Raw genomic sequence first — 138,509 nt, 5'->3', positions numbered from 1 at the left:
TGGTGCAGGTGATGACAACGTATGCTCTGGGGCAATGTGAGATTTAGCTCGGCGGCGCGTGTGCTTCCTCTCGTCCCCTCCTCTTCTTGATTTCTTTCCCTTGTCATCTCTCATTTCCAGTAGCTCGTGAAACACGTTTTTGAACTGCATCACTCACTCTAATAGTATTTCCACAACAACTATGATCACAATTCAAATGTTGTAGCTGATATTTTTCGTAATTTCGCAGATCTAATTATACGAAAAGCTTCCATAAGAATCTATAAAATCAAATTCTAAGAACATCACAATCATAAAAAATAAATTTTTACCCGGAAGATCGGTTTTTTATTTTTAATTTTTTGTCAGTGGAACGTTTTCTTCAAAAAAATTCCTGCAAAATTTGAATTATTTTCTAGTTGCATCACAACAATCACTAATTTAACATGAAAGTATTGAAATTTGATCGACGAAAATGCTAAGAATTAAGAACAATGTGCATCATAAAACAGAAAAAATCAAATTAAATACTCGAAATTTACACTAAAAATCGAATTTCTTAACATTCCGAACCTGAAATCGCATGAAAAAATTGCAAAAAATCGAGATCCAACTAAAACACTTAAAATCCGGATCGCTTGAAGAAGCTCAAAGATTCAGTTTAGAGAGAGAGAGAGAGAGAATGTACCAGTAGGGGAGGAGGCAAATGCGCGTGGGGATTTCTGGAGGCTTCTAGGAAATCACCAATGTCGCGCACAAATACAAAAGCTTTAGAGAGAGAAAGTGAGAGAGGAGAGAGAGAGGGTATATACGCATATACTATTGACCATATCGGCGAGGCCAAAACGAACAACGCCAAAGAAGCTGATATTTTCAATTTCTGAATTTTATAAACATAAAATTATCCAAATGAAAATTGAAATTTAATTTAATTTGAAATGCCGTGGAGATTGCGGTTGTTTACAGTTGGTTGCAGCAGCAGGCGACGAGTCGTGCCACTACAACCACCACCTCAACCACCGTGCGCCGCCACCAACACCTGACCGTCTCTCTCTCTCTCAGCCGAAAAGCCGTTCTCTTTCGGAAGAGGAGGTTGGAATCCTGCTCTATAAAACGCCTCTGCACCCTTTTTCGTAACCAACTTCTATTTTTTGCCGGTTAAACTACTGGGGCCCCACTTCCACGTGTGCGCCCACACGCTTGCTTCAGCCTCCATTGCGGTGGGCCCCGCATTGCTGGAAGATCTGTTTGTGGCCGTTCTTTTAACCGGGTACCTATCCTACGGTCGCGTCTGTCTGATTTTCTTATGAGAACATAGTGTTTACACAAGAATATTACTATTTTATTTAATACAATCGTTATCCGACGCTCATATATAATTCGTATGAATATATGTATTTTACACAACAGTTGTGATAATCACTCATTTATTTTTACCTTTTACATACACCTCTTAATTTTTTACCATCGGAACGAATGAATTGAAGAAGATCAATTGACAAAAATTAACAAATGTGTATAGGAGGTAAAAATAAGTGTATGAATAGTACTACCTTTCATACAACTAGTATCTGAACATTGAGAATGTGATTGTATTGAATATATATAAGTATTGAAGTCAAATCCATTTTTACATGATAGCATGAGAATGAAAGTCAGTTAAACTATACAATAGGCTGAGAATAATTTATTTTCGAAATCTTTATTTATAATTGTCGAATATAAGATTTTCTACTTATAATTTGAAAGAAATAATAGTACCCATGATAGATAATATTTGCATTTCTCTGAGAGCGGAAAAATGCACATATCTTCTCATTGTAGATAACATTTTTCAACGTATAAATATTATAACTAGAACTGTTTAGTTTCTTAATTTTCATTTGAAAATCATACCTATAAAAAATTATTAAATAACTAAAAAAAATATTTTTGTCTATTTAATTTTTCTTTTCCATGTGTAACTTAGTCAACTTAATTACCACATGTTGCCTTAATTTCTGGAAAAAAAAAAACTAATTTCTCATAGCGGTAAAATCTTGTCATAGGGCTGTATGTTCTTTTTGTAACTACTAACCAACTATATATTGGTAAATTGATGTAATTTTCTATTTTTCATAAATACTATTTTTTTATAGGAAAACTAATGAAAATGGCTTGAAAACTTTGAGTTTTAATGATAAGGACAAAATAAAGGGTAAAGTGAATAGTACCAGGTTTGACTTTTTAGTGTAAAAATGTGATTTTTCGTTAAAGTGAAGAGTACCGTGTGCTTTTCGTTAAAACTCCATTTTTTTATTCCTTGCTAAATAGTTGTTTTGTTGTGGTGAAATTAGGACTTATATATCTTCAAATCATTTAAAACATGAAGTGATACCATATATTAAAGATTAATAAACCTTATATGATTAGTCACGTATCGAACTGAACAAAAATATTTATCATTTCGCATCTACGGAAATTGAACACGATAACTCCTGCAATCAAATAGACACATGCACTAGTCATACTATAAGTAAAACAACTTTATTTTATGTACTTGTAATCCTCATGAAGCTTGCGACAAGCAGCTGAAAGTACACCAATTCTCAACACGTGCGAATGAGCTATTCGCACGTGATGAAACGGAGACCGCTGGAATGTCCTTGTTGATGGTAAAAAATGTATATAAGAAAAATGAAAGCTAGATAGATTAGCTCTTAAACAATAAATTGTGAGTCAACAATGTTAAGCATACATGAAGTTATATTATCTTCATAAATCCCTCCAAAAACGGTCCACAAGGCACCGAGGTCCGAGACTCCGAAGCATGCAATGCATGCATGGAAAATGGAAAATGATTTATATATTGATTCTTTGGCTCGAACCAACCAAAAGTTTGCCTAGTGGCATTGGTTAAATATAGGAATATTGTCGTAAATTAATACCAGTTTTTGTGGTTTTTTTCTTTTCTTTTCAGAAAAAGAGGTGAGTCCATTTTTATAGAGATCATGAAAATTTGTGGAGATTTTTAATTCTTCTTGGTCACTATCATATGTTTTACCAACGTCACAACTTACGAGAGTCGAATCCAAAGCGTAATATAGAATACTTGCCTGAAATTTATCCCCACCATTAAATCATTATTTTCTGGTTTACGAGTTTTAGTGTTTGGAGTTGAAGCTCCGGGCGGGAAACCAGAAATATTGACGGATGAGTCGGTTTCAGCAAGGTCACCAGCAACAGTCATACTTGCACGTGTTAATGCCTTTATCTCTGTGCTTTTATTCTGAATTATTCTAGGGTTTCATTTCACGCCTCAGTTTTCTAAATACAGTGAACGAACTGAAAGATAAATGTGTGTTAGGCAAATAATTTAATTAATTAACATGAGGGCAATCATTGGATTGGATTAGGTCAGCTTTGTTGGGAGTTTTGGAGGAAAAGGAAAGGGAAGAAGGACATGAGGTCCTGTCTTTCAATTTCAGATGAGATAGTTCACCGGAAATGTTTAGAGCTACGTTTAGGAGAAAGATTGTCATGGGACGAGATGTTATTCTGTCAGTATTTTAAGTCAATTACAATTTGAAAATAAAAAGCGTTCAAATATGTGGAATGCGTAGTTAATTAACTTAAAGTTTTGTCATTTCAACATTCTAATTGTTAGTAAATTTTTATCTTTTGAAACTAGAATGAACAAATATTTCACGCACGAAGATGATTATCAACTAATAAATTTATCTTCATCAAGATCTAAAACAGTTAACTCGAAAGAAGCAAGTGTCGACAGTCCCTTGATAAAGCTAGGGATAATCGTGAATGTGTGCATCTTTTGCTTGTAGATGAAATAATCATAAACGAACCATGTGCGAGCAACTCTCGGTAGGATTTCTGAATTAAGTGATAAAGATATCTATCCTCATAGATTCATAGAATGTTAGTGAGATCTAACCTCTTGTTTTGCTGGTGGAAGGCATGATTGGTCATATGGTCCACTCTACCCACCACTTAATTATTTTTCAGTTCAAGTACTCGGATTATAACAAACATAAGCTAGTTTTATTCCTTTGCAAAAAGAGGATTATCTGGTAGTTTCGTCACAACATTCTACTATATTGAAATTTATAAGACTCACAAAGATATTTCAGCATCCTCCTGACAATCATTCTGTGATTCACCAGCCACGAATCGAACCAAAAACGTGTTATGTGAAATACAAGCTTAGAATTCCTCCACAACCATTGGACATGTGGGTTGCAAACATAAGCTTTAATTAAGTTTGTCTACTTTATGTAATTACAATATGCATAGATTATATATACAGATGGAATCATGGAAAGGGAAAAAGAAGCATCTGCTTGTTTAATTAGGTTCTTAATATGCTTCATATATCATATTAAAAACTAACAAATGAGTCCTTCCAACTGTCAAAGTGGAAACAAGTAGGAGTGACCAAAACATTTTAAGTCGTACTTAAAAAGGCCTCAAACTATATGACCAAAAATGTTTGCTATCATCAGACCACAATTATCGCATGGATTTGAAATGTGGAGCCCTAAAATGTTATTATTAAGTAGTGGCAGCCATGACCATTGCTGGACTTGGAGGCACTGCCAACGAGGATACACCAAAGCTTGTTTCCTTCAAATTTAATTGATTGGCATCTTCGACAAAAAAAAAAATGATTCGCATCTTTACATAAGAAAAACTTATGTAAAATGAGTTTATTGTCACGTAATTTCTTATTATAATAGTACAATGTCGTGTGAAAAAAAAAACTTTTATATAAGGGCTCGTTTGAAAATGTTTTTAAAATGACTGAAAATGTTTTTGATGAAAATGTTTTTGAAACCGATCTTTAGTGAAAATTGAAGTAGATTCTAGAAGTGTACATAAAATACTTCTTGCAAGCACATATCTAATATTTCTTCCAAAAAAACCAATTTTACTAAAAATACTTTCAAACATTTTAAAATACTTGTAAATGAACTCAGCATTATTGAACATGGATAAAGTTTGGGCTGTCATGCCCCCTCCTCGGTGTTTCCATAAAATCCACGGTCACATTTGAAATATCGGGAGCAATGCCAGCTACTTCTATGCAAGATTTTCTGCTAACTGTTCCTCTTTTTCTTTTCTTTTTTTTTAAATTTATTTCCTATTAGCTAGCAAACATGGTATTTTATGGACTAGGGTCGTTTTATGGACTAGGGTCGTTTTTCAAAGGAGTTGTCTCTTCTTTTTGGGTCTCTTATTGACATGCATGCTTATTTTTGTGCATGACATGTGGACTGACTGGAGGAATACACAACAATATGGGCCAGAAGATAGAATTAGAGCCTACACGACTACAATAAATTTTTGCCATATAAAATAGGGCTAATTATATTAATACCATACAAATTGTTGAATAAATTCCACAAACTTAATACACTTCACATTTGCTTTTTCACTTAAAAACTATCTTAATACACCCCACATTCTCAATATACATCTTATATTTGGTACATGCACCCCACATTTTCTTTACACCCCACATTTCTCAAATCTTATAACGCTCATTTTTAATTTTCAGGGATTGAATCTAACCATATGAACACTAAAAGATGAATATGAATATAGAAGTTTAAATAATGCAGCAAACGCAAGATTAAATAATTATCGATGTCATCGAAATCACTAAAACAATGAAAACTATAAAGTCTTACCTCATGTGAAGCTCCTGAAACATATTTTTCTTAATCAACATGTTTGATAGTTGAGAAGATAAATAATATGCTAAAAGTGATTTGGGGTGTATTTATAAATCTTTATTTTTTTTAAAACCTAATAAGGTCAAAATTGTCATTACATAGTGGAGTAAATAAGTAATTTAATATTAAATTTTAATTTGATGTTAATATAAAAACCCTAAAATAGAAGTGATTTTCGCATGCTTTTTTTATCACAACACAATTTCAGTTGCTGAGGCGATTTCATTACGAGATGCCTTCAAATTTGTTAAGATTAAAAGGCTTGAAAAAATTTGTGTGGAAGGAGATTTGAAATTGGTCATTGATGTTGTTCAAAGAAAGTGTCACGTTCGTGGAGGCTCAAAACAATTGTGGAGGATATCTCTTACCTGGCGGAGTTTTTCATCTGCAGAGAAATAATTCTCTAACTAACGTTGTTACTAGTTTTGGTCATTTTATTCAGAATTGTTATATTTGGGATCATTATTTGTCAACGACGGCTTGGGATGCATTCCTTTTTTATTATACTGGACTTGGTTGTACTTGTGGTTTTTCATTATACATTTTATTTCTAAAACTATTTTGATCTACTAAATTAGTAGTGTATTGAAATTTATTTGTGTTAGAGACTGGTCAACAAATGTCAAATTCGTGTGTCTAAATATATAATGGTACTCATGAAAATAACATGTGACAACGGATTACACCACTGAGTAAAGTTATGAATTCACTTAAAATTTAATATTATTATCTATTATTAACTATATATCAAATGTTTGTGACCTATCAACCTTGTCATTAATCTTTTATTTCATAATAAAGATCAATAACGTTGCATGGCATGTAACTACCCCACTCATAAATTGATAGGATTAAAGGCACATCACAAAGAAGCACACAAATGTCCTATTGATTTTCCTTATTAACATTAAGATTTGTCAATTGTAGCATATAAAAATAAAGGTCTTTCCCGCAGAAGATTGATTTATCTAACTACTTAAAATGTCACAAAAACTGGGTTGCTGTCCCTACTGACCAGCCATCGGAAATAATTATTAGACCAACTTACACTTATCTAAAGTCTACGAAATTTTATATGAAGACACTAGACACAAAGAGCTACACTCACACAAAATTTTGGAATTTTTGGAGTTGATTTGCTATTTAAATTAAATCGAATAAAAACGGGACAGAAACATATTTTAAGTAGTTCACAAATTAAGAAAAACGAGTTAGGGGAATTGCTATCCACCACCAAATAATCATGCAAACATGCTATGTTTCATTCAAATTCCTTTTATTTCGGGATGAAGATGCTCAAGTTGGCTCAATGTTAGAACTCAACCTATTACTCTTTCTTATGTAGTATGTTAAGAGAATGACGCTTTCAACTTAACTTAGTCCCTAGCATGCAATCTAGAATGGCGTGTTCATAGATTTAACAAGTAGAAATCATTAAGAACGAAAAGAGTTTGAGTCATTATAAGGCATCGTAAGTACTGACACTATCTTACTTATCCTATAAATTGATTCACATGTTACTACTCTAGAACATATATAGGTCCTCATTCGACAAGGGCAGACACACACATATTCATAGCATTTAAATCCTAGAGATGCTTACTAAGTATGCATCCGTAGAAAACACATAAAGAATTCATCATTGAGACAAGTAGTGAACTTGTTTATACCATACTTAGAGCCTCCGTATTTAGACCTCATATAAATACTTGGGGACTTAAATGTAATTATGTAATAAATGGAGGGGCAAATATGTAAAAATGGGAGGAGCCCTTATTCTATAATAGGACCCCTCACCCTCACAATTAGGGGAGACCATTTCCTAGGCCATTAGAGACCTCACTTTCTCCCTTAGAGGCTCTGAATCTCTCTCCCTCACTTCTCAAATAAATACATAATCAGTGTGGACATAGCACAAACCTTGGGGTGAACCACGATACATCTTGTGTTATTTACATTTCATGCATATTTACGGTCGGATTTACGTTGTTCCAAGACCTCCGGTTTTGTGCATCAACATTTGGCGCCGTCTGTGGGAATCGACATGAAAAGTTATGTCAGTTATCTTTAATTTTTTTCATTTCCACCTTGAATCTGCAAAAACCCAAGAACCTAAAAATTTCCCAGAAAAGCCACGGAGCACCTCCTCTCTGACTCAATCTCTCTCTGCAACTGCACAGACCACGTGCCTGGCCTTCCTCTCTCTTGCTTATGATCTTTTTCACCTCTCCAAACAAAACACCACAAACTCTCTCTTTGGACTAGGGACCCTGTAATTTCTTCATATTTTGTTTGCTGAAGGCGGAAGCTTTTTCCTTATAACTCCAGCTAGCTCGGGATTTTGGTTGAAGGATTTATTGTGTCAGATTTTTTTTCAGATCGACATTTTTGTATGCTATTTTTTTTTGAGTGATTGTGGTAGGCTGAGATGGAGAAAGATTTCTTGGGCTTTGAACTCAAATGAGCCAGTGGTTGTGGTGAAGGAGGAGACCAACAACGATGGCGGTAAAGACTCAGGCGTTGACGAGGTTGATGGGGACCTCATTCGCCGTCCCCGTCGTCTTCATCGATGGCAAGCTCGCTGGCGCAATGGACAAAGTCATGGCCTCTCATATCAACGGCACCACTTACCGCGAGGGATGCAAGCCGGTTGAACACATGGACGTGATGGGTGGATCCACATTAGCTAGCCCAAGCTCGTCTTTCCTCCCAAGTAATTATGCTTCCTACAATCCACTCCTTCCCCAGCCCAACATCATCTTCCTATGGATCTCCTGAATGCTGATGGCAGATCCCTTATCCCATGGCTAAAAAATCTCTCATATGCATCATTTTCGGCCTCCTCTTCCAAACTACCGAACCTCTACATCCATGGCGGCTCTATCAGTGCCCCTGTTACCCTTCCATTTAGCTCCCCAACTGCCAGGATACCAAGAATTAGAATTGACTGGGATGACCAGTGTGCTCCGCCAGGTTGGGCTAGGCAGCAATTCCCCACCAGTGTGCTCTACCATGGCAACTCTATCACTTTTTCAAGATGCGCGTCATCGACGAGTTTATCGCTGGAGGAATGTGGGAGGAAGCCATTCACGGAGGTGGTGGGGGTATCTGTTCTCGTGGATGAGGTGCCTAGTAGTATCTGTTTCGATTCACCCAAAAACAATTACAGCAGACAAAAATCTTCGGGTTTGAGCACCCATATTCTGTCGTTAAAGAGGATTTGGGGCACATAAACACAGAACAACCCCACCACCACCACTGAATACTCTGATGGTTCTCCAAAGTATATAATATGCTAAGTTGGTGTTGGAGGTACTGATGAGGATGAGGGCGCGCTGTCGACCACCCACATGCAAAAGTAAGAAAAAAAAGAAAGCAGAAAGGAAAACAATCAAGTGAGCTACGACACAAAAGCAAAAGACAGAGACGCAGTGGAGAGAAAAGAAGAAAAGCAAAAGATCTTCCTATTATTATGATTCCTTCTGTCTGCTAGATGAAGAGAGAGTGTAGCAGAAAAACACAAGCAAAAGCAAGGAATAAACACCCACACTGCAAAAGCAAGGAATAAACACCCCACCAGAATGATGTGGTTTACTTTCCCTATTTTTTCAATGATGTAATTTATTTTTCGTATCTTTCGGAGATATCTGTATAAACCCCAGCAGATTCACGGTCGGATTTACGTTGTTCCAAGACCTCCGGTTTTGTGCATCAACAGAACTAATTTTCATCCATTCATAAAAATAATTGAAACAAAATGTCATAACAAACTTGCAATCATATTCGGGGCTTCAAAACAACCCCTAACTACTAAAAATTAGTTACACATAATTTTTAAATTAAACCAAAAGAAAGACATGGGTTTGAGAAGATAAAACCGAAAGAATCGAGTCTCCTCTTCTCTCCTTCCTCAATGCTACTGCCTTCTTCCTCGTCTAACTTCTTGCTGCCTTGCTTTCTTCCCTCCCATTTTCGTCAGTTACACCTTTCCATTTTTTTTTCTTTTTTCTATCTTTTTTCTTCCCTTTTGCTGCTGCAACCTGCACCTTTTTGTTCTGCTTGATACCCCAATTTTTTCTCCATAACTCACCCCACTAACGTTTATTTAGTGATGACAATAAGTTAGAGAAAATGGTAAAACAATTATAACTCTTTAGGTAGCCTTTATGCCCATTACTCCCACTTAATCCTTGTTTGTACCATACTTAGGGCCTCCGTATTTAGATCTCGTATAAATACTCGGGGGATTTAAATGTAATTATGTAATAAAGGAAGAGGCAAATATGTAATAAGTGAGGAGCCCTTATTCTATAAAAGGACTCCTCACCCTCACAATTAGGGGAGGCCAATTCCTAGGTCATCAGAGGCCTCACTCTCTCCCTCAAAGGCTTTGAATCTCTCTCCCTCACTCCCCTCACGTCTCAGAGAAATACAATAATCAGTGTGGACATAGCCCAAACCTTGGGGTGAACCACGATACATCTTGTGTTATTTACTTTCTTGCAGATTCACGGTCGGATTTACATTGTTCCAAGACCTCCGGTTTTGTGCATCAACAATCCTCATCTTTAATTTCATTTCCTCTGATATTTGAATAGGTGTCAGCTGACTTGTTCTTGGCTGCATCAGTTTTGGTTGCTAGATTTATTGGATTTATTACTTTCAGTTACAAACTGCTTAGCCTCTTGGGAACCTTTCGGTGTTAAAACGGCCATAATTTCTTGTAGAAAAATGATATTAGCAATCTGCAAAATGGTCTAGAAAATAGACATCCGTAGCTTTCCAAGTATATAAGGCTCGTTCTCTAATTCATTTTGAGATGTTCCCAACTTGCTTCCAAAGTCAACTGATCTACACATGCAGTTTTGACGAATTTGTTACTTAAAATCCCACTTGTGCTATTTTTCTTTTCTTTGCTTGACAAATCCCACAAACACACAAAAACAAAGTAAATAGCTAAAAAATATAAGGAACTAACTAAGAAAAGACAAGTGAATTTGATGTAAAATATATATAAATATGAGCTTATCAGAAATCTCTCCCAAAAGAGAAAGGAGTCGTCCAAAGGCAAAGGCAGAATCCTAACTAAATCGGGAAAACATTTATAAGTTCAAACTCGTTCAAAATCAAGAACTGATATGAAGCGGGTAACTTAATTGCCCTTCTATACATAGAAATATTACCAACCTAGTATTCCTACTATGAGAAATTTTAAGGGGACTCTCACGAAAGTGATACTTTGCATGAATTTTCTGTTATCTCATGTTTTTATCATAAAATTTTATAATATTGATACAAGAATTGACGTTAAACTATAAGATTAATGAGAATCCATAAAAAGTTTCACTTTTAAAAGATTTCCCTTAACATTTATCTTCCTACTATACTTGTATATGGGAAGCCCTATATATTCACCACCCGCATGCATGCAACGCGCGCCTACATAACATCTTACAAATATCTCTGTGATTCTCTACGAACATGGTGGCTACATTTCCGACTCGAATGACGAAGGGCTTCTTCTCAATGGCCTTGATACTTCTTACTTTTATGCCTGTATTCTCACAAGCCGTTCAAGTATGCATAACTCTGGTGTCCGCGTCACCGCAACGCCTATACAAAGGAATTACATATGGAAATATTGAAACCGTCTTTCCAGTAATATTGCTGCTGTCATTTTTGCTGCTTTCGTAGTTGTTGGAACTTGTGGTGTGGTTCAACAACTATCCCGATTGAATTATTTGGTATCACTCGTTATAATAGGAATCAAGAATACTTCAAACAAGAAATATATCGAAGAATCGGTGCTGGGTTAGCTATGTGTGTAAAAGCCCTCTCAGTAGCTAATAATTTCATTAGTTACCGAGCCTTTCATGTACGTTCCCACTCTCATAGTCATACAATCCGACATCACTTTATTTTATATGCAATTAATGTTAGTGATTATTGTCAGTTTTTCTTCGATGTGCATATTCGCCTTGTGATTCATTTTCAGAATTATGAATTGGACCTGTTCGGGCTTCAGCCCTAGTTTACAATGGTGGCAGCCATGGTCAAAGCTCCAAATACAAGCAACTGAGCTGCCTGCTCAAATAACGTAATGGGTCATAAACCCTAATATCACTCAAATGACGACATACTTATTCTACTTCTTAAGCTACCTCAAGACTTGTGTAACATCAATAATTTAATTAGGCCGCCATTACAACATTTTCATATCTAATTAACCTGATTAACCACCTCAGATTCACGCATTTTTCAGACATTTGTTTCTTCAGTCTCAATGTACAAATCTCCTGCCGCCGGCTACTCTGGAATTTCCTTACAATTATCCTCCACACGTTTACGTAAAAAGTGATTAATTCTAATTATCTTTAAACTTCATTGCCAAGAAAACGGCCGCACCTCCCTCTGTCATTCACCTGAGACTACTATATAACAATTAAGATCCATCTTCTTCAACATTCAATCCACATTCTTCAATATTTACTTCAACACATTCATCTTTAATTAATTAATTTTTTTAAGAGGTGTTTGATCCTAAATCTTCCCACTGCGACCATGGTGGCTGTTTGTGGCACTTCTATGACCAAGTGCTTCTGTGTCATGGCTTCATTGTATGTTCTTCTAGCGATTTCTCAAGCAGAAGCAGACACAACTCAGGGGTCCACGGCAATACTAATAACCGTGGATCAGACTGGGAAAGGCGATTACGAGAAAATACAAGATGCCATCGACGCCGTGCCGTCGAATAACGTCGATCTTGTGTTCGTTAAGGTTAACCCTGGAGTCTACAAAGAAAAAATTACTGTCCCCGCAGACAAACCCTTTATTACAATCAGTGGCACAACGGCAGGTGGCACTGTTATTACGTGGAACGACAGTGGAAATATATTTGAATCTGCAACTTTCTCTGTGTTGGCTTCGGATTTTATAGGGCGCTACCTCACAATTCAGGTACACACACAATTATACGTAAAATTTTCACATGCATATATACACTTACGACGACAATATATAATAACAACAACAAAATCTTATCCCACTAAGTCGGGTCAGCTGTATGAATACTAGCTCGACTGCGCTCGGTTTTGTGTCAAGTCTTCTGCTAGCTCCAATTATTCCATGTCTTTTTTTTTAGAGTATCTTTCCAAATCTTCCTAACTAGGCTATCTCAAGGCCGGATAAAAGAGGAGTGGGAGTACGTTAGGTAGTCGACAGCTGACATTCCGTTCTTACTTCGATTCCCTATGATAATGCATATATACGCTTGAATCTAATAATTTTAATTGTTGAAATTCATTGCAGAACACTTATGGAAGGGGTGATAAAGCAGTGGCAGTAAGGGTCTCAGGAGATAGAGCAGCGTTTTATGTGTGCAGAATTTTGTCTTACCAAGATACCCTACTTGACGATACCGGCAGGCATTACTACAACAACTGTTATATTGAAGGAGCCACTGATTTTATATGTGGGAATGCTGCTTCCTTTTTTGAGGTAACTCATATAAGAATAATACAATATTTTTACAGAGTTTTGGTTTTTGATTATTTGTTTAAAGTTATATTGATTCGGGCTAAAACCGTTCACTTCTTGTTATCATTTCGCTCATGATGTATTTTATAGTCATATTATAATATGCGGATTAATAACATCATGCGACTTGGTAGTAGTTCAAAAATTTCTCAAGAATTAAGTATGGTGATAAATCATATGTTTGGGGTTCAATTGCTGAATAAATCAGTTACTTTTACAGAAGTGCCATTTGCATTCGATTTCGGACGGAGGGGGTGCCATAACAGCCCAACGGAGGATGTCACCTTCAGAGGACACTGGGTTCATTTTCTTTGGGTGCAAGATCACTGGCGTCAAAACGGCAGTGTTAGGAAGGCCATGGGGTGTCTACTCCAGAGTCGTTTTTGCCTTCACTTACATGCCTAATGCCATACTCCCTCAGGGTTGGGACAACTGGGGACACTCAGCTGACCAATTAAGGTACTTTTACTAAATTGTTATTAGTATTTCAAAATAATTATCGTCTGCTCCTCAGTTTCTTTATATGAAGACTATTTTGGATTGCTAATAACAACTTTCTTATTTTCGTTCCAAATTTCTTACTCAATTTTTTTTTGGTTTATTTACGTTGGCTAATTTGGTTCCAATGATTGATACATATGCAGTTCTGTTTACTATGGACAATACGAATGTTCTGGACCTGGAGCTGTGACATCAAAAAGAGCTGACTGGGCACGAGTCCTAACGAGTGAAGAAGCTGCACCTTTCATAACAAAGGACTCCATTGATGCCAAAGCTTGGATTAGGGCAATGCCTAAGAGTTTCAAGAAGAAGGCATTTTCCACCAAGAATTGATTAATTAATTAATTATTCCTGTGTGGACATATCTATGTATAGTTTTATAAATATTTAATTGCAAAATTGTTGATCGGGAGATTATATTCACACATCCCAAATTACTTCTCCTACGTAAAAAATATTAAAAAATAAAAAATGTGTGAGAGAAATAATTTGGAATGTGTGAATATAATCTCTCTTGTTGATCTCATGTACTACAACATTCATTCATTGGTTTTACAAACAAATATACATCAATTCATTTTTTTTCTTCTTCTTTACTTGATATGGCCGGCCATGTTTTCAAAAAGACCAATCGTTCACCGCCTTATACAAACGTACAACATATTACAACATATTTACCACTTTTGTAAAGAATTAATTATCAGAATGAAAGACTGCATGCATGTACTACGTCGAAACCTTCCAAAAGAAAGCCCTATTAGTCTGGTTTTGGCTTCATCGATCCTCCAGGGAGAGAGTTGTCAGTATTCCTGTAACAAATTCGCACACGTTGTAAGTAGACAGACATTTTAAAAACAAAAACTTTTATTTATTTGTAAAATAACATCTGACACACCACCTTCGTTGCGAACATTCTAAATCTCTCCTCTAGCTGAACAGTAGCTAGCACCGAAGCTGATAACAATGACAACTAATTGGCTTTCTTGGGTGCGTGTTATGGGTCTTTATTTGACTCGTGTCACTTCAAATATATGTGATACTTATCCAAAATTATCAAGTATTGCCGCTTACCGAGAAGATTTTATCCGGATCTTTTTAAGAGAATTTTAGAAATTTGTAAATTATGTCCGTTTATTGTACATTATATGATCAAGTTTTATCAGGTATTATTTATATTCAATTCAAATAAAAATTTTAACATAATTTATGATAGCATGATATACGATAAACAACACTATTCATGATTTTCTGAAATTCTCACAAGAATCCGGATTCGCCGCCTTATATCTAAAACCTGTGGGCTGCTAGCGGTATTGCGTCTTGGCTAGCTTGCAAGATATTATTTATTGGCAATTGGGGGATAAGAAGAACAAAGTAAAAGATATGTATTGGCTCCCCAGTCACCGTCAAAAAAGCCGCACCTATATATATAATAATTAACTTCTCGATAAAATTAATCACACAAAGTGAGGAGCTGAATTGAAGATCATAGTTTGAAGAGAAATGGGTTCACTCGTGCCAGGATGGGACTCACCTGTCTTAAGGTCCAAGCCAGGTATTTAACCCTAATCCTGTTAATTACTTGTATTAATTTGTAGCTTATTACTGAGTTAATCCACGTGTTTTATCACTATTTATTTCACTTAATTGCGAACTAAGTTACTAATTGTGGTCACAATCTTTAATTCTTAAGGAGTTCAGAAGAATAAATCACTCACCATGGAAGAGATTGAAGCTTACTGGAAAGTACACAAGAAATCAAATAGCATCAGCCAGGTATTATGTTATATTAAATTATTTTTCTATTGTTATCGTTGTGCGTATGCGCGATTGGCTCTAGCACAGCTCATATCGAGATTAACAATATTATACACATGGCAGGAAATTCGCACGGCTGATGAACCGGGAAGAAAAATCCAGAAATCAAGCTCGTTTCCTGTGAACACAACAAACATCGGCAGTACAGATACTGAAACAAGCCCTAGGACTCAACAAATCTTAAAGAACAATGGCTGGTAATTAACATGTTTAATTATCTTCATAATTTCTTCTAATTTTTTATTTGTATAAAACAATAACAACAAAGCCTTGGTAATTTTAACGAAAATTTTTAGGTATTGTTTATTTTAACGAAAAATTATATTTTTACATTGAAAAGTCAATCTCAGTACTATTCATTTTACCATTAAAATTCAAAATTTTTAAGTTTTTTTCATTAGTTTTCCTCAAATTAAATAGGATCGACTCTATGAATCTTAGAAGCTCACTAAACTTAAATTTTGCATCAAGTAACATAAAGTACTCCCATGTCTTTTATTTGTAGAACAAAAAATAAATAAATAATTACCATTGGATTCATATATGCAGGTGGACAGCGAGCAATTGGGCATTTCTGAATGAACCTCCAATATTAGAAGAAGGCGATTCCAAAACTACTTACGCAGCACAGTTTCATGTAGCCAACAGCTGGGCCCCTAAATCAAACGGCCATGATCAAATTAGTACCTGATTTGTCATTGAGGCCCAATAATCCTTCCCATAATAGTGGGTCCATATGCTTGATCCGTCGGTCATGGGCTTCCATTTATGCAACCAGTTTGATCCGTCACCTTTTCTTTTTCTTTATTGTTTAAATTGCTAGGATCTTATGACTTATATGAGATCGAGTTTTTTTGGTAGTCATAATTGTGTTTCTTGACTTGTACAAATTGTGTATACTTATTTATGGGAAGTTTCATGTTCTTTCTAGCTTGAGTTGTTGCATAATTTGGTCTGCTAACGATTTAATATTGTTTAGTTAATACATTCGATATTCGAAGAACTTAGGCGACCCTTCAACATGGGGCAGTAGAGTTTCTGACCTTAGAGACCTTTGTGCATTGAAAGAAGATTTTTTATTTTTAAAAAAATTATATTATTTACACTAAGAGAAAGATAATACGTTTAACTTCATAATGTGCTAGTAATAATATGGTTTAAATTCGTATTTCGCGAGAATCAAATCTATAAGATTCTTCACTTACAAATGAAGAAGAATATCATTATATCGTAATACTAAGTGGCGAAAGAAGAATTTATTAAATACATGAAAATATAAGAATTAAACATATGTTTCACTTAATACTGGACCAAAAAAAAATACCTAAGTTGTAGTGACATCCACTATCCAGTGGCGGATCTACAGAGGGACTTGGGAGGTTTCAGGACCCCTCGGCGATCCTAAATCGTTGTTAGAAATTTTCCTGGGGATCCCTCGAACACGAGGTATGTTTGCTTTCAGGTTGCAACGGAGAAGAAGACAGCGGGAAAGAAGAAAGAAAATATGGGTTTTTAACAATTGGTCCAAAACTGCAGTGTTTTGGTCAATTGTTTTATGTTTTTTTTTTAAAGAAAAAATAAATAAAAAGAAGAGATAACAAGCGCTGTCGTTTGTCCATAACTGATAGACTCCATATTGTTTTAATTTTAAAACCCATCCCCTGAGCGGCTGAGCCCCACATCTTTCCCCAAAGTTCTCTCCTTCCCCACTGCTTTTCCCCAATTCCCCATTATTTGGTTCCCTCTTTCCCGCATTTCAAAACCCTAATTTCTAATCCCACCCGTGACCCAATCCCATATTATAATTACATAAGTCCAACATCATACTTCCCACTTTTTTCAATTCTCCACTCCACCATTATTTGGTTCAAAATTTAAGTATTTTTTTTTTATAATTCTAATCTAATCTCAATTAAATTATATTAGATATTGATGAAAATTTTTAGTCTATTATTGATATGTTTTATGTTTGTATTGAGTGACAGCTTGTAATGGGAGATCAATGGTTGAGTGATAGTTTATTTGTTTATATTAAGAAATATGTTTTTTCATGTATTGGTAATTAAGCTATCATGAAATATTTTCAGACTATGAAACCTTGTTGTGGATGCTTAAATTAGGATTTTATAGCTTGTAATATTGTTTTGCGTATGATTTTTGAATAAAATGTATTATATTTAACTTTTCAATGTTACTTTTGTCTATAAATTTTTTGACCTTTATTATTGGGACCCTCCTGAGTTAAAAATCCTGGATTCACCACTGCCACTATCCACTTTTAAACATTCCACCTTTTTAAGATAGGAAACCTCTTCGAATTCCTTCCACAAAATCCTCTCAATCAATTAATCCGGATCTTTGAAAATTGATCTAACGGCTAAAGTTATTATAACTTTTAAAGAGACCTTTTGTTTATAACCGTTGGATCAAATTTTAAGAACTCGAATTGATTGATTGAAAGAATTTGGTGGAAGGAATCCAGAGATGATGCTTTTCCTTTAAGATACTCTTCCACAATCATTAAGCCCTACAAATGTTCCTTCCACTAGAGACTTCAAATAAAAACCTAAAGAAAATAACAAAAGTGTTGTAAAATCGACAGTGTGTGCAGTAGAATAAAAGAAACAAGATACAAAATTTACGAGGTTCCTCTACAATCAGTATGACTGGAGTACGTCCTCGGGACATCAATGGTGCTTTCATTATAATTTAGAATAATAGGAGTACAAAAATAACTCTCTTTATTATCTCATCTCCTCTTCTTCTCTTTTCTCACATCCTCTTCCATTTTGCTTCTCTCCTTATTCGTCTCTTATGTTGTAAAATTGACGGTGGGTGCAGTGGAATAAATGAAATAAGACACAAAATTTACGAGGTTCCTCTACAGTCAGTGTGACTGGAGTACTTCCTCGGGGTAGCAGTGGTGCTTTCATTATAATTTGGAATAATAGGAGTACAAAGATAACTTTTTCTATTATCTCCTCTCCTCTTCCTCTCTTTTCTCTCGTCCTCTCTTTCTCTCATCCTTTTTTCCTTCCTATCTCTCCCGTATGTCTCTCAACCTTATTCATCTTTCATTCATTTTATAAACAAAAGAGAACACTATTCACTTTACAAATTTTCCACAAATGAATAGTGAAAATACTGTGTATAAATAGTAACAAATTATTCATATTCTCCTCTTCTTCTCTTTTCTCACATCCTCTTCCATTTTGCTTCTCTCCTTATTCGTCTCTTATGTTGTAAAATTGACGGTGGGTGCAGTGGAATAAATGAAATAAGACACAAAATTTACGAGGTTCCTCTACAGTCAGTGTGACTGGAGTACTTCCTCGGGGTAGCAGTGGTGCTTTCATTATAATTTGGAATAATAGGAGTACAAAGATAACTTTTTCTATTATCTCCTCTCCTCTTCCTCTCTTTTCTCTCGTCCTCTCTTTCTCTCATCCTTTTTTCCTTCCTATCTCTCCCGTATGTCTCTCAACCTTATTCATCTTTCATTCATTTTATAAACAAAAGAGAACACTATTCACTTTACAAATTTTCCACAAATGAATAGTAAAAATACTGTGTATAAATAGTAACAAAGTATTCATATGGGCCATCTACATATTATTCACAACATCTCATTCATTTTATAAGCAAATAGAACATTATTTACTTTACAAAATTTCCAGGGTCATCCACATATTATTCACACAACAAAAAGAAAGAGAATTGAACACATTATTTTTATATTTTAGATGACTCGTGGAACTTGAGGACGGGTTGGGATAGTTTGTCTTTTTTACATGAAATGATTCCTTCGTAAGTGGTTGAATACAGACAAACATGGCTTGATCACACTTTCTTAGCCTTCACCCTAAGATCATTGTGTCTTGAGAAGGTTGAAGGGGACTTTCAATTTACAATTTAACGTTAAATTCTATTATGTGTTAATGTTATAAAATTTTGTGTCAAATATGATGCCGTAAAAAGTTTATAAAGAGCCATGCTTTTGAGAGTCTTCTTAATGTTTCTCTTATGCATTTTCTAAATTTGTATGATTTATTTATTCCATAACTTACTATCTTCGAAGATTAAAATATTTCTCCTCAAATGAAACTAGATCACAAGCCTATTTCTTTTTTCTTTTTCTCTTTTGCTTTAAAATTTTTAAAAGACAATAAAGGATCATTTGGTATCATAGTTTAGTAGTGTTTCTTTTTACTTGTAAGTGAGAAGACTTAGATCGATTTTCGTTAAAGGTGAACTTGAATCACATTATTATTAGTCCACTGTCAGGCTAATTCATCTGAACCACATTATTACTATCCCACTATAAAAGGTGTTAGTATAAAGGATATCGTTTGTCAATAAAATAACAGTAAAGAAGATAAATGAGAAAACATAAAAGACGATAGAAACAATGATGAGAGACAGAGAACAAATATATAAACAAAAAACGCACAAAATAAAAATAAAAAACAAAATACTATCATACGAGGTCGTTAATTTTTTTTTTTTAAAAAGTATGAACATTATCGTGATCCCGACTATGTTCATTTGGGTTCTAGAACGACAATGACGTATGGATCACTTCAGGGTCTGATTCTGGAACAATTCATGTGTAAAATTCCGGCACTGCCGTTCACCAACCCCTTTTTTTTAGCAACCTGACGAGGGTAACACTAACTTTTCACGTAGTATATACATAAGATCAATAAAATATTCTCATCAAGTCAAATAAATGATGATTAAAAAATTTAAAAACAGGTGAACAATCAATTCCACTATTTCAATTTGTCACCATATAATTTCGTCCATAAAATGCGCTCAAGCTACTTCACTTCACAACTTCGAAAATACACAAAAGAAAAAACTAGGAAAAAGAAGAAGAGTTTGATAATTTCTTAGAAATATCAATGGCTGAGAAGAGCAAGATTTTGATAATCGGTGGCACTGGCTACATCGGAAAGTTTGTCGTTGAAGCGAGCGCGAAGGCCGGGCATCCGACCTTTGCTCTGGTTAGAGAGACCACGGTCAACGATCCTGCTAAAGCTAATCTCATTGAGAAGTTCAAGAACTTGGGTGTCACTTTGCTCTATGTAAGCATATTAATCTCTCTTAGTGTTTAATTGCATATTAATCTCTCTTAGTGTTTACTTGCATATTAATCTCTCTTTGTGTTTAATTTAAAGGAGACTTTTGATGCGGTTCTTACCTATGAATATTCTTTAATTGAAATCTTGTTGGTTTTAAATTTTTGATCGAAATCCCTGAAATTAATGTAATAATTTATTTCTATGTACGTTACTATATTTTTTAAATTAAAATTTTTAGTTGTTTATGTAAATGAGATTTTAAATAAAAAACCACAATTCGTGGGATTAAAAATATTAAAATATAAATATACTATTGTGTGTGTATAAACATGGTACAATCTTCAAAATCACAACAAAAAAAAAAGTTATTAGGCTTAATAACATTAATAAATTTCTTCGATTAAACTTGACATGGATACATTTTAAAATCAAAGAAAAAAGAATGTACCCATATAATTTTAAAAATGGATTAGAAAAAAATTGAATAGATTTTATATAAAAAAAATGGTACATATAACAGATTGGCATATTTAAGAATCAGTACATTTTAAGATTAAAAATTTGAAAAAATTATATGAATGGGTACATATAATTTGCATGGGTACATTTGGCAAAATAACAAATGGGTACAAATCATTTTTTTTTTAAATATGGGTACAAATACAAATAAAACTTTAAAAAAATATAGGCACAAAAAGAAATTAATATATGGGTACAAATTAAAATTGAAAAGAAAATTGGTACAAATTAAAAAAGGGTTGCAAATTAAAAATGGGTACAAACTAAAACTAAAAATATATGATAAAAAATTTAGTCATAAATATAAATATACTAATTGTAACATTTTTAACATTAAATGAATATATTTATAAATAAAAAATATTTTATTATTGAAATAATTAATGATGTTATTAATAGCCAATGACCTTGATAAAAAATTGAAAAGAAATATGATTTTAATCAATGGAGTAGCAAAATGAAGGATGAGAACCTAATTTCTCCCAATTATGTTATGATACTTGGTTAATTACGGTGATTAATATGCAGGGAGATCTTTATAACCATGAGAGTTTGGTGAAGGCGATCAAACAGGTGGACGTTGTGATATCGACGGTGGGTTTCCTGCAAACTGCAGACCAAACCAAGATCATTGCAGCCATCAAAGAAGCTGGCAATATCAAGGTTAGTGTCTCTAATTAACCAAGAAATCTTCGATTAGGCTGTCTGATCACGTGACATGTTTAACTATCTAATATCGACATTTTACCTACCATCCACATATCTTGTCTTTATCGACATTTTACCTACCATCCACATATCTTGTCTTTATCGACATTTTACCTACCATCCACATATCTCGTCTTTATTATTTGATAATGTCAACACTTAGGCCCCTTAGATATTGACATGGTACCAATAAGATTTTTAGTGAAATTATATGAAAATTAATTTAAGACAGTAAAATTATCAGACAGTCCGACTCAAGTTTTGCTCAATTATGGAGATTAATAGTAACTTAGCCTATATTTTATGCAGAGATTTTTCCCGTCGGAGTTTGGAAACGATGTGGATCGAGTGAATGCAGTTGAGCCAGCCAAATCTTCGTTTGACGCCAAGGTCCAAATCCGGCGTGCTATTGAGGCTGAGGGCATCCCCCACACTTATGTCTCCAGCAACTGCTTTGCTGGCTACTTTCTGCCGTCATTGGCACAGCCAGGTGCCACTTCTCCACCCAGAGACAAAGTCACCATCTTAGGGGATGGAAATCCCAAAGGTACCGCTCACGTTAATTTCAGAAGCAAAAAACACTTACGTTCAGAAGCGATATTAGTAATTAACCAAGTTGTTCCTGAAAAGGCACCTAGAAGTTCTTCTTGAAGAAGTACCTGTTAGGTGCCTCCTTAGACAATACTAAAAATGGTTTTACGATCCATAAGCTTTTTAAGTGTTTTATATTAATTAGTGCTAGAAATGCTTTTAGTTGTCTGCAACCGTTTTGAGCCATTTCAGAAGCTGTCTCAAACATGCTATGTATCTCTTGTTAATGTTGCAGCTGTCTTTAACAAGGAAGAGGACATAGGAACCTATACAATCAGGGCCGTTGATGATCCAAGAACATTGAACAAGGTCCTCTTCCTGAAGCCTCCCCAGAACATCTACTCATTCAATGAGCTTGTTGCTCTGTGGGAGAAGAAGATTGGCAAAGTCCTTGAAAAAGTCTATGTCCCAGAGGACAAACTTCTCAAGGATATTGAAGGTCAGTAATTAATCATGCATTTTTTATACAAACGATAGAGAACAGGAAGGAGTTCAAACTCGGGATCTCGAGTGCATGAGCGAATGCTCTTAATCAACCGTTCTATAAGCCTCTCAAGCAGTAATTAATCATGCATTGGTTCAACTTAACTGCATTTAACTTAACTTTAATCAAGATTTGGTTAATTAACATATGTTGTTTAATTTTGCAGCGGCCCCAATTCCAATCAATGTGATATTAGCAATCAACCACTCAGTGTTTGTGAACGGAGATCAGACCAAGTTCGAAATCGAGCCGTCGTTTGGAGTCGAGGCTTATGAGCTCTACCCTGATGTGAAGTACACAACTGTGGACGAGTACCTTGATCAATTTGTTTGAAGAAATTAAGATCACAGGACTTTCGCTATGATGTTTGCTAAATATCTCAGAAAAAATAAGTTTAAATGCTGTTAATGTGGTTTGAGCGGATAAGTGTTTGTGATGAGAACAAAATTTACAGTCTCTTAATGTAATTTCTATGTTTTTCCTGCACATTTGTGGCTGGTTATGATTTAGACTGGGAGATTCTAACGTACAACCGTGATGATGCGTTGAGATATAGAAATATATCCTCGGCTGCATCCAAAATCTCTCGCTAGGCTAACCATCATGAACTCATGACTTGCTAAATCTTCTAAGCATATAATCCGCGCATTACCCTTTTATGAGATCATTTATATTTTGGTCTCATCCGACCCTACACTAATCGTACTTGGTGTGAGTGAGAGCTATTATAATCAAACATCCTTATACGGAGTATCTCTTCATATGTTTTTCTCTTCTTGTTTTTGATTCATTGTCGGAATTTAGCTTTGCCGCAGTCGTCGCTGGCGAAGGTGGAAGCCATAGTCTGTAAATTATAAATCAATTAAGCCAAGATCATCGAACTTCATGATTTTCACATACAAATAAAATGTAGAAATACATTAAACAACCAAGCGTACCTTGATCCATGACAACGAACGCTATCAAATCCTAAACGGATTCTATCAGCGGCGGAGGAAATAGGTGTTCTCTCTCTTGCCTCTATTTGCACGTGAAAACCCTAATCGTGTTTTTTCTATCAAGTGCATATTAGATGGATATATGCAATATATATAAGTGAGGCAGAGAGAGGACTCGCTTCCAGTTAAAGCCCATAATCAATTACCACCCATCACAGTAATTCGATAGAAAACATTTCTCATAATTTGTCCAATAGGATTATTTACAAATAATAATATCCGTTAAACCCTACATATCTGTTGACCCTAAAAACTACCAAGCCTACATGGCGCGCAGGCCGAGTAATTAGTAAGCTAACTACGTCCTTCGGTTGTATGCGGGGCATGCCAACTCGTTGGCCGAGGAGTAAAATTTGTTGATGTTGGGTTGGGTGCGCGGCTAACTTTTCGATCGTGTGACTGCGGCCGAGAAAGGAACACGCCTCGGCCTTCAGGTTCTAGAGCTTAAAGACAAAGCTACGAGTTTTGCGAAGTTCATAAATCGTCGGCGCCAGATTCGATCACTGTGATTATATTCGTAAGAGTATAAACACGCCGAATCGACACCAGAGTATAAGGACATAAGTATTCAAAACGAATATACGTCTTGATTGTGAAAGTGGTTCGGCCATCATAATGTCGAATTCTAAAACCTACTTGCGAGTAACCAATCATAAACGACTCGACGTTCAACGTGCCAAGTATAATAACTTGTAACACCTCGCTTCATCGAGAAGGCTAACGAGATGACCTCTGCTGATAAGGATTCAAAATCATTCTTGACCGAGACTTTGATAGGTAACCAGTCAGCCTTATCGCAGTGCTGTTTATCCAAATTGAAGATGCTCTACAGTCGGCTGATTCTACGGCAACAGTGTTGTTTATCCAAATTGAAGATGTTCGCCGGTTACCTCCACAGTGCTGTTTATCAAAACTGAAAGTGTGTCGGCGAAAAGGGGAAAACAAAAATCTCAAGGTTGTTGAGAAGTTTCGCGTAGAGCGAGAAAATGCGCAGGGCAATTTGTGTGTTGAATTGGAGGTTCTTCATGCATTTCCATTGCCTCTGTATTTATAAGAACATATTTTCTGTTTGGTACAGCCTGGATCATAAGCAAAAACCGACTAAAACTTAACTGGTCTGTTGCATAGGCTTAAAGCCTATCTTCAAATTGTTGACTTTTCAAAGCTAATAAAAACCTAAATAGGCTTATCACATCACATCAAAACTCCATCAGTAGCCTTGCTTTATCCCATTAAGCTGTCATTCATAGCCAAAGACTCCCAATGCAAACTATAAACCTATCTTTCCCACGACACCTGTGCAACCATGCATGCAATTTTATTGCAATATCAGCTAATCACTTGAGATGTCATCTTCCATCAAAATAACACTTTGCACAGGAGTTCTAATTATGCATGTGTCATGTGGCTAAAGCAATACCACATATGCAAATCGTATCTCCATATCTTTGCATGTTGTTATCTGATGCCATGCCTTAATGCATATCCCTATATTCCATCACCATTCAAATCAATTGGGATTTAGACAAATATTAGGTTTAAATAATTTAATACATTACTAAGAGATAATATCATAATTAAAATTACAATATTATTTCTCAATAATAATTGAAAATCATTTCAACCACTTTGTTGGTTTAAAATCCTGCTCATTCAACGACCTCGATTACTCGGACCGCTAGTGTAAAAATTGGTCCAAACATTGCCCCCCAGTTTCCTTAAATTTCAGCTCGTAAGCCGAATGGTTAAGGAAATTAATTGTTCGTAACCAACAAAATCTCGTCGAATCGCCGAAAAAGAAACTTTGTTCTTCAGCAATAACATGTATGTTCTGCTAACGCTGCAGCCTTCCTCGATTGCCGCAACTTCATACCAGGCTTGGCAACTTTGCCAGAAGGTCAAGAAAATTGGGGTTGAGGATAAAGCGGGCTTAGGCCGAGAAAAACTACACCGAGGTCGAGAAGAATTTTTCCACCAAATGGGTTATGATAATATCACCATATTTCAGTCACATCAAATCTCTCTACTTACCTACCCCAAGAAATGATGCAGCAACAGTGGAAATCATGGCGCTGGATGACCACTAAAACATGGCTTACCATTTAGGATCTATGCACACGGCATCAAGCCACCATTTAGGATATACATCCCTACTCATTTCCCAATGTAATACAGCTGTCATGCACTTCTGAGCCCTCATTTTACCTCTTCACCTAAAAAACCTAAAGAAAAGGGCCGAATGGCTTTGTTAATATCCCTTCCACTTTCAAACAAGTATTCAGGGGCACAGACTTCAAAGCTTTTTTTTGTTTTTTTTTAATCAGCCAACTCGTATCTTATTTGGCCAATGCTATGGCCATGATAGCATCTTCCTGAATCTCTTGGCCTCGGCCTAGACAACCGAAAGTTGTTTTCCCTTTTTTTTTTTTTTTTTTGTATTAGGTCAGGTGTATGAGGTCCCCGTTGCCCCCTATTTTCTTATGCATCATCAGCTCAAACAGCCAGATGGATAAGAATATATAAAGAGAAAACTGAAATCTAAAATACAGGAATAAAAGTGGCCGATCCATGAGAAGGAGGAGGCCAACGATGCTTTATTCCAAGTTGAGATCTTGTAATAACAAAATTTTCAAATTGATTTTGCTCTAGGCCAAATAAAGAATTTTCTCCAAATATTTTTGACTCGGCGAAATATTTTTCATTTTTGACCGCCGAATATGTTGAACAATTATTATGCCCCCCAGGCATAATCATTTTGTTAATTTCGGCTCTTAAATCGAACAGCTTAGCCGAATGGAATTTCTCTATATCGACTTTATCACCAATAATCATATCAATTGGCGTGGTTTCGGCTTCTAAGATCACGTCTCCAATTACCATATCAATTGATGTGGTTTTTTCGTCTAAAGTCGTGTATCGGCCTTGTTCATCATTGGAACCTTCATTTGACGAATTATTTTCTGAGTCAATTTTTGGCTCAAAAACTTGAACTTTTTCTTCTAGGCCTACCACGCTTTCATTCTCGACCAAACAAACAAGTGGCCTAGGTTCTTCTTCGGCCGTCTTGACAATTTTCCTAGGCTGAAGTGTGATTGTTGTTGGAGCGGAAAATTGCCCCCATCTTCTAGACAACTTGTCAAGGAGTTTTGCTTTCTTTTTGTAGCAATGTTTCACTTGGCGCTAAGTCTCCAACGGAACCTGATTGAAATCTTGATCTATCATGTGAACTTCGTAGTTTTAGCACTGGGTCCCACTGGGCGTGCCAAAATGTTGACCCTAAAAACTACCAAGCCTACGTGACGCGCAGGCCGAGTAATTAGTAAGCTAACTACGTCCTTCGGTTGTATGTGGGCGTGCCAACTCGTCGGCCGAGGAGTAAAATTTGTTGATGTTGCGTTGTGTGTGCTGCTGACTTCTGAATCTTCTGAATAAATTACATTATTAAAAAATAAATCCCACCCTCTGCTTAATGGGTCATGCCCATAATTCCATTTTCTGCATGCCATCACCACCGTAATTATGTCTGCTTCTTTTTATCTTCTTTTGCTTTTGTAGTGTCCCCCATGTGCTCTCGCAGAGGAAATCCTCCCTTTAGTCTTTGCTTTTGCATGTGGGTGTTTATTCTTTGCTTTTGCATATAGACGATTAACCATTTAGGTTTACAAACCTAACCCTAGTTATATGCTCACTCTAGCTTACATGATTAAAGCTAAAGTGAACAGTCTACCCATGTGAAGGAATCTGAATAATTTCTTCACTTTCGGTGTCGGTAAGTAGTATTAATCATATAAATTCTAATATTCAAAAATTAGAATTACCATGACCATACATTACGTAATAATACATATGGAGTTGAAGTTACCAAATTCTGAGGAGTCGGTATCAATTTATGCTTAATTGCTTCGCATATAATCCCTCTAAATCGCCAGGTGTCTGGGCTATGTCGTATAGCATCCGAAAAGTGATGGGTGTGAGCTGGTGCCACGTCTTATTGTATTCTGAGTGCGTGACTTCTTTTTCTAAAGTTGCATTGGATTCGACAACTTTAGCATCCTCGTGACTCTCGGGGTCTTCAAAAGCAAAGCCTTCATTTCTTCGTTGATTTTCCAGAGAGCACAAAGGCCCCCACCACCATCCAAACAAGGGAAGAGCTTGCAAGCTCTGTGCCGGACTCTTCGCCCTCGACCTCAGAAGCTGGTTGATCTCGGCCTAAAAGGCGTAGGTCTCAGCGTCGTGCATCTGAACATCGGCCATCAATCAAGTTTTTCGAGAAAATGCAAGAAAGTGAGACGCTTAAAACACACCCTCACAGCATCTGGGTATTTATCAAACAACCTCAAAAGCATGGCGATTGCTTTCTTTTGAATGAAAACCTTACCACTTGAACTCGTTGGTGGAGGTGAGGTCCTTGCGGAGCTGGTTGGTGATAAGGATGAGGACGGGGGTGTCGTCGGAGAGGGAGTGGGAAGAAAGAGAGATGTCACTGGCGGTCTGACGCCGTCGCTGCTGGTAATTGTTGGGAGCAGCAGCGGAAGTGGTGGTGTAGCTAGAGACCCTGAGGAGGAGAGGCTTCACATGTGTGTTCTTTTCTTCATCCTCGAAATTCAAGCACAGCAGAAGTTGGGTTGTCAGGTCGTCCTGTGTTTCTTTGAGTAGTGATTTCTGTGGAGGAGGGTGATACGTTATGGGTAGAATCTGTTGGGATGCCATTTTCTAGAGAGAGAATATATGGCAGCAAATATTGATGAGCTATGTGAATAACTGTAACAACTGACTGTTTGCTTTTCTGGGTTTTAATTGGGAAGTATGGAAATCTAGGGAATTGTCGGATATGGAGATCCAAGAGGAAATGGGAGAAAACTGTTAAAATCTGCAGAGTCTCTAGTCGTTTGGTATGCAGAAGCAAACTAGATGGGAGAGAGGGAGCAAGTTAGGGTTGTGCAGGCCAGTTGTATGTTGCCACGTAGGTTGCTGTTATATTCTGAATAGCAGCTAAGAAAAGAGATCTTCTTCTTCCTCTTTCCCACTAGGTTGTTGTTATCCGACGCCACCTTGTCGAGGGTAGTTGAGGGGTAGCATGAGGGACTGTAGAGCCAATAGGAACTGGAATCTTGGAGTTCTGAGATTCACGGTGGAGGTGAAAAAATGAAAGAGAACTGACACAACTTTTCGTATCGTTTCCTACAAACGGTGCCAAATGTTAATGCACAAAACCGGAGGGGTCTTGGAACAACGTAAATCCGAACGTGAATCTGCAATAAAGTAAAGAACACAAGATGTATCGTGGTTCACCCCAATGTTTGGGCTACGTCCACACTGATACTGTATTTCTTTGTTTGTGAGAGGAATGTGAGGGAGATAGAGCTTTTCTTTGGGGATGTGAGGCTTCTGTATGTGAGGATGAGCTTCCGGTTTGTGAGGGTGAGGAGGCCCTTTTATAGAATAAAGGTTCATCCCCTTTTTACATATTTGCCCCATTCATTTATTGCATAATTACATTTGAGTCCCCCGAGCATTTATACGAGATCTAAATACGGAGGCCCTAAGTATGGTACAAACAAACCACATTATTACTATCCCACTATGAAAGGTGTTAGTATAAATGATATCGTTTGTCAATAAAATAGCAGTAAAGGAGATAAATGAGAAAACATAAAAGACGATAGAAACAATGACGAGAGACAGAGAACAAATATATAAACAAAAAACGCACAAAATAAAAATAAAAAACAAAATAGTACCATACGAGGTCGTTGATTTTTTTTAAAAAAAAAAAAGTAAATTGTAACTATGGTTCCTTAACTTTAACTCAATTGGAGCAATGATCCATCAACTAAAAATTCATTAACATTAGTCCCTCAACTCATCAAAACGTACAACTATGGTCCCTCAACTAAAAATCAATTACCATTGGTCTCTCAACTTTAATTCAACTGGAGAAATTGTCTCTTAACTTTAACCAAATTGTAGCAATAGTCCTTCTAACATAACTCGTTTTGACAAAAATTTTGACGTAGTTGAAGAAAATGATCATAATTACACACTTTGATCAGTTGAGAGACCCTAATTGTATAAATGGTCATTCCAACATAACTTATTTTGATGAAAAAGACTATAGTTACACATTTTGATAAGTTGAGGGACCAATGATAATGAATTTTTAGTTCAGGGACCATTGCTCTAATTCGATTAAAATTGAAGGATCATTGCTACAATTTACCCAAAACATTATGAACATCAACGTGATCCTGACTATGTTCATTTGGGTTCTAGAACGACAATTACGTATGGACCACTTCAGGGTCTTTGATTCTGGAACAATAAATGTGTAAAATTCCGGCACTGCCCTTCGCCAACTCCTTTTTTTAGCAACCTGACGAGGGTAATACTAACTTTTCACGTAGTATATACATAAGATGCGCTCAAGCTACTTCTCTTCACTTCACACCTTCGAAAATACACACAAAAGAAAAAACTAGGAAAAAGAAGAAGAATTTGATAATTTCTTCGAAATTTCAATGGCTGAGAAGAGCAAGATTTTGATAATCGGAGGCACTGGCTATATCGGAAAGTTTGTCGTTGAAGCGGGCGCGAAGGCCGGGCATCGGACCTTTGCTCTGGTTAGAGAGACCACGGTCAACGACCCTGCTAAGGCTAATCTCATTGAGAAGTTCAAGAACTTGGGTGTCACTTTGCTCTATGTAAGCATATTAATCTCTCTTACTGTTTAATTGCATATTAATCTCTCTTAGTGTTTAATTACATATTAATCTCCCTTTGTGTTTAATTTAATTAATTATGTTATGTTACTTGGCTAATTACGGTGATTAATATGCAGGGAGATCTTTATAACCATGAGAGTTTGGTGAAGGCGATCAAACAGGTGGACGTTGTGATATCGACGGTGGGTTTCCTGCAAACTGCAGACCAAACCAAGATCATTGCAGCCATCAAAGAAGCTGGCAATATCAAGGTTAGTGTCTCTAATTAACCAAGAAATCTTCGATTAGGCTGTTTGATCACGGGACATGTTTTACTATCTAATATTGACATTTTACCTACCATCCACATATCTCGTCTTTATTATTTGATAATGTCAACACTTCGGCCCCTTAGATATTGACATGGTACCAATAAGATTTTTAGTGAAAGTACATGAAAATTAATTTAAGACTGTAGAATTATCACAGTCCGACTCAAGTTTTGCTCAATTATGGAGATTAATAGTAACTTAGCCTATATTTTATGCAGAGATTTTTCCCGTCGGAGTTTGGAAACGATGTGGATCGAGTGAATGCAGTTGAGCCAGCCAAATCTTCGTTTGACGCCAAGGTCCAAATCCGGCGTGCTATTGAGGCTGAGGGCATCCCCCACACTTATGTCTCCAGCAACTGCTTTGCTGGCTACTTTCTGCCATCATTGGCACAGCCAGGTGCCACTTCTCCACCCAGAGACAAGGTCACCATCTTAGGGGATGGAAATCCCAAAGGTACCGCTCACGTTAATTTCAGAAGAAAAAAATACTTACGTTCAGAAGCGATATTAGTAATTAACCAAGTTATTCCTGAAAAGGCACCTAGAAGTTCTTGAAGAAGTACCTGTTAGGTGCCTCTTTAGACAATACTAAAAATGGTTTTACGATCCATAAGCTTTTTAAGTGTTTTATATTAATTAGTGCTAGAAATGCTTTTAGTTGTCTGCAACCGTTTTGAGCCATTTCAGAAGCAGTCTCAAACATGGTATGTATATCTTGTTAATGTTGCAGCTGTCTTTAACAAGGAAGAGGACATAGGAACCTATACAATCAGGGCCGTTGATGATCCAAGAACATTGAACAAGGTCCTCTTCCTGAAGCCTCCCCAGAACATCTACTCATTCAATGAGCTTGTTGCTCTGTGGGAGAAGAAGATTGGCAAAGTCCTTGAAAAAGTCTATGTCCCAGAGGACAAACTTCTCAAGGATATTGAAGGTCAGTAATTAATCATGCATTTTTTATACAAACGATAGAGAACAGGAAGGAGTTCAAACTCGGGATCTCGAGTGCATGAGCGAATGCTTTTAATCAACCATGCTATAAGCCTCTCATGCAGTAACTAATCATGCATGGTTCAACTTAACTGCGTTTAACTTAACTTTAATCAAGATTTGTTTAATTAACATATGTTGTTTAATTTTGCAGCGGCCCCAATTCCAATCAATGTGATATTAGCAATCAACCACTCAGTGTTTGTGAACGGAGATCAGACCAAGTTCGAAATCGAGCCGTCTTTTGGAGTCGAGGCTTATGAGCTCTACCCTGACGTGAAGTACACAACTGTGGACGAGTACCTCGATCAATTTGTTTGAAGAAATTAAGATCACAGGACTTTCGCTAAGATGTTTGCTAAATATCTCAGAAAAAATAAGTTTAAATGCTGTTAATGTTGTTTGAGCGGATTAGTGTTTGTGATGAGAACAAAATTTATAGTCTCTTAATGTAATTTCTATGTTTTTCCTGCACATTTGTGGCTGGTTATGATTTAGACTGGGAGATTCTAACGTACAACCGTGATGACGCATTGAGATACAGAAATATATCCTCGGCTGCATCCAAAATCTCTCGCTAGGCTAACCATCATGAACTCATGACTTGCTAAATCTTCTAAGCATATAATCTGCACATTACCCTTTGACGAGATGATTTATATTTTGGTCTCATCCGACTCTACACTAATCGTACTTGGTGTGAGAGCTATTATAATCACACATCCTTATACAAAGTATCTCTTCATATGTTTTTCTCTTCTTGTTTTTTATTCGTAGTCGGAATTTAGCTTTGCCGCAGTCGCGGCCGGCGGAGGTGGAAGCCATAGTCGACTAGTGCAATTGGGGGATGACTTTTCAGATACAGAGATTATTGCGGTTGGGGCAACAATTGTTATTGCACAATCTTTATCCAATTTTGGGGGTGTGTTTTGCTTTTGTTGGTCTAGGGATTTGATTTTGTTGAGTTTTTTGGGTTTTGGAAGAGGTAGATGGGACATGGAAGATGACTGTTTTCAGCATTTATAGGATCCAACGAGCGTGAGCTTGACACTATGTGAAATTTAAGCAAATAAACACATATAATGCATTATTAGGACCATAACAATGAGTACTTAAAAGATCAAAAACTTATTGAGTATCAAAAGTACACAGTTTGGAGGAGATAGGAAGGAAGTTGGGCTGGGCTATCGGTGGTAGTCAGATTGTGGTGATGGTCTTTGACGTGACAACAAGGATGGAGTAGGGCTGGTGGTGGTTTGTGATCTGTCTGCAAGAGAGTGATCAAGAGAAGCAGAGAGAGGAGAGAGAAAGAAGGAGGGGAACAGAGAGAGAGAAGGAGACATTAACGACGAGTCATTTATCACTCGATTTCACCCAAGCTCGGTTGAGCTGATCTGCTGTGAGCCGTCCTTGTTAAATTTAAGCCGAATCCAACGGGTTTAAGAAAAGTTAATGGAATTTTTTAGTAAAGCTTAAAACCTCTAATACAATGGTTTTCCATAAAATCAAAATTAAAGGCATCCATGGCCGACACTGGAAGACAATAATCCCAGAAATGAGGGTTAACAATAGTGAGAGCCACACGAGTTAACGCGTCAGCCAGAAAATTTGTCTTCCTAAAGATATGCTTCCAACTGATATGCTGAAATCAGAAGTTAACCATTTGATATCCTTGATGATAGGTCTAAGATGCCAAGGGGGCATACAAACACCATGCACCACCTGCATGACCAACTTAGAACCCCTTCACCAACAATTTCTTCACATCTATGCGCCTGGACAAAAGCAGCAACATTCTCCATAACCGAAATGGTGGCACCACCAATGTTCAACGCACCAGCACCAACCAGTTGCCCATCCTCATTTCTAAGAACAAAAGCAGTTGCAACTCTTTCCAAACTAATCGATCCATCAAAGTTTAATTTTATGTAGCCATGAGAAGGAGGACGCCATCAAATGAGGTGTTAGTGGCAATGATCACCCCTAGAGGTCTTCTTATAATTAACCTTAAATTATGGTAATCCTACACTTGTGGCAATGGAGATACTCCTAGCCAAACTAGGATTCATCCTTCTAAACACTTTATTATTTATATCATTCCGAATTTGCCAGCAATTCATAAGAGTTTTACTAAGATCACTTAAATCATTGCACTCAACAGTGTCAATCAATTCCATCCATTCCAAAATATTATTAAACTAAGTCAAATTATTCTTCCAAGAACTCACCAGAGAAAGGTTCCACATTTCTTTAGCATGCTCGCACTTAAGAAATAAGTGATTTTAAGTCTCATCACCATTGCCACCCATAGGGCATGGTTTTTCCATATTCTGAATAAACTTACTCAATCACATCTTAGTATGAAGTTTTTCATGAATAAGAAGACAAAGTAAAAAAAAATTTTACCTTGGGAGGAATTGCTAACTTCCATATCTTCTTAAGGAGTTTAGGATTCTAACTTTTTGGTTATTATTGCTCTAAATCCTAGCTGTTAACTTACTTGAGATTTCAACAGTAGAGGAATGATCCACACGAAGTAATCACTTTTATTTTGAAGGGGAATAGGCACCATAACAATTTTTTCTTACAATATCCAAGTTCAATACTCGAGAGAGTCAACCTCTATCCCAACTCTTATTATTCAATAAACTCACTAGCTCTCTTCTTCCAATTTATGTTCTATTGTTGATTTATAGGAATCAGCTGAAAAAGTGGATACGGGAAACCTAATGATGGATCCAAAAAAAGGATATCTTTTTTCATTACCCATGATCGATCTAATTCTCCTATGAATAAAATGTCTACTATTTAAAATTTGTTTCCAGGCCAAAGAGTGATTCTGCTTAACTTTGCAACTCAAAAAATCATCTTCCTTTAAGTACTTTATTTTATTTATTTTAACAACCTGCACCACCAATTTTCGTCATTTAAAACTTTCCATCCTAACTTAGCTAGACATGCATTATTGAAATAATCCATTTTTCTGATACCCAACCTTTTGATCCTTAGAAGTACACTCTTTTTTTCAAGCCATAGGTTTTAACTTTCTATCTCTCTCCTAGAAGAAGTCGCTACACTCTTTGTTTAAATTCTCAGTTACACAAATGGGACATTTAAGGTAAGACATCCTATAATCCAGTATACCAATTAAGTTGGACATAATGAAAGTTAACCTTCCTGCCTTAGAGAGAGTATTAGCCTTCCACCCACCAAGCTTTTGCTTAACTATTTTGATTAATTCACATTCATTCGCTGGATCTTTCCAAAACACAATATTATGAATGCCCAAATATTTAGCGATGGTTGTTTTATGTTGAATATGTAAAACATTCACAATAGCATTTCTAGCTTGAGTGTTAGTATTGCCTGAGAAATAAAGCGAAGATTTATGAAAATTTACATGTTAACCCGAAGCCTTGGCAAACATATTTAGAACCTGAAAAATTGAAAATCATTCCTAGCACCCTTTGTAGTTGCCTTAGCAAATAACAACCATCTGCAAACAGTACCTTTTGTTTTTAATTTAATTAATTATGTTATGTTACTTGGTCAATTATGGTGATTAATATGCAGGGCGATCTTTATGACCATGAGAGTTTGGTGAAGGCGATCAAACAGGGGTACGTTGTGATATCGATAGTGGGTTTCCTGCAAACTGCAGACCAAACCAAGATCATTGCAGCCATCAAAGAAGCTGGCAATGTCAAGGTTAGTGTCTCTAATAAACTAGATAATCTTCATTCAAGCTGTCTGATCAAATGACATGTTTCACTATCTAATATCAATATGATACTTATCATGTTGAAATATCATACATCGATCATATCTATGAAAAAAGAAAGTTTAAATGTCCTAACCCTACTCTAACTAATATCGAGTTATTTTGTGATAAAACCTCATTCCTAACAGATTGTGTAGGTGATAATTACCAAGTTAGGGAAAATATCATGTTATTGAAAATGAACATTTGGCCAGTCTCTCTAATAATTCTACATACCATCCATATCTCGTCTTTATTATTATACTATCACTATTTAGATCCCACAGATTTTGATAGTGTCGATAAGATCGTTAGTGAAAATTTACATGAAAATTAACTAAAGATTTAGAATTATCAGACAGTCCAACAAGTTTTGCTGAGGATTAATGAAGGAAAACTAATGAAAAGGGTTTGAAAACTTTGAGTTTTAACGATAAGGACAAAATAAAGAGTAAAGTGAATAGTACTATGATTGACTTTTTAGTGTAAAAATATGGTTTTTCATTAAAGTAAACAGTACCGGGAGCTTTTCGTTAAAGTTCCCGTAATAATAACTAAGCCTATATTTTATGCAGAGATTTTTCCCGTCGGAGTTTGCAAACGCTGTGGATCGATTGCACACAGTTGAGCCAGCCAAGTCTACGTTTGACGTCAAGGTCCAAATCCGGCGTGCTATTGAGGCTGAGGGTATCCCCTACACTTATGTCTCCAGCAACTGCTTTGCTGTCTACTTTCTGCCCTCATTGTCACAGCCAGGTGCCACTTCTCCACCCAGAGACAAAGTCATCGTCGTAGGGGATGGAAACAAAAAAGGTACCACTTACGTTAATTTCAGTAGAAAGCAATTATGTTCATAAACAATATTAGTAATTAATTAAGTTGTTTCTGCAAAAGGCACCTGGAAGTTGTTCTTGAAGAAGTACTTGTTAGGTGCCTCTTTAGACACTACTAAAAATGGTTTTACGATCCGTAAGTAGTTTACGTGTTTTATATTAAATGGTGCTATAAACGCTTTTAGTTGTCTGCAACCGCTTTGAGCCATTTCTGAAGCAGTCTCAAACATGCTCCGTATCTTTTGTTAATGTTGCAGCTGTCTTTAACAAGGAAGATGACATTGGAACCTATACAATCAGGGCCGTTGATGATCCAAGAACATTGAACAAGATCCTCTACCTGAGACCTCCCCAGGACATCTACTCATTCAATCAGCTTGTTGCCCTGTGGGAGAAAAAGATTGACAAAGTCCTTGAAAAAGTCTATGTCCCATAGGACAAAGTTCTCAAGGGTATTGAAGGTCAGTAATTAATCATGCATTTTTTTTTTTATACAAACGATAGAAAGGAAGGAATTCAAACTCGGGATGTGGAGTACATGAGTGAATGCTCTTAATCAACCGTGCTATAAGCCTCCTGCATTACTTAATCGTGCATTTTCAACTTAACTGTAATCATGATTTGGTTAACTAACATTTGTTGTTTAATTTTGCGGAGGCCCCAATTCCAATCAATGTGATATTAGCAATCAACCACTCAGTGTATGTGAAGGGAGATCAGACCAACTTCGAAATCGAGCCGTCGTTTGGAGTCGAGGCTTATGAGCTCTACCCTGATGTTAAGTACACAACTGTGGACGAGTACCTCCACCAATTTGTTTGAAGACATTAAGATCAGAGGACTTCTGCTAAGATGTTTGCTAAATATCTCAGAAAAAATAATTTGAATGTTGTTAATTGTTTGAGTGGAAGAGTGTTTGTGATGAGAACAAAATTTAGAGATGTAAAACACTTTTGAGATTTTCCGAGTATGTCGTAGCTTTTGTAACTAAAGGGCTGTTGGAATAAACTGGCACTAGAGGGGTACAAAATAGTGAGATTTTGGGGGTTAAACTGGGAGATTCTGCCATATAACCGTTATGATATGTTAGACATATTTCTATACAGGTTCTTTATGCGAAGGGATCCTTATTTTTTTTTAAATGGGGATTAGGTGTGGGGTACACACTACATCGAACTTTCACGATTCGAACCGTCTATTTTGTAAGTCTCAATTCATAGATTATCCTTATAAAAATTTAATTCAATCTGAACTTATTTGCCTATTTAATTATCAAAATAAAATTTCATTGTTTCTTATGTAACAAAGTATTTGTTAATTTCTTTGAACTCAATTAGATGTCTTAAACATTTCCAATATGGCTAATATTTTGCAAGGATGATCTATGAGGTGAAACTTGAAAAATAGACGGTTTGAATCGTTAAAGTTTGATGTGGTGTGGACCCTACAACTAATCCCCATCTTTATAAAGAAACGTGGGAATCCCTTCCCTTCATATTTCTATATATCCTCTGATGCATCCAAAATCTCTCGCTAGGCTAACCATCTTGAACTCATGACTTATGTTGATGTAGAAAACCGAATTGATCTTGGATCGATGTAAGGTGTCAAGTTATGACATTCGCAAGGTTGTTTCGGTGGCCAAGTGTAAATAATATGTAAAGAGATAGTGTCTAAAGGTCATGTGTTAACGACGCTCGGTGGCATATTGACACACGAAAGCAAGCATTTGCACAGACGACCCACAATCACAAGAACAAAGTCTCTCCCCTCATATATATATATGCATAAGGGATCTCCAATTTATTCAAAAAATGGAGATTAGTTGTGACTACACATCGAATTTCAACGATTCGAACCGTCTATTCATCTCTTTCCCCCAACTTATGCAAAACTCTAGTTGGAGAAAACTCTCCTTTGGGAGCTGCATTTGCATCTATTTCATAGGGAGGCAAATTGTCTGCCCTCCTGTTTGGGTGCCCTTCCCATCCCCTCCTATTTTGTGCGGTCACGGTTAAGCCACGTCAACATTTTATATTAATTTTTTTATAGAGATAATAAGACAAAAAACACTAAGAATATAAAATATTAACGTAGCTTAACCGTGACCGCACAAATAGAAGAGGATGGGAAGGGCATATACTTATCCACACTAATGACCGGAGCAATCTAGCGAAGATCACAAAAAGTGACCGTTTTCGCTACCTAGGATCTATCTTGCAAGAGAACGGAGAATTAGATGGAGATCTCAACCATAGAATACAAGCTGGATAGATGAAGTGTAAGAGTGCATCCGGCGTGTTGTGTGACCGTCGTAGGCCACTGAAGCTCAAGGGAAAATTTTATAGGACGGCAATAAGGCCAGCGATGTTGTATGGCACAGAATGTTGGGCGGTGAAGCATCAACGTACACAAAATGGGTGTAGCGGAGATGAGGATGCTTCGTGGGATGTATGGGCACACGGGAAAGGATAAGATTGGGAATTAGGATATCCGAGGTAAAGTAGGAGTAGCCAAAATTGAAGGAAATATAAGAGAAAATCGGTTCCGGTGGTTTGTACATGTGCAAAGAAGGCCTACTGACGCTCCGGTTCGAAAATGTGACTACGGGACAGGTTCGGGGCCGAAGGAGTAGAGGAAGACCTAGGAAAACTTTGGAAGAGACCCTAAGAAAAGACTTGAGTACTTGGATTTAACGGAGGACATGACACAAATGAGCGCAATGGCGTTCTAGGATTCATATAGCCGACCCCACTTAGTGGGAAAAGGCTTTGTTGTTGTTGTTGTTGTTGAAGCCTCAAACTGGACTAACCATCTTAATGTGGTACAAAATTGCATGAACTATAGGGGAATTAAGCTAATGAGTCATACAATGAAGCTCTGGGAGAGAGTCATTGAGCATAGATTGAGGCAAGAGACACGGGTTTCGGACAACCAATTCGGGTTCATGCCAGGGCGCTCAACCATGGAGGCAATCTATCTCTTACGAAGATTGATGGAAAGATATAGATATGGGAAAAAGGATTTACACATGGTCTTTATAGATTTGGAAAAAGCGTATGATAGGGTCCCAAGAGACATTCTTTGGAGGATTTTAGAGAAGAAAGGAGTACGAGTAGCATATATCCAAGCTATACAGGATATGTATGAAGGAGCAAAGACTGCCGTAAGAACTCATGAAGGACAAACCGAAAGCTTTCCCATAATTGTAGGATTACATCAAGGCTCATCCTTAAGTCCTTACCTTTTTGCGTTGGTAATGGATGAGTTAACAGGACATATTCAATGTGATATTCCTTGGTGTATGCTTTTCGCAGACGATATAGTGTTGATAGATGAAACTCAGGAAGGGGTAAATGCAAAGCTTAACCTTTGGAGAGAAGTGTTGGAATCTAAAGGTCTTCGCCTAAGCCGATCAAAGACAGAATATATGGAGTGCAAGTTCAGTGCAAATGGAGGCCAAAACGAGTTAGGGGTGAGGATCGGAAATCAAGAAATACCAAAGAGCGACCGTTTTCGTTACCTAGGATCTATATTGCAAAAGAACGGAGAATTAGATGGAGATCTCAACTATAGAATACAAGCTGGATGGATGAAGTGGAAGAGTGCATCCGGCGTGTTGTGTGACCGCCGTATGCCACTGAAGCTCAAGGGAAAATTTTATAGGACGGCAATAAGGCCGGCGATGCTGTATGGCACAGAATGTTGGGCGGTGAAGCATCAACACGTACACAAAATGGGTGTAGCGGAGATGAGGATGCTTCGTTGGATGTGTGGGCACACGAGAAAGGATAAGATTAGGAATGAGGATATCCGGGGTAAAGTAGGAGTAGCCGAAATTGAAGGAAAGATGAGAGAAAATCGGTTACGGTGGTTTGGACATGTGCAAAGAAGGCCTACTGACGCTCCGATTAGAAGATGCGACTATGGGACAGAGGTTCAGGGCCGAAGGGGCAGAGGAAGACCTAGGAAAACTTTGGAAGAGACCCTAAGAAAAGACTTAGAGTACTTGGATCTAACGGAGGACATGACACAGGACAGAACACAATGGCGTTCTAAGATTCATATAGCCGATCCCACTCAGTGACTTGGATTTTCCAAGTCTCCAACCGAGAAGTTTTCCTCATTCGGGAAATTAAGGGAACACTACCTCAACCTATATGCTCCACTCACAAAGCTTCAACATACAAGCTTCAACAAAAGAAAATTCAAAGAACTTAGCGAAGAAGGCTTTGGTGTATTTAACACAATACGTTGAAATGAAGGAAAGCTTATTTATTGATATCCCCGATAAGTTACAAATATGTACATATACTTGAGTCAAAATAAACAAACAAGATGGAGCCTTCACAAAGGTTGCTTAGGAGAAGTCTCAGCAGTCAGTAGAGCCCCAGAAAGAGAAGGCACCAGAGGGGGATCATTCGGAGCCTCAGTACTGGACAAAACCCTAGAAAGAGGAGGCATCAGAGATTGATCATTTGGAGCTTCATTACGCGGTACAGCCCCAGAAGACGAAGGCAATAAATGCCTTTGGAACAAACCCACAAATCTCTGATGATCAAGTAAAACCTGACCATCAGATTCCTTCATCTGGTCAAGCTTCCTCTTCATGTTTGTAGCATAGTCATGTGCGAGCCGGTGCAACTGTTTATTCTCATGCTTGAGCCCTCTAATCTCCTGTTTGAGACTCATCACTTCAGCCGCCAATGATTCAACTTGGCGGGTTCGAGCAAATAGGCGTTGGGCCATATTAGACACAGAACCTGCACACTGAACACTGAGAGCCAGAGAATCCTTAACAGACAACTCATCAGACCGTTTGGAAAGTAGTCTGTTATCTTTGGGAGTGAGAAGGTTCCTGGCCACTACCGCAGCGGTCATATCATTATTCATCACGGAATCCCCAACGGTAAGAGGACCAGTAGGGGAGACGAAGGATGGGCGCCATATGTTGTCTGGAGAAGGCGGGGCTGCCTCTTCAACAAGGTTCAAGTCAAAACGACGGTCGGAGGGGCCAGACATTTTCAAAGGTGTTGAAGAGAGAAGAGGTCGGACAAATCAAGATCTTAGAAGTGCAAGAATGGAGCTTCTACTGGTGGATATTCAAGTGTGCTTTGGAACTTAATGTCAGCCCCTATAAAAATCTGCACTCGACGAAGCTTCAGAAATCGAAGAGGCGCCTGCTCAGAAATCGAAGAGGCGTTTACTTTCTCAAAAGCTGGGCTGCTCAAAGACCACGAAGGTCGATCTCAGAAATTGAAGAGGTGTTTGCTTTCTCAAAAGTTGGGCTGCTCAAAGACCACAAAGGCCGATCTCAGAAATCGAAGAGGCTTGCTTTCTCAAAAGCTGGGCTGCTCAGAGACCACGAGGGCCGATTTCAGAAATCGAAGAGGCACCTACTTTTCCAGCCTTGTCAGCACCTGTCACACGCACACTCAGCTTTGCGGAAATTATGGGCATTCTGTCGAAGATTTCTGGCGAAGTAGAAAGCACATGAATCGTACTGTTCAATCACCCACTTCCCACACGCAACAGTAGCTCATAGGTACCAAAGTTCTCTGACAAAGTTGAGACACGTGAAGCTTGCAGCTCCCACTACATCGCTCTAACCAAAAAGGGTAAAAGAATTGCAAAGAAACAACACTAACAAAGTTTAGACACATAAATTTTGAAGGTCTAGCTACCATATTATTACCCACAAGGGTAAAGGAACAGTACCACTGCTGGATAATTGGAAAGTCCCGGTGTGTCAACCTCTGTGCTTCGTGGCAAGGTAGACTAGCAAACATGCCCAACCTTTACTCACATTCGAGAAAACACTCCTAACAAGATTGCTTGCTCCAAAATCGAAGAGGCACCGCCCTCCGAATGTCGAGAGCCAGACTCCCAACATGATTACTTTCTCAAAAATCGAAGAGAGGGTAAAGGAACAGTACCATTGCTGGATAATTGGAAAGTCCCTGTGTGTCAACCTTTGTGCTTCGTGTCAAGGTAGACTAGCAAACATGCCCAACCTTTACTCACATTCGAGAAAACACTCCCAACAAGATTGCTTGCTCCAAAATCGAAGAGGCACCGCCCTCCGAATGTCGAGAGCCAGACTCCCAACATGATTACTTTCTCAAAATCGAAGAGAGGGTAAAGGAACAGTACCACTGCTGGATAATTGGAAAGTCCCTGTGTGTCAACCTCTGTGCTTCGTGGCAAGGTAGACTAGCAAACATGCCCAACCTTTACTCACATTCGAGAAAACACTCCCAACAAGATTGCTTGCTCCAAAATCGAAGAGGCACGGCCCTCCGAATCTCGAGAGCCAGACTCCCAACATGATTACTTTCTCAAAAATCGAAGAGACACCGCTCTCCGAATCTCGAGAGCCAGACCCCCAGCAGGATTGCTTTCTCAAAAATCGAAGAGGCATCGTTCTCCGAATCTCGAGAGCCAGACCCCCGAGAGGTCTGTAATCTTCACACGCAACATCAGCTTTCCAGATACCACAAACCACTTTTTCAAAGTGCTCTGACAGAGTTAAAACATGTGAAGCTGGCAGCTCCCACTACCGTGCTATAACCAAGCAGGGTAAAGGAATAGCATTATTACTTGATGTTAGGGAGACTCCTATATATGTCGACTTCCATCCCTAACGGACAGGCAGACCTGCAAAAATGCTCAACCCTTTCTCTTATCTGAGAGGGCACTCCCAACAAAGCCTTTCGAAATATTCAGCTTTCTTTCCCCCCGATAATACCTCTGTAAACAAGCTATACTAGAGCAAGATTATCTCATATCATCAGGGTTAAAAGCAAGAGTATCCCATATCATGCTTTTTCCCTGTCTTTTCCTTTGGCCTTGTTCTTACCTGCAAGACAATGAGAAAGAGAGCAATCAGTCAGCACTTGGAATCAAGCTTCCAGCCAGGAACTGACTGCCTGGAACCCCTTACCTGATTACTTACCTGGCATTGCTCTCGAGTACTCATCTTCAACATCTTATGCTTCCAGGGAAGATACCGCATCTGCCTGAGGAACAGATAGGGCAAGTGAGAAGGATACAAGGAAGCATGTGGAGACAAGCGTAACAGCACACGTGCCGATACATCCACTACTCTATCAAAAGCAAAAGTATCCCATATCAGCAGGGTCGAACATACTCTAGATTTGATGGACTTGTTTTGACCCTCAAATTCTTCAGTCGGCCTTATACTCTGGAGGAAACCAGAAAACCCTCCAGCCCAGTTCAAGAATAAACTTGTGGAAAGTTACTTCTTCAAAAGCAAAAGTATCTCATATCATCTCTCCTCATTTTTCTTCTCTTTATCCTTCATGCTGCCTGCAAGATAGGGAGAATGTGAACAATCAGCCGGAGCTCTGATTGCTTACCTTGTCTGTCACCTCTTTCAGCAGATCCCCCAGCTCGGCGACTTGGGGGACTCCTACTACATGGTTTGTATCTCGCTTGACCAAGCATGAAACTACAAGTAAGCTTCAAGTGAAATTGATACATTACCTTGTGCATCTCCACCAGTTACAGATACCACCCCTGGATGGAGGAAGAGTACTTCCAGAGAAGATGCCACATCTACCTATGAGACAGATAAGGCAAGTCAAGACGATACCACACTCCGGTACTTAGAAGTTTCATGGCTACGAGATCATTCTCCCACAATATTTCCTAATGTCATTTGTACTAAATCATTCACTTGTACCCACTAAAGGAGAGCTTGAACCTATGTACTTGTGTAAACCCTTCACAATTAATGAGAACTCCTCTATTCCGTGGACATAGCCAATCTGGGTGAACCACGTACATCTTGTGTTTGCTTTCCTATCTCTATCCATTTATATACTTATCCACACTAATGACCGGAGCAATCTAGCGAAGATCACAAAAAGTGACCGTTTTCGCTACCTAGGATCTATCTTGCAAGAGAACGGAGAATTAGATGGAGATCTCAACCATAGAATACAAGCTGGATGGATGAAGTGTAAGAGTGCATCCGGCGTGTTGTGTGACCGTCGTAGGCCACTGAAGCTCAAGGGAAAATTTTATAGGACGGCAATAAGGCCAGCGATGTTGTATGACACAGAATGTTGGGCGGTGAAGCATCAACGTACACAAAATGGGTGTAGCGGAGATGAGGATGCTTCGTGGGATGTATGGGCACACGGGAAATGATAAGATTGGGAATTAGGATATCCGAGGTAAAGTAGGAGTAGCCAAAATTGAAGGAAATATAAGAGAAAATCGGTTCTGGTGGTTTGGACATGTGCAAAGAAGGCCTACTGACGCTCCGGTTCGAAAATGTGACTACGGGACAGGTTCGGGGCCGAAGGAGTAGAGGAAGACCTAGGAAAACTTTGGAAGAGACCCTAAGAAAAGACTTGAGTACTTGGATTTAACGGAGGACATGACACAAATGAGCGCAATGGCGTTCTAGGATTCATATAGCCGACCCCACTTAGTGGGAAAAGGCTTTGTTGTTGTTGTTGTTGTTGTTGAAGCCTCACACTGGACTAACCATCTTAATGTGGTTCAAATTCACTTTTAGCGAAAATTGAATCTAAGGCCTCTCACTTAAAGTGGAGAAAATTATCATTAGACCATAATATCAAATGACGCCTTTTACTAATTTTAAATTAAACAAAAGTCAGTTGTGGTCACATTTATATTATTACACTATCGATCCTTACATTACAAGCCAGTTTAAATTTGGTCCTCAGCAAATTATGAGTTGAACCTTGTCGTGCTTGCTTAGGAGACAACCCGTACGACAATGTCTCCTTTAACTTTATGTAACTTTATTTATTGACAAGAAAACTTCCATTATTCAATGTCTTCGCTCACATATGATGTTCCCTCAGCTTATGCTTTTCCTTACTTTTCGGTACAACTAACATCAGGAAAAACGACCAACTAGCTCTTAATCTAGGGTTCCATTCCCCCTCGACGTTTAGAAAACAAAATAAACATACATTTTACAGGAAAACCAGTGCAGTTCTCTTCCTTGTATTGACATGTCACACTTACATTTTTCTTCCGAAGATGATCAGAGAGGCTCGTACCGAAAAGTGCGAGCTTTGTCTCTGAAGTAGCTTTTATGCACGAAGAACAATCTAACCTAAAATCCTATAAGAATCCGACTCTGACTCCGACTTAATTTAACTTGAACTTAGTATTGTTGATCACAAATTTCAATGACTCTATAAAGACCTTTACAATACTGGTTTCTCCATGCTTCAAACCTGGTTTTAGTTCCGAAACTGGAGCTTGCGCCAGTGATGGTGATGCTGTAGGGGCTTCTGTAGTTGGCAGAACTTGTGGTTGACGTTGTGATTCATATCCTACGATTCCAATCAGTCTTCTACCCTTGGTTCCTTCAATTTCCTCACCTGCCAAACACAAAGCAAAATAGATTACAACAATTTCAAAGTACGAAGAAATCCGAGGGTACAATAAAATGTTCATAACTCAGTCTTCTTACCATTTGAATCCAAGTACGGTTTGGAAGTCTCTGAAAGAAAAACAAGTGTGGGGGTGATGACAGTAAGAGCAGCCCAGAAGAAGAATATCACAACATAGGTTCTCCCACTCATTTGTTGCCCGTCGGGGGTGGAGCAGAGAGAAAACCCGGTTTAATTGTAGAGACAGAATATTATGTTTCGATTCGAGGGTTTTAAGAGAAGGAATGGAATGCACAAAGAGAAAGAAGAAAGAAGAGAGAGGATAGAGTAGAGGAGACCACGAACACTATTAGCTGGCCATTGCCTAATTAAGTATGTAATTAAAATAAAACACTAAGCTTTAATTTACAAGAATTGTTTGCTTATGGGTTTCGATAATACAAAAGTCAAGCAATAAAATAACAAATGCAGTGTGTGATTTCGTTGTTCAGTTGGTGGAGGGTTGTTATACCTATTAGGTGCATGAATTGGACATCTATCTGGCATCTCACAAACCCTAAGACTCTCCCCAAGTCCACCTGGTAATCATAACCCTGCAGCCCCGCTTGCTTAATACCACGATTTAATTAATACATAACAATAACATACTCAAAACATGGCATTCAGTAATTCAGCAGCAAGTAAAGCGGAAGAAGAACGAAAGTACAGGTAAATATCAAACAGGTTAATGACAAGTGAGAATTATCAATTTATGCAAGTTTTCAATGCTCATTAAGTCCTAATGGTAAGCAAATTATCCTAATAGTGAAAAAAATTCAAACAAATCTATGAATTTTGCGAATATTAAAAAGTAAAGTACTTTTCAGAAAAAATAAAAACATTCAAACACTGCACTTCTTTCATTCACTTTTCCTAAACGCTGATTCGACCAAATCTTCAGTCTGAGTTCGCTGCATCAGGTCTCTTCCCTGTATACCTCTGTAATAATCAAAGGGAACGAGTAAAAATGTTGAACTTAAGGAAACTCTCAACACTTACAATTGATCCTGCTTTAGGGTAAAAAAAGGTGAATGGTGGCTGAACAACATTGTAGCGCTCTCACCTGTTTTCCGATGCTGAACGGTACATATTTGTACTTAATCATGTGCATTATCTGGCGCTTCATTGTAAGAGTAAAAAGAACGACCCAATAAAAGAGGAGAATGGGCCAGAAAACGGGGACATCAAACACAGAGAAGAAGGTCATCAGAAAAGCGACACAGAAAGCCTTTGTAATGGAATACCTGAAACCACATAAGCAAGAGAATAAATTACTGAGTCCCAGTTAACAGTCATAAAACTGAACACATACAAGCACATATTACTTGCAATAACGTATATGTTACGGTAAACAATGCGTTTGTGCAATGACTATTTTCAAATCGAGAAAGAACAATCTCGACTGCTGAAGTCATTCACACAATCGCAACTTCCATTCAGTGCTATCGAGAGCTGCTTCATGAAGGACCCCGTTATCCTCCATCTGTTTTACACTCTGTTGTCGATGAGGTGCCATCAGCGGAACCATGTTGATGCTAAAAGATCCTGTTGGCTTATCATGCTTCATATTAGGTTCACACTTCTACCATCCATACAATTGCACACATTTTAAAAGCATACATAAAAGTAGCCAAGACATTTTAAATTAGCCACAACTCCTACTTTCAATCACACCAAAAAAACCCGGGATCAGAAAGGCGGGTTTTTTTTTTGGTATGATCGAAAGTAGCATTCATATAAGTGCTACTCAAAGTGTGTCAAACGCTAGCTCGTTTTACCCCACGCATGCTTAAAACAGTGCAAATACACCCCAAATCGAAAAATAGTGTTCTTTTGACAAACATTTTAAACTAGCCACAACACCTACTTTAGATCACACCCAAAAACCCATAGCAAATACGTATACAATGCAACTATCTCTCACAATTTCACTAAGGAAGTTCTTCAATTACCAGAACTTGAACTCGGGAAGGCGGCGAATGAACGGCTTAAACTCATCCGAACCTCGGGTTGGCAGCGAAGCCCCGTCCAACGCTTCGAGCTCCGGATCGACCTTTGGTGACAGAAACCCAATCAACAGATTCAAGATATAAATTCCCAGGCCGTATGACACAATGTAGAACCCTTGAACATAGAAAACTCGGAGCACATAAACCGCCACCACGGCAAGAGTTCCCAGCCACCTGTGAACCGGATTCGGGGTCGATCGGTCCAAGTAGTACTGAAATGCCCTTGACAATTCGTCCCTCCACTTTGCCAACGGCGCCACCGCCGAGCCAGCATCGCCGCCCCCAACTCCTTCCATGAAAAATTAGCCTCTGATTTTCCTGAGCATCAAAAGCAATGACCCAACTCAAAATACTAGATTCTGTTTGGTTCCCGAGAAAATAAATCATCTCTAGAGCATCACCAATTCGGATTTATCAATTCACATTTCATGGGTTCATCAAAACCCCAATAATTTCTCAAACCCAAATCGGAATCAAACATTTTTCCAAGGAAAAACGAGATTAAAAATGGAAAATTTTGAATATTCTCCATAAAAACCAATAATTTAGTTCAAGAAAAATAGGGACAAATCTTTACCTTTCAGAAAATTGAAGTGTGTTTTGGATCAGATGAGAGAATCAAATTGTTAAATCCAAATTTCTAAGCAGATGGATTTTGTAAGCTTATTTACTAGTTGAGGTCGGTGCGATTTTGTTCGTTTCTTGTCTGTTTCTTGTTTTTCCAGGAAAATCTTAAAGGGGAAGAACATAACCGCGTCCTTTAAATGGAGAAATTTTTCAGATCCGAAGGACGATCCTACACTACGTGTCATTATATAAATAATAAGATATATATGTTAAAAAGTTGATAATTTAAAAAATACAATTTTTTACCATTTATATAAAAATACATAGTGTAATATCCATATTCTGGTCACAAGGAAAAATTTCTTCCTTGACTAAATGGTCGTTGGGCTTGACGGTTAATTAAAGAGGTGGTTTGTCTGCCCTCTCATTTCCATATTTTTTCCATCCATTTCTGTTTTGTGTGGTTACGGTTAAACCACGTCAACATTTTATATTCCTATTACTTTTTGTTTTATTATTTTTATAAAAAAAAATCAATATAAAATATTGACGTAACTTAACCGTGACCACGTAAACAGAAATAAAAAAGTATGGAAATAGGAGGACAGACAATCCACCTCCATTAATTAAAGGCCTTCGAATCATTTTTAGGGAGACAAAGACATATTTAAGGCTGGTTTGAAAAGTAACTTTAAAATGAGTGAAAATTCTTTTTCAGATGCATTTTTAATAAGCATTATTTTCAAAATATTTATAGCGAACACGATTTCAACTATTTTAAAAGTACTTTCAAACTAGTTCTAAGTGATGTTATTCGTCCACACAACGACCATTTGGGCATTATCACGACAATCCATTTTTTTGGAGGTTAAAAAAACTTAATGATGCGTTCAGCCTCTTCTTATCCACTATCGTGATTTACTATCACAATGAATCGAATTTAAGACATACCATGTTAAATACGAGCCTGAAATTCGTTCCTAACTACTAAATCACCCCGTGATGGTAGTGATGGACATTAAGTTGAACTCACTTGAAAAATCACCATAATTTAAACTACATGAACCAAAATGATTAAACTACACTAACCAAGATGAAGGGCGGAAACCATACTTTGGCTCTAATTAAATTGAAACCGGGGATGCTTTGGTAATTTAACAAAAGAAGGTTAAAATACCTTTAATACCCTCCCTAGGCTTCGGGATATTCTACCCTACCCCTTCCAATTTGGGCCAATACCTTCGTTTCTCCGGCCTGCTTCAAATCACACAACAGAGAGTCAGAGAGAGTGGCAGTGAGCTGAGGAGCTGGTGGTAGCTGGCGGAGCAAGTGAGAAGAAGATGGGGACTTTAGGACGAGCAATATACACCGTCGGATTTTGGATTCGGGAGACGGGCCAGGCCATTGATCGCCTTGGCAGCAGCCTTCAGGGCAGCTACTACTTCAAGGAGCAGCGTAAGCCTAAGCCCTTTCTCTCGAACCCTAGATCCCATTTTTTAGCTCAATCTCTTAATTTCGGATTTGATTTATTTTTTGTGATTTTGGTAATTTACGGGATGTTTGGTTCGCATTTCGTATTGATTTCGACATCGAAGCTGTAGAATTAGCATAAAGTTTAGGGCTTTGCTTTTCATTCGATAGGCAATTGCAGAATTAGATAGTCATGTATGTAGGAATGTGTGTGTTCTCACTAGCAGATTATTATCAACCCAACATTAATTTGAAAATTTTGTTAAATGGGGGTTCTTGGAATCGTTAAATATTGGGGGTGTGATATCCACACCCCTTTTTATGTCTCACACACCCTTCCAATTTTTGGCCGTCGGATCGGATGGATTGAAGAAAATCAAAGGACATAAATTAATAAGGGGTGTGTGAGAAGTAAAAAGGGGTGTGTGGATAGCACATCCCTAAATATTTTATCATTTATGTGAAATTAAATTTTGTGGAGTAGTTTTGGGTAATGGAAACGATTGTGCCTACCGTTCCGGTGGTAAAGTGGTGGCCTTTCTGCGTGTGTGTAGCCTGTCAAACCATAAAGCTCAAAGTTTTACGGTCAAGGAGGGGAGGAAATGAAGAAAATGAGAATGGAATATATCCAGCATTGTAGTTTGGTTCACCTATTTTTGAAAAGCTAATACGTTGCCAGCATAGTGCATTCTGAGTTTGTTTACATGGGCGATTCAGGGTTTTCGGGTTTTACTTTCTTTTTTCTATGCATGAGGAAAGTGATTATGTTCTTTTCTGTAGTGTCTCGACATAGAACTCTGATGAACGTATTCGATAAAGCTCCTGTGGTTGACAAAGATGTGTTTGTGGCGCCAAGTGCCTCCGTCATTGGCGATGTTCAAGTGGGAAGAGGGTCTTCTATTTGGTATGGATGTGTTTTGAGAGGTAAGAACTTCTTTTGAGAGAGAGTCATATACAAATTTCATTTAATACGCTGTATGCATGAGTTCTAAGTAGCATGAGAATTTTGGAAGAAAAGCCACTCTTTTTAATGCTGTTTTTTACCTTTTTGTTGGTCCATGAGCTGATGATTTGTGCTTGATGTTATCCATATCTAGAACCTCTTTAACCTTTATCCTGTGTTAGATTTTAAGTACATATATTTCTCATAACATGTATGCATATTTGTTTAAATTGTTACTGATGCACTTTGCAGAAATCGTGGGTTTGTTACACCTAAACATCAGTGCATGTACAGTCAAGTTTAGAGTTGAAACTAGGAGTAATATTCAGATTATATGTACGTTTTATTGGGAGAATATGCACTGTTGCTGTTCTTATTTGTCTTTTTCATAGTTTAAACTTTATACAGTTGTGTCCCGTTTCTCATTGTATATGGAGGTTAGCAATGGTAGGAATAGTACCTGAGTACTAACAGTTGATTAGTTATCTGTGGAGAATTCTGGTTTGTTGTCAATTTAGCTGGATATGAGACATAATTGTTTTTTTAGGGCTATTTTAAAGTGGATTTTGGTAATAATTTGTTAAAAATTGTATTTTTGCATAGGTGATGTGAACAACATTGTTGTTGGATCTGGAACCAACATACAGGACAACTCCCTTGTTCATGTGGCGAAGTCTAATTTAAACGGGAAGGTGTTACCAACCATTATTGGAGATAATGTTACTGTAGGTGAGTAATTATGCTGTTGAAGATATGTTCGATTCAAATTTGCCTGATGGTAGTTCTGAATAAATTTTTATAATTTGTGTAACAAAAAATTGCATTGAGCAGGTCACAGTGCCGTTATACATGGCTGTACTGTTGAGGATGAGGCCTTTGTTGGTATGGGAGCCACTCTTCTTGATGGTGTCGTTGTTGAGAAACATGCCATGGTAGCTGCTGGATCCCTGGTGAGACAGAATACAAGGATCCCTAGTGGAGAGGTATGTGTAAAAAGCCTACCTGCTGACCCTCTTTATCCATTTATATGCAAAGGATACTGGGAGTCTTAACACACGTAGAAAAAATAGCTTAGAATTTGAATCTGTTGTAGTTACCACCATCCAGCCAGATTCCAAATCGCTGATCCGAAAACATGTTCTACTTTGGATCCAACAAAATAAATAAAAAATCAGTTATCTAAAATTTTCTTATATTTCTTCTGTTCTTGCTTGTTCTGGCAGTCGGAGAAGATTGTATTAATCTGAAATTCTTTGAATTATGATTGTGCCGAGATAGACTAAAAACAGATTAATCACAAAAGCCTTTCTAATATTCTAACATCTAGATCAGAGTTATTTAAAAAATACACAACAAAGCTTATCAATAATACCTAGTTCAAGTAGAGCGATATAAAGTGACACGGGAATGGCTGGAGCAGAGTGCTTGTTATTCCATTTATTGTATATTTCTTTACTTTTTATGTGTGTGTGTGTGTGGTGGCGGTGGTGGAGTTTCAAATTTTCCACCCTCTGTTAAAAGAAGAGGAGTTATACGAGCAGTAAACGTCTGTTGTTTGATTTCCCTTTTAGAAATAAATGTAGAGGGACATAAAACTATTTTGATAGGACTGGTGTCAAGCATTCTCTTAACTATAAAAACGTAGGTACTGCAATCCAAACAAAGAGAAAACCCTTATTAATGGTATTATCAGCTTGGAATTGTATGCTACGATTCCGGATTCAGCTTTATCCAGGCAGGCTAAGTTCAGCTTTTATGTCTGCGGTCCAAGACCGTCAACTGTTATTGATAATTTAGTTTCACATGAATTTAGAGTAAGCAATGAAATGCATTTGTATTACAGGTATGGGCAGGAAACCCAGCAAAATTCCTGAGGAATCTCACAGATGAAGAAAAATCCTTCATCTCCCAGTCAGCCACCAATTACACTAACCTTGCACAAGTCCATGCAGCTGAGAATGTGAAGTCGTTTGATGAGATTGAGTTTGAGAAGGCCCTCCGCAAGAAGTATGCACATAAGGACGAGGAGTACGACTCAATGCTGGGTGTTGTTCGTGAGATTCCCCCGGAACTTATTCTTCCCGATAATGTATTACCAGATAAAGCAGCAAAGGACCTAAAATGATTTCGTAAGTTGTTTTTGTTTTCTCCTCCTTTTTAACTCGAATCTTGAGAGATTTGGGGCACCAAGAAATATTTGTTGTTAAGGACAAATACATGGAAAAGGTATCATTTCCTTTCCCAATAATAGCCGGTTTTAGGGCAGAACTATGAATCTTTCTAGCCATCGGATCTACTCTTTCTCGGCTTTTCAGAAACTGTATTTTCTGCTCCGGCGGTTTGTATGCTGATGATGTTTTTTTGTATCCAAGGTACCTAATTTCTTGATGACTTCTAGTTAATTTGTACATTCATCTCTTCTTCCTCTCGTTCAAACATTTGAAAGTACATTGTTGTCGTCGTAATGTATTTCCCGTATTTTCTGCTCTCTCACATTGCACTCAAATAGAAGGCAGGAAACATTGTTTGCATCACAGTTTGTGGTCGATGGGGATGGGGATGGTCGATGTTTTGCTGAAGTAATCGTCATTGTCAAGCACAAATCATGCCGGGAAAATTCAACAGTTCGGCTGTCGGAAATTGGGGTCACAAGGAGCAACGTTTCGAAATGTTGCGCCAAGGCTCTCCCTCCCTTGCATTAAAGCATGCATACGTTAAAATTAGGAAATAAAATAGAGCTTGGTCACAAAATGTGCGGTCATGGTTAAACCACGTCAACATTTTATATTGATTTTTTTATAGAGATAATAAGACAAAAAACAATAGGAATATAAAATGTTGACGGAGTTTAATCGTGACAGCACGAATAGAAGATGATGGGAAGGACATCATAACAAAAGGGCAGACAATAAAAAAATATCAAAGGACATAAACTCGAAAAGCCCGCAGTATTGTGCCGGGAGCGATTTAAAATAAGAAACGTTTCAATTTTCTTTTAGAAACTTGGGAACGTGAAATGCAACGGAGAGAAGTTTCAATTTCCTTTAAGAAACTTGAAAACGTGAAACGCAACAGAAAGAAGTGCAGAAGGAGAAAACAGAAGTACAAAACCTGCTACCTTTAACGTTGTAAATGTTTACGATGATAGAATATTTTCTAAAAGAATAATTCGCTAATGGGAATCTTGGAAAGCTGAAATCTCCGTGATTTCAGCAGAAAATGATGGAAAATGATTGGGACTCCCACCAATCATTCAAATGAATCAAACCCTACCCTATAAATTTATCCTCTGCATGCCTACCATTAATTTATCCGAAAGTGTTGTTTATTTTTCGTCCTGAAGTAAAGCGTCATCTGCAATTTATTCAGAAGGTGTTGTTTATTTTATCATTTTTTTTGTTTGGAAATTAAATTAAAACAAACAAAGGCAATGGATGGATATAAAAGAAGGGAACTTTATTGTTCACTTTAACGAAAAATCATATTTTTACATTAAAAAGTTAATCATGGTACTATTCACTTTACACTTTATTTTGTCCTTATCTTTAAAACTCAAAGCTTGTTCCTTTAGATGTTGGTGATGTGGTCTATCATATAATAATATAAGGAAAACTAATGAAAATGATTTCAAAACTTTGAGTTTTAATCAAAATGACAAAAAGTTGTAAGTGTATAGTATCATAAGTGATTTTTTTGGAGTAAAAATATCTTTAACATTAAAAGTGAACAGTACAAGAGTGTTTCTGTTTGGACCCAAATTTACACTATCGGCCCGTGTAATCAAGGTCATTGAGTGAGCATAGCTCCCAACTGTCGGATGAAAAAATGAACACATTTTATTATTGTTAAACGATAATATTATGGTTTTTATCATAATAATTAACCTTTAATATGAATTATTTGCATCTTGTTAAACCAAATAAATAAGATGCGAATTATATCCCAAGTAAGCTGTAAAGTTCGAATTGATTTGGGATGTTTGACGGAACTTGAAAGCTAAAAATAAATTTGAAATTCATTTGATCAGGATGCATGGTTTAAGGGTGATGGGATTATGATGATGTGATAAGCCTAGGATTTGATGGTCTTGGATAATGATGAGATGTGAAACCTAGATAAGCAAGGCCTTTTTGCATGGTGATGGGCATTGTCAGATGAGTTTGGAGTGATAAGAATTGATGATGGGAGCACAATATGCATGCCGTGTGAAATGGCTCTTGGAGATTTCTAAGGGACACCTGTTGTACCTCTTGTAAAAGTACACAGGCATAAGGAGACTATGGAGATTTTTGCCGAAATGTATGAAAGATAATATCAGTTATTGTTTTTGGGAGTATATTCGGAAAAGGTCTCTATTGGATTGGCGATCAAGGAGACTTGCTATAAATACAGAGGCAATGGCAACAGGTAAAGCCCCTCTAATTCAACACACAAACTGCCCTGCGCAAATCTCGCTTTATGCGAAACATTTCAACAACCTTGAGATTTTTATTTTTCTTTTTCACCAACACATATTCAGTTTGGATAAACAGTACTGTGAATGCAACCGGTGAACATCTTCAATTTGGATAAACAATAATGTAGTCATAGAACCATTCAATTGCGAAGCACCTTCAATTTGGATAAACAGCACTGCTCCAAGACCGACTGGTTACCTATCCAAGTCTCGGTCAAAAAGGATTTTCAAGTCTTTATTGGCAGATGTCATCTCATTAGCCTTCTCAACGAAGTGAGGTGTTACCAGGTTACTACATTCGGCACCTTGAGAGCCGAATTTGATATTGAACTTCGCAAAACTAGCAGCCTTGTCTTCAGGCTCTAGAACCCAAATGCCAATACGTATTCCTTCCTCGGCCGCAGTCGCAAGATCAAGAAGTCAGCAGTGCGCTCAACGCAACATCAACAAATTTTACTTCCCGGCCGAGCTCGGCCGTCGAGTTGGCACGCCTCACACATAACCGAATGACGTGGTTAGCTTATTAATTACTCGATTTACGCGCCACGTAGGCTTGATAGTTTTTAGGATTAACAGTTTCCTTAAGACTCCCTGAGGATGATGCACTTAGCACTCGACTTCTGTTTAAGTGACATTTTGAATTGCTTAGTTCATAAATCCAATTAGTTTTTTCTTTCTTTTCTAAATTATAACGGTATGCTTCTCGCCTTTCTAACGGTTTGCTTCACGCCTTCACCCATAGAAAACTCAATAAAAGATTTTTCGAAAACTCAACGATCACATTTTTAAAAGAAGAAGATTAACTCACGGTTTTTTTTAATAATTTCTCGAAGTTTATAGACATTTGAAGTCATTTTTCGTTATATTATAAGCTCTTTACACGTAATGTAGAGCATTCCGAAGATGCTCGGGCTCCACCACCCATGCAAAGAATTTATCGAAAACTCAACAATTTCATTTTCATTTGAAAAGAAAATCCCCTCATTTTCACAAAAATTATAAATTAAGTCGTGACATTTAATCGATTTTATAAATGCAGATGGTTACTGACATTTTATACTTTAAATTTTCTATATTTAGAAACAAAATGACACTTGCAATAAGTAAAAAATAACTTCTTTTAAGTGTCAATAACATCCGACAAATTTGTACGAATATAGTAACATAATGAAACATACAAACACATGACATCAACTAAACAAAACAAAATAAGAGGGAAAAAAACACTAAACAAGAACAAGAACAAGACGAGGCCCGTTCAGCCTTTGGACTGGATCTGCTTGCAACGGCGCCTCCGGCTCTCTTTGCAGTGTATATAAACACACTACAACAACACAAGCCGAAGTGTGCAGAGAGTGAGAGAGAGCAGAGTACCGATTCCCAAAGAGCCAGGGTGCCAGGAAAATGGGTGGAGAAGCCTTACCCGCCACAGCCAACCCCGCCGCACGAATGGCTCCTCTGGTACTGGGACTACAGGCTTCCGCCCTCGTCGACCATGTTGCCCGCGTTGACTGGTCCCTGCTCGATCAACTCCCCGGCGAGCGCGGTGGCTCCATTCCTGTAAACCCCTTTTGACTTGATTGCTTCTTTTACAAATTTTTTTCTTCTTTTCTGCTACTTGGGTTCGCAAATTTCGGTGCTTTTTATGGATTTATATAATTTTCGATTCTGGGTTTTCTTTATGTCGCTCAATTCAATCAGAAAGTTGAAGACTTTAGCTTTTGGGACATATTTTTGTAGGTTGAAATTGAAGAGCTTGAGCATATATTGAGTGAGGTGAAAACCCATGTAATTTCATCCCCTGATGATTCCTTGCCAATGAAAACCATCGCTGGTGGCAGTGTTGCCAATACAATCCGAGGGCTGAGTGCCGGTTTCGGAGTCTCCTGTGGGATAATTGGTGCATGTGGAGATGATGAGCAAGGCCAGTTATTTGTCAGCAACATGAGCTCTCATGCTGTGAACCTCTCTAGATTGAGGATGAAGAAGGGACCCACAGCTCAGGTTGGGATTTAGCTTAATTTTCTGTTTTTTTTTTTTTTTTTTTTTGGGGTTTTTGGATTGAGTTTGTATATGTTGAGTGCTGAAACTTTGATGGTAATTTGGTGTGGTGCAGTGTGTTTGCTTGGTCGATGCTTTGGGCAATCGGACAATGCGTCCCTGTCTCTCAAGTGCTGTGAAACTTCAGTCTCAGGTGCATGCCTCTGTTTATATGCCCATGTATGCATACATATCTGCGTGTCTGTGTGCATGCGTGTGTGTGTGTTGTGTGCTCGAGCTGTCGGTATTTTGACAACTTCTTCTAATGAGCTTACAAAGAATTATTAGAATTATGTTATCCAGGCTGATGACTTGACGAGAGCGGACTTTAAGGGCTCTAAGGTTAGTCTCTTCTGTACTCAATGTCATAATTCGCTTTAGGCGGAATCATGTGTGAAACTTAGACATAGATGGTATGATTTTAATAGTTGAAAGGGTTTTGTAGATGTATGTGCTGATATCTCTTTTCTTTCAGTGGTTGTTGTTGAGGTATGGTATCATCAATTTGGAAGTGATTCAAGTGGCTATATCGATTGCGAAACAAGAGGGTCTATTTGTGTCCTTAGACTTGGCCAGTTTTGAGGTACAATTATTTTTCTTCGGATTCTAACGTTTGGAGGATGAGATTTGTCCAAATTTGTTGTCAAAGCAAGTTGAAATCTTACTCGTGATTTATTTATTGGGAGATAGCGTTATGGCACAAGATAATGCTGTTTCCAGAATGAATGACAAAAATTTCATTAGAGTGTAGCAGCCCCCATACAATCTTGAACCGAAAGTCTAACTAAAGAAAACTAATAAAGCTGCAAGTGCATTGGTGTAGAATTTTGAGTTTTGATTTTAATCTTTGTTTTCTTATTTCGGCTTTTAATATCAAGTTTCAGGTCTCTATATATTATCTTATATGGTCTTTAACCTTACCCAGATGGTTCGCAACTTTAGATCGCCTCTTCTGCAGCTGCTGGAGTCAGGGGACATAGACCTCTGCTTTGCCAACGAGGATGAAGCAGCAGAGTTGCTCAGGTGACTTTCATTTGGTTGGAATTGTAACATGTTAAAAACTGTTAACCCCGATCTTGATGAAATAAAGTTGACTCTTCTTTTCCACCAGACGGGTAATGTGGTGTTAAATTATCTTGTAGAGGTTCCGAGGGTGAACCGAAGGCTGATCCAGAGGTTGCACTTGAGTTTCTGGGGAAACACTGCCGCTGGGCTGTGGTGACGTTAGGCTCCAACGGATGTATAGCAAGGCATGGAAAAGAGGTCGGAAGCTTAGTAAGATTTTTAGTCCGGTGTTATGTTAATTATCGAGGGTATCTTCTGAAATTTTTGTCTTCCTGTGTCAGATTGTGAGAGTTCCAGCCATAGGGGAAGCCAATGCAGTCGATGCCACAGGAGCAGGAGACCTGTTTGCGAGTGGATTTTTATATGGATTGGTGAAGGGATTATCTCTGGAGGAATGCTGCAAAGTAGGATCGTGCAGTGGCGGATCTGTTATTCGATCTCTCGGGGGTGAGGTCACCCCCGAGAACTGGCAATGGATGTACAAGCAGATGCAGACCAAAGGCCTCACTCTTCCTCATATCCCCAAATGATTTTTTCTTGTTCTGTTGTGTTATCAGAACAACGATTGTTTCAAAATTCATGACTACTAGCCAACTATATATGTTTTCGAAAGCAACGGCGTAGCTATGGTTGCATTTTGAGGCTGACTTGACGAATGCGTACAACGGAAGAACATCAGAGGAGGATCCTGAACGGATCGAGCCTGTTTTTGTAATTTTTCTTTCTGGTTTAAGTTGCAATGTTGGTTTACCATGTTTACTGTTTTTGCAAGTTTTTACTTGTTATATGACACTAAATATTGCGTTTTTATCACAAATAGTCCTTGTATTATTTCGAATTCCTTAATCCTGTTCATATCTTTTTCTATTTGATCAATGTTATCCGCTTTTACGCAAAATCTGAAGTTGAAACTGCAATGCTTGCCAGCAACCGCATTTTTACTAATAAAATTTCAGAGAGACGATGGTATTAACGACTAAACTCCCTCTGAGGCGAAGCAAGAGCTAATAGAAAACCTAACTTTGCTCGAAAACCTTGTAGATGCAGTTAAGTTGCGGCGCTCACTAGATTGTCTGAGAAACATGATAATCTACACTAAATTCATCAAAACAACGTTAAAAGATCAAAAGCTCCACACAGCCTCGGTAAATGGTTCCTTAAGAATGGTGTTTTTGGACACCAGTTAGGTTCAATAACCGTACGGTACCGAATGTAAAGTTGATCTAAGCAGAAGCCACCTTCAAAATATTTGTAAGAGAGAAGAAAAAGAAAAAGGCGAATGTTCAACGATAGATTGTTATCTTCCACAATACCATCCATACTTTAAAACACGTAATGCTAGAAAACCTCATTGAAAGGACGGAAGGGCAACTGCAAGTATCATCCTCAAATATCCATCGGAGCTACATCTGGTTCGGGAGCAGCACCCTGGTCAGCGCCAGCACCCTCACCCTCTTCTGCAGCTGCAGCAGGCTCAGCACCAGCATCGGGTTCAGCTGCTTCAGCAGCAGGAGCCTCATCCTGCACGATCTCAAATGCATCGATCAACTTCTGGACGGTGTCTTGATCCAATATATGGAATGGCTCCCCAACTCCTACCACAGCAATTGTGCATATGGAACTTCTAAGTTTTTCTCCCTGCAAGGTTTCCCTAGTTGCAATGAGGGCATCCTTGATCAGATCCTCCCTTGAAGAGCCTGTGAAGTTCTCAAACCTGCGTTCCAAGTATGTCTTTGCAGCTTGTGAGCGAGACCCTATTGCAAATGCCTGGTATTCAAAGTAGTTTCCACTTGGGCAGTTGTAATATAGGTGTGCTCCAGACTCATCCAACCCACCTACTAATAGTCCAACACCATATGGTCGCTTCCATGAGCGCTGGGTGCAGACCTGTTATCCACAGGGTATATAACTAAGATAACGAAACATAGGCTCTCCAAATAGATGTACAAATAGACACATGTAGTGGTAAACATGAAGGGAAGATAACCGATTAGAGAGACCAAAATAAATATTGAAGAGACATCAAGGAGTTTTTTTGCTCTTTTTGTGGCAGTTTTGCAAAGTTTTGCTTCTAATCAGAGGAATACAGGTGACAAACAGATTCAGCATCTACTAGTAACAAATGACCATTCCTCAAGCTAAAACGGCTGATTCAGAACCCAACAAAATTACAAATTTCTCAAGTCTAGAGTTCAACTTCAACTCATCTTAGAGAATAAGCAAAATACGCAACTAATATAATCTTACTGAATCCATTCACTTGTATCCTTGTGGATTAAAGCTTACGAAATTTGAGCAGATGTCTCCACAAAATTGTTAAATGAATGCATAAGAATATGCACATAGTTTCATCTTCTAGGGAAAGAGAAACCTCTGTATACCAATCCGAAATAAAATTTAACTACAAGTATCAAAGATAAATAGTCTGCACATGTGAGTGTATGCACAAAGAGAGAGAAGGGGGAAGGAAAGTTCTTATCTCAGAATTCTGTCCGCACGCAAATAAAGTACATTTATCATAAGTTGTATCATACATAATTCTTAACACCAGTAATCTACAAACAGTAGCTAGTAGCTCATCAACAACAAACCAACTATTCCAGAGGTACGGGATCCCGAAACAAAGTTATCCTTTCTACATGGAGCCGATTTTTTTATTGAAATGCAAAATGTACATGTCTATAACTACTTTATAAGAAAAGGTATAAGATCTTCATGGTCACAAGAGTTCCTACAAAGCCAGTTAGACAAATGTCTACAACTACACCACAATCCAAACCCATATAGCCTATCATTTCTGCCCGGAAGTTTCACTTTACCATATGCGACTCAGGTGAAACGGAGTAACAAGATATGATCTTTTAACTTGGGTTGTTTGATACCTAATGAAAGCGTCAATTTCCCAGAAACCCCCGGAAATTAATAAGAATTTCAACTACCCACCCCGGGAAGAACCCTAATTTCCAATTCCCCATCCAACAACCACAAGTCGCAAAGCCCATTCACTAAAAACCAGAAATTTAAATAAATGAGCAGCATAAACAGATTCAAAATTAGGGCTTTTACCTGAGCCTTATCGGCGAGCTGAACGACGAGTCGACCTACGGGGAGCTGCGACTCGTAAGTGTAGTTGTAATTTATGGCCTCCGACCGCATGTACCGGGAGAGCACCCGGCCGTCGGCTGTGAGCCCGGCAATGGCAACGCCGATATGGTCGTCGACCTTGAAGATCTTCTTCTGGTGAGATGAGAGCTCGGAGTTGGCCTTGTTGACGCACGCCAAAACCACGTGGGTTTTGGATCGGAGCCCAATGGCGGCGGACCCTTGCTTGACTGCCTCCATGGCGTACTCCACCTGGAAGAGCCGCCCGGCGGGGCTCCATGTCGTCACGTCGGTGTCGTATTGGTTCCTGAACATCTTTGCGGCGTCGTTTCTTGTTTCTCTCTCTAAGCAGAAATCACAGTGCCTCTCTGTCGCTGAACTTCTGGGTTTCTTGTTTCTCTCTCCGAGCAGAAATCACAGTGCCTTTCTCTCTCAGTGAACTTCTGGGGAATTTTATAGAGGGTTTTCTTTTTGTTCAAGGCAAGTGACACTCCGACTCTCTATTTCTGCAAGAGAGGTTTTTTTGTGCCGAATCCGGATCTTCGTCCGATCGTTTTGTGAGGATTCAGATCCGTGAATGGTCCACTTATCGTATAGTTAAAAATTATTTAAATATTTTTATTTAAAATTAAACATAAATAGTATTTAATAAAAAATGACGGTAAGATATACAATGAATCGAAATAATTCACGAATTTTTAAAATCTTTATAAAAAAGATCCGAAGAGAATCCTATTGGTTATGTGCCTTCATTTTTTGCTCTTTGCCCGTAATTGGTAAATAAAAAAATAGAAGAAAATAAAAGGTTTTAGGTCTGAGCCCAGATGGCTTGTTGGGCCTCAGGCCCAAAAGTAGGTCTATGAATTGTGGATTGACTAAGCAAAAAGTCTAGCCCATGGAGTTGGACTTTGAACCCAAAATGTACAAGAGAAAAAATTTCACTACAGGGGGGAGATTTTTGGGGAACCCTCATATGTTCATTGGAGACGGATAATGTTAATGAAATTAAAATTTTAAATTAAATTTGCAAATAAAATGATGGAACACCAATTAGAAATAAGCACGTACTTAAATAATAATCTAATTATCAACAACCACATTATTAAGTTTGCAAAATTTGGTTTAAATATTTGATTTCCGTATAATTACCCCGTTATGGCAGATACAAGGGGATCCCCTGCATTTGGATCCACTAGTAATTGGAGAACTGTGGGACTAGAATGCAGGAGAGTCACCCATATAGTCCTGGTCTCTTAAGGTCATTATTTAAGGACCTATGAGGACAAAATGCATATTAGTCATAAAATTATATTAGTTTAGATCTAAGTGTTTAAAATATTTGACAACTTAATAAAGCAAGGCAATAAAAATGAGTTTTTTTTTATTAGTTCATGAATTTTAAGCTGATTTTGTTTTATTAAGTGATCAAATATTTTAAGTTTTTTTTATCTAAACTAATATAATTTTGTAGCTAATATGCATGGGTCCTCTTAGGTCTATGAGAGCAAGTTTCTCACCCATAATGTGTCTCTTGGGCAGAAGGATGATTTGTCACAGTAGTTTCATTTTGGGATGCTAAAATAGCCATCACCTCTCCACCATACAAGTTCTAACCCTACAACATTAGGTGTTTTATATTATTTTTTTCTATTAATGGAGAATAACTTACATTCACTCAAATATATATCAGAGTATTATCGCAATACGTATAATTTAAGAACGATGAAATATACACCCTACGATAATCGAGTTAATTATTATCTCGTGACATGGAAAAAATGAAAGAGAAAAGGCGAAAGAGAAAAAGAGCCTCATGATCATCACATTATTATATATTTTTTATGCATCAATTATTCATGCGATCATTGATCCAAGATATGCATTAGATTCCTCCCAAAAGGCTTTGTCTCCTCAGTCCAATCATATATAGTTGTTTACTAGTCCTAGCAGGATTGTTACTTTACTTGTAACTTTTGCACATGGAAGTGTGCATGTGTGGCCATGGATGATGATGTGCTTTTGTAGAAAGTAAAAGCTATGTCTTAAGGACAAGGATTGTCTGTTCTCTTTGTTCTCGTGCCTTTTTATGTCTTTCTATTTGTGTGCTCACGGTTAAACCATGTCAACATTTTATATTACTATTCATTTTTGTCTTATTATCTCTATAAAAAAACAATATAAAATATTGATATGGCTTAACCATGACCACACAAAGTAGGAGGGCACGGGAACAAGGAGGGCAGACAATCCTTGTCCATGTCTTAATCCATTGCAAGGTTTATGAGCTAAGTTGTTGACGCAACAGTAATGTTATCGTTTTTTATCGAAATGTCATATGTTTGAGTCTTGGAAATAACATATTTACAAAACACGAATAAGATTGTGTATGATACTCTCCGGCCGTTGCAAATCGAAAAATCTTGTTGGCTTGGGATCGCCTTTTACGAGCAAGGTGTAAATTCTCACTAATTTATTTTCTTGGTATGCATAAAATAGAGGACAGATCCATTAGGGGCTTACTAAATCTCGAGACCATACAAAAACCGGAAGAAAAAAAAAGGCACATAAGGTCCCCAAAGGACTGTATGATAATCTTGATATGGGACCTTACGAGGTTAAAAATTCCACATCCACCACTAAAAGCTTGATTGGAAGCGTTCATGTTACAAGCATTATAAAATTATCAACAATTTGTCATAAAGCACTTTCATATGTGTCATTTTAGTTACTTGAAAGCATTTTTAGCTAATAATACATAAGCAACTTAGATTACTTTAAGCAAATCGCATTACAATTTTATTTTTCAAGCCAAAAATGAATGAATTGGTTAGATCACACATTGGGCATTGCCGTTGCTGAATTTGTTTAGTTAGTTTCGTGAATCGTTTCTCAATTGCATATTTGCATGCAAAAGGCTTCAACAAAAACGAACGTTAGGTTAATTTAATTAAGAGTAAACTGTCGATTTGTCCCCTGAACTATCATCCAACTTTCGATTTCTCCCTTGAACTTTTTAAGTGAAAAATTAAGGACTTAAACTAATTTTTTTTGGCCGATTTCCCCCTGCTGTTAAATTTTCATTCATTCCATCCAAATTTCTATTAAATGGAAGCATGTGCACAACATGTGTGGGTAGTTTGGTCGCTTCATTCTTTAAAATAATTGAAAACCTTAGATTTCTATAATATAAACCTATGCAAATATGTGTAATTCTATAGCTTTTGTGTATGGATGTTTAGTGAAGTAACGCTTTTGTTCACAAATGAGAGTTACGTGGTTTGCATATGATAATAGTTAACGTTAATTTGGATGAAATATATTAAAAACTAACGGTAGGGGGAAATCGACCAAAAAAATTAGTTTAAGTCCTTAATTTTCCAATTAAAAAGTTAAGGGGGGAAATCAAAAGTTGGATGATAGTTCAGGGGGCAATTCGGTAGTTTACTCTTTAATTAATAATGTGATTGATATCAGTTTTTATCATCTTACTAGCATCATTTATCAGTGCAGACAATTTATAAAACACATAGCTGGATGCGAGTTAGTGCATGTTTATTGGGAGAAGAGCATGGTGGCAGATTAAAATGCCAATTGAAGTTATGATATGGATCTTGAGTACTATTATGTTGAGAATTCTTGATTAGATTAGAATTCGGTTATTTGATGATATGATATGAGTTCTTAGAACTCAAACTATCTATAATAACTTTTTGAGCTAATTTTTGGAATGATGCATTGCTTTATGTTGCCAAAAGAAAAAACGACCGTTAGGTTGTAGTCACATGATAAGTACTTGTGCAAACAACGGTTGGATTCTAGTCACATTCAAATGAATACCAGTTAGAAGGATTTTTGTTATAATTAGGCTTTCTTTATCCATCTTTCCCATTCCGCTTTTGGTAATAATCACTTCTTGAATAAGTACTTTGCCTCTCCGCCCTGCAATGAGTGCTTTCTTTATGCTCAGTTGTGGAGATTTACTCGTGGACCTAATACATTATTATTTACTTCATTTAAGCATTTGAATAATTGGGAGTTTCTTTCTTTTTTCTAAATGGAAGGACAATATTCATTTACAGCACTAATACTTAGGGATTCCATTGATCGATTTCTTAATTTATGGACTATCTTGATGAGTTTGATCCCTTCATTTCAATCGCTCTTATAAAAATGCAATAATGTACATTTTTTAAAAATAATAAAAAGTTCAAAAAAACTTTAATTTTAATAAAAAATGACAAATAAAAGTATAGTGAATAGTACCAGGAAAAGATTAAAATGTGGTTTTTCGTTAAAATTGAATATTACTGGAAGTGTTTCGTTAAAACTTCTTATTTTTTAAGGAAAACTAATGAAAAAGGTTTGAAAACTTTGAGTTTTAACGATAAGGATAAAATAAGGAGTAAAGTGAATAGTACGAGATTTGACTTTTTAGTGTAAAAATATGGTTTTTCGTTCAGATGAACAGTACCGCAAGCTTTTCGTTAAAACTCCTTATTTTTTATTTATTTTTCAGTTGTTTATTTAACCTTCCTAAACTACCCCTGAATTTTATCATAATACCCAATTTACCCTTCCTTTTGTCGGTGTCAACTGTGGCAGATTTGACACTGACGCGTCGGGTTCGGAAGAGCTTCCCACGCAACACGACAGCACAAACAGCCAATCGATAAAAAGCCTGAGTCAAAAGTTCACTGTCCACACTCACCGGCTACCGCCGGTCACCCACCCGATCTTTTGCTTCCAAAACCGATTAATTCAACTTCCGTACTCTGACAGTTAGACCGCATAATAGCATTTTCCCGGAAAATCCTCTCTCATAGTTTCATCTCTCTCACGGTGATCTCTCTCTGGATTTTGCTCCGAACACTGACAGGAGGAGGAAGAAGAAGCAAAACGCAGCGCAGCGCGTGGTTCTCACCTTCCGGTCCATCAATGGAGTACCAAGCTCCGTCCGTGGCGCTTTCTCAGAAGCTCTCCAACGGTCTCTCCATCTACGACGGCGTTTTCTCCTCCGCAGCTGCATCCAAGTTCAAAGGCTCGAGTTTCTCCTCCCGAGTCGACGACTACGGCGAGATTTTCGGCGGCTCCGGAGCTTCGTCGATTCCGGTGCTCGACGTTCCGGAGCTCCGTGAGCGGAAGGCTTCGGTGGATGTTCGGAGCTCGAAGCTCGATTACTCTAACGTCTTCGGTGGATTTGGAGATTCGGATTTCGCAGTGCCATATGAGGAGCTCTTTGCGGAGCCGAAGAAGAAGGAAAGAAGGTACATTTATTCCTCGCTCCTTGAGAATGCGCAATTTTACTTGTGTTTTGAGCCTGCAAGTTCGTTTCTTTCGTAATCTGGCATGGTAAATTATTAATTTTGATACTTTAGATAGCTTGTTCGTTGAAATTTCAGTTCGATTTTTATAAATTTGAGTAATTTCGGTAGCTGGCAGTTGTAAATTGCAGTTGAAATCCAACCGTTAATAATTTCATCCTTTGTTTGGTTTCTGAGAAAACTTCAAGAAGATAAATTCGAACCGAATCCGAGAGCTCTTAGTTCTTATATGTAGGGTTAAATCAACCGGAAATAGCGGACATTTCACACCGAAAGATAAAGAAGCAAACTTTTACAGCTACATAGATTGACATTCTGGCGTGTGTGTATGACTGTATTCCTTCTTATGAATAGGAAGCCGGCTGAAAAGCGGTCGCCTTCGAAAGAGGCAGATCCTTCTAATACCGAGGGGAATCGTGTTTTGTCACATGAAGCGTCTTGTCAATCATTTGATGGTGCCAAGAAGCTCAACATGTCATACAATAAAACCAATCACAGAAGCAAAAGTTTTACAGGCGGAACAATGCTTCATGCTGTTCCAGCATATACATGTTTGGTTGATGAAGTCAGTCCCGTACGCGCGACTGAAGGTGATAAACCGGTACCTTGCAAAGAAAATGGTGCTTCCCCTAACAATAATTTATGTGAGAGAATGACGGTGGGCAACCATCTGAAGGCGGCAAGAGACCTCCCAGCTGTTGATGATAGGAAGCAGACTTCTGGGGCAGGTGCCAAGGTTCAGAATAATTATGATCGGAAAAGATCCATTTCGCACAGTGAGTTATTTAATGCATGTGAAATTAATCCTTCAAGCAGTCCATCAATTTCAAGCCCGCTGTCTGAGGGCAAGGTTGAATTTGAGAAACCAATGGCTTCTATTTTTGGCATGTCTAGAAGTGATAATTTAGAAGGTTCTGGCCTTGTTTCTTCACCACCGTACTTTGATGAGGAAGTAGACACAAATTCTACTGCTGCTGCCTCTGCGGCTGCTTTGATAAAGGCAATAGAGGAGGCTCAAGCAAGGATAAATATGGCAAAAGAGTCGAAGGAAAGAAAGAAGACTGGTTCGCAAAATCGTGTCAAACCGAGCTTTAACAATGGCACAAAATTTGAGGTGAAAGGAGATAAATTTGTAGATACAGTAAGCATACCAAAAGAGAGGAAGACTCGGGGGTTACATGAAGAAGGGGCTGTTCCTGTTCATGTATCTACTAGTACAAAACTTGAGGTGAGGGGGGATGAATTTGCAGACAAAGTGAGCATACACCAAGAGAGGCAGGCTCGGGAGCTACATGAAGAAGTGGCTATTTTTGTTCATGATTCTACTGGTATGAAACTTGAGGCGAAGGAGGATAAATTTGCAGACAAAGTAAGCATGCCTAAAGAGAGAAAGACTCGGGAGTTACATGAAGAAGTGGCTGTTCCTGTTCATCATTCTACCAGTACAAAACTTGAGGTGAAGGGGGATAAATATGCAGACAAAGTAAGCATACCCAAAGAGAGAAAGACTTGGGGGTTACATGAAGAAGTGGCTGTTCCTGTTCGTGTTTCTACTAGTACAAAACTTGAGGTGAAGGGGGATAAATTTGCAGACGGAGTTGGCCTACCCGAAGAGAGGAAGATTCAGGAGTTACGTGAAGAAGTGGCTGTTCCTGTTCATTTTTCAATTTTTTCTAATGGGCTGGCACAAGTAACTGCAGCACTTGATGATGTGAGTAAAATTTTTCGTGCTAAGGAAACTGGAGGGAAAATAGGGAAGGAATCTATATCAACTCACATAGGTCGTACACAGCAACAAGCTGATGTACCAGAAGCAGCTGAACAATTTTATGAAGTTGCTGACACAGGTGAACCTGATTTCTCAGAAGCAGTAGAACAGTTCTATGAATTTCCTGATATGGGAGAACTTGATCTATCAGAACCAGCAGAAGTGTTCTATGAGTTTTCTGACTCGAGTGAGCACCAGGCTACAACAGTAGAGGGTGAAGAAGCCAACCCTGCTGTAAAAATGATACAAATTGCTGATGAAGAGGAACAGAAAAGGAAGAAGACAACCATGGAAGCATTTGAAAATCCAGAACTATGTGGCGAGAGATTACAAGCAGCTAAATACGATGAACACGGGGAGTTGGAGAAGATATTCAGTCTGGATGTAGGGTTATCTAAGTGTGAAGAACATGCAAGTGAACTGGAAACAGTTAAAGATGCTTTTGATCAGGAAGAAAATGAGAAAAGACTGGAAGCTTCCAGAGAGCATGAAGAAACTGGGAAGCTTCAGGCTTCCTATTTGAAGGAAATTCTTGAAGAGAAGCCAGGGGAGCTCGAGAAGCAAAAAGGATACAACAGAAGACATGAAACTCAAGAGTTACAGGAAACCAGACATGTGAAACGGAAATTGATGTCTCAAGAGTGGGTTGGATATGAGAAGATAGGCAACGAGGTTTACAAGCAGGAAGAAGATGAGAGGGAGCAAAAACATGTCCACAGGGAAGAAGACACTGTGAGGTGGTTCAACAAAGACAACAGGCAAAACATCATTGAGGAGACATTTAAGGACTCTAACGATGAGGAATATGTTGAGAAGAGAAATGAGAGCAAGTCTGAAGGACATGAGAAGCTTGACGACACAAGAGAAACTGAGATGATACCTGAAGGGGCCGCTAGTCAAGAGATAGAATGTGAGAAGAGACAACAAGAGAGTTTTCCATGTGTAGTAGATGGGAGAACGGAAGTACTGATTGATCAGAGTACAGAGGATGAGAAGGTGACAGATGCTCGAGAGGATCTAAAGAACCCAGACTGCAATTTTGAGGCAACTAATAACCTATGTGAAGAGGGTGACAGTGAGGACCTAAATGAAAAAGAGGGGCCCACTGGTCATGCAGAGTATGCCAAGGATGTAGAAGAAACTCTGGAGGTACCTGCACATGAAGAGGACGGGAATAGAATAGAAGTTGCCGAAACTTTGGATGAACTCGAAGAGAATGTGGACCATTCAGAATCAGTTGAAGAGGATAATGGCACAGTAGAGAAAGAGATGCATGAAACAGACTGCAATTTTAAGGCAACTAATAACCTATGTGAGGAAGGTGACAGTGAGGACCTAAGTGAAAAAGAGGGGTCCACTGGACAAGCAGAGTATGCCAAGGATGTAGAAGAAACTCTGGAGGTACCTGCACATGAAGAGGACGGGGATAGAATAGAAGTTGCTGAAACTTTGGATGAACTCAAAGAGAATGTGGACCAGTCAGAATCAGTTGAAGAGGATAATGGCAGGGTAGAGAAAGAGATGCATGAAACAGACTGCAATTTTGAGGCAACTAATAACCTATGTGAGGAGGGTGACAGTGAGGACCTAAACGAAAAAGAGGCGTCCACTGGACATGCGGAGTATGACAAGGTTGTAGAAGAAACTCTAGAGGTACCTGCACATGAAGAGAACGGGGATAGAATAGAAGTTGCTGAAACTTTGGATGAACTCAAAGAGAATGTGAACCAGTCAGAATCAGTTGAAAAGGATAATGGCACAGTAGAGAAAGAGATGCATGAAATAGACTGCAACTTTGAGGCAACTAATAGCCTATGTGAGGAGGGTGACGGTGAGGACCTAAACGAAAAAGAGGGGCCCACTGGACATGCAGAATATGACAAGGATGTAGAAGAAACTCTGGAGGTACCTGCACATGAAGAGGATGGGGATAGAATAGAAGTTGCTGAAACTTTGGATGAACTCAAAGAGAATGTGAACCAATCAGAATCAGTTGAAGAGGATAATGGCACAGTAGAGAAGGAGATGCATGAAACAGACTGCAAACTTGCTGAGTTACCAAAGCAAGTAAAAGATGCAACAGAGGTCCATTCTTGTGACGAAAATGGAATAACTCTGAAGGGAAATGACATGAGCTCTGGCCAAAAGCAAGATGACCAGTTTGTTAGAGAGCCCGAAGTAGTCAACGATTTCGGAAAACAAGTTGAAGAATTGGGAGATATAAATAAGGATATGATGGAAGCTGAAGTTTCTGCGAAGCAGGAAGAGAACAGGAATAATTCCAGGTCTTCACATAGGAAAAGATGGTTTGATAAACTTGATGTTTCTGAAACTCTTATTAAGCTCAAGGAGAATGGGAACCAATCAGAATCAGTTGAAGAGGAGAATGGCATGGAGGAGAAAGAAATATGTGAAGCTGATGGCTTGGCTTCAGGTGTCAAACTTGCTGAGATACTGAAGCAAATGGAAGACCCAATTGAGAGCCATCCTTGTGAAGAAAATGGGATAAATGTAGATATAAATGCCATGAACTGTGGGCAAAAGCAAGATGTCACTTTAGAAAAGCATGTCGAAGATATGGAAGAAATCAATGAGGATGTGAAGGAAGTTGAAGTTGTCGTGAATCAGGAAGAGAACAAGAATAATTCCAAATCTTCTCACAGGAAAAGGTGGTTTGATGATGGGACCAGTACAGAAGTGGCTCAGCTTTCTCATATCCTAAGAAGAAAGGGCAGAAATATGCGACTGGATCATGAGATGGAGACAACATGTGCAGAGGAAAATATGGATAATCATAAAGCAACCACGACAGAAGAGTGTGTAATCATTCATAGTTCACTGCAAGTCTTGGAACAAGAAAAAGGCGAGAATCGTCAAACAACCTTGACTGCAAAGAAAAGTGAAAAACGTCATACTTCAAAGAAAGAAGTGGAACAACAAAAAATGGAAAATCAACAAGAAACCCCGACTGCAGAAGAGTGTGAAACTAGTGCTAGATTGCAAAAGGAAGTAGAGATAGAGAAGGAACTCCTGAAACAAAAACAGAATGCAAAAGGGAGGGAAAGGGAAAGAGTAAAGGAGAAAAAAGCTGTTGAAAGGGTAATTCGTGAAGCTCGCGAAAGGGCATTTGCTGAAGCTCGAGAAAGAGCTGCTGAAACTCGTCAAAAGGCAATCGCTGAGGCCCAAGAAAGGTCGGGAAAGACTTCTGTAAAGGCTAATGATATTTCCTTAGCTGAGAAGGTTTCAAAGGAAGCTAAACTAAAATCTGAACGTGCTGCTGTGGAAAGAGCAACTGAAGAGGCTCGGGAGCGTGCCTTAGAAAAAGCATTATCTGGGAAGGCTTACGAGGCAGGAAAGCAAGCTAAGAGATCTGTTTCTGAGAAATCTTCTGGTGCTTCTAGAGATGATGGAATGAAGCTGGGTGTTTCGCCCTCTGTGAGTATTTGTTTTAATGGTTTACTCTTACCAAGTATCATGAAGCTTGTCCAGCTCTGACAACAAAAATTAATGGATAATAAAAATTCTTGCAGGACCCAGAGTCTAAATCAAGATACCCAAGTTCTTCAAATAACAGCGGTATGTGGTTATCTCTCAGTGCCATTATAGCATTCCATTCTATGCATTGATCTCATATTTTTACAGTGTCATCATAGCATTCAATTATAGGATATGTACTATTTAACTCTCTGCGACTTCTGAACAATTTTTTTCCTTAATGAAGATCCTTCCCCTGCTGAGAGGAGTGGTGGAAGTAATGTTGAATCAGCTCAAAGGTGCAAAGCTAAGTTGGAGAGGAATCAACGGACGGCAGAACGTGCGGTATGTTTCTGATCTTTCTCGGTTTTGATCTTCTTGATCTTTGCTTGGTTCTGAATACAGTGGTGACCTATAACAAGCCTTGCTTCATATTTTTTACCCTTTCCAATCTCCTTCAGGCTAAAGCTCTTGCGGAGAAGAATATGCGTGATCTTCTTGTACAGAAAGAGCAAGCTGAGAGAAATGTAATTTCTCACTCTTGTGAATACACGTTTACATACACACCAAACGTTTTCTCACTCTTGTGAATATAATTTTGTGCAGAGATTAGCAGAAGGTCTCGATGCCGAGGTCAAAAGGTGGTCAAGCGGGAAAGAGAGAAATTTGCGGGCACTACTTTCAACGCTACAATACGTATGTGCCAGCCTGATTCATGTTTCTTTTGCGATATTTGTATGCCTTGTTTCTGTTTCATCTTCAGTGTTCAATGATGATGATTGTAGGCAAAGCAGATTAAATTTCCAATTCCTCTATAATTAGCTAGTTTTAACTTGATGTCTGTAACTGGCAGATACTCGGGCCGGATAGTGGTTGGCAGCCAATTCCTCTAACAGAAATCGTTACTACTGTGGCTGTAAAGAAAGCTTACCGTAAAGCTGCTCTCTTTGTTCATCCTGACAAGTTACAGCAACGGGGTGCAAGCATACAGCAGAAGTACACTTGCGAGAAGGTGTTTGATCTTCTACAGGTGCGTTTCCAATCTTCTGTCCCCAAATATGTATGAAGTTTATCAACCGCAATCTTTCTCAATTTTAGCAAAGATCGAGATCAAAATTTTGAGTCTTTACTTATATTTTTTTCGGGTTTACTCTCCAGGAGGCTTGGAATAGATTCAACGTAGAAGAGCGGTAGACTCTCTTTTTTTGGTACGTACAGAGGAGCAAATAAAGTATTACTGTGATAGGTTCCTCTTGGAATAATTTATATAGCAATATTAGGAAATAGAGTGTAGGCATTCTTTGTAGAAAATGGAAGTGTAATCCTATCATCCTCTTTACCCAGAAGTAAGAAAAATAGAAAAAGATAAGAAAATGTCCGTCCTCGTCCTCGTTTTGGTTCGTCCTTTTTTCGTCTTCCTCGTGTGAGTCACTTAGATGTTTTATATGAAGGAGAAAACAACAGGCTAACATCAAAGGCGTTGTCGGAGATAAACGTGATGAGAGAGAGAGATACAGTGAATATAGTAACAGTTACATCTAAGATTTGGCCGAACTGTATGGTTGGGTAAATTCTTAGGCGTAACCAAGGTATATCCTTGGTCTCTATCTCACTCATTACGTTATCACCCTACTCGGGTTAGCCTCCGTATCGAATTAGAAAATGGCATCCCCAGTTGCCCCCAAATACTTCAAACTAGTTTTGACTCGAAAACTTCATGCATTAAGTTTGCATTTGCTCTGGCTCCATAGAAGTCAACAGGCAAACAGCATTATGAGTACAGATCCGAAAGCGCAAAATTCTGCACCTAATTTTCGGCAACTCAGTGCACCAAGGCAGTTTCTGGTTTCATTGCTAGGGATATCATATGTAATCAAAACTCCGAGCAGATGAAGCATGATAGCGTTCTGTGCGTGCATGCGATTCTCGGCTTGGGGAAAGACAATAGAATTTGGAGCCTCAACTACTCCGTCGGTCACTTCCACTCCTCTTTCTGCTCGTAGACAATGCATGAAATAGGCTTCCGGCCCTGCTATCTTCATTAGATTTTCATCAACCTTGCTGATACCCGCCTGCTGGTGATTTCAACCCGGTCGAAATGAAAAAGAGCGTCCCGCACTAGCAACTTAGAGGTCAACTATTCCCAATACATACAATCAATTTAAATCAAACTATTCGGCTTTGTCTTCCTGCAACGTATCCATGATTATGTCCGGTGGTTCCTTAAACCACGACACCTCAGCTTGTCTTCCAATTCCTGATCGAGCTAAACTGTGGGCAACGTTATTGGCCTCGCGAGGAACAAAATTCAGTTTAACTTCAGATATCACCTCTCTGCCCTCTGGAAAAAGAGACTGGATGAATAACACAGCCTTTCTGCCGCCAAAAGTTGGGCCTGTAACGGTTCGTATACATGTTCGACGGCTGCGGAACAAGCAGCCACAAAAATCTCCTGCATCATCTCGGACAATTACACCTATTCCTCCTCTTCTCGTCCGTTCGTCCCACGCACCATCGAAGTTTGCACTTTAGCCACCCCAAGTTTGGTGATGACCATCGTTGTTTGGCATCGCCGTGGCTCCTCTTTGTGGGCGAATGCCATTGCTTATAAGACTGCAGCCAACCTTCCGCATTCACCACAAGCTCTCTTGGTGTAGTTGTTTTGCCTATCCACAATACATCATTGCTGCTTTTCCAAATAATCCATATTAGTATCGGAGCCAGCCTCTAGATTTCAGGGCATGTGCGAAAGTGAAAAAAGTACTAAGAATTTAATTTAATTTTTTTTTATATTTTTTTGTTCAAAATAATAATTTTAGTTTTCAATTGAGTTTCTATAAATTCTAATAGCACAAACAAATTTAACAAATCAACAAGTGAAAAGGTGGCGTATTGTTTTTCCTGTTGGAGATGAGATGAGTTTCGAACCCATCCCCTAAGCCAATGTAAAGAAGCAATAATTCCATTTGCACTAAGACTTCAGTTTGTAATATTTTACACATACTATTATATATAAGTAAATGCATGCAAAATTGAAAAATCGGTGCCCTTTCGATTTGGGGGTCCTGTGCGATAGTACGACTTGCACCCCCTTAGCGCCGGCCCTGATTAGTATCAAAATCAAATCAAATGTTTTCTTCGATGCTGTCCGTGCTAGCTGGGAGATCCAATCCCGAAGGCTTAAATTATGTGAATTGTGTGTTCTCGAACCCAGACTAGAGAATCACATAGCCGATGCCATAAAGCTGTCTCTTAATACATGCACTATAGTTTCTGGGTAGCATCCACATAGTAGACAATCATCATGTCGGATTATCCTTCTTTTCATAAGTTTTGTCCGAGAAGGTACTTTTTAGGATCAGGGCCCCCAAAGTGTTAAAGTCGTGACCCTCACAAGAGGTTGTTCTGGTTACTTACCGGGTAACAAGATATATGTGTTTCATCATAAGTTTGGTTATGTCCATGAGGGTGGAGGAGTTCTCATTAATAATGTAGAGTTTACATAATATAAAGATTCAAGCACAATCATCATTAGTGAGTTCTAATAATGAATTAGGTATAATAATGGCATTAGGGATTAATTGTAGGAGAATGATCTCCTCCTACAGTTGAGGAGAGTCGCATGCTTTCGTCTGTAATCGATGTGCGACTCTAGGAGCTTTATTCTGATGTTGAGACGTGTCGCGTCGTGGTTGGCCTCTTAGTTGGAGAGAAATTCTTGTGCTTTGGCAGGGGTGCCTCAACACGAGTCCTTTAGTGGGTCCCTAAGGACATAAAATTGACCCGTGCTTGGTAATTTCGGGATTAGTGAAGTATGGTACAAACAACCACAAAAACTAAAAATTTTCAATAAATCCCCGTCCAATAATCAAATTCTTACCATCATGCAAACCTTTCTATATGTTCTAGTTTGCTGAATAGAAAGACGTTTGAACTTCTTGTGAATGTGATTCCCTATATGGAGTGAAGGATTTGTAGAGAAATCGGCGATTTCTAGCTTAAAGCAGTTTTTTTTCTTCTGTTGATAATGAAGCTATGATGGAGCGTTTTTCAAAATATGAAAACATGTCGTTGACTATTGTAACTTGTATTGTCATTTGTTTTATAAGTTATGAATAATGGAACTATGATTTAATTTTTAAGGTTATTATGTGTCTAAGAAATGTTTGTGAACTTTTCCATGTGACTCTCCGAATAATTTTTCCTGGATCCACCACTTCACACAACAACATAAATCTTTTTCTTTTTAAAAAAGAGGGATAACTGGTGGTAAGCTACGGTTATCCACCACTTTTAGGCCCGGAGAGGATATGGGGAATTTCACCATGCCCGTAGCCAAGGTCAAGCAAACTCACCAACTCGGAGCATCGAACCCGGAACCTCCCACATTTTCTTTGTCTTTTTGAGGAGTTGCATTCCGCACCCTTACCGCTGGGCCACTTGCTGTGGTTACACAACAACATAAATCAAAACAAAGAAAATGTTTTAAATACCTTAACGCTTGGGTTGATTCGATGGAGAGAGAGAGAGCAACGAAAATTTTCTCCGGCGTTTCACGTTCTCTCTATATGCTTCGGCATTATTTTTTTATCTTTTATCTTTTAATTGGGTGGTAAAACAAATTTTCAGACTAATAGTTAATTGGAAATTAACTTTTTTGTTTACACATTATTTGCAACATATTAAAACAAAATGTCTACTAGTGCTTCTAATATTTAGTTCTCAAGTGTTTTGGCTCTAAACGACCTCATACTTATTTTTAATTTTTTTTCTCTTTAAAATGACCTAATACCTTATTAAAAAAAAAAAATATATATATATATATATATATATGATGGGCTCTTGCAAGCAAAACTACCAAGCATTTGGGTCTCAATGCTTATCGTCTAGTGTCAATAATTGCAAAATAACAATAAGTTATGTACACTAACTTAAACGCGAGGAAAACTATACTTATTAGAACATATTTGCTCCTCTTATATGGTGTACGACAATCATTCCGCGCCCTTACCGCTTTTAAAAATTATAATAATTTTAGCCGTTGGATCAAATTTCAAGGATCCAGATCATTTGATCCGTAAGATTTGGTGGAAAGAGATCCGGTGGCTGTTACTTTTCTTGATTATAATTTGTGTCACCCACTTTCTAATATTATTCTTAAATGGAGATTAAGTGCTCGTTTGGATGTGCTAGTCTAGAAAGCGCTTTTACTCACTAGCGCTTTTGTTTGTAGCACTTTTGCGTGACGCTTTTATGAGGAAGCAGTTTGTTGTTTGGCATGCAACCACTAAGTGCTTTTTGTATTGTATAGAAGCGTTTTTTATATTAAATAGAGTGTTTGGTTGTCAAATAAAAAAGCGCTTTTCCTTAATAATTCTCAACAATTTTTTCATAAGTATTTTTTCGTTGTATATAATTAGCATACAACTTGATTAAAGTGTTGATGAAAATTCAATTAAAAAAAATAATGATCATTAACAAAATGATACATACTTATTAAGAATATATGTTTGTTTCTTTAAAAAAAAATACATTATATTTGCATGACAATTAAATGTGAAATAAGTATTAACTAGATATAAGAAGATTAGCAATTCTTTCTCGTTCAACATCTAACTCTCGCCTATGAGTAAAATTTTCATCAACAATCTCTTCATCTCTATGATCTTCCTCATGTCCAGGCAGAAGTAGCTCATCATCGTCATACGGTTGGAACTCTTGATCTGTCATGGAATGATTTCTAATAAAATTATGCTAGGCCATTGAAGTAACAACAATTTGTACCTATTTTTCAAAAGGGAAGTTACGCATGAGACGAATCATTGTCCATCTATTTTTCCAAACACCAAAAGTTCTTTCTATTGTGCACCTTAGGGATGAATGCCTCTGATTAAATATCTCTTTTTTCCCTCTTGGCTAGCTTCCACCTCGAAACTCAGGAAGATGATTGTTCACCCTTATAAGGTCTAACAAGGGCAAGATTCCTGATGGGGATCTTCATATTATCATGGAAGCTATAATAATCTATATGCATGTTCGACTAATAATTAGTTATGACTTGTGGGCTAATAATAATCTATATGTATGTTCGACTCAAAGGATATGAAACCTTCTTGTTTGAATGACTTTGTGTATTGCGTTACTATTTTAAAGATCCATAAAATGCTACAGATAATAATAAGAGGGATGGAGAGGAAGATATGGAGACCAAGTGGATTGCTCTAGCCTCCAAAATAATCTGAAAATAAAAAAAACCTTTTGCGGTTTCAATGTGCAACCCTAGAAAAAATTGGTGATGGTAGTTTTGATGATTTTATAAAGTGGAATATCATTTTAGACTTTGCAAATTAAAAAAATAGGGATAATTTTGGAACTGAAAAAAAATCAGTAAAGGGAGCAAAGTGCTTCCCTTATTTTCTTTGTGCAGCACTTTTAGGAGGAAGCACCTAGGAGGTGCTTCTTAGAAAATGCTTCTTAGTGCTTCTACTTCTAGCTAAAAGCACTTTCAAAATGTTTGCCAAATGACCATTTATTTAAACTGAAGCGCTTTTACTCATTAGGAAGCGCTTTTGGCTCTTACAAAAGCACAATCAAACGAGCCCTAACTTTTTAACAACATAGATCAAATCCAGGCCATCAAATGTAAAACAACAGAGATTAAGCCTCGACACAAAATGCAAACATTAATCACTCATCAATATTTTAAGCGGCAATTTTGATGTCGACAACGTTGCTCTCATCAGCAGCCTCAGTTTTCTCGGCCGGAATCGGAATCAATCCCTTTGCCCGGCACGTATCAATAGCCCCCACAAACATGTCCTCGAAGCTGTACTTGAACTCAAACCCTATGTCCCTCAACTTCTTTGAAGAAAAATGAATAGTATCTAAGTTGTCGTCAATGCCCTCGAACCTGCATTGCATTAGGGTTTAGTTAACAATTATTATATGCGTAACAAAGAATTGATTAGTTAACTTATCTTAAGGGTTAGGAGGGATTAATTAGCAATTACTTTGTGGGAATATTGTACGCAGGGTATTTTTCTCTGAGCATTTTTACAAGGTCATGAATTGTTGCATCATGTGACGAACAAATATAACGGCCCTCAGCTTTCGGATGCTCATACAAATAGATGTGAGAGTGGCAGAGGTCGTCCAAGTGAACATACTGCCCCTGCTTGATGATGCCATAATGTGATTTAGTTCCTGAAATAATTAAATAATTTGATGTTAATTACATAGGTTAATAATTAACAATAGAACTATACAACATTTATTTCTTTTATTCGAGTGATATTTTAATTTTACGTGTGATTGGTGAAAGTCCAGTGATGAGGCTTGGTGGCATGGATGGCATGAGAAATGGACCAATCACAAGAGTTGGGATAATGGTGATGAAATCAATGTTGTTTTCTTTGGCATACTTCCATGCAGCTTGCTCAGCTAGAGTCTTGGAAACGAAGTACATCTGAACAAAGTAGGTTAAAATTAGAATATATATTGTTCGTGACTTTTACTTTGAAATACCAATAACAAATCGGTTATGTTTACTTACCCAACCAGTCATCTTGACGGAGAGGCAAAATTCAACGTCGCTCCAGTTGGATTCGTCGTAAACCGGCTTTTTGTGCTCTTCCATAATAACGGTTCCTGCTGAGGATGTGAAGACCAACCTTCGAACTGTTTTAACTTTCTGGCATGCCTTCAGGATGTCCAAAAGTCCATTGATTGTTGGCTTGATCACTTCATTCTGTCAAACCATACAAAATTTAGTTTTCTTTTATCTTATTCTTGTTTTAGTTACCACTTCTCAGTACTTAATCTTTTGATACGAGTTTAAATTTCCCTATTCGTATTGATTCTGTCATATGTGATATAGGTATTAATCTTCTATGTTGGGTGGTTTCTTATAGGTTTTTTGCTTTCAATTATGCTGCAGATGCTGCCTGCACTATTCTACGGGTTATCAGGTAATAGATATTAACTAATTATTTGTCAGTACTTTTCCTAGTTTTGCAGTACCCAAATTTGGCATTCACTTAACTTTTAAATGTTAACATTCAATATAATGTCGATTTGGACTATCGTAAAGGAGGACTTTGTGAGTTAACATTCAATATAATGTCTAAGTATATTGGGATTGGAGGAATATGAACTTAGAAAGGGATTAGGCTCTTTGTAATGGGAAAGTATTAGATATAACTACATGCTTTCTTGTTGACAAATTGGTTAAGTTTTCATTGTTTATTGTAATACTATGGTGTTATTGCAGCCCTTCCCCATTTTCTACTATGGTGCTATATCATCCAAGGTTTGAAGTCGCAACTGATGGTCCTCGGTAAGCCACTAAATTCTTCTCCTCTTGCCCCATGACACAAGCTCCTGCATATTTGGTGTTATTAGATTTTTGAAGGCCATTTGATATAAATCTGGGAATGCTCATTTTCTTTCATGGAAATAAAGCTGGGAATGCCCTTTCCTCATGACACAAGCTCTTGCATAATGCTACATGGCAGCCCGACTTTAAGGAATGACAGTAGGATAATTTTATTGTGTGACATGCTTTAATTTGTATAAGCACTAGTATATGTATCATTTTTTCTTTATGCGTGCATGCATGCATGCATGCATGATACCTCGGGGTCCTTGGACTCAAAGTCCATAGGTGTAGCAACATGGAACACTCCGGTGCAGCCTTGTATGGCTTCATCAAAGCTTCCCTCGTCCGCCAGGTCCGCCTTCCACAGCGTCAGGTGCGTCTCCGCCTTCGGCAAGTCCAACAGATGCTTCACCTTCTTCTGATTCGCTGCAGTCCATTAATAAAATTACAAAACATTAACTCTAATCAAATACTTATGAAAGCCGAAAAGTCAAAAAGCAAAATGTAGGATATATAGACGTACTGGGGTCACGCACGGTGGCGCGGACGGTGTAACCGCGCTCGAGGAGTCTCATGACAAGCCAGGAGCCGATGAAACCGGACGCGCCAGTGACACAAACGGATTCAGACTTCGATCCCATATCTTCTGTTGAATCTGTGTACGTGCTTACGGAAATATATTTCACTAAAGTTGGAAAATAGAAACTCGGAAGAATATCCAAAAGAGAGCGTATGGTGCTCAGTGAAGAGTTGCTAGTTTATAAATGTTGGCGAGGGAGGACTGCTACCCCCCAGCTACCACCGGCAGCCTAACCCGCTCCCGCACGCGTTTTCTCTTGTATCTCAGCTTCAGCGTGGCATCACGTGCGTGGTTGTTGATTTTCTAGTTCTTCGACTTGTTGGCTTATATGGTGTAGGATTCATCTTATGGGATAACGCACATGAGGAATGAAAATCAGTAGATATTCATACTAGAATATACTTGGGATTTTCATGGGCTTTTTAGTCCTTGTACACTCTTCCCAACCACTATATAAGGAGACTTTGGGGAAGAGAGAAATAAGGGACACTTTGGATACGGTCCCTAATTATGAATATTCTTTGACTGAAACCTTGTTGGTTTTCAATTTTTTATCGAAGTCTTTGAAATTAATGTGATAATGTATTTCTATGTAGGTTACTATATTTTTAAAATTAAAAATTGAAATTTATAGTTGTTTGTATTAATGAGATTTTAAATAAAAAAAACCCATCACTTGTGGATTAAAATTATTAAAATGTAAATTATACTCTCCAATATTGTGTGTGTGTGTTTATGTATGTATATAAACATGGGTATATTCATTAAAATTAACAAAAAACATTATTGTACCAAAATGTGGGGTGATCAGGTCTATGATAGTGCAGACAAATCTTCCCATATCTTTTTGGGGTGATGCATTATTGATTGCGCTGTATATACTTTACTGTGTGCCTTCAAAGGCAGTTCACTCAATGCAACACCCACTCCCGGCCCTTCCATGGAGGATTTCTAAGCTTGGAGGGTCATGTGACCCACCTTGCCCCAACGTGAATCCGCCTCTGTACACTATTATATATATTATTAAGACTTAAAAATCATGCTACCATCAGTCGTCTACACCCGCTTAAATATTTTCTTATTAATCATGAATGTAAGAGGCTCGCATCTTATCATCGATTAGAAACTATTTGTTTATATATATGCATCAACGATTGATCTTAATAACATTTAAGCATGGTTGCGACAAACCTTCCATTCAATTGCATGTGAGATTCCATCAAATTCATGCCACCTAAGTTATGGTTCCTATTTTATGGACCACTGTTAGTCTATTTCTATATAATTGGCCATCAGACATGGATATCTAACCTCTCATCCTTTCTGTTTGGCCTCACGAACCATAACGTAGGCTAATAGTGGTCCTCAACCTATGTTCTTTAACCTATTTTTTTCCCCTCTAAAAGATATTTTAGCTAGACGATGAATATGAGAATGATTTCTCCTTCGAATTGTCACTTGTGCACTTGGAGGAGTTATCAAATTATTAAGACATCATACATTTGTAAGGTTTATTACAGGATGAAACACATTAATGCTTAACAGTTGTTCACATATCATGCAGTGGTGGATCTAGAATTTGAACTTTGGGGGGATCTAGTGTTAAATACAAGTTTTTTTAGGCCATCTCCAACTAAAGGAGGGCCAGAGTGCTCGTTTTAACCCTTTGGTTCTCCAAGAAATTAATATTTTAATGAATAGTGCAAGGTTATATTTTTTACCATCTCCAACAGAGTGGCCAAAGGGCCATAGGCCAAACATAGCCATGTGAAAAAAAACCATCTCCAACCGAGGGCCAGACATAATTTATTATTTAAATTTAAAAACTACAACAACTTAAATTTAAAAGCTACAAATTAAATTTAAAAAGGGACACTTTGGATGCGGTTCCTAACTATGAATATTCTTTGACTGAAATCTTGTTGGTTTTCAATTTTTTATCGAAGTCCTTGAAATTAATGTGATAATGTATTTCTATGTAGGTTACTATATTTTTTAAATTAAAAATTGAAATTTATAGTTGTTTGTATTAATGAGATTTTAAATAAATAAAAAACCCATCACTTGTGGATTAAAATTATTAAAATGTAAATTATAATCTCCAATATTGTGTGTGTGTGTGTGTGTTTATGTATGTATATAAACATGGGTACATTCATTAAAATTAACAAAAAAAATTATTGTACCAAAATATGGGTACATTCTTCAAAACCACGTAAAAATAATAGATATTAGGCTTAATAACATTAGTAAATTTCTTTGATTAAACTTGACATGGATACATTCTCAAATCAAGAAAAATAATGTACCCATATAAGTTTCAAAATGGATTAGAAAAAAAATTGAATAGATTTTATATTAAAAAAAGGGTACATTTTACTACAACAAATTGGTATATTTAAGAATGAGTACATTTTAAGATTAAAAAAATTGAAAAATTACATGAATGGGTACATATAAGATTAAAGAATTGGAAACCATTTTTTATAAAAAATTAAGGGGTACAAACTTATTCTATTTTTTTTTATTTTGGAAATGTTTTGAATTGAAAATTAGTTAGGAGTTTAATAAAGGTCTGAGTATTAAAATCCTAAATCAATTATTAATTTTTATTTTAAAAATTATGTAACTGACATGTAAATTCATTATTGCATTAATGCTAGGGATCTTGATCAGAATCTGAAAACTAATAAGGTTTCAATCAAAGAACATTAGTAACTAAAGACCGGATACTAATTTTTCCATTTTAAAACTACAACAACTTAATGTTGTATCATGTTACTTAATGTTCTTTAATGTTGTTTAAAGGCTTAGGAAGTTATAGGAAAAAATATATATAATTTTTAAAAAAAATTGTAAAAAAAAAAAAAATCTGTAAAAAAAAAAAATCATATATAACGGCTAGCTAACGTCAGCTAGCCGTTGCATTCAAATTTGTGGCTCAGCCTAGGGTTGGCCCTTTGACCCTTTTTTGTCCCGTGGGCCCATGAGCCCTTTGGCCTTGTCCTCGGTTGGAGACGGTTTTCAGGCTATTTTCGGCCCTCTGGACCATTCGGTTGGAGATGGCCTTAGATAGGAACAGAGTGCGAAGTGCACAAAATAAATTAGTTTATTCACTTGGTGGACTTGTTGTGCAATTGTCAACAAATATCCGCAAATGCCGAAGCAATCTGATGAGTGATATAGAGAGAATTTGTCGAGTGTTGTCGATACACCATGTCGTGTGTTGTCGACGCACCATGTCGAGATATGCCTAGCATGCAGATGATGCATTACATCAAGCATTTAGTAGGCACAAAAGAGACCCGTACCAAATATTTGGAGGGTCCTCGAAAGACATTCACATGTATATTTTCTAAACTCAGTGGACCTGAGACCACCTTGGCCCTTACTTCCATCCTGCCCTGATGTCATGTCTACAATTACATCAAGGTTGTAGTTTTCGTTACATTATTTGCAATTTAAATAGTACTAAACATTAACCTAAAACAATTTAGAATTTCTATCATGTGTCACTAGTTATCAAATTTGGTCTATGTCATCTTTTACCTGAATTGAACACCACAAAAGTTATTTCTCTTCGTATAAAACTTGATTGAGAAGTACGCGCGTATGAAAAAATCTTGAGCATGGATTTCTCCATGCATGAGTTTGCTCACCACCAAAAAAAAAAAAAAAAAAAAAAAAAAAAAAGGCTTAAGGTAGGACATGTCCAAGCACTCCACAAAAATAGGCTTGCTGCATGAGTTTGATCACCACCAAAAAAAAAAAAAAAAAAAAAAAGGCTTAGGTAGGACATGTCCAAGCACTCCACAAAACTAGGCTTAGAGATTATATTTTCAGATTATATGATGGAATTATTGATGGTTGAATTTTTTATTTTTTCAAATCAAATAATGTGATTATTGATGGTTTAATTTTTTTAATTATCTAAAAATAAAAATTTAATCATCAACTGCCACATCATGTGATCTACAAAATATAGTTTAACTAGATGGTCTGTATAGTATCATCCATAACAATTTGTTAATCATTTTTTAGCATAAGACATGATTGACTTCAGGTAGCACACATCACCGCAAAAGTGCATGCATGAATATTACGTGTTAAACCATCTTCAATGGAGATGTCAAATTAAAATGTTAAATTTTATTTTTATATCTGGTGTGGCAAAATAACATGTTCTAAAGTCTCTTAATACCAATCGGAATGTCAAATATAAGTTTTTTGACTGTTTAAAAAATCAACCAAGTTAGAAATTAATAATAAATTAATTAATACGCAAAGAAAAATCTAGAAATATGTGGGCCCAACATTAAAATAAAACAAAAGAAATTTTGACATTGCATTCAAAATTGGTAGCAAAGTGGAGAATGTCAATCCATGCAAGATTTTGGCATTCTTTTAGAACCAGAACACCTTTTTTTTAATTTTTTTTTAATTTTTTTTTTTTATCAAAACAATCCAGTAAGATTTTCAGATGCTCGTAGACGCTAATTAAAAAAAGGTCAATAGCCATAGATGCACCTACATGCATGTTTATATGTGGGTGAAGCTAGAGATACCATCTATTAGAACTATATTGTAGACCACATAATATTGCGGGTGATTTTTTTGTTTTTTGTTTTGAACAAAATGATATTATCTAAACTAAGGGGGTGGAGAGTAGGTTAAGCTTCAAATTGGGCTAGCCATAATAATGTAGTTCAAATTCGCCTTTGGCGAGAACGAACCTAAGACTTCTTACTTTACAAGTAAAGAGGAATATCACTAAACCGTAATACTAGTGAAAAGGAACCTAAGCTGTTTAAACTAAGTGAAGAGAAACCTAAGATGTTTAAACTTCTTTAAATCATTAAACAAAATAAATTTAATCGTCAACCGACACATTACATGCTCTACAAAATAAACTAAAAACTTAATTTTTTTTTAGTATTTTCCTTTTACGATTGAGCGTCCCAAAATAGATAGAAACTAGATATTGCTGTCCGCGCGATGCTGCGAGATTAAAAATTGTAAGAGATTATACTTGAAAAATCTAAAAAATTGAGTCATAGAAGATCAACATTATTTACATCGAAATCATTAGGAAGATTTTTTCATACAAAAAATTTAATCGATACAATCCACATACAAAAAAATCGTAAAACTCTTGGCTATCTACCTAAAAAATGAAAAAATAGATCTAGACCTTCCTCTAGATTGTGGTTTTTGATCGATAGTAGAACTTATATACAAAAGATTACGAAACGTTGGGTTATTTGCATACAAAAAATATTAGGAAATGTTGTTTCATTTACCTTGAGAAAATATGACCGAAATTGTTCTGGAGCACCAAAAGTTTCCCTCCACTACTATTGATTGTCAAGAAAGCAGCCTAGGCAAAGAAATAAAATGAAATTACATGCAATTATTTTATACCCCAACAAATTTATACTATAAATAAAATCAGAATAAAGTCTGATCACCTAGTCTTTTTCTTTTTTTTGTTGGGGGGGGGGTCTTTTTCTTTTTTGTTGGTATATATATATATTTCAACACGTGTTGTGGGGGGTCGTTTCCTTTTTGTTGGTATATATATATATTTCAACACGTGTTGTGGGGGGTCGTTTTCTTTTTGTTGGTATATATATATTTCAACACGTGTTGTGGGGGGTCTTTTCTTTTTTGTTGGTGTATATATATTTCAACACGTGTTGAACTCAGTATTATAAGGACTGCAATAATGCAGAGTCTAGGCCCAGGCCTGGCCAATCCATTTGAAGTAGGACAAGAATTGTAATCCCTCTTTGTTTCTCGTGCCCTTCTATTTTGTGTGATCACAGTTAAGTCACGTTAATATTTTATATTATTTTTTTTTATAGAGATAATAAGATAAAAATAAATAGTAATATAAAATGTTGACGTGGTTTAACCGTGACCACACAAATAAGAGAGCATGGAAGGGCATGGAAGGGCACGAGAACAAGGAGGGCAAACAATCATTGACCTTTAAAGTAAACAGAACCTTGTCCAGGGGCCCAAAATTTATGTCATGCTCACGTCTCAAAATTCGTTTGGAATTACTTTTAAAATGATTGAAACTAATTTTTAGTAAAGATTCAAGTGGATTTTGAAAAGACACTTTAAAGGTTTTTAGGAAGACGCACAAAATATGTGTTTCTTCAATAAACACTTTTAATCATCTTAAAAGCAGCTTCAAACGAGCTCATTCGTAAACTTCTCATAATCCGAAAATTCCATAGAACAAATTGCTAAATTAAACGGTTGATTATGCACTTAAGAATTCAAAGAAAGTTAATGATTGGATGTGAGTTTGAGCATCAACACAAGGAGTTTTTCTTTTTTTGGATCACCGTCATATGATGATGCCACCACACATGAACAACTGAATTCAGCTAAAGACAACACACAAATAATTTTCCTAATAACACTGTAACGTAGTGTTGCTATCACACACTCGGCCGCAATGTCGGCCATTTCGGGTCTTGTTTGTATTATTTTTGCATGGGGACTTTGAATTGAACTCTTTCGTAGTGGGTTTCGGTTGGTGGGGTGCATGATCTTGCATGAGAATCCAAAAATCACAAATGGGTCCTCTAAAATTTGAGTCGGCAAACTCCAGAAATAGTTCATCCCATAAAAACCTGTAAAATGACTTGAAAGAGCACCGAATATTATCTTTTCTGTTTTCGTCTACTCTTTTCGTGTTTGAATTTCTTTCTCGAGTTTGTTTGTATATAATAAAATAAATATTATCTTTTCTGTTTCCGTTTAGTCTATTCATATTTAAATTTCTCTGGAGTTTTTTTTATATATAATAAATAAAAAGTTTGTGTTCTTCTTGTGTGTGGCCTCAGAAACACTACTAGAATTCTATCTATAGGACACCGATTTTTGCCCACTAGAAAAAATCAGTGTGCCTTTCTCACTTTGTATGCACTGACATATATAATTCGTGGCCATTGGTAAGCGGACACGGAAAAACGGTGTGGATAGCCAAATTATAATTTTTCAACTGGATTTTTACATATTTTATATATTATTTTGGTGGCAACTTGTAATTTTCTACATCGAAGTGTGTGCACTGTTGCTAACTTTTACTCTACAGATTTACCTCAACCTTAAGTTTCAGGAAGTTTTAACTAAAAGTCCGCAGTACTGTTCATTTTAACGAAAAATCACATTTTTATACTAAAAAGTCAAACCTGATATTATTCATTTTATTCTATATTTTGTCATGTATTTTGTTAAAACTCAAAGGATTTGTATTATTCCCCTGTTTTTAAAATTATTTTTTTGAAAAATTTTGATGGGTTTTTCTTATTGTTTTCTTCGATTGTTCTATTGGGTTCTGATTTTTATCTCTGCATCCTTTTGTTCTATTGTTCTATTGGGTTTTGATGGGTTTTTCTTATTGTTCTGAAAATTTTGATGGGCTTGTCATCTCAGTGCTTACTGAAACCTCCAGTAAAAGAAATAACAATACCAACAGACCTGAAGCTCCACAGTGACATGCGGGCAATAGAGCGAGCAGAGTTTGACCATCAGGTGATTTTGAATACTTCATACTTAAGAATATGCGCTTTGTCTCTATATTTTCAATCACTCTCAGCTTAGTAGTGCATATAAACTCTGTTTGAAAAAATTGTTTCAGGTAGCATTTGGGAAATAAGTTTTGACTCAACTTTGTAGAATTAACTTTGTGACATCATCCTAACATGTAAATTACTTGTGGGGACAAATTTTGTAGTATAAACGTTTATGTTTGTATCGTAACATGGAATGACAATCTTAACATGAAATGAGCAACTGTGAGATATCTGTAAGGACAACTTCATGAAGTTGCTCTTCTTAAATATGTCGCTTTGGAGATAACAGATGTATATAAGTGTTGGTATGTTTGGGCACGTGACAACAAATTGCCTTTCTGAATTTGGTTTTTATGTGTGTGCACCAGTGTTCTAAAAAACGCCCTAGGCGGCCGCCTAGCAACCGAGGCATTTTTGGGCAAATCGTGCGGAAAAATCGGGTTGGGCCTAGGCGGGCTAGGCGGGCTAGGCGGTCCTAGGCGGTCCTAGGAGGTTTTTTTATTTTTATTTTTTATTAATTACGTGCTTTTTTCTTTTTTGGTTTCATGGTGGTATACTTATGGAAATGGTGTATCTAATTTGCAAATGATGAATTTACTACAAGTTTATCCAATACTTATGGAAATAGTGTACCTAATTTGCATTTTATCATTATTTTATTATTCACACAAGTATAGTTTTTTTTTTAGGTGTCAATATGCACTTATTTACAAGATATACAAGAAATTTACCTAAATCCGCCTAGGCGCCGCCCCGCCGCCTAGACGCTAGCCCGCCACACAACTATCGCCTAGCGTTTTTTAGAACCTTGGTGTGCACCCATCAGGTGGCAAAGAAGATGAGCCTGTTTGAGCAATACAAGGTGGAAAGAGAAAGACCGCTGAAGGTAAAAGAGTTATTGCACTTGATGAGCAATTCAGTTATTGAGATGATTAAGCTCTTGGAAACAAAGGGTTCGAAGACTTTTTAAAGTTTGGTTCCGACATTTGTACAAAATTGTATAAAATATCAGTTATGCAAATTTATAGTTGTATTCTTATATTTTCATGATATAACAATTTGTTTTCACACCAAAAATAGAAAAAGAAATATGATACTCCAATTTGGATGCGCACACAGGGCATCCTTTTTTTAAATATTATTTTACAACTTTGCCACCGGTGTGAATTAGGGTGGCACTGCAGGAAAGACACCAATGCAATATTGGTAGCCATTGTAACAATAGAGTCCTCTACATAGGCCACACTCTAATTTGGTGGCTGCTTGGTGGCCATTGAGGTTTGCCTCCAATGCGAGTGGCTACATGCCACAATAGGTACCAATGAACCAGGGTGGCTTTTAGCCAAATTTCTAGTAGTGAAAAAAAGGCATAATAGTTTGCATGATTACAATTTACGTTACGTGTTACAACTTATTCAAATGACATAATTTGCAACATGTAATGAAATTGTAATCATGTAACATTGCTGTCAGTGGAGAGGGATTTGCTTTGAACAAGTTTCATACTATTTTTCTCTATATATCTCTCGTCTCGTTGCATAAAAGAAAAGAATATGAAATTGGTGCAAGTTTTACGTCTGCATTCGCAATAAAATTATGCCCCTTGAATCTATATATTGTCTCGAGTTACAAAACTCATATACTAAAAGTCTAAAATTACGATGCAGACCTGTGGTTAGTCAACTTGGTTAGAGATGTTTCGATTAGAATATGTGACCATAAGATGATGGCTTAGAGTAAAATGGGATAGATGAAAATCTAAGAAGACTTTAAATAGACTATAAGAAAAAAGATATGTAGTACTTGGTGTTAACAGAAAGCCAAGTGTACGTTCTAGAGTTCATACAGACGATTCCACTTAGTGGGATACAAAAAAAGTTATGTGATTTGATCCAAATGAGAAGCTTCCTCGTCAGTGGTAGAGCCAGGATTTCAAATAATGGTGTCATGATTTCGGCCAAAAAAACTTTGTTGGACCATTTCGTCGAGCACTAGTAGGAACGTGTCGATTCCTGCCAACACCTGTTGAAGGCTTAATGCTAACATATGTCAACAACTACTATGATATGTAGAGGCTTGTCAAGGGTGGCTACATGAAACTGTAGAGTAATGTTGAAGACGGCAAAGATTTGTCAACTAAGGCACTTTATTGAGCACTTGGTGAGCACAATAAAGTCGCACACCAGGAGAGAGAAAAGGAAGCCAGGGATGATAAGAAAAAATAGAAGTAGGAAGTTATAATTTAGCTTGTCCTAATTGTTTATATGGTCAAATACAATGCACATACAAATATACATCGGATTTTTAATGTTATTGAGGTCTTTTTTTCGGGTTTCCTCTCCAGGAGGCTTGGAATAGATTCAACGTAGAAGAGCGGTACTTTTTTTTTTTTGTATGTACAGAGGAGCAAATAAAGTATTACTTATTGGAATAAATCAAATATTTTCTAACATTGAACCCTAGAACACATTATAGTTTTTAGTTACTTAGATGAAGCTAACCTGCAGAAGACATGGTCGTGCTTCAAAGAGACTCTTTTACTCACTAGAGACCTGAATATTCTTATGGTGATAGTCCCAAATCGAAGAAGAATTTCTCAGTGAGCAGCGAATCCTTTTTATAGAGTTAGTGTTCCCCAACTTCCATCTATTGTGGAAGATGGTTATTTCACTATTGCCTCTAATTCCATCGTGCATGTAGTGGACTTGATACGTGCTTCAAACCGTAAGCACTATGGATGAAGCTCAATTATAGGATATGGTTTTTCCTAGTATTTAAAAAACCCCAACTGACTTATAATTTCAAATATGATGACTCACTATTATCAATACTAGTTGAGTCCAATAAGGATTCCTACATTCTCCCACTTGGACTTAACTAGTCTTTGGATTTGAATCAACATATTGAATTATAAGTCACTTTAAGTGATCACAATGGGTTTTTTTTCACGCAATCCATATCTTATACACACCTACCAACAGTCCTATTTAAAACGAACTCCAGAAAACAATAAAAGTAAAGTACTACATGCACCTTGAAATCACGTTTTTAACAAGTCCTGATGTATAATGTCAATGGCATATACATATATATTCAATCCATATCATTTTATGCACTACAATTATCACACTCTTGCTTCGAACAACTAAACTTCAAATCCAGTTCAAGCTTCTTGTACACAACAAACTGTGTTCTTTGGAACAAACATCGATCACATGCATTTAGTGCTTCAAATAACTCTGTACATGCAGTCTAAATAACAATTAATACATAAGCTTGAAAGAAATTTGGAACATAACTTGCAGAAACACCTGCATGTCAATGATCATGATTTATCCAGCAACATTCTTCGCACTCCCACAGACCAGCTGAATCAAAGCTTTCATGTAACCCCATGCTTGTGATGTGTTCTTTAAACACTCCCACTGCTAAAGGCTTTGTTAAAGGATCAGCAATCATCCTTTGGGTATCAATGTGCTCCACTAATATGTCACCTTTCTTCACATGCTCCTTTATAGATAGATATTTGACATCCATCAAGCATGTTGCCTCAGATTTCTTATTATTCTTGGAGAAAAAATACAGCTGCCTTATTGTCAATGAATAACCAATGGTCTTGAAATTGAGTCCACTATTCTCATGAAAGTAATGATATTTTTCAACCACAACCCTTTCTTCGTTGCCTCAAATAAACCTATAAACTCAGCTTCCATAGTTGAGGTTGCCAAAGCCTTTTGTTTAACACTTTTCCAGGATATTGATGCACCTCCAAGTGTGAATACATAACCACTCGTGGATTTCCTATCATCCAAACATCCTGCAAAGTCGAAGTCCGTGTATCCTACTAGTTCAAGGTTCGCCACACTCATATAAACCAACATGTAGGATTTTGTTCTTTGTAAATATCTTAAGACCTTCTTAGCTGCAACCCAATGTTGTTCCCTAGATTAGCTTCGTACCTCCCCAATACACTAATTGCAAAGGCTAAATCAGGCCTTGTACAAACCTATGCATACATAAGGCTTCCCACCAATGAAGCATATGGTTTTGCGACATTCCATGTTTCTCCAGTTCATTATTTGGGCATTAAGATTTATTGAGCCTGTCTCCTTTCCCAATTGGTACTTCTCCATTTGAACAATGTTGCATGTTGAACCATTGCAGCACCTTTTCAATATATGACTTCTGTGAAAGTCCTAATAATTTTTTCGACCTGTCTCTCACAATTTCAATGCCCAATACAAAAGAAGCATTCCCCATATCCTTCATTTCAAAGGTTTTAGATAACAACCCTTTTGTCTCCAACAATATATTCATGCAATTACTAGCTAGAAGTATGTCATCCACGTACAAAATGAGAAAAACAAATTTCGAACCACATACCTTAACATATATGCAGTCATCAATTTTGTTATCAATAAAACCCATGGCAGTGACTTTTTATCAAACTTCATAAACCATTGTCTTGATGCTTGCTTTAAACCGTATATGGATTTGTTTAACTTACAAACCATATTCTCCTGCCCTTCTCTTACGAATCCCATAGGTTGTTGCATGTAAATCTCATCTTCCAACTCTCCACTAAGGAAAGTTGTCTTGACATCCATTTTATGGAGCTCAACATTGTGATGTGCAACGAATGACAAAATGATCCTGAAGCTGTCTTTGGTAGAAACTGGGGAAAAGGTTTCAGAATAGTCGATCCCTTCTGTTTGTGTGAAACATTTAGCTATGAGTCTCGCTTTATACCTCTCCACTTTACCATTCAAATGTCTTGGTTTTAAAGACCCATTTGCAGCCAATTGGCTTGACATTTAATGGTGCTTCCACCAAGGTCTACACGTTATTAGTTTGCATGGACCTTAGTTCATAAATCATTGCTTCTCTCCAATAGTTGGACTGTTGGGTCTCCATTGCTTCATAAAATGTCACTGGATCATCTTGCATGCCTTCACACATTTCTATTTCCTGAAGATACACCAAGTAGTCACTTGAGATGGCTGACTTTCTGGTTCTTGCTGGTAATACGCTTCTCTCCGTTGTGGCTTGTGGCTCAATTAATTCACTTGTGGGTTGTGATGAAGTTCCAATGTCAGGTTGCTCATTGTTTTCCATTGTTACTTGTTGCCCAGGTAACCCACCCAAGAGTTGCGATGAGGTCCCTACATGAAAATCTAAGCCTACCCCACTCAATGAATGATTAAAGTTATCAATATTAAACTCAATTTGTTGCTGAGTTATATTGATCACTCCACCATCATTTTCAGTTGTCTGGGTCCCAAATGTTCCACCATTATCAAACCATTCAATGTTATTATCAGGCAATACATTGCTAGTTTCTTCAAGGTTGAATCTCGATGCCTCCATGTCTAGTTCCAGTGAGCATTCCCCTTCTTCTATAAACTTAGCAACTCCAGTCTCAAATATTCTCATAGGAAAATCAGTAGAATAAAATCTATACCCTTTGGTCTTTTCAGGGAATCCCACGAAGTGACAAGAAATTGTCCTCAAGTTTAATTTCTTTTCTCTTGGGTTGTAAACTCTTGCTTCTGCACGACACCCCTAGATATGCAGATGATTAAGACTTGGTTTATGCCCTATCCATACCTCATAAGGAGTCTTACACACAACCTTTGTTGGGACTCTATTCAGGATATAGTTTGCCATTTGTAAAGCCTCTCCCCATAAGTATTATGGAAGTTTTGCACGACACATCATGCTCTTTACCATCTCTATCAGAGTCCTATTCCTTCTCTCAGCCACACCGTTTTATTGTGGTGTACCTGGAGATGTATAATGCTCTTGAATTCCACACTGCTCCAAATAGACTGCCAGAGGACCCTTTGCCTAACCAATCTCAGTGTACCTGCGATAATATTCCCCTCCTATATCTGACCTTAAAACTTTTATGGACAAATCCAATTGATTCTCAACTTCAGTTTTAAATTTTTTTAAACATTCAAACACTGAAGTCTTATCTTTGATCAAATAAAGATACGTGAACCTTGAGTAATCATCAATAAAAGTCACAAAATATATATTTCCACAAAGAGTTTTAATTGGGAAAGGTCCACACACGTCTGTATGGATTACTTCCAAAAGCTTTTGACTCCTTAATGAATTCTTTTTCTTGACTTTAGTTAGTTTACCTTTGCAACAATCAATACAATCCTTTAAATCACCAAAGTCCAAAGCTGGCAATATGTTGTCCTTTATTAATCTTTCCATTCTGACTTTTGAAATATGGCCTAATCGTTTATGCCACAACATGGCAGATGATTTATTTGATTGTAATCTTTTACTCGGCAAAAAGGTCTCAACATTCAAGCAATTTGAATTGGAAAAAAATGGAACACAACAACTGCCAAAGGTCATTTACTAAGAAGCAAATTCCAACAACAATGTTTGGATTATTTTTAATGGAAATTCTGATGCTTTCATTGTCACCAACGAAAGCATAACCAGATTTTACAAGCTTATATGTAGATATTAAATTCCTTCCTAACGAAGGTACATATAAAACATCAAACAACTCTAAAACATGACCACTTGACAGCTTCAACTTTAGACTCCATATAGCCTCCATTGCCACTTTATTTCCATTGCCAACATAAAGTTGAAAAACTTCATTTTTTGTTTTTGTAGTTCCTCTTTTGAACCCCTGTAGAGAATTGGTGATATGCACCGAACATCCAGTGTTAAACCACCAAGAATTTGGAGGGACTTCAACAAGATTAGTTTCAAAAAAACAAAAAATTTCAACAAAAGAAATACCTTTCATAATTTTCCAATTCTTGCATTTTTCACAATCTTTCTTCATGTGCCAAAATCTTTTGCAAAAATAACATTTGACAATGTCCATATTTTTCTTAGACATCTCAGGTCCCTTAGAGAAGGAGTCATTCATGGCAATATCATAAGAATTGAATGGCTTAGGGATCTTACCATATTGATACATAGGTTTCTTACCCCTATCTGCCTGCATGAAGTTGACATGGTTGATCATCTGGTTCTTCTTAATTCTTGCTTCCTCTTGAGCACAGATCGAGATGAGATCATCCAGCGTCCATTTCTCCTTTTGAGTGTTGTAGGAGACCTTCAATTGCTCAAAACTTGATGGCAGTGAATTAAGTGCCATATGAACGACAAAAGCATCGTCCATAGGCACCTCCAAGTCTTTGAGCTTTGAAGCAGTTTCCACCAGTTTAAGAATGTGCTTTCTCACACTCTTATTTTCTTCAAACTTGAGAGTGGTGAGAGTGGTCATCAAATTCCCATTTTAGCCTTTTCCGATTCCATGTACTTTGCCCCAATTGCCTCCATGAAGTCTTTGGCCTTGTCACCAGCAATAATTCCTTCACGCACAGTCTCACTCACGGTCCCATTCATGTCCATCAATGACATCCTATTAGCTTTCTCCCATTTCTCATGTTTCAGCCTTTGTTCAGCAGTTGAAACATCAGTGAGTGGTTATGGCTCTTCCTCCCCCAATGCCAAATCGAGGTCCATCAAGCCCAGGACAATCTCGATGTCTTGCTTCCATTTCTTGAGATTTCCTCCACTTAAAGGCTCAATCGAAGAGAAATTCATGGCTGAAGTGTTCACTGCAGAAGACATCTAATTATTGTTAGTAACTAACCAATGCATGTTACCACACTTATGAGCAAGAGGTACGGACTGCCATTGAAGGATAATCTTTTCATGCGTATATCTTAGGCCTTTGGACAAGAGTTTATGCTGAACAAAGACACCATGCGTGATTTAAATATCTTGCCTGCTCATACATACTTTCTTTTGAGAAAAATGTGGACGTTGCATGAATCTCATCAGTAGAGAATGAAATATATAATTTAAACAACTTAAATAATGCAAAAAGTGCATGATATATGAATTTAAAATTGCAGAACTCATCATACAGAAAAATTAAACACAAACATATTGGTTCCAGGGCTTGTTAGTCTGCTCCGATACCAAATGTTGGAATAAATCAAATATTTTCTAACATTGAACCCTAGAACACATAGTTTTTAATTACATAGATGAAGCTAACCTGTAGAAGACATGGTTGTATTTCAAAGACACTCTTCTACTCACTAGAGACCTGAATATTCTTATGTTGATAGTCCCAAATCGAAGAAGAATTTCTCTGTGAGCATGGAATCCTTTTTATAGAGTTAGTGTTCCCCAACTTCCATCTATCGTGGAAGATGGTTATTCCATTGTTGACTCTAATTCCATCGTGCATGTAGTGGACCTGATACGTGCTTCAAACCGCAAGCACTATGGATGAAGCTCCTCAATTATAGGATATGGTTTTTCCTAGTATTTAAAAAACCCCAGCTGACTTATAATTTCAAATATGCTGACACACTATTATCAATACTAGTTGAGTCTAATAAGGATTCCTACATTACTGTGATAGGTTCCTCTTGGAATAATTTATATAGCAATATTAGGAAATAGATTGTAGGCATTCTTTGTAAAAAATGGAAGTGTAATCCTATCATCGTCTTTACCCAGAAGTAAGAAAAATAGAAGGAGATAAGAAAATATCTGTCCTCATCCTCGTTTTGGTTCGTCCTTTTTTCGTCTTTCCCCGTGTGAGTCACTTAGATGTTATTTCTTTGGGTTGTGATCCTTATATGAAGGAGAAAACAACAGGCTAACGTCAAAGGAGTTGTCGGAGATAAAAGGTGATGAGAGCGAGAGAGAGAAAGACCGGGAATATAATAACGGTTACATCTAAGATTTGGCCGAACTATATAGTTGGGTAAATTCTTAGGCATAACCAAGGTATATCCTCGGTCTCTATCTCTTTCATTACGTTATCACCCTGCTAGGGTTAGCCTCCGTATCCAATTAGAAAATGGCATCCCCAGTTGCCCCCAAATACTTCAAACTAGTTATGACTCGAAAACTTCATCCATAGATGTCAACAAGCAAACAACATTATGAGTACAGATCCGAAAGCGCAAAATTCTGCACCTAATTTTCGGCTAAAAAGTGTCTCTAAACTTGAAACGTTCTTGTACTGTTGTCGATACAACTCAGTACACCAAGGCAGTTTCCGGTTTCATTGCTAGGGATATCATGTGTAATCAAACTCCGAGCAGATGAAGCATGATAGCGTTCTGTGCGTGCATTCGATTCTCGGCTTGGGGAAAGACGATAGAATTTGGAGCCTCAACTACTCCGTCGGTCACTTCCACTCCTCTTTCTGCTGGTAAACAATGCATGAAATAGGCTTTCGGCCCTGCTATCTTCATTAGATTTTCATCGACCTGTAGTAACAGCGCGAAATACAAGTCAAATATATAACCAACATCAGCCACCCGACCGGACAAACATACCTAAAATCCTTAGAAAATTTTAGATAAACATAGCGCATACCTGAAATCCTTGGAAAATTTTACGGCGAGAATCAGCCTCCTCCTTTTGCCCCATGCTAGCCCACACATCCGAGTACACAACATCAGCTCCTTTGACCGCTTCCTTTGGATCGTTTGTAATCTCAATCTTGCTGATACCCGCCTGCTGCGCCTTCTCAACTGTTTCCTTATCTGGTTCAAAACCCTTGGGACAGGCACAAACGAAGTGGAAAGGAATAACAGCAGCCATCAACAACCAGGAGTGGACAATGTTGTTTCCATCTCCGACATAGACAACCTGAAATTTGCAGAGAATTTACAGTCGGAAACTTCATTCTAAATCTAGCAGAATAAAAACCGTAATTAGCAAGCAAAACAATGGACCGACCTTAGTTCCTTCTATCTGACCAATGTGTTCAATGATAGTGAGGACATCAGCCATAATTTGACAGGGATGGTTGTAGTCTGTCAAGCCATTGACAACGGGTACAGTTGAATATTTAGCCAAATCAAGGATATCCTGCGACAAAACAGGTGAAGAAAAATCCTTTTCTAAGTACATTGCTCAAGCGGAAACATTCACGAGATTCCATGAGAAAACTCTTTACACATGGACATACTGCTGCCATAACAAATACTCTAACCAGCCCAGAACTGAACTTTAATTACGCAAGTCTATCGCCTTTGGTAAATTACAAACTAAGAACTCACCAGCATACCTGATGAGCAAAGACGCGCGCCATAATAATGTCATTATAGCGAGACAGAACACGTGCAACATCCCGAGTTTCCTCCCGCTTACCCATCTGAATGGCATCAGGTCCCAAGTATATGGCATGACCTCCTAGCAAGGAAAACCCAGTCTCGAATGAGACACGTGTTCTCATGGAAGGCTTTGCAAAGATCATAGCCATTGTCTTCCCCTTAAAAGGTTGAAATGACCTATCTCCTGATTTGAGAAGTGCCTTGACCTCCGCAGCTCGGTCTAAGATCTTCAGAATGGTGGATTTGTCAAAATCATTTATGTGCAGAAAATCCTTCAGTTCAGATTTTGCTGAAAAACGAAGAAACATGGAAAGCAGCAAGTCAGAAGATAATTGATTTCGCTAAGCCATAAGATAACGCAACGGTATAAGTTTTCTCAAGTAAGAGCTCGTTTGGATGTGTTTTTAAAATGGCTAAAAGCGCTTCTAGAGAAAATGTTTTTTGATTCCAAAAGCACTTAAAGTGCTTTCTCAAGAAGCACCAGTTATGTGCTTCTTCCAAGAAGCACTTTAAGTGCTTTTTCAGAATTTACTTGCATTTTTACTAAGGATTGGTTCCAAAAACATTTTCACCACTTCCCATCATTTTAAAAGCACATCCAAACAAGCACTAATATTGTGGCAACATTTCACCAAAGTCATCGATTCTTCTCACAATTCAGCACCGTCGTCTAAGATAAAGAATTACAGTTCCAGTTACAGTTAGGTTCTTCATAAGCTCGGAGATTTCAAGAATCAGTTTTCGAGATGAAACCGTATAGAGCTAATACAATTCAATATTTGCAAAGTTCTAATCAGCGACCTGACACAGTTCTAATTTCCTTATATCTAATTTCAATCAGAAACCCTAATTTCCACATCGGCCAAATCTTCCAAACCGAAATGACATTCACTCACCAACACTCACATGCCTGCATTGTTCAAGAACATCGCCATTTAATTACCTCCGAGAATTTCAAGAACCCTAGACCCTAATCAAGCACTTTACCATTGCAATTTGGAATTGCACAAAAATAAATCCAACACAGTGCCTAAACCCTGAATCCAAACGTATTAAGCGAAAGAACAGAAATTAACTTCTAGCTAAGCAAGTAATCAGTCAGATTAAGAATGCGAGGCGAGAATTGACCTGTTCCGTCGGCGACCGACGCAGGCGAAGAAGTAGCAACGGAGGTCTGGCACGAGATTCGTCGGAGGCTCGCCGGAGAAGGCCGGGAAATGCCGGTGAGCTTGGCCGAGCATCGAGGCGATCGGCGGATACTCTGGCCGGAGAAAGAAGAAAATGAAGAGGAGAGAGAAGGTTTGTCTGATCGGAACGCGAGGTGAGAAGAAATCGCCGCCGCCATTGGTTTTGGTGGGAACAGTCGAGCTCAGTGCACCCGTGGGTTTTCAGTTCCAGGGGTTTTTCGTAAGTGTCACGGAGTTTTATTAGCAGGGGGATTCTTATCGTACGTGTCAATTAGAGAAAAGTTTTATAGCAATTACACTTTGCATCATAATTCACTCAAATAGACCTGTAAACATAACGGTTTTACGAATTTGATACATATTTCGATATACATTTTAAAAATTGACCTCACTACATTAAAGTATACCTGGAATAATTATTTTTTTTAGAAAAAAAGTACAATATTTATTGTTGATTAGAAAATCGGACAAATTTGATTAGCATCTCATTTGGATCGGATCATATTCTTATCGGATTTAATTTAAGATCTATAAATGATTTAAATATCATTAGTAAGCTTATTCTTGTATTATATTTTTCTTTTTTATTTGGGTTAAATTGTAGATTTTGTTAGATTAGATGGACTTATGTAAATAATAAGAAAATAAAATGCACAAAATCAGATGGACTTATGTAAAGTTTTAAAGTCGTGACCTTCACAAGGTTGTTCTGGTCACTTAGTGAGGGTAACAAGATGTATGTGTTTCATTCTAAGTTTGGCTACGTCCACGAGGTGTAGAATTTACATAATACAAAGGTTCTGTTGAATATATGTCAACAATCTGTGATAAGTTATATATGCTAATAAATAATAAATGCAATAGGAATTAACAGAATATAAACTAGAATACAAATTATAAAAACAGACAACTTGAAGATCAAGGCTTGCGTACCGCAATGTCCTTGAAACAGAAATTTCGTCCCTACTCTGTGCTTGTAGTTCTACGGATGTCTGCTTCACCAGGAATCCAGGATTCAACGATCAAGTTAAAATTCCAACATCGAAAAATTTAACTTCTGGCAAATTTAGTGTGGTTCTCTCCTTAAGAGGGTTTAGAAATGTAGAAGATGAAGTTGATTATTTTATGTGTTCTAAATGCCATGCAGATGAATGTATAATGCCTGTTTGCAACAAGTATGAGAATGGGGTGTGACTGTTGGGAGACATCTCTTCAGATGGGTGCTTTGCTCTGTGTTCAGAAAGAACTCTCAGACTTCATCTGAAATGATGAATCTTTTAATAAAAAATAAATAATTAATTAAATTTGAATTTAATTAAAAATAATTAATTAAATCCGAAAAATAATTAATTAAATAATTTAATTATTAGAGCCCATCTTTTGATAATTAATTATATATTAATTACCAATTAATTAACACACCCCAAAGCCCAACCCCAAGGGTGAGCCCAATTTGCTTCTCCAATGCCTATCTTCCAATCACTTTCTATAAGAGATAAAGCCTTATAAAGCGTGGAGACCTTGTGAGAATGGTCAATGTGGGACAAACCCCACATAAGAAATTTCTACTCAAAATTTCCAACAGGTTCAAGCATAATCATCATTAGTGAGTTCTAATAATGAATTAAGTATAATGATGGCATTAGGGATTAATCGTAGGAGAATAATCTCCTTCTATAGTTGAGGAGAGTCCCATGCTTTCGTCCACAGTCTATGTGCGACTCTAGGAGCTTTATTCTAATGTTGGCACGTGTTGCATCGTGATTGACCTCTTGGTTGGAGAGAAATCCTTGTGCTTTGGCAGGGGTGCCTCAACACGAGTCTTTTAGTGGGTCCCTAAAGGCCTAAAGTTGACCAGTACTCGGTAGTTTAGGAATTAGTGACGTATGGTACAAACAAACACAAAAACTAAAATTTGTCAATAAATCTACGTCCAATAATCAAATTCTTACCATCATGCAAACTTTTCTATACGTTCTAGTTTGCTGAATAGAAAGACGTTTCAACTTCTTGTGAATGTGGTTCCATATATGGAGTGAAGGATTTGTAGAGAAATCGGCGATTTCCAGTTTAAATCAGTGTTTTTCCTTCTGTTGATAATGAAGCTATGATGGAGCGTTTTCAAAATATGAAAACACGTCGTTTACTATTGTAACTTGTATTGTTATTTGTTCTATAAGTTATAAATAATGGAACTCTGATTTAATTTTTAAGGTTATCATGTGTCTAAGAAATGTGTTTGGACCCGATTTTACACTATCGGCTCGTGCAATCAAGGTCGTTGATGAACATAGTTCTCAACCGTTGGATGACAGAATTGTTAAGATAATTGGAGGATATATTGTGGTTTTAATCATGATATTATCTTTTAATAATGAATTATCTTGATATTTTCTTGTACAAGATGAGTTGCAAATTATATCTTCAACTTGAAAGTGAGCAGTACAGTTCAATTTGATTTGGGGTTCTTGGAATTTAAACGTGTGGTGGATTAGAGCATCAGAGTATTTTATCAAGAGTCCTAATACATTGCGGCATTGGTTGGGAAAATGGATATTGCTTGGCAGAGAGATTAATGCATTGTGCATTCATAAAGATGAGGATGCCAAATTGGAGTTGGACAACCATGTGTGCTTGTCTGCATGAAAAAATTGATGACCTCCACGTGTGCTTGAATGTGGTCAGCCATGCATGATATAGTCATTATCATTTTTGGTTAATGTTCTTTGTCACTTGGAAGTTGCTGATAGGATTAGGTTTTTTTGGTTTGTTATTATCCATTTAAAAGTGGGTGATAAATGACGGATAGTCGTACGAAGGAAAGATGACATGCGGATCAATCTCTCTTCCAAGAGGTTGAGTTGCAGTTGAATTCTACCAAATACCATCAGGCTGCGAGCAGATATGCAGCCACTATAAATACAAGAGGTCGTGGAACACAAAGAGGCCCTCCAATTCAACACACAACTGCCCTGCGCAAACTCTCTCAACAACTTTGAGATTTTTTATTTTCTCTTTTCACTAACACATCTTCCGTTGGCATCAACAGCACTGTGAAAACAACCGGTGATATCTTCAGTCGGCATAGATAGCTCTGTCGCCGTAGAATCAGCTGATCTCGCAGCATCTTCCGTTGGCATCAATAGCACTGCGGCAAGAACAGTTGGTTATCGATCCAAGTCTCAGTTGAGAAGGATTTCCGAATCCTTATTGGTCGGTGTCATCTCATTAGCCTTCTCAGCGAAGTGAGGTGTTACAAGTTATTACATTCGGCACATTGAAAGCCGAATTTGATATTGAACTTCGCAGAACCAGCAGTCTTGTCTTTAGGCTCTAGAACCCGAAGGCCGAGAGTGTTCCTTCCTTGGCCGCAGTCGCGAGATTCATAAGTCAGCAGCGCACCCAACGCAACATCAACAAATTTTACTCCTCGGTCGAGTTCGGCCGACAAGTTGGCACGCCCCGTATTCACTGAAGGACGTAGTTAGCTCGTAGATTACTCGGCTTGCGCGCCACGTAGGCTTGGTAGTTTTTAGGGTCAACAAAATGTTTGTGAACTTTTCCATGTGACCCTCCAAATAATTTTTTTTGGATCCGCCACTGCACATAACAACATAAGTCTTTTTCTTTTTTAAAAGGAGGATAGCTGGTGGTAAACCACGGTTATCCATCACTTTCGTACCCAAAGATGCTATGGGGAATTTCACCATGCTCGTAGCCAGGGTCAAGCAAGAGAGAATGTCTACTAGTGCTTCTAATATTTATTTGCACTAGTAGACATTCTATTTGGAAATGGATCATCTCTGGATCCCTTCCTCCTAATCCACCAAGTCCGGAAATTCAGACCATTGAAATTAGATCTAATGGTTATAAACAAGAGCCCACTTTAAAAGTTATAATAATTTTAACTGTTTAATCAAATTTCAATGACCAGAATTTCTGAACTTGATAGATTAAGAGGAAGAGATCGGGGATCCTTTCCATTCCGTTTCACCTTTGAGTACTATTTATTTCCCGCTTAAAATGGTGCACGACAAAGATTTTTTTTTTTTGGCAGTTGGACTTTTCGTCATTTGTTGTGAACTTCGAGCTGTGGCTGTTACTTTTCTTGATTATAATTTGAGTCGCCCACTTTCTAATATTATACTTAATTGGAGATTAACTTTTTAACAACATAGATCAAATCCAGGCCATCAAATGTAAAACAACAGAGATTAAGCCTCGACACAAAGTGCAAACATTAATCACTCATCAATATTTTAACCGGCAATTTTGACGTCGACGACGTTGCAGCCTCAGTTTTCTCGGCCGGAATCGGAATCAAGCCCTTTGCCTGGCACGTATCAACAGCCTCCACAAACATGTCCTCCAAGCTGTACTTGAACTCAAACCCTATGTCCCTCAACTTCTTTGAAGAAAAATGAATAGTATCTAAGTTGTCGTCAATGCCCTCGAACCTGCATTGCATTAGGGTTTAGTTAACAATTATGATATGCGTAACAAAGAATTGATTGGTTAATTTATCTTAAGGGTTAGGAGGGATTGATTAGCAATTACTTCATGGAAATATTCTACGCGGGGTATATATTTTTCTCTGAGCATTTTCACAAGGTCGTGAATTGTTGCATCATGTGACGAACAAATGTAGCGGCCCTCAGCTTTCAGATGCTCGTACAAATAGATGTGAGAAAGGCAGAGGTCATCCAAGTGAACACACTGCCCCTGCTTGATGATGCCATAATGTGATTTAGTTCCTGAAATAATTAAAGGGTAAATCGTCAAAATGGTTCCTGAGATTTACATAATTTATCACTTTGGTCCCTGAAATTCCAAATCGATAAAAGTGGTCCCTGAGATTTACATAATGTGATTATCATTTTGGTCATTCCGTTAAAAACCCCATTAAGTTTCTCGGAGCTTTTGGCCGGAAGTTTGAGCAATTTTCAAAACTTCGTAACTCAATCGTTTCTTAACCAAATTTGACCCATAATATATCAAAATGAAGATAGGAAAGTGTAAAATATGATTATACCTATTTAGACGCCCAATGGTTGCCGGAGATGGCTGGAAAATAGCCTCAAAGTTGACTGGTCGGAGCGAAAACTGAAAAACTTGCCGGAAACTGGGTAAACTTTAAACGTTCATAACTTCTTCAATACTCAACAAAATCAAGTGATTCAAAAATGAAAATCATACTTCTCGACGAGACAAAGAGAATGATACCTTTTTCAACTGCTATATCGCCGTGGTTTGGCCGTCAAAAAAGGTATCATTCTCTTTATCTCGAGAAGTATGATTTTCGTTTTTGAATCACTTGATTTTGTTGAGTATTGAAGAAGTTACGAACATTTAAAATTTACCCAGTTTCCGGCTAGTTTTCAAGTTTTCAAGTTTTCATTCGGATCAGTCAACTTTGAGGCTATTTTCCGGCCATCTCTTGGCAACCTTTGGGCTTCGAAATAGGTATAATCTTATTCTACATTTTTCTATCTTCATTTTGATATATTATGGGTCAAATTTGGTTAAGAAACGATTGAGTTACAAAGCTTTGAAAATTGCTCAAACTTTCGGCCAAAAGCTTCGGGACACTTAACGGAGTTTTTAACGGAAAGACCAAAATGATGGATGGTGGACAATCTCAGGGACCACTTTTATCGATTTGGAATCTAAGAGACCAAAGTGATGAGTTATGCAAATGTCAGGAACAATTTTGGCGATTTAGCCATAATTAAATAATTTGATGTTAATTACATAGGTTAATGATTAACAATAGAACTATACAACACTTATTTCATAGGTTAATAATTAACAATAGAACTATACAACACTTATTTCTTTTATTCGAGTGATATTTTAATTTTACGTGTGATTGGTGAAAGTCCAATGATAAGGCTCAATGGCATGGAGAGATTTTTCTGTATGACCGTACATGGGATGGTACACTACGTGTCACTATATAAATGGTAGGACATATGTGCTAAAAAATTAATAACTTAAAAAATAAAATTTCTCACCTCTCTTATTAAAACATGTGGTGTACCACTTGTGTTCCCATTACAATTAAAAATTTCTCGGTCGCATGGATGACATGAGAAATGGACCAATCACAAGAGTTGGGATAATGGTGATGAAATCAATGTTTTCTTTGGCATATTTCCATGCAGCTTGCTCAGCTAGAGTCTTGGAGACGAAGTACATCTGAACAAAGTAGGTTAAATTTAGAATATGTATTGTTTGCGACTATTATTTTGAAATACCAATAACAAATCGATCATGTTTATTTACCCAACCAGTCATCTTGATGGAGCGGCAAAATTCAAGTCGCTCCAGTTGGATTCGTCGTAGACCGACTTTTTGTGCTCTTCCATAATAATGGTTCCTACTGAGGGAAACGGATCTCCTCCAGATCCCAATAATCTGAGCCCACTAACCAATGAATCCGGGCCGTTGAAATTTGATCAAACGACTACAATTATTATAACTTTTAGACATGTCCCTGTTTGTAGCCGTTTGATCAAATTTCAACGATCCTGATTTACTGATCCTTAGGCTCAAATTATTGGGATCCGGTTCCCCTGCTGAGGATGTGAGCACCAACCTTCGAACTGTTTTGATTTTCTGGCATGCCTTCAGGATGTCCAAAAGTCCATTGATTGTTGGCTTGATCACTTCGTTCTGTCAAACCATACAAAATTTAGTTTTCCATTATCTTATTCTTGTTTTAGTTACCACTTCTCGGTACTTTATCTTTTGATACGAGTTTAAATTTCCCTATTCGTATTACTACGTACAGCAGTATATATAGTATATGAATCATTTTTTCTTTGCGCATGCATGCATGCATGATACCTCGGGGTCCTTGGACTCAAAGTTCATAGGTGTAGCAACATGGAACACTCCGGTGCAGCCTTGTATGGCTTCATCAAAGCTTCCCTCGCCCGCCAGATCCGCCTTCCACAGCGTCAGGTGCGTCTCCGCCTTCGGCAAGTCCAACAGATGCTTCACCTTCTTTTGATTCGCTGCAGTCCATAAATAAAATCACAAAACATTAACTCTAATCAAATACTTATGAAAGCCGAAAAGTCAAAAAGCAAAATGTAAGATATATAGACGTACTGGGGTCACGCACGGTGGCACGGAAGGTGTAACCGCGCTCGAGGAGTCTCATGACGAGCCAGGAGCTGATGAAACCGGACGCGCCAGTGACACAAACGGATTCAGACTTCGATCCCATATCTTCTGTTGAATCTGTGTACGTGCTTACTGAAGTATATTTCACTAAAGTTGGAAAATAGAAACTTGGAAGAATATCCAAAAGAGGGCGTATGCTGCTCAGTGAAGAGTTGCTAGTTTATAAAGGTTTGGGAACGAGGACTGCGACCCCCCAGCTACCACTGGCAGCCTAACCCGCTCCCGCACGCGTTTTCTTTTGTATCTCAGCTTCAGCGTGGCGTCATCACGTGCGTGGTTGTTGATTTTCTAGTTCTTCGACTATTGGTCTGTTGAGTTGGTGTCGAGAATATTTAGCAGAGTTGCCTTCTCTGGAACTGCAGCGAACAGAGATCATTCACCTGTCTTGTAAGGGTCCAATCCTAGTGGTAGACTCAAGTTAACTATTGATGGGTCCTGGTATCAGTTTGGGTGGAGTTGGTGGAATTGTAAGAGACTGTGATGGCAACTTTGTGGCTACTTTGCGAGACGATATGACCATATTACCTTTCTCTGCAAGTTGAAGTGATGGCTGCTCGTGATGGCTTTGGAAAGCCATTCACTCTAGATTGTAACTGTTCTTTTGAACGGCTCTCTCAATGTCTTCGGTTGGACCGATTGTTGAGGATTACAAACTTATGCTATCTACAATCGCTGAAGGTCACTCTACTCTTGTACATCGACAGGTAATTAAATAGTATCGCCCACCGTCTAAATCGTTTTGCTCTTCATTGTGATAGTTCTTGTATTTGGTTTGACAAGAAACACAACGCTCAAAATTCCCCAGCACTTTTGAAGTCATAAAATCAAGAATAATTATTTATTAATTTTCATTTATCCTCTAACATTTGTAACGTAACATTTCTTTTATATTGTAACATTTGTAACGTAACATTTAATTGAGAGACGTTTGGCTATTTGAATTTTGTTCGGTTTGGCTTTTTGTATTTTCTACCCAATTAACTTAGGTATCATTTATTTATCCAACATCCCATATCCATTCCTCCTATAAATACTTATTCTATATACTCTAGAGCTGCGTAAAATGGAGTACGATTTTCTCCTTGCTAAACCCTCCTTCCCTTCGGTCTCCTCATATTCGAACGGTCATGATTAGTCAAGTCAACATCTTGTGTTCACTTTTTGGAGTATGACTCTCTCCCTCCAATTTCTCTTCCCTCACCTCCTCTCATACTTTTTCCTCCTTAGTCTTTATTTCTCTATAAAGAGTTTTTGAACAAACGATATTAATTACACTAAGAGGAGGGGGTTGGGCTTAGCCTTATAATGTGTTAACAATAATATGGTTCAAACTCGCCTTGGTAAGAATCGAACATAAAACCTCTCAATTAAGGTCAAGGCCGTCATTTTCCTTCAGCAACCAGTTTGGGCATGCTTTGTGTCCAAAAATAGGTGTCTTCTTATCCTAAGATCTATATATATTGTAATGTATGCCCAGGTGTCTTTTTATCCTACCCTATATATATAATTGAAACTCTTTTACGATTCAAATAGTTTATCTTTTAATTCATCATTCATAGATTAATCTTACAAAGAATAGATAAATCTAAAACCATTGGAACATTCATTTGTAGCGAATAAAATAGACGAATAGCTGAATACGATTATACAAAGAAACACTAAAATGAGTATCATTTAATCGACGGTCATATGATTTTGAATTTTGATGATTTTTAGTAGACATGATCTACGAATAGTGATTTAAAATATAGACAGTTCAAATTTTTGAAAAATGTTAGAGTGTGCCTTAAAAAGCGGGTGTAAAAATACATGTGAAAGTGTATATGTCCACCAATCTTGACCTATTATATGTAGATATATTCACAAACGATAAAAATAATTTACACTAAATTTATCTAAAATACGGAGATATAATTTATTTTTATTTTTGGAAATGAAAATTTTTGTTGCCCATATGGGCCATGGACTTGGTTGATGGGCTTGAACTATGCACTCAATGAAATCCAATAAGAACAAGAGAAGTGTTTTGGTACTCCAAAAATCTCATTCTACACTCTTCATAAGTGTAATTTTTCTTTCCAAATATAGAAAATTTGGAGTGTAGAATAAGAATTTTGAAGTGTCAATAACAATTCTCAAAAAAAAATTCATCCAAAAATCAATTTCTTTGCCCATGGTCTTGTTTGGTAAAAAAGAGTGAGGATCCCACCGGATTCTCCTTGTGAAGATTCCGGATATCCTCAAATCACATTCGTTCATTGTACATCGTATGGACAAAAATCATTGTAAATTTTTTTTATTTAAAATTGAATATAAACAGTACCTAACAAAAATTGACCGCACAATATACAATGAACCGATGTGATTTGAGAATTCTCGAAATCCTTACAAAAAGAATCCAGCTAAGATTTTCTCTCGGTAAAAAAATAGTGGTCTTTGTCTAAACCCTATATATTTCAACACGTGTTGAACTCAGTATTATAAGGCCTGCAATAATGCAGAGTCTAAGCCCATAGGCCGGGCCAATCCATATAAAGTAAACAGAACCTTGTCCAGGGGCCCAAAATTTGTGTCTAAAGGGTATGCTCCCGTCTTAAGGCTAGTTGAGAAATACTTTTAAAATGACTGAAATCAATTTTTAGTAAAAATTCAAGTAAATCCTGAAAAGACACTTTAAATGCTTGTAGGAAGAAATACAAAATATTTGTTTCTTCCATAAGCACTTTTAGTCATCTTAAAAGCAGCTCCAAACGAGCTCTCATTCATAGGCTTCTCATAATCCGAAAATTCTAGAAAGCATGTTGCTAAATTAAACGGTTGATTATGCACTTAAGAATTCAAAGAAAGTTAATGATTGGATGTGAGTATGAGCATCAACACAAGTAGTTTTCCTTTTTTTTGGATCACCGTCATATGATGATACCATCACACACGAACAGCTGAATCCAGCTCAAGACTTGATACAAATAATTTTCCTAATGACACTGTCACATAATGTCGTCATCACACAATCGACCGCGAGGTCGGCCAGTTCGTGTTGTTTGTATTACTTATGCATGGGGACTTTTAATTAAACTCTTTCGTACCAGGTTTCGGATAGTGGGGTGCATGATCTTGCATGAGAATCCAAAAATCACAATTGGGTCCTCCAAAATTTGAGTCGGCAAACTCCCCAAATAGTTCCTTCCTCCCATAAAAACCTGATAAAATGACATGAAAAGCACCAAATATTATCTTTTTTGTTTGTATATGATAAATATTATCTTTTATGTTTCCGTTTACTATGTTCACATTTGAATTTCTCTCGAGTTTTTTTTTGTATATAATAAATAAAAAGTTTGTGTTCTTCTTGTGTGTGGCCACAGAAAAAAGGGCAAAAAAAAAAAATGCAAAAATGAGTAGTTCTAGGGTTCACATGAACTGCTAACAAAATTTATGGCACACAAGCGGCAGGTTTGGGAGTAGAATTCTCTTTTCATCAGTCTCTTCTTATTTAAACAGTTATGATTAAGCCACATCAATATCTTGTGCTGACTTCTTTATAGAGAAAAAAAAATAAAGAGGAAAGTGTGAGAGGAGGAGGGAAAAGAAGAGAGGATTTGAAGATGAAAGAATCTGACTCAGCAAGTTTGCATTTATAGTTTGCATGATTACAATTTACGTTACGTGTTACAACTTATTCAAAAGACATAATTTGTAACACGTAACGTAAATTGTAATTTTGTAAAGTTGCTGTCAATGGAGAGGGATTTGCTGTGAACAAGTTTCATACTATTTTTTTCTATGTATATCTCGTCTCGTTGCATAAAAAAAAAAAGAATATGAAATTGGTGCAAGTTTTACGTCAGCTGACTAGGAAAAATCCGTTTTATGACATCACATAAGAAGGAGAACGCACAAAGTGTCAAACACGAATGGAGTAAGATCCCATTGAGAAGAAAAGCAACGAACCAAACTTCCAGTTTTTTACTTCCTTTTTGCTTTATTCTTTGCTTTGCATTTGCTCATATCTGCATTCGCAATAAAATTATGCCCTTTGAATCTATATATTGTCTCGAGTTACAAAACTCATATACCAAAAGTCTAAAATTACGATGCAGGCCTGCGGTTAGTCAACTTGGTTAGAGATGTTTCGATTAGAAGGTGTGACCATAAGACGAAGACTTAGAGTAAAATGGGGTAGATGAAAATCTAAGATTTTAAATAGACTATAAGAAAAGATACGTAGTACTTGATGTTAACGGAAAGCCAAGTGTTCGTTCTAGAATTCATACAGGCGACTCCACTTAGTGGGATACAAAAAAAGTTATGTGATTTGATCTGAATGAGAAGCTTCCTAGTCGGTGGCAAAGCCAAGATTTCAAATAATGGCGTCATGATTTTGACCAAAAAAACTTCGTTAGACCATTTCGTCAAGCACTAGTAGGAACGTGTTGATTTTTGCCAACACCTGCTAAAGGCTTAATGCTAACATATGTCAACAACTACTATGATATGTAAAGGCTTGTTAAGGGTGGTTACAGAAAACTGTAGAGTAATGTTGAAGACTGCAAAAATTTGTCAACTGACGCACTTTATTGAGCAATTGTTGCACACAAAAGAGTCGCACACCAGAAAAAAGAAAAGGAAGCCAAGGATGATAAGAAAAAATAGAAGTATGAAGTTATAATTTAGTTTGTCCTAACAATTTATATGATCAAATACAACGCACATACAAATATACACCGGATTTTTAATGTTATTGAGATCATGATCAATGATCTCATATTGATTCCGTCACTATTCCCTCGTACCGTATTTATTGGGATACAAGAAAAGTTATGTGATTTGACGAATGAAAAGCTTCCTCGTATCGTATTGGACCCTCATCCTTTTCGTGGCAGTTGAATATCCAAATTAAATAATTTTCTTACCAGCAGGTCATAATCCTCCGTCAGCCGTGGTTGTAAATGACGAAACGCCACCGTGATTTACGCGCTTTCTGTTTTTGGCAATAATATTTTCTCTTTTGCTTTCTCGGATTTATTTTTCTGGTTTTTCCCTCATCACCTTAAACGCACGAATGGCCAAAAAATAACAGAAAACAAAACATTTTTGTGCTTGTTTTATTTTTTAAAATCATATTATTCTACATTATTTGATAATAATAGGTGTGGTTTTAATGCTACGAGTGTTTTTGCCGTTATATTTGATTTTCACAACTGTTTAAATCTTTTACTTTCAATCACAACCATTCATTGCCTTATTATTTAATACTACATAGTACAAAAGAAATTTCTTTTAAGGAAAAATTTGGTTCTCATCCTTCATTTTACTACTTCATTGATTAAAATCCTATTCATTTTTAATTTTTGATCAAGGTCTTTAGGTATTAATAACATCATTAATTATTTCAATAATAAAATATTTTTTTATTTCTAAATATATTCATTTAATGTTAAAAATGTTACAATTAGTATATTTATATTTATAACTAAAATTTTTATCATATATTTTTAATTTGTAATTCTTTTTTAACTTGTACCAATTTTCTTTTCAGTTTTAATTTGTACCCATATATTAATTTCTTTTTGTTCCCATATTTTTTAAAGTTTATTTGTATTTGTACCCATATTTTTTTTTTGTATTTGTACTTTTTATTTTGCTAAATGTACCCATGCTAATTATATGTACCCATTCATGTAAAACTTTTTAATCTTAAAATGTACTCATTCTTAAATATACTAATTTGTTATATGTAAAACGTACCCTTTTTTTATATAAAATCTAGTCAATTTTTTTCTAATCCATTTTTAAACTTATATGGGTACACTCTTTTTTCTTTAATTTTAAAATGTATCCATGTCAATATTAATCGAAGAAATTTACTAATTTTATTAAGCCTAATATCTTTTTTTTTTTTGCGATTTTGAAGAATGTACACATGTTTTGATACAATAAATTTTTTGGTTAATTTTGATGAATGTACCCATGTTTATATATACACACACACAATAGTATATTTATATTTTAATATTTTTAATCCCACAAATTATGGTTTTTTATTATTTAAAATCTCATTTATATAAACAACTAAAATTTCTAATTTTTTAATTTAAAAAATATAGTAACGTACATAGAAATAAATTATCACATTAATTTTAAGGACCTCGATCAAAAATTAAAAACCAACAAGGTTTCAATCAAAGAATATTCATAACTAATGACCGTATCCAAAGTCTCCCTTCTTTTAATCACTACTTGAAAACTTATCGGTTTTGGGACTATTGATTTGTTTTTTTTTTTAGTACATCGATATTTTTACACTAAGGTGAGGGGGAGTTCAACAAAGCCACACAATGGGCAGCCTAATTTGGTATTGAACTCCCCATCCACAAGATTTGAATCTAAGACCTCTCACTTCCAAGTGAAAAGGAATATCACCAGACCTAGTATCGAGTGGCCTATTGATTTGTTTTGATACAACGATATTGGGAAGGGTTTTTTTTATTGACACCTCATAAATTGTTGATTACACCCCATTTAAAATTTTAATACTGAATTAATAAAATGTTATAATGAAATGACTATTTAGGCCTAAAATTTAAGACTTTGATTTCTTATTAAAACCCACAAATCCAACATGAGATCAAACTTACACCCCAAAAATACTCTCAAATTAACTTTAGAGGTGTGATATCCACACACCCCTTTTTACTTTCTCACACCCTTTTAACTTTCAGTCGTCGGATATGATGAATTGAAGAAGATCAAATGACAGAAATTAATAAGAGGTGTGGGAGAAGTAAAAAGGGGTGTGTGGATAGCACATCCCTTAATTTTACTCTCAGGCTTCTTTTTTTTTTTTAATTGTAACTGATTCACAGTTTGACACGAAACATTAAACTTGGTGCTAGGATTACCAATTACTACCATGTAAATATTAACAATAGAAAGTTTGATCGGGTAAATGTTTTGCCACATTCACTGCAAAATATATGCTCATTAGAGAAATATAATATATATTCATGCCAGATATATAGGGCTAGACTTTTCCCAGGACTTTTACTCTTATATATGAATGATCATAGATATGTACTTATATCCACTACCAGAGTTTTGAAGCAGAGTCGTGGAAGCAAGGGTTGTGGCAGTTCTGCAGGTTGCGGCGTTGTAGAGAAAAATTTTGTGTTTTTTATTTTTCATATATATGTGGAGTGGAGTATGAGGGTATTTTAGGAAGTTAATATGGGTGTATTAAGACAATTTTTCTTTTAAAAAGTAAGTGTGGGGTGTGTTTAGTACATGGGGTTTAGCTAACAATTTGTGAGGTGCTAATAAAACAACTCTATTGGGTTCGACAAAAAAAATAAAACAACCCTATTGGGAAAGTCGAACTCGAGACTTAAAACGTACAATTGATGCTCTTAACTAACTGAATTACAAATATTTTGCAAGAATATTGATTTTAAAACTGAAAAAACAAAAAAAGAGGTTTTGGTTAGAGCAATAGCGTTATAAATAGGTTGAATAGTTAGTTGTTAGGGAGAAAAAAAAATCAGTAGGAATAAAACTCGCACCAAAATGCATAAACACGATTAATTTCCGCCACACCGGTAAAGCATTATGATCTATATGCGAACAAATGTTTAATTTATAGCCACATGTATGGTTATGTTTCTTTTAGGCAAAGGGACAAGTGATGTGAGTTAAGCTACTAAAAATGTCCCTATCGTGTGTATCATAATTTTTCAGCGTAAGTTAGGTTGCCATAGGAACATGGCATTGCCTCTCAATTTTACGAAAGGTTGGTTTACAAATTCACTTTGTACTTTTACACATTCACACCCTACAGTAATATTTCAACTAAATAATCATGAACTGTGAACATACCTTTGATTCTTCTTGGAAAAACATTTCATACACTTACTTACAAACTTTTTTTATTTGAGTGATATTCGAATCTAATTTAAACTACATGACAAGAAACAAGAACTTGGGTTAGGGACACATTTCTAGGGGTCGCTTTTGGTTTTTTTTGTTTAGGGGTTGCTTTCGGTTCTTTTTTTTTTTAACCCTACATAGTTCCATAGTCAAACATAGAATGAGAAAATTAGCGTATGCACTCAATTTTCATGCGTTTCCAAACACCTAATAACACGTCTTTCAGTCTCGTCTAATAAGAATAAACATGAAAGTTTCATTTCCACGGAGTTGTTTCACAAACTAAATGACCCCTTGTCGCATCTTTGTTTTTCAAGAATTGAGGAAAGTAAAATACCAAAATCAAGGAACTTAAGCATAGGAGAATAAGAAATAAGAACCAAATCAACTAAAGTTGTTTGATTACGGATTTTAAGACGAGATCAACTAAAATGACCTCTTGGTTCTGAAGCTGTTTGATCACGGATTTTAAGTCGAGATCCACATTGCATGTAACTAAACAATAAGGGTATAACTGGGTTTTCACTCTTTGCCTTCCTCCACTTAATTTGAGTCCAAAAAAAAGGTAAGACCATTGAAACGGGATACTACACTATCACTAACACTTTTCCATAAACCGCCACAAAATTATCATAATTTCCTATAAAGTTCCTCCCACGCTGTATTTATTACAGAAAGCGAAACAGAGGAGGAGGAGGAGGAGGAGGAAGAAGAAGAAAGATGAAGCATTTGGGTGTCATGTTCTTGGGGGCTCTGCTGTTCATCTTCCAGAACCATGGAGTTTTAGCGGAAGAAGGGTTTATGAAAACCAGAGGAGTGCAGCTTGTGCTGAACGGAGTTCCGTACTATGGACACGGCTTCAATGCCTACTGGTTGATGTACATGGGGACCGACCCTTCTGAGAGGGTGAAAGTTTCGTCTGCCCTCCGAGAGGCGAAGGAACATGGGCTCACAATTGCAAGGACTTGGGCCTTCGCCGATGGCGGATACAGAGCTCTGCAGACCTCTCCGGGGTCGTACGACGAGAAAACTTTTCGGGTAAGTGCATTTGCTGGAACCGCTTTTATTAGAAGCACGTCACTCCAAAGTGGTATTGGGATCACTCCCAAGATAATCCATAAACGCTTTAGTTTTGTTTCAAGCCATTCCCAGAAGTACTTTTGCTCCTTCGCGTTTTTATTAATTCTGGTATTAGAGATTGTTTGGGACTGCCTTTGTCGGAAACACTTTTGCTCCTACGTGTTTTTATTAGAAGCACGTTCAAAATTGTAGTAATTGAAAAAACACTCGAAAGTGCTTTCTGAATAATCATTTGACTAGTGCTTGCCCATAAAAGTATTTTTACGATCCATAAGCATTTTGCCATTTACTACGAAGTGTTTTTTATTGGCAGAAAACGCTTTTAGCTCTTCCAGAAATAATTTATAGTTTTAATTTTGGTGTGATTGTTTTTCTTTGTTTGGTTTTTGGGGTTGGAAGGGGTTGGATTTTGTGATATCTGAGGCAAAGAAGAGTGGGATCAAGGTGATACTGAGTTTGGTGAACAACTATGACAACTATGGAGGCAAGAAACAGTATGTGGAATGGGCTAGAAGCCAAGGCCAATCTCTATCTTCTGAAGATGATTTCTATACCAACTCTCTCGTGAAGGGATTTTACAAAAATCATATCAAGGTAAATCATTTTTCTTAATTTGTTTTAATTTCTCAGTATACTATAAGCGCTTTTGGTAAAAGCAATGTTGGGTTGATAGAAGTTAAGTTAAGATGAGATTTATTGGTATTATTTGGTTGGTTTTCATCGTCTAGTATCATTACTTTGAAAGTGAGAAATATTTCACATTAACTTTTACCAATTTGCAAACGAGTAGATAATAGTTTTCCGCATACATGAGTTCGGCCAAGTTGGTCAAGTCAGTGTACCGGTTTTCTCCTTTTTGTCTCTAAACTACACTAAGGAGAGGGGGAGAGTTTAAACTTGAAACGCAATAAACGTAGTTAGTTGAAAAAACACTCTATTGATCAGGACAATCCACTACCTATTCGCGGCCCTCCTTGTAGATGGTCTTTGTCAGAAAGATAAAAAGTTTTTAAAAATTGTGTCGTTGGTTGAAATTAGGTCATGTCACGTTTGTTCTAAATAATAATATATTGATATGGAGGTTTTGTGATCTTGTGTATATATAGACTGTTTTTACGAGGATCAACACTCTGATTGGAGTTGCTTACAAAGATGAACCAACCATAATGGCTTGGGAGCTTATGAATGAGCCAAGATGTACTTCAGATCCATCTGGAAAAACCATTCAGGTCTGCCAAACCTTCTCTTTTTTTTTTCTTTTTTTTTTTCTCTCACGTACCGAAGCGATCGGTTTGTAGACCTGAGGATCTGTATTCGACTCTCTCTTTTCCTGGCATCGGAAAAAGTTTATCTCTATAAATCTATTCAAGCTCAGTTTGTTAAGAGCATGTCATGCACATTTGGTTTAAAAATTGATGTCTAAAAACTTGTATTATGGTGCGCCCCGCTTTCATTTGTTCAGCTAGTCTCTCTAGTATTTTGGCTAAATTGAAGGCGAGCGAGAAATTGAGTGTGTGAAAAATCACTACTGTAACTTTTTACGGCTAGAACTACTGAGGTATCTAATCCCATTTGTTCCACTAGCTTTCGTCTCTCAGTGTCAGTGTCAGCCCAACAGAGTGCTTTCGCCGTTGGTGGGGAAAATGATTGACCTTTGTATTTGCTTGACAGGCTTGGATAACGGAAATGGCGTCTTACTTGAAATCCATAGATGGAAATCATTTGCTAGAAGTTGGCCTTGAAGGGTTTTATGGATCATCAAATCCGAAAAAAAATCCGAATAACTATCAAATTGGAACTGATTTCATTGCGAATAATCAGATCCGTGACATTGACTTTGCCACTGTCCACGCATATCCCGATCAATGGTAAAGATTCATAAAATGTTTCGCTATTTTTTTGTTTGATACAACGATATTCTACCTTAAAGAGAGAGAAAATGTCGTTACTTTGTTTTTTTGAACGATGAGCAGGTTAACCGGAGCAGGTTACGAAGATCAAGTCTCTTTTTTGAACAGTTGGGTCAGTGGTCACATCCAGGATGCACAAAACATTCTGAAGAAGCCAGTTCTGTTTGCGGAGTTTGGAAGGTCTTTGAAAGAGTCGGGTTATACCACAAGCCAGCGTGACCGGATTTTCACTATAGTCTACTCGGGTATCTACTCGTCGGCTAGGGGTGGAGGTGCTGCCGTTGGCGGCTTATTCTGGCAACTTCTGGCCGAAGGAATGGACAATTTCCAAGACGGGTATGGGATTGTGTTGAGCGAGAGCTCCTCGACAGTTGGTTTGATTGCCGAGGAGTCTCGGAAGCTTAATGAGATTCGGAAGATGTATGCCAGGTTGAAAAACATCGAGAAGTGGAAGCGAGCGAGGGAAGTTCGAAGGGATCGGTTCTGGTCTGGGAACAAGGCCAATGGTACAGAAAACTGAATGAAGGTTGATGTTTTAAATCTATGTATGTATGTTCCTCCAAGAGAGCACGATTATAATCTGTTTCGATAAGCAACGATCACAACGTAGTTCGTGAGATATAAACGAAAGATAGAGCTTTATTGATCTTATTAAGTAACTAGTATGTTTGGTAAAGTACATCAAAGAAACTTGTTCATTTACAGAAGCAAGCATTTCCAGCTACTACATAAAGTTAAAGCTACAGACGAACCTTGTCAAGGTGCCATTAACCGTGGCTCGATCTGAACCAGTACCTCACAGTCGAATTGATAGATTTAGATGAGAGTTCCATCTTTAATCGTTGCATTCTTCAATACGACTGATTCCCGACCTTTAGTAAAATCCTTTGTCTGCCCCGTCTGCTCTTCAATTCCCTGAGAAGTCAAAGCAATTTGTTCATCAATGTTGAAATCAGAAATAATGCAATGGTGATCTGTTTTCGATTCCTTTCGAGTTTCGAGGAGTGTACTAAGATCGCCATTTGTGATAAGATCTTTTCGGCTCCCTCATAACTTCACTATCATATTCCTAGCAATAAGAAGGAGCGATTTACTTGGAAAGAGAGACTTCTCCTCATTGCTGCAGAAAATAAAACCCGGAGAGGGAAACTAGGAAGCCGGAATGCTAGAATTTGCTTCCGTTGCTGCAAATTCTCTCAAGACCATATCCACCTCTTCTACAACCCCTAGTTTCCTAAACCATCCAGCCAGTGTTTCAGCAGCTTCTTTCCCAACCATGATACCATCTCTCTCCAACGCTATCAGAAATTTTAATGCCTTTTGAAGCTTATTCTCCTTTTCGTAAGCAGCCAACACTAGAGCTATACATTTATCAGTTGGCTTAAGACCAGCCGTCCTCATGTTTTCGAACGCAACACGCGCCTTTTGACTTTCACCCGATACACCATATGCATTTATGAGAAGTCCGCATAGCTTAGCGTCTGGAGAAATACCAGCTAGCTGAACTGCATTGAACACCCTTTGAGCTCCTTCAGTATCACCAACCATTGAGTATGCTCTTAACAATGCCTTGTAAACTTCACTTCCAGCATAAACCTCTCGAACATCCATTTCTGTGAGCAAACTCTCTCCCTGATCAGGCTTTCCAGCTCTAATGTACGCCATAATCATTGAGCCATACGATCTTTTATCCAACGGCTGTCCAAGGAGCCTAAGTTCTTCAAAAGTTTCTTCAGCTAGCTTAAGATTTCCGGCCTTGCTATACATGTCAATCATGGCAGTTAGAGTTACCTGATCACATATGAAGCCTCTAGTCTTCATGTTCGAAAGGGTTTTTACAGCATCCTCAACTCGGTTTTGTTTCCCATAACCATGAATTATTTTGGTATAGTCACGAATGTTGGCTTCAAAAGATTCTTCTAGTAAAGCAATTTCTGCCACCTACAAACAGTTCAGTAAGCAGATTTTCAAAAATACGACATTTGTAAGTGAACTTGTTGAAGACGATAAAATATACAGTGGAGAGTGCGAGAATCTCATAACATGCAGATCAAAAATGAACAAATTGGAGTTCCAAAAACATATAAAAGTTGGAAGAGGATTAGAACTTGAAAGAGATGGAACATGACAGCTCCATCCCTAGCACTTCAAATTCGAAAACAGGGAAACCTAAGCCAGGTATTCAAACAAGAACTTACCAATGATGCTAAAGGGGGTTCAACAGCAAGAAATCATCTTGCTCAATGAGTTTGGACCACTTGAATTGAGAAAACAAGTTTCAGTCACAACTGACAATTTTAGATTATCAATAACTTATTCTTATTTCCCCCATTCAAGATTTCTTAATCATCATTTCTTATTACCCATCATGCCACGCTTAAGTACCATGACCACCTAAGAGTCCTTATCTCCCCTAATTGAGAACAAAACATGATTAGGCAGCACCAGAAATGGCCATTCACACTCGATAAGTAATTGCTACTTGAAATTGTTTTTATCAAGAACTCAGATGGGTATTCAGTTTCAACACAATACACACCTTGGTCTATCAATAGCACGAACAATCTCATCATAGCTGGCTAAGGTGATCTAAAAATCATCTACCTCTCCCTCCCTAAGACACACACACAGAAGAACACACAAACTTCCTTTCAAGAATCCTCTGATTTCTTCAAATTCAAAAGACCCCAAGAATTCACATACACAAAAACACTAAAAATAGTAAATACAAGACAAAAGCAAATGATAAAACTTGAAAAGCATTGAACTTTAGAAAATTAAAAATAAACCCAGTAAAACAAAGTTGCCTGAAGGTTGTAGAACTCAAAGTACTAAACTTTAAAACTAATTCACGATAAAGCCAGTAAAAAGCAAATACCTGAAGATAAATGGGGTGACCCTTTACCCTCAATTCTTTAAGAACAGCAAGCCAGTCAGCTCTGCAAGGCTTCATAATCCTACCCCAATCAGCCAACAACTCGCACAAACTACCCTTTTCAGGAGAAAAGCAAATGAGCTGCCTCATCAAAGCCTTACACCGCTTGCTCATATTTTGTGGCAGTTGTTCAATAGCTTCTTTCTGAGCTTCCGTAATCTCAGGACTCACCACATCCAGCCTAATCCGCGACTTCCCTTCTTTGATCTCAGTCTTCGCCGTCTCCTCCACGCTTGCCGCCGCCAAAGGCCGCTGGAAACGACGGTTGTGGGTGACAAGGCTCGTTGGGATTGCCCACAAAGAGTTGCCCGTGAATCTGTGGCAATGGGTTTTCTTCGATTCGTTGGTCATTGGGTTTGCTTGGTGGGGATAGGGATAGCAGAAAACGTTGGAAGCATGGGCCCCCGTGAAGAAAACTTGACCAGCTGCCATTGAAACGAAGATGAAGGGAAAATTTGAATTGAATTAGAGAGAGTGAGGATTAGGAGCTGTTAATTTTGCATATTTGGAATGGATGGAAGCACAAACAAGATTCAGTAGCTGAGACTGAGTGACTGAGTTTCGGCGGCTGCGGAATGTATCAGAGGCTTCCAACAGATGAAGTTTCCGGGCTTGTTTGGCAGGTTGGGCTCCCTGCCCACTGTAAAGAGAAGGCGTTATCTTCTACAACTTTTTTTTTTTTTTGGCTTTTTAGCCAAAATGATTTTGGCAGAACTTTTCTCCATGATCTCCGACATTTAAAATCGATAAAAATGAACTTTAAGTTTGTTTACTGTTAATTATTTTGATTATGTCGCAAAAAATCTTCATCAAATATGATAAAATGACAAAAATACCCCCACTTGTAGCCTACGGTTTGTTAAATTGATTGTGTTTTGTTCATTTTGGTTCTTATTTAACAAAGATATTTTCTACAATAACCAAAATGATTGACAGTGTATAAACTCAGAGATCATTTCTATCGATTTTAAATCTCAATGACCAAAACAAGAAGTTATGCTAATCCCAGAAATCATTTTTTAATATACGAAGGGGTGATAGGAAAGAGTTTAATTCGAAGTCCCCTTGAAAAGTAATACAAACACAACACGAAATGACCGACCTTGTTGGCGTACATGTGTGGTGGCAACACCGCGTGACAGTGTCGTCAAAAAACAAATATTCATGTTGATTCTTAAGCTCTCATTCAGCTGTTTGTGTGTGGTGGCATCATCATACGATGATGATACCAAAATAAATAAATAAATAAATAAAATTAAAACGTAGTACGTGAGATATAAACGAAAGAAAGAGCTTCATTGATCTTATCAAGTAACTAGAATGTTTAGTTACATACATCAAAGAAACATGTTAATTTACAGAAGCAAGCCTTTTTCAGCTACCACATCAAGCTAAAGCCACAGACAAACTTCATCAAGGTACCATTCACCGTGGCTCGATCGGAACAAGTACCTCGCAGTCGAACTGATAGATTTAGATGACGGTTCCATCTTTAATCGTTGCATTCTTCAATACGACTGTGATCCCTGACCTTATGTAAAATCCTTCGTCCGCCCTCTCTGCTTCTTCAACTCCCTGAGATGTCGAAGCAATTTGTTCATCAATGTCGAAATCAGAAATAGTGCAATGATGATCAGATCTTTTCGAGTCCTATCAAGTTTCGAAAGTACTTACATCGCCATTTGTGATCACCACATTTCTTCCTATCTTGGCGTTCTTGTCGATTATGCAATTCCTTCAAGAGATATGGCACGAAAGATCAGTATAAACGAGCGAGAATTCTATTAAACAGAAATCTGTAACTAATGGTATTTCACCAGATTTTGGTATTTTCTCCGACACCAACTGGAACCTTTCCTTGAGCTAGCAGAGATGCAATCTCAGATTCCGTTTGGTAGTAGTCTGCACCCATCATCATAGTATCCTGAACATCGATTTAAAATAACCAAATGTAGTCAGCGCTCATAATACCAGCATGCTTATGTTTGCAAGCGAATTCTAACTGCCGCTTGAAATATATAACATAACAATGAGTTTAAGATTGACATATTGGAATCCGGTAGCCTGTTGTTACCAATGTGTAGAAAGGGCAGCTCACCTTAAGTTCTACACCGGACTCTAGACGCGAGCGTACACCTACAATGGAATGTTGAACGCTACACTCTCGCAAGAAGCAACCATGAGAAATAATTGCATCCATAATCTGCAAAATTCACTTTGCAATGAGATCAGAAATGTATAGCCAATATCGCATAGTAATTTAAGCTCGCTATCATACCCTGCATTCTTCAACTTTTGTAGGTGGCAAGAATCTAGGAGAGGTGTAAAAGGGTGTCTTTGGATCATTGAATTCAAACTTCGGAGGCTGCACAAAAGAATGTAATCAGTAACTGTTCCCACATATGCTCGTAGGGAAGAAAAATCCAATCGAAGAGTAGGAACGAATCAGTGCAGGTATTACGAACCTGTTCTGTGAGGGCCAAGTTTGCATCAAAGAAAGACTTTACAGTTCCAATATCCTCCCAGTAGTCATTGAATAGGTATGCCTAATCATTTACGAGCATTCCGTAACTCAGTCACTCAATTACCAAATCCAAACCAAATTTTGAGAGTTACTTATATTAATATTCAAAGATGAACTATTAAGAAAAAAAAAAGACAAAGATGAGATAAAACTTTTATCGAAAGACCTATCTCACCTGGACGTTGTGCTCCCTCACAGCTGATGGAATAATCTCGGAGCCAAAATCATTGCAAGAAGGATAGCTCCACCTTAATAGCTTTAGTAGGACATCAGTTCTGAACACATAAACACCCATCGATGCAATATAAGGAGAATTCATAGCCTCCAGATCAGAAAGCCCCAGAACAGTGGTGTCAACTTGCTGCATTGGATAAATAAGCCATAGACAAAAAATGAAATTAGGGGAAGGCTATGGCGCATCATCTGGAACGATAATAGAAGTACTTTGATTACAGTAAATCCAGTAAAACAAGGAGGAAAGCACAAAAATACAATCAAAATAAGCAGCTTTAACTACCATTGCTTCTAGGTCAGCGCCTTTTGGTTTTTCAGCAAATTGGATTATACGCCCTGACTGGTCTATTTTCATGAGTCCGTAATCTGATGCCCGGCTGCAAGACAAATAAGATCCACGACAAGGACAAGCACCTGTCAGTCATATTTCCAAGGTGGAACAAAAGAAGCAGAGTTTATTTTGAACATATATCAATCTGCAAGGGACGGTTGAGTATTAGGAAACGAAAATGTACCTTTCATCCATGGGTATACATGAAACTGTAATGTCGGCATTTGTATCAATATGTTTCTGTAAGAATTACGGCCATTGGTATGAAGGATATTTGGATTTTTAGAAGGTTATAACTAAAATAAATTAAAATTTTCCACCAGCAAGTAATAAGCACCTGTATAAAGTCCAGATAGTCCATCCTGTATAGATGATCGCCGGATAATATCAGTATATGCTCAACATTTTTGTTCTTTGCATCCTGCACAGATCATACAAAAGATTTCAGTCTATTTCCACCTAATTCTCGATAAAGACTTGTAAAATCGAAAGCACCCACCTCGAAGACCCATATAAATTGCCTGACAGCATCAGCTGTTCCTTGGAACCATCTCTTCCCAGCGTCTCCTGGTGTTTGAGTGGCAGCCAAAACCTATTGCTCCCAAAAATTAGTCTTCAATTCATTAAATATTTTCTTCATTAATTGCAACGATCAAATGTGGTTAGACAGACAAATTCTAACACATTACCTCCACAAATCCATCTCCGAAATTCATACCATCTCCGAAATTATAAGTACGAGCAAGGTGACGATTGAGGGAAAACGAGTTATATTGCGTTAATATGAATATCTTTTTAATGCCACTGTTAATGCAATTGCTCATTGGGATATCAATCAGCCTGTAACACCCTCCAATCGGAACCTGCAAATCACATAACATTGCAAAATTCAACACCAAATTCTATGTAAAGAAACCATTTTTCGATATGATTAACTGAAACGAAAGACAAACAAATACTGATCTCTTACCGCCGGCTTGGCTCTCTTGCTGGTGAGAGGAAAGAGGCGAGTTCCAGCACCTCCACCCAAAATTATAGAAGCCACATTTTTGGGGTCAGCCTTTTGAGTCTCAAACAGTGGTGCCTGAAACGTCTGAAATCAAAAGCACAAACGCCAAAAGTGATTACTAAAAAAAACACAAATCATCAAAATCCCAAGATTTCGGTTTCGAAAACAAGAACAACAGTTACACACACAGGATCAGGAAGACTTACCACAGTCTCTTTGTTGACATCGGTAAACATGGAGTAAGCCACACCAGGAGGCTTAAGCTTCCTACCTCTGCTTTCAAATTTAGAGCTTTTGAGAAACACGGCACTCAAATCTCTGCTCTTTGAACCCAACCTCACACTCTCCCCCAAGAACCCATTGGGCCTCAATGTCGCACAGCAGGAATCCATGCTTCACAGAAACGAAAAAGCACAAAACTTTTCCAATATCCTGAATCAAATATTCTATGACCTAAATGGTTTTTTATGCAACAGCAAATAAAAGCACTTTTCAGAAAAGCCCTACAAACATGCACAGGATCAAAAACAGAAAATCACCAAAATACCAGATGCGAAATCAGGAATTCCCGGATCGGAAAATCGTAAAATTAGAAAGAATGAGAAGAACCCCAGATGCCAAAAGGATCAAAGCTTTAATGCAACTCCTCCTGGTCTAACGATGGCGTGACCAAAATGGGAGGTGATCGAAGTGAGCCAAAAATGGCAAGTGGAAGGAAGAGAGTGAATGCCGGGTTGGCGATGGAGGTGCTGTGGGTTTTGGGTGAGAGCGGAAAACTAAACTAAATCAAGGGCTTAAATTAATGGAATTTAAGAGTGTGAACTAGTTGGCAACTGGAAATGGTGACTGAGAGAGATACCACTCTGATCGACTGTGTAGGTTTTCCAATTCTCTCGTGCTTTGAAACAGTCTTCCTGTACTTCATCTTATATCAGAGAAATTTTCAAATTTTAATTAAAATTAATAAATTTTTATCGATATTTTCGTCATATCAATTAAACATCAATAAATTATTATACAACATTCTCTAAAATTTAATTTTTGAGTAAATGTTTTAACATTTTCATCCATAGCAACTAAAATAGATATTGATGGTTTTACAAATTTACATATCGATATTTTAAGTATTATGTACAAGTGAGGCTTACATAGAGCTATTATGTATGGCATAGTCATTAACTTCGATGGAAAATGATCCTCGCCTAATCTTTTTCTTGGAGATCTAGAGAATTCCGTAATCATATTCGTTCATCGTATATCGTGAGATTATAAATCATTTAAAATTAAATATAAATAATTCGTAACAAAAACTGATCACACAATATACGATGAAGAAACATGATTACGGAATCTTTGATTTCTCAGAAAAATAATCCAACGAGAATCATTTTCCAACTTCTGCAATTACTTTATAGTGACTTTATGGCGAGTCATCTTTGTATGTTGGCCGTTAGTGACACTCTCCCGCCACGTTTTCTCCTACTAGGAAAAAAAAAACAAATCGAGGTGTATATAAATACAAATAAGAATATACTAATGTTTTAAGGATATTTAATTTTGAGTAGAGAGATATGGACCGTCCATATGTAGGTGTCGTGTAAAGTGCAGAATGCGACGCCGTTTGCAACGCAGGAAAAATAGACGCTGATATTTTGTGAGGCAGGGAACCAACTGAGCGGTGGCACCCACCACCTCCATGTGCTGTCATTTACTAACAGTATCACCATTTTCATCGAATAATTCGGATATTTGAAATTTTATTACTCAAGTTATTATAATTTTTAAAATAAGCCTCTGTTTTTAGTCGTTACATTAAATTTTAATGGTCCATATTATTTGATAAGAAGAATTAGATGGAAGGGATCAGAAGATGTTCCCTTTCCCTAATAAGAGCAAGTCCAGTCCTACCCAATTTGACATGTAAATAGACAAAAAAAAATGTCAAAAATAAGAGAAAAATGGCCTAAGCGGCCCATCCCGTGACTTAAAATCGGGCAACTAAGCGGGTCCAAACCCGCACGACAGGTCCCTCAAGCTTAGGCTCGTTTAGTTACCCGACTTTAAGTCACATGTTGGAGATTTTTTTCTTTTACCTTGGTCAACTTTTTGCTTAATTACCCCGACAAACTAGGTAGAGCTGTACTTATTTTAAGAGCTCATCGTAGCCTAAAACATTCCCGTTATCTGTATGAGTCGCATCTAAAACTCATCGTCACACAATAATAATTGAGCGGGCAAGTTTGTACAAGGTAGATAGATCGACATGGAACAATATAGTATTTTGCATGGAAATGAAGGGGTACATGTGCCAAAAAATTTGTTTGATCATATCATCTTTCCTGCTTATCTTGGAGAAATTTTTAGTTGTGACGGGAACACAGATGGTACACCACGTGTTTTTATCCAAGTAGTGGAAATTTTAAAATTTTAGTTATGAACCTTTTAACACACATAACTCACCATTTATATAAGGACACATGGTGTACCACTTTGTATGATGATTACATTAAAAAATATTTTCTCATCTTGGTTTTGTTGATTGTGTTTCAATCACATGATGGCACTTGATCATAACGAAGAGAAGGGCAATGTAAAAATAGGGGACAATGATTGTCTGCTCTTCACTTTCGGTGCCCTTCTGTTTATGTGGTCATGGTTAATCTACGTCAATATTTTATATTACTATTCATTTTTGCCTTATTATATTTATAAAAAAAATAATATAAAATATTGACGTGACTTAACCGGGATCACACAAAACAGAAGGGCATCGGAAGTGGAGGACAGACAATCCTTGCCCAAATATAAGCCCCCACTTTTGCTTTGTCGGGTAGACTGAAAAAAATGGAAGAGAAATGGGGACTCTCGGTCTTTATGAATTTTTTATCATTTTATAATTTAACTGTCAATTATGTCAAAAACAAGAAATGACATAAGTTTATAAAAAGTTTTATTTTAAGAGTCTCCCGACTCTACTCAGCATTTCTCATGAAATGGAGATGTGGGCCATGGCTAATGGATACAAGTATATTATTACGTGTTGCACTGTCAACCGTACACGTGGAAGCTGAGTTTAGTCGAATGTTGTTGCCGGGGTATCATCGCTCTTGTAGTTGATAGGATTGCTATCGTTTGAGTGGATTTTGGGACCAAAAGATACACTGTTTGTTTCTCACTTAATTCCATCAACACCAGTGTCCGCACCTATTTTCGGTTTTTCAAACCCAAAAGGTCAAGTATGATTATTTAGAGGCCTTATATATAGATATATATATATATATATGAGATAGGATGAAGAGACAAATTTTTTTACAAATTTTTTTACACTTCTTTTGAGCCTTTCAATTAAAGCTATTTTAATGGTTAAGATTGTATTGGTTTATTTACTAGTTCAATTTGTAGTATGAAAGGAATTAATTTCATTAATTGTGAAAAATTATTATTAGTGTTTCTCTCTCCTTTGTATATCTTAAAAGATTTAACGTCATTAAATCTTATACATTCAGAAGTAAAGTATATAGAATTTACTTTGACCAACTGGTTTGCAAGCGGCGGCTTCCTTCGAAAAAAACAAAGTATGAGCATTGTTGATCTAAATAGAGGTGAAGGTCATTAGTTTGATTTGGAGCATTTTGGTGTTGTTTGGGTGGTGGTGCCTGTAATTCCTCCTTTTCACCCCAATTCCAAAACACATTTTAAAATAAAAAATTATTTTTGGTGTTTGTAATCCAAAATTTGATCTTTTATTTATCCTCAAATGTCTAAAGATTAGAAAAGAAAATAAGATATGTGACTACAAGAACTCCATGAATCATACAAGTTGAATCCCATGTCATTTGGACTTTCTTCCTATTTCTTCCTTCTTCTCCACACCATCAGAATGACTAGGTAGGAATAAACCGTTTTTATTTTCGAATTTGAAGAGATGAGAAGAGAGAGAAATCAAAATATTATCATAATAATTATCATTATTGCAGAAGTATATTTGTATAATTTCCTTTCTTATTTCAATAGTTAATAGACCAATGCAATTCTAACCGTTAAAATGGGTTTGATCTAAGGGTTTAAATGGAGTGTAAAAGTATTTGTCAAAATACGTGTCCCTTGATCCTATCCACATATATATATATATATATATATACACATATATATGCAGTGGCGGAGTTAGAATTTTCAAATAATAAGATCATGATTTCAAACAAAAAAAACCTCATTGGAACATTTCGTTGAGCACTTGGTAGAAACATGTTGATCCTGCCCATATTTGGTGAAGGCTTATGCCAACATATATCAACAACTATTATGATATGTAGAGGCTTGTCAATGGTGGCTATAGAAAAATGTGAGTATTATTGAAGACTGCCAAGGCTTGTCAACTGAGACATTTCATCGAGCATCTGGTGTGAACAAGAGAATCACACTTAAGAAGAGAGGAAACAAAGACAAGGGAAATTTAAGAAACTAACCAAAATTTGAACCCACATAGAATTATAGCCACATTTTAAGTTTATGAAAATTATATCCAAAAATTAATGTAAAAGTACTAATATACCTACGAGGTTGTCTCCTCCTCCTGCAAAGCTTCAAACTTTTAGCTCCTCTATAAGGAGCTAAGATCTCCAGACCAACACAACATATAGGGTTTCCACTTCAATTTTTTTCTTTAATTTTTCTGATTTTTGTTGTGTTTGATTTTCTAAACAGAGAGTAGATTTCGACCTCTTTCATCATTACTCTGAAACCGTTGTTCCCATTGGCCGGGCAAGCCATGGTACACCACCTCATTTCAGCTTGTAAAAAGATTGCTATTTGGTTTCTGGCTTTTAACTTTTAGCTTTTGGATTTCAGCTTTTCAATCTTTAACTAAAATCCAATCAAAGAATTTGGATTTCAAATTCAATTGCGAGAATTGAATGCTTGATTTTATGTTACATATTCACAATTTAGCTCAAATCTATTTGGTTGGATTATATGAAGAGAAAGAATTCGCACTTTATGTGTCGTTCATTTCCAAGTTTTTAGATTAGTTATGGGAAAGTTTTAGTAATTAAGGCTATAATAGTATTCTTATATTAACTTTTAGTTATAATTATTTTAATTTAAAATGACGGTTATATAAATTCTATATGGAATCCAAATTGTGGTTATTTTTTCGAAATTTCCCCTTTCTTCTTCGCCATTGTTGTTCATGAAATGGTAAAAAGGGTGAGTGAAGAGATTGATGGGGAAGCCAGTGAATCCATGGATGGGAATGCAGAAGAAGAAATGGTCCTTGCTGGTTCTGGCACTCTTCTCTCTCCACCGCCATAGTTTTCTTCATAAGAGCTGCGTTCGATTAATGCAGCACGAACAGTGGCATTCGTTTCGGTGATGGAAGTGACAGTACACCTGACGTAGTCCACTCCGCGGCTGGTCGAGCAGCCGGGAGCGGCGGACCAAACCCTCTGGATATCATGAAGTCAAAGCTGGTTCTCTTCGTCTCTCACGAGCTCCCCCTTTCCGGTAAACATCTATAATTTTCTCGGAAAATGGGAAAGCAAAGGGAAAAAATGGAAAACGCCTATTTATTTTATTTTATTTTATCTTCCCTCTTTTTTGAACTGTTAAAAAAAAAGGGAACAGGATCCCATTGTTGCTGATGGAGCTGGCGTTCTTGCTGAGACGAGTGGGGGCGGAGAACTTTTTGGATAACGAGCCAGAAACTGGAGGACGATGACGGGGTGGTTTACAGATTGGAGAACAAAATGCTGGACCGGGGAGTGGAGTTGTCATCTTTCTCTATATTACTTCAATTTCCAATCATTTCTTGTTCGAACATTACACTGCAAAGATATACTCACTTGTGCTTTATGCTCTGCTTGCTGCTCAAAAATGTATAGCGATACGAAAAACATGTTAATATGGTTTCGTTGGAGTTTTGCTAATTTGGAATTAAGAGTACACATTTCATTTATGTTACGGTTTCTGTTGGCATTCGACTTGGAGTAAACAAAATTTTTCATACAATAAGTTTTTATCTTGTGTTTTTGTTTGGGGTGGGGTGGATATTGATACCTGTAATTGAATGAATACAAGTTGTTCATACTGAATTTTAAACACGGCACAAATTCAAGTTGAACATTTAGGGGTTTTTTTTTATCGTAAACAATATCAAAGCAGGAGGGAATACAATATCAAATCTCGAAATGAAGCCAAAACAAAATTTTCTTAAGTTTTAGCATCACAAGATCGTTTCCATGATCAACACACTCAGTGATAGTATAGCAGAAAATACACACAACATAATGTAACATGCTTCGTATAAACCAATATCATCCAAGCAATCCCAACTGACATTCATGTCTTAAAACCAAAAACTTTAGACTAAAAATTGAAATACTAAATGAGCTACAAGGAAACACAATTGCTGATATGTGAGACTCTATTATCCAAAACGCCCCCTCACGAGTGGCTCCACACGGTGTCTCACCTCACAGGAAACCAATTCCCGCATTGGCAATGATCAAGTATTCGACGTCAAAATGGTATAAAATCATTACAAAATTTTCAATGGATCATCCACCCATTCAATGATATCTCTAAATGGAATAAAATCATCAGGAATTAATGTGATTTCAAAAATTGACCCTGACGATGACGATGAGTTGAAATACACAAGCATAGAAGAATAAGGAATATTTTCAATAATAATTTATTCAGTAAATGTGATAATTTTTTTTTGGACAAAAAAAAATATCACATTTTTTGGACTAATAAATGTGATAATTAGTTATGGAAATATCATATGGCATTTAGAGAAGCAAATCAAAACGTACGAATTGAATGCGTAATAGGCTCAATGTTGTATATATATCTAAATGAATTTGTAATGTGGTTTTGCATTTGCAGTTGATAGTAAAAGGTAAGGTTACATATATAGTTCGTTTGTGGATCGATCAAAGATCGATGGCATCTGGAACGAAAAAAGTTTTTGTGATTGGAATCGGCCTTTTTTTCAGCTGTTTGCTGCTCCAATGCGAAGAAGTTGATGGAAGAGAATATATAGTGGGGGATGACAAAAGATGGAGCCCTGATGCTAACTTAACCCAGTGGACTGAGGGCAAGAAGTTCAAGGCTGGAGATGTTTTGGGTAATTAAAAGGACTGACTGACACTTTAATTTGCTTTTCAATTTGTGTTCATGCATCCGATTCCCCAAGTTTATACCTATTGTGCGTGCGCATATTACTATTTTTTTATTAGATGATTTGTATACTAATTCAATATATTTTGAAAACAGTTTTCAAATATAAAGATCCCGATCTCATTGTGGCTGCGGTACTGGACAATTATTTGTTCGAGAAGTGCAACTTATATCTGGGCGCGATGAACCTATATACTTCAGGAAACGATCATGTGGTATTGAAGAAGGGCACAATCTACTTCGCACCTTATCAGTCTCCTTACTGTGAAAATGGAATGAAACTTACAGTTCATGTGGAGTAACTATATATATAGTTACAAACATGATGCAGTTTAATTATTAGGCAGGCTCCATTGTTAATTATGTCATACAAGAGAGATGTTTTAATATGAAGAAATAATTGGAACCGTATTGTTTTTTGTCCTTGTTCATGCAATGAAATTTTTTTTTCTTCAGGGTAACAACAATAGTTTCTTACATTATCTTAAATAATAAAAGTATAAAGATAATTAATTCTTACTTTAGTGTCTATAATCTCACTAAAGTAGCTCTTTATTTTTTTTCTCTTCTCTCTAACCTCCGGTAACCCCCTTGCTCTCACACATAAATGCATGGGAATTCATTAAAGTGCACGTTTTTTAAAACTCCAATATACTTATATGTATAATACACATATGTACTATACAAATTTAATACATGTTATTTTGATACATTTTTAATAATTAATATAAAATTTACGTATTTTATACATGTTTTTGACATATTTAAAAAAATGATTTAAATAATAATTATAAAAAATTTAAAAGGCCCTTTTTTGTGGAGACATTTTAAGCAAATATTTTAAATAATACACGTACGTATTTTTGTAGACATCGAAATTTTGGTAAATAAGTGTTGACCGATAAATCAAAGTGTCAACGCTCATGTATTACATAAATTTTACACGTAGCGTGTGACTCAACGAAAATGGAAATGAGTTGGAAAAGTCATCAAATAGGACACGTGTCAACACCTGGCAGAAACGACTTATTTCATCTGGGATATTATATTCAAAATTAGGCCTTGGAAATTTCTATAAATAGAAGCCAATTTCATTCATTTGGGAGGAACCAAAATCATTAGGCAAAATTCTTGAAGCTCTGAAGCTCTGAAACTCCGAAGCTCTCAAGCATCCAGGTTCCCGAAGAATCAAGAAAGCTCTCTTCGTTCTTCGTTCATCGTTCATCCTAAGATCAAGCCCAAACGGCCATTTGGATCAACAATCATCCACCAATTCAAGATCAAGCCCCGACGGCCCTTGAAGAAAGTGTTCTTCGTTCTTCGTTCTTCGTTCATCGTTCTTCCAAGATCAAGCCCCAACGGCCCTTTGGATCAACAATCATCCACCAATTCAAGATCAAGCCCCGACGGCCCTTGAAGAAAGTGTTCTTCGTTCATCGTTCTTCCAAGATCAAGCCCCAACGGCCCTTGAAGAACTTCCACCAATTCAAGATCAAGCCCCGACGGCCCTTGAAGAAAGTGTTCTTCGTTCATCGTTCTTCCGATATCAAGCCCCAACGGCCCTTGAAGAACTTCCACCAATTCAAGATCAAGCCCCGGCGGCCCTTGAAGAAAGCACCATCGTTCATCATCCGTTCATCCAAGATCAAGCCCCAACGGCCCTTTGGATCAACAAACGTCGACAAATCCACACACATCCAACCGTTCTTCAAGATTAAGCCCAAAAGCCCTTGAAGATCCGTTCATCAACAGTTCTTCAAGATCAAGCCCAACAGCCTTGAAGATTCGTCCATCCATCAACCTTTAAGATTAAGCCCAAAGGGCCCTTGAAGAAACTTCCCTCAACCTTCAAGATTAGGCCCCAACGGCCTTGAAGAAAACTTCCAACAGTTCATCCAAGATCAAGCCTCAACGGCCCTTGGATCAACGAAACATCCACAAATACACACCTCACGGAGATCGAATCAGAGGATCAAATTTGAGAGAGATTGTAACCCAAAATCATCAAAAATACAAATATTTGTTTGTGCACGTTGTTCTTGTCTCTTTCGTTTCAGGAATTTTCCGTGTTCACAATTTTCACTTATTAGATGCATTTTGTATTTTACTATTTGTACACGTTTAATGTTAAAGTGGTCAATTTTTTGAGTTTTATAAATATGAAGTCAATAATTGATCACTAGCGTCACCAATATTTAATAAATATGTCAATCATTTCAACAATAAAAATTTGTTAATTCTACACTCCGGCCATTTTCCAAGAAAAAAATAAAACTCAGTTTGTTTACCATACAATGCACGAATAATTTGGGGCATTTTGATCTATATGCTTGGTTTTTGGATTTCTTGAACCAAACGTCTATAAGACTTTTAGAGATTTGATCAAACTAATTTCTACAATTTTAATTAATTTACTAATTAAGTTCAAATTACACAAATTGTCATTATAAATAATTTTCAAATTAAATCCAAAATATAACAAACTCCTAAGATCTTGTTAATTTATGTTCTATTAGTTCAATATATTTAAGAAAAGACAAATAAACTTTCTATAAAAAAAATTAAAAAAACTTGAATTGTGGGTGCAAAAAAGACGATGGCACTTTTTAACCCAAAATTTATGTTCTATTAGTTCATTATATTTAAGAAAAGACAAATAAACTTTCTATAAAAAAAATTAAAAAAACTTGAATTGTGGGTGCAAAAAAGACGATGGCACTTTTTAACCCAAAAAACCAAAAGGTGATGTTTTAAACAATACCAATTTATTCTAAATGATATTACATACATAATATATCTCTAATCTCTAATAGTAGAAAGCCACAAAGCTTTACCAAAATATTTGGACTTAAAAGCCCGTCAAACAATTAAATCCAAAACCAGCCCAAAGAATACAAAAGAATATGAAGGGGTAATTTTTTCAAGAAAAAAGAAGTTTAAAATTAAAATTAAAATCAGGGAGCGGTCGAGCAGGAGTAGAAACCACAGTTTAAAAAATAAACATTAAAATTTTTAAAATAAATCAAACTCCATATTAATACCAATTTTGATCTTGTAGTTTACCAAATGCTGTAACCAAGAACAATTTTTTTTAGTTTTTTTCATTCCTTGGCAAATCGATCGTATGCAACTTAAGTAGTGGTAGAGGGGCATTTCAATTCTTATACAAAGTTGCAGAACCATGATTTTAAAACAATGACGAGATGATAAAGAAATTCGCATATTTTGGTTAGTAGTTATATATTCATTTACGATTGTTCAGATTCAATTTCACATACTTACCCAAGTACTATTACAATTCTATTCACTATGTGTGCTTGATTGGACAACGATGGATTTCAGATTTTTCTCTTTACTTTGTAATCATATGAAGTTTGATTTATTTTAATCTTGGCCTACATGTTATATTTGAAGGCTTGCTTGATGTAGCAGAAAAGTATGTTGAAAATGCATAAATTTTCTTTCCAATATGCTTGAGTTCGTAAAAAGAAGGCACAATCAAATTTGCTGGAAGAATCCAAAGCCTCTCGCTTTGTTTGGTGGGTTTTTGAATTTTCGAAGGAATGAAATGGGATTTTTTAGGAATGCTTTAATTGGGGGGTGTGCGATTCTACAAGCAAAAGCGAACTCAACCAACTCAGATGACGCGTTTCAAGGAGTTAGTGGCATTTAAAATAGGGCTAGTGATGGACAGAGGTCAAAAGATGCTTTGATCATCTTCTTAATCCATTGGTTAAACTAATTACAATATTCTACAACATTCTATTTGAAAACAAACATTTAGAAATTGGAAAGGCGTGACAAATGATTTCATGCTCCATTTTTGCTTCCTCTTTTAGATATTCTACCATTGTTAAAACAACTTAAAAGACTCAAGTAATTAAAACGATATTAACTCTATTGGGAAACAAACATTTTAAATTTTATTATGAAAATTAAAATTGCATTTTGGAGGGAAACATTTTTGGATGGTCAAAATTCATCGTTTGTCATAGCAAAATGATGATTTTGAATTGTGACGTCGTTCCTTTTGTAAAAAAGTATTATAGCCCAAATCAGAATTTGGACAGCAAAATTGCAAATTCTCATTCCGTCATTTTGCCGTCTGATGGTCCATTTCATTTTCAATCTATTTGACCATTTGTTCTACATAATTAGTTTTCTTAGTAGCATCTCAAAATGGAGCCTTTCACTTTCTTTATCTTATTGTTTTAAGTTATTGAGTTCACACGAGTCACCGTGTGGTTTGTTCGATGTACATGCAAATCGCAGCTGGCAAAAGACACCGTCCAAACGTAGGTTTTATGTATATAGCAGTCGAACCCTAATAATAGTGATTGAATCAATCAGACTTACCTAAAAACACAAATATGAAACCATTTGGAGGAGTTGTGCTGTCATCTAGTCATGTTGTTCATCTTCTGCAAAACTGAAGCTGCAGTGGTATTGTTGACCCTAGAAATTACAAAGCCTACGTGGCGCGCAGGCCGAATATATTCTAAGCTAACTACGTCCTTCGGTGATTGCGGGGCGTGCCAACTCGTCGGCCGAGGCTCGGCCGAGGAGTAAATTTGATGATGCTGCGTTGGGTCGCGCTACTGACTTCTGCGTCTTGCGATTGCGGCCGAGAAAGGAACGCGTCTCGGCCTCTTGGGTTCTCGAGCCTGAAGACAAGGCTGCTATTTCTTACAAAGTTCACGAACCGAATTCGGCTTACAATGTGCCGAATGTAATAACTGTAACACCTCACCTCGCCGAGAAGGCTAATGAGATGACCTCGACCAACAAGGATTCGAAAACCCTTCTCGACCGAGACTTGGATAGGCAATCGACCGTTCTCGCCGCAGTGCTGTTGATGCCAACGGAAGATACTGCGAGACCGACCGACTCTACGGTGACAGAGCTATCTATGCCGACTTAAGATATCACCGGTTGCTTCCACAGTGCTGTTGATGCCAACGGAAGATGTGTCAGCGAAAAAGGAAAAGAAAAAGATCTCAAGTTGTGAGAGTTTGCGCAGGGCAATTTTGTATTGATTTTTGTGAGGCCTTTTCCATTGCTGAATGTCTTGTATTTATAGAAGCAGAACACCGAGCCCGAGTTCTAATCCTATTCGAACTAGGTTTCCTTCTCCGGATTAACGTTACCTCAATCAGTCCTACCTCTGCTAGGACTACGAATCTAGTCCTTTACTGAGCCGGATTCGCCTTCTAGTTTTACTGATCTCGTCGAGGGTCCCTATTGTATTAGGACTCGACTTGCACTCTGATTTAACCGATCTAGGCCTAGAAGCCCATGAGCTGAAGCCCCCATGACTTTCTCGCCGTAGTCTTCCCGGGCCGAAAGTAATACCTCCCTCGGCCCAAACTGCTATTTTGGGCCTAAACATTGCCCCCTCGCTTTTGAGGTCCTCGGCCTGAAACCTTCGGCCGAGTTTCGGCCTTGAAGAAGCGAATCTACCACTCAGGATCCCAATACCCGAGTTCCAAGGCGTATTTATTGAACATGATCGCACGATCTTGATCCTGCTAAACCACTCGCCACGTGGCATCCCCTAACATGGCCAATCCCCGATGATGACGTCTGAAGCGTGCACCTGCCCGAACCGTCTCGTCATTATGACCACCATCTCAATCCGCGAGCCATTTCATCAGTCCGTGAGCCCTCCTGTCATCGTGCAGGCGTCGAACCGTCTTTCGTCATTAACTTCGCCGTCACACGCGATCGTGCGCCCCCAAAACCTAAAACCGTCGGTCTTCTCAACCGCATTCCCCAAATGCTCATCATGATCAACGATTCCTCCGGTCGATTTTGCCCTTTGTTTTGAATTTCGAACGATTGCTCTTCCTCCCATTACTCTATAAATACCGAAATTTCCTCATTTGTACTTTACATTCTCAAACTTCCTGAAATCCCCTACTCTTGCTCTCAAGTGCATTCCTCCATTCCAAGCTTTCGTCCTCAAATCCCCAACCCAAAAAACCTCCTTACGCTGTGCTTTTACAATGGCCTCCTTCATCTCCAAGCTTTCCCGGGAATGCGACCAGCATCAGAAGATCCTTGATCGGAGCTCGATCAAGAATATACGGTTCGAGAAC

General features: G+C 37.3%; 16 protein-coding genes and 2 pseudogenes across 24 annotated transcripts in view; 9 read left to right on the top strand and 9 right to left on the bottom strand.

Moving 5' to 3' along the window:
* The window catches only part of LOC114826437 (tubby-like F-box protein 5), a 2,910-nt gene extending 1,798 nt beyond the window's left edge, over positions 1-1,112 (bottom strand). Inside the window, exons 1-3 of one of the 4 annotated variants that reach the window (XM_029106631.2) lie at positions 668-1,112; positions 312-373; positions 1-158 (exon numbers count right to left, since the gene is read on the bottom strand). The exon at positions 1-158 is cut by the window's left edge and continues 207 nt beyond it. In XM_029106631.2, the coding sequence (XP_028962464.2) occupies positions 1-150 (150 nt within the window). In that variant the 5' untranslated portion in view covers positions 151-158; positions 312-373; positions 668-1,112. Of the gene's footprint in view, positions 232-311; positions 374-667 lie in introns of all 4 variants that reach the window. The other 3 variants (XM_070827059.1, XM_070827058.1, XM_029106634.2) reach the window with 3 other exon arrangements.
* An 11,084-nt stretch (positions 1,113-12,196) lies between these two features.
* On the top strand, positions 12,197-14,334 carry LOC114826329 (putative pectinesterase 11). The gene is made up of 4 exons (XM_029106440.2): positions 12,197-12,668; positions 13,020-13,208; positions 13,468-13,706; positions 13,892-14,334. Exons 1-4 carry the CDS (start codon positions 12,273-12,275, stop codon positions 14,079-14,081), a joined length of 1,014 nt encoding a protein of 337 aa, XP_028962273.2. The 5' UTR covers positions 12,197-12,272; the 3' UTR covers positions 14,082-14,334.
* Positions 14,335-15,060: 726 nt separating this feature from the next.
* Positions 15,061-16,496, top strand: LOC114826435 (uncharacterized). 2 transcript variants are annotated; one of them, XM_029106629.2, is made up of 4 exons: positions 15,061-15,303; positions 15,442-15,524; positions 15,630-15,763; positions 16,116-16,496. In XM_029106629.2, the coding sequence occupies exons 1-4, from the start codon at positions 15,252-15,254 to the stop codon at positions 16,255-16,257; spliced, it is 411 nt and encodes a 136-aa protein (XP_028962462.2). In that variant the 5' UTR covers positions 15,061-15,251; the 3' UTR covers positions 16,258-16,496. The 2 variants fall into 2 exon arrangements, with proteins under 2 accessions (XP_028962462.2, XP_070683158.1); XM_070827057.1 differs by having other exon boundaries at positions 15,113-15,303; positions 15,450-15,524.
* A 3,881-nt stretch (positions 16,497-20,377) lies between these two features.
* Positions 20,378-23,438, top strand: LOC103440471 (eugenol synthase 2). The gene is made up of 5 exons (XM_008379162.4): positions 20,378-20,653; positions 21,698-21,832; positions 22,187-22,424; positions 22,704-22,907; positions 23,119-23,438. Exons 1-5 carry the CDS (start codon positions 20,471-20,473, stop codon positions 23,283-23,285), a joined length of 927 nt encoding a protein of 308 aa, XP_008377384.2. The 5' UTR covers positions 20,378-20,470; the 3' UTR covers positions 23,286-23,438.
* Positions 23,439-30,331: 6,893 nt separating this feature from the next.
* Positions 30,332-32,449, top strand: LOC103420966 (eugenol synthase 2-like). Its single transcript, XM_070827055.1, has 5 exons — positions 30,332-30,651; positions 30,789-30,923; positions 31,202-31,439; positions 31,716-31,919; positions 32,130-32,449. Exons 1-5 carry the CDS (start codon positions 30,469-30,471, stop codon positions 32,294-32,296), a joined length of 927 nt encoding a protein of 308 aa, XP_070683156.1. The 5' UTR covers positions 30,332-30,468; the 3' UTR covers positions 32,297-32,449.
* A 3,081-nt stretch (positions 32,450-35,530) lies between these two features.
* Positions 35,531-37,390, top strand: LOC114826389 (eugenol synthase 2-like; annotated as a pseudogene).
* An 8,331-nt stretch (positions 37,391-45,721) lies between these two features.
* LOC114826388 (uncharacterized) lies at positions 45,722-46,161 on the bottom strand. The gene is made up of 2 exons (XM_029106482.2): positions 46,050-46,161; positions 45,722-45,957 (listed from the first exon to the last, which is right to left on the bottom strand). Exons 1-2 carry the CDS (start codon positions 46,159-46,161, stop codon positions 45,722-45,724), a joined length of 348 nt encoding a protein of 115 aa, XP_028962315.2.
* Positions 46,162-46,693: 532 nt separating this feature from the next.
* Positions 46,694-48,842, bottom strand: LOC114826434 (protein RER1B-like). Its single transcript, XM_029106628.2, has 4 exons — positions 48,595-48,842; positions 47,961-48,335; positions 47,072-47,252; positions 46,694-46,947 (listed from the first exon to the last, which is right to left on the bottom strand). Exons 2-4 carry the CDS (start codon positions 48,311-48,313, stop codon positions 46,906-46,908), a joined length of 576 nt encoding a protein of 191 aa, XP_028962461.1. The 5' UTR covers positions 48,314-48,335; positions 48,595-48,842; the 3' UTR covers positions 46,694-46,905.
* Positions 48,843-49,744: 902 nt separating this feature from the next.
* On the top strand, positions 49,745-53,385 carry LOC103428643 (gamma carbonic anhydrase 1, mitochondrial-like). Its single transcript, XM_008366764.4, has 5 exons — positions 49,745-50,039; positions 50,835-50,978; positions 51,601-51,726; positions 51,829-51,980; positions 52,841-53,385. Exons 1-5 carry the CDS (start codon positions 49,925-49,927, stop codon positions 53,120-53,122), a joined length of 819 nt encoding a protein of 272 aa, XP_008364986.3. The 5' UTR covers positions 49,745-49,924; the 3' UTR covers positions 53,123-53,385.
* Positions 53,386-56,627: 3,242 nt separating this feature from the next.
* LOC103428644 (uncharacterized) lies at positions 56,628-59,396 on the top strand. Of its 2 annotated transcripts, none has more exons than XM_008366767.4 (8): positions 56,628-57,013; positions 57,194-57,457; positions 57,570-57,647; positions 57,797-57,835; positions 57,969-58,076; positions 58,419-58,516; positions 58,636-58,756; positions 58,840-59,396. In XM_008366767.4, exons 1-8 carry the CDS (start codon positions 56,858-56,860, stop codon positions 59,086-59,088), a joined length of 1,113 nt encoding a protein of 370 aa, XP_008364989.3. In that variant the 5' UTR covers positions 56,628-56,857; the 3' UTR covers positions 59,089-59,396. The 2 variants fall into 2 exon arrangements, with proteins under 2 accessions (XP_008364989.3, XP_008364987.3); XM_008366765.4 differs by having other exon boundaries at positions 56,638-57,013; positions 57,782-57,835.
* A 301-nt stretch (positions 59,397-59,697) lies between these two features.
* On the bottom strand, positions 59,698-62,253 carry LOC103428645 (proteasome subunit alpha type-1-A). The gene is made up of 2 exons (XM_029106627.2): positions 61,625-62,253; positions 59,698-60,445 (listed from the first exon to the last, which is right to left on the bottom strand). Exons 1-2 carry the CDS (start codon positions 61,973-61,975, stop codon positions 59,945-59,947), a joined length of 852 nt encoding a protein of 283 aa, XP_028962460.1. The 5' UTR covers positions 61,976-62,253; the 3' UTR covers positions 59,698-59,944.
* Positions 62,254-66,358: 4,105 nt separating this feature from the next.
* Positions 66,359-73,597, top strand: LOC103428669 (auxilin-like protein 1). The gene is made up of 8 exons (XM_029106626.2): positions 66,359-66,924; positions 67,336-72,184; positions 72,280-72,325; positions 72,471-72,568; positions 72,685-72,750; positions 72,830-72,919; positions 73,077-73,253; positions 73,382-73,597. Exons 1-8 carry the CDS (start codon positions 66,596-66,598, stop codon positions 73,415-73,417), a joined length of 5,691 nt encoding a protein of 1,896 aa, XP_028962459.2. The 5' UTR covers positions 66,359-66,595; the 3' UTR covers positions 73,418-73,597.
* Positions 73,598-73,922: 325 nt separating this feature from the next.
* Positions 73,923-100,462, bottom strand: LOC103428642 (ornithine transcarbamylase, chloroplastic-like). Of its 2 annotated transcripts, XR_011583854.1 has the most exons (6): positions 100,034-100,462; positions 98,860-99,194; positions 98,529-98,660; positions 98,163-98,438; positions 97,758-98,053; positions 73,923-74,030 (listed from the first exon to the last, which is right to left on the bottom strand). XR_011583854.1 is itself a non-coding variant. In XM_008366763.4 (5 exons), the coding sequence occupies exons 1-5, from the start codon at positions 100,248-100,250 to the stop codon at positions 97,871-97,873; spliced, it is 1,143 nt and encodes a 380-aa protein (XP_008364985.3). In that variant the 5' UTR covers positions 100,251-100,344; the 3' UTR covers positions 97,676-97,870. The 2 variants fall into 2 exon arrangements, 1 of the variants encoding a protein (XP_008364985.3); XM_008366763.4 differs by lacking the exon at positions 73,923-74,030 and having other exon boundaries at positions 97,676-98,053; positions 100,034-100,344.
* LOC103440468 (bifunctional dihydroflavonol 4-reductase/flavanone 4-reductase) lies at positions 78,735-84,867 on the bottom strand. Its single transcript, XM_008379159.4, has 6 exons — positions 81,124-84,867; positions 80,857-81,026; positions 79,776-79,970; positions 79,529-79,688; positions 79,234-79,426; positions 78,735-79,133 (listed from the first exon to the last, which is right to left on the bottom strand). Exons 1-6 carry the CDS (start codon positions 81,239-81,241, stop codon positions 78,926-78,928), a joined length of 1,044 nt encoding a protein of 347 aa, XP_008377381.3. The 5' UTR covers positions 81,242-84,867; the 3' UTR covers positions 78,735-78,925.
* Positions 100,463-104,224: 3,762 nt separating the features above from the next.
* Positions 104,225-107,442, bottom strand: LOC103428666 (bifunctional dihydroflavonol 4-reductase/flavanone 4-reductase-like; annotated as a pseudogene).
* An 8,336-nt stretch (positions 107,443-115,778) lies between these two features.
* LOC114826431 (mannan endo-1,4-beta-mannosidase 7) lies at positions 115,779-118,903 on the top strand. Its single transcript, XM_029106624.2, has 5 exons — positions 115,779-116,244; positions 116,686-116,880; positions 117,393-117,515; positions 117,958-118,154; positions 118,260-118,903. The coding sequence occupies exons 1-5, from the start codon at positions 115,927-115,929 to the stop codon at positions 118,714-118,716; spliced, it is 1,290 nt and encodes a 429-aa protein (XP_028962457.2). The 5' UTR covers positions 115,779-115,926; the 3' UTR covers positions 118,717-118,903.
* On the bottom strand, positions 118,818-121,843 carry LOC114826432 (pentatricopeptide repeat-containing protein At1g01970). 2 transcript variants are annotated; one of them, XR_011583853.1, is made up of 3 exons: positions 121,075-121,841; positions 119,291-120,137; positions 118,818-119,111 (listed from the first exon to the last, which is right to left on the bottom strand). XR_011583853.1 is itself a non-coding variant. In XM_070827052.1 (2 exons), exons 1-2 carry the CDS (start codon positions 121,561-121,563, stop codon positions 119,346-119,348), a joined length of 1,281 nt encoding a protein of 426 aa, XP_070683153.1. In that variant the 5' UTR covers positions 121,564-121,843; the 3' UTR covers positions 118,818-119,345. The 2 variants fall into 2 exon arrangements, 1 of the variants encoding a protein (XP_070683153.1); XM_070827052.1 differs by having other exon boundaries at positions 118,818-120,137; positions 121,075-121,843.
* A 565-nt stretch (positions 121,844-122,408) lies between these two features.
* On the bottom strand, positions 122,409-126,131 carry LOC114826430 (glucose-1-phosphate adenylyltransferase large subunit, chloroplastic/amyloplastic-like). Of its 2 annotated transcripts, none has more exons than XM_029106622.2 (15): positions 125,777-126,131; positions 125,436-125,682; positions 125,191-125,313; positions 124,910-125,083; positions 124,720-124,812; positions 124,558-124,641; positions 124,405-124,460; positions 124,173-124,266; positions 123,831-124,016; positions 123,597-123,677; positions 123,410-123,496; positions 123,230-123,334; positions 122,949-123,055; positions 122,806-122,866; positions 122,409-122,706 (listed from the first exon to the last, which is right to left on the bottom strand). In XM_029106622.2, exons 2-15 carry the CDS (start codon positions 125,619-125,621, stop codon positions 122,605-122,607), a joined length of 1,539 nt encoding a protein of 512 aa, XP_028962455.1. In that variant the 5' UTR covers positions 125,622-125,682; positions 125,777-126,131; the 3' UTR covers positions 122,409-122,604. The 2 variants fall into 2 exon arrangements, with proteins under 2 accessions (XP_028962455.1, XP_028962456.1); XM_029106623.2 differs by having other exon boundaries at positions 125,436-125,661; positions 125,777-125,991.
* Positions 126,132-138,509: the final 12,378 nt, after the last annotated feature.

Source organism: Malus domestica, chromosome 08 (genome assembly GCF_042453785.1).
Source record: "Malus domestica chromosome 08, GDT2T_hap1".
NCBI classification, from domain to species: domain Eukaryota; kingdom Viridiplantae; phylum Streptophyta; class Magnoliopsida; order Rosales; family Rosaceae; genus Malus; species Malus domestica.
Note: the sequence above shows the minus strand (reverse complement) of the source record. Positions and strands in the feature narration are given on the sequence as shown.

Excerpts from the sequence above, each read along its gene's own strand:
- LOC103428669 (XM_029106626.2), top strand. The coding sequence starts at position 66,596 with ATGGAGTACCAAGCTCCGTCCGTGGCGCTTTCTCAGAAGCTCTCCAAC. Across the intron at positions 72,185-72,279 it reads AGCTGGGTGTTTCGCCCTCT|GACCCAGAGTCTAAATCAAG; the intron begins GTGAGTATTTGT and ends AAATTCTTGCAG. Across the intron at positions 72,569-72,684 it reads AACGGACGGCAGAACGTGCG|GCTAAAGCTCTTGCGGAGAA; the intron begins GTATGTTTCTGA and ends AATCTCCTTCAG.
- LOC103428645 (XM_029106627.2), bottom strand. The coding sequence starts at position 61,975 with ATGTTCAGGAACCAATACGACACCGACGTGACGACATGGAGCCCCGCC. Across the intron at positions 60,446-61,624 it reads AGCTCGCCGATAAGGCTCAG|GTCTGCACCCAGCGCTCATG; the intron begins GTAAAAGCCCTA and ends TGTGGATAACAG.
- LOC103428644 (XM_008366765.4), top strand. The coding sequence starts at position 56,858 with ATGGGTGGAGAAGCCTTACCCGCCACAGCCAACCCCGCCGCACGAATG. Across the intron at positions 57,458-57,569 it reads AGAAGGGACCCACAGCTCAG|TGTGTTTGCTTGGTCGATGC; the intron begins GTTGGGATTTAG and ends GGTGTGGTGCAG. Across the intron at positions 57,836-57,968 it reads CGGACTTTAAGGGCTCTAAG|TGGTTGTTGTTGAGGTATGG; the intron begins GTTAGTCTCTTC and ends CTTTTCTTTCAG.
- LOC103420966 (XM_070827055.1), top strand. The coding sequence starts at position 30,469 with ATGGCTGAGAAGAGCAAGATTTTGATAATCGGAGGCACTGGCTATATC. Across the intron at positions 30,652-30,788 it reads TGGGTGTCACTTTGCTCTAT|GGAGATCTTTATAACCATGA; the intron begins GTAAGCATATTA and ends ATTAATATGCAG. Across the intron at positions 31,920-32,129 it reads ACTTCTCAAGGATATTGAAG|CGGCCCCAATTCCAATCAAT; the intron begins GTCAGTAATTAA and ends TTAATTTTGCAG.
- LOC103440468 (XM_008379159.4), bottom strand. The coding sequence starts at position 81,241 with ATGGGATCGAAGTCTGAATCCGTTTGTGTCACTGGCGCGTCCGGTTTC. Across the intron at positions 79,689-79,775 it reads CCGTCAAGATGACTGGTTGG|ATGTACTTCGTTTCCAAGAC; the intron begins GTAAGTAAACAT and ends TACTTTGTTCAG. Across the intron at positions 79,427-79,528 it reads TGGACTTTCACCAATCACAC|GAACTAAATCACATTATGGC; the intron begins GTAAAATTAAAA and ends TAATTATTTCAG.
- LOC114826430 (XM_029106622.2), bottom strand. The coding sequence starts at position 125,621 with ATGGATTCCTGCTGTGCGACATTGAGGCCCAATGGGTTCTTGGGGGAG. Across the intron at positions 123,335-123,409 it reads CAAAAGTTGAAGAATGCAGG|ATTATGGATGCAATTATTTC; the intron begins GTATGATAGCGA and ends TGAATTTTGCAG. Across the intron at positions 123,056-123,229 it reads AGTCCGGTGTAGAACTTAAG|GATACTATGATGATGGGTGC; the intron begins GTGAGCTGCCCT and ends ATCGATGTTCAG.
- LOC114826431 (XM_029106624.2), top strand. The coding sequence starts at position 115,927 with ATGAAGCATTTGGGTGTCATGTTCTTGGGGGCTCTGCTGTTCATCTTC. Across the intron at positions 116,245-116,685 it reads ACGACGAGAAAACTTTTCGG|GGGTTGGATTTTGTGATATC; the intron begins GTAAGTGCATTT and ends TGGGGTTGGAAG. Across the intron at positions 118,155-118,259 it reads CACGCATATCCCGATCAATG|GTTAACCGGAGCAGGTTACG; the intron begins GTAAAGATTCAT and ends AACGATGAGCAG.
- LOC114826432 (XM_070827052.1), bottom strand. The coding sequence starts at position 121,563 with ATGGCAGCTGGTCAAGTTTTCTTCACGGGGGCCCATGCTTCCAACGTT. Across the intron at positions 120,138-121,074 it reads GTCACCCCATTTATCTTCAG|GTGGCAGAAATTGCTTTACT; the intron begins GTATTTGCTTTT and ends AACTGTTTGTAG.
- LOC114826388 (XM_029106482.2), bottom strand. The coding sequence starts at position 46,161 with ATGAGTGGGAGAACCTATGTTGTGATATTCTTCTTCTGGGCTGCTCTT. Across the intron at positions 45,958-46,049 it reads ACCGTACTTGGATTCAAATG|GTGAGGAAATTGAAGGAACC; the intron begins GTAAGAAGACTG and ends TGTGTTTGGCAG.
- LOC114826435 (XM_029106629.2), top strand. The coding sequence starts at position 15,252 with ATGGGTTCACTCGTGCCAGGATGGGACTCACCTGTCTTAAGGTCCAAG. Across the intron at positions 15,304-15,441 it reads TGTCTTAAGGTCCAAGCCAG|GAGTTCAGAAGAATAAATCA; the intron begins GTATTTAACCCT and ends TTAATTCTTAAG. Across the intron at positions 15,764-16,115 it reads ATCTTAAAGAACAATGGCTG|GTGGACAGCGAGCAATTGGG; the intron begins GTAATTAACATG and ends TCATATATGCAG.
- LOC114826329 (XM_029106440.2), top strand. The coding sequence starts at position 12,273 with ATGGTGGCTGTTTGTGGCACTTCTATGACCAAGTGCTTCTGTGTCATG. Across the intron at positions 13,209-13,467 it reads ATGCTGCTTCCTTTTTTGAG|AAGTGCCATTTGCATTCGAT; the intron begins GTAACTCATATA and ends TTACTTTTACAG. Across the intron at positions 13,707-13,891 it reads CACTCAGCTGACCAATTAAG|TTCTGTTTACTATGGACAAT; the intron begins GTACTTTTACTA and ends ATACATATGCAG.
- LOC103428642 (XM_008366763.4), bottom strand. The coding sequence starts at position 100,250 with ATGGCGGCGGCGATTTCTTCTCACCTCGCGTTCCGATCAGACAAACCT. Across the intron at positions 99,195-100,033 it reads GTCGGTCGCCGACGGAACAG|CAAAATCTGAACTGAAGGAT; the intron begins GTCAATTCTCGC and ends TTCGTTTTTCAG. Across the intron at positions 98,661-98,859 it reads CGCGCGTCTTTGCTCATCAG|GATATCCTTGATTTGGCTAA; the intron begins GTATGCTGGTGA and ends GTTTTGTCGCAG.
- LOC103428643 (XM_008366764.4), top strand. The coding sequence starts at position 49,925 with ATGGGGACTTTAGGACGAGCAATATACACCGTCGGATTTTGGATTCGG. Across the intron at positions 50,040-50,834 it reads CTACTACTTCAAGGAGCAGC|TGTCTCGACATAGAACTCTG; the intron begins GTAAGCCTAAGC and ends TCTTTTCTGTAG. Across the intron at positions 50,979-51,600 it reads GTATGGATGTGTTTTGAGAG|GTGATGTGAACAACATTGTT; the intron begins GTAAGAACTTCT and ends ATTTTTGCATAG.
- LOC114826434 (XM_029106628.2), bottom strand. The coding sequence starts at position 48,313 with ATGGAAGGAGTTGGGGGCGGCGATGCTGGCTCGGCGGTGGCGCCGTTG. Across the intron at positions 47,253-47,960 it reads CTTCCCGAGTTCAAGTTCTG|GTATTCCATTACAAAGGCTT; the intron begins GTAATTGAAGAA and ends ATGTGGTTTCAG. Across the intron at positions 46,948-47,071 it reads CGTTCAGCATCGGAAAACAG|AGGTATACAGGGAAGAGACC; the intron begins GTGAGAGCGCTA and ends TGATTATTACAG.
- LOC103440471 (XM_008379162.4), top strand. The coding sequence starts at position 20,471 with ATGGCTGAGAAGAGCAAGATTTTGATAATCGGTGGCACTGGCTACATC. Across the intron at positions 21,833-22,186 it reads AAGAAGCTGGCAATATCAAG|AGATTTTTCCCGTCGGAGTT; the intron begins GTTAGTGTCTCT and ends TATTTTATGCAG. Across the intron at positions 22,908-23,118 it reads ACTTCTCAAGGATATTGAAG|CGGCCCCAATTCCAATCAAT; the intron begins GTCAGTAATTAA and ends TTAATTTTGCAG.